Genomic DNA, 144,179 nt, shown 5'->3' on the forward strand with positions numbered 1-144,179 from the left:
GGGATGTCCCTGAACGACTGTTCTCTTTAGGCTGTGGACGTTACAGACATGGAACACAACCTAAGTCATTGTCTTCTTGGATTTCCAGTCAAGTGTAGCTTGGCCAGTCAGTGAACTCAACGGGGGCTTCTCACAAGAGCGTGTGGGAGAGATTCCTTTGAGAAACACAGACAATTTACCAGTAGCTATGCCACTGAAGAAAAACCTCTTTCTCTCCCAGCAAACTGTTAACTATTTAAATCCTTAGGGAGAGGCAGGGCCCCATGAGGTTCCCACCCACCCACCCACAACAGAGAGTTAATGGACCTAATCTTGTGCAGGTTTCCTGTGGCCAGTCACAGCTCCTGAGAGGTTAAAGGGGTGATGCTCATGTCATGCTCCGAGGACTGTTCCACAACACCAACCCTTCTCCCTCCCTCATTTTCCGTCCTGGGAAAATGTAAATGGAGAAGCCAGCTTCTATTTTCAGGATTCAGACACAGTGAAGCCTGGGTGAGGATAATCACAAGGGGTCCCAGTGCTGTGAGTGCCCATTGCTCACTCCAGGATGTGAAGAATGACTGGGGACTCCAGGAGGGAGGTGGACTTGGTAGCTTCGCTAGTTCAGAGATGGAGAGCCAGGAGAGGAAGAAGAACCATCTAAAGGAGAGTAGGAAGATCTCTTGGGGACCAAGTCTATCTGGAATGCATTTTCAAGTATTTGTTGCTGTTTCAAAATATAACTATACTGCTCAAAGTTGTAACTGGAAAAGTTGTTGTCTAGTATAATAAGAACTCCAGAGCTGTCAAAGGTTAGGTTATTACAAATGTGTAATATTCTACATCTGGTTTCTAAGCATGATCTCTTGGGCTAGGTTTGGGGGGGGGCGGTAAATTAATTACTTTTCTTATAGTTCCAACAAAACACTTGACAAAGACAATTTAAAGAAGAAAGGCTTTGTTTTTAGCTCACAGTTCAAGGGTATAGTCCATCATGGCAGCAGAAGCTTGAAGCAGGTAGTCACATTACATCCACAGTCAAGAAGCAAAGAGGTGAATGCTAATATTCAGCTTAATCTCTCTCCTTTTGTGAAGTGTGGGACCCCAGCCCATGGAAGTTACTGCTTACATTGAGGATAGGTTTTCCTATCTGTTGTCGACTTGACCATACTTGGCCACATGGAATCAACTAAAACCCAAGTTGCTGGACACTCCTATAAGGAATTTTCTTAATTGAATTATGTGATGCAGGAAGACCCACCCTAAATCTGGCACCCCTTCTGGTGGCAGCCAAGATGGAGGACATGGAAAAGGAAGCTTTCCTTTTGTCTTGCTTGGCCTTTACTCTCACCGACATGGCCGCCTATGCTGCTGCTGTGGCAGCTGATGGAAGTCCAACTTCTTCAGTATTCCAATGTAGACTGAATCCCAGCAGCTCCCCAAGAATGCCCCTGGTCTCCAGCACCAGACTGGGACTGCTGAGACATCAGATCTTGTAGACTGAACAACTACCATGTCATCAACCTTTCAGTTGTGAGATACCATTGTTAGACTACCGGATCACATCCTGTAAATCTAATAAATCCCCTTTTAGTATTTGTATACACACACACACACACACACACACACACACACACACACACACACACTCGTGGTTTAGTTCTGGTTTAGGATCTGGACTAATACAGCACCTCAATAACACCTCAATTAATCTAATCTAGATAATCCCTTATAGACATGCCCACAGGCTTGGCTTGTCTCTTTGGGGATTCTAGCTGCTATCAAGTTGACAATCAAGATTAACCATGACAGGGGATTAGCATTCTCTGATCTCTTCCGATTAATCCTAACCGCTTTTGACTGGCCTCATTAAGCATGTCTTTGAGATTCACTTCAGGTCTCCTTTCTTGTGGAAGCTTTCTTGGTTGTGCTGCTTGGGGGGAAATGCATTCCCACACGCTGTTATCATCCCACAGCCTTTCCGGGGTACAGAGACTTCTTGAGAGTAAATCACTTCCCGAAAGTCCTCCTGGATGACCATCGTAGGCACATGGTACTTACCAGCTGATCTGTTGAAATGCTCAACAAATGGACCACATGACTTCTCTGTGAAAGATGCTTTGAGTATTTTTATTTTTTATGTTTGAACATGTGTCTGGGTGTGGGCACACTTGTACATGTGTGTGGAGAGTGATATCACGCCAGGTGTTTATTTAGTGGGTGCTGGAGATTAACCCTGGACCCTCCCGTTTAAGTGTTTTACTGTGTGAGCTATCTCCCCAGGTCCCTGTGAATCTCTGTATATTCGTACTTTTCCTTTCTGTGACTAAAGGACTCAAAAGAGGAATTTTGTTTTGTTCATTTATTTTGGCTCCGTTTTGGACCAGAGGTGAAGCAGCTGTGGTGTGTGAGCCAGGCAGGGTGCTGCTCCCGTCATGGAAGCCAGGAAGCAAAGAGCAAGTGAAAGGAAGGGGCTGGGGCAGCAGAGCTCCTCACAGTCACTACGTGCACTGTTTCCTTTAACGATGTCTGGCATCCTAACAGTCTGTTTGGCTCCTTTCATGATGGAGTCACTTCTCAGTTAGTACCTCCAGGTAGGAACCAAGATTTCAACTCACGGACCTTTCTGAGGACATTTTTTTACATGAACAGTGTGTTTTTACTTACTTTTCTGAGACAGGGTCGCTCATCAACATGGAGCTCACTCATTAGACTACTAGTTGGCCTAGGGATCCTCCTGCCTCCACCTCCCCAACGGAAAAGTCTGGGGAAGGGAATAATCCAAACTCAGGCTCTCCCATTTGGGTTTACCGACTGTGTTCTCTCCCCAGTCCCCACCACACCCAGTTTTTTCCCCTTCATCATTTCTGGGTAATCTATCTTTCCAGATTATTAAGAATAGTAGTTGGGAAGCAGAGGCATGAGGATCCAGCATTCAGGCCAGGACCAGGGAGATGGCCCAGTGGGTAAAGGCACCTGCCACCAAATCTGATGGTCTGAATTTGATCACTAGATGCTCTCGGTGGAAGGAGGGAACTCACTCCTAAAGTTGTCCTCTAACCCCACAGCTGTGCTATGGCACAGACAGGCACACATATACAATAAGGAAATAAATGTTTAAAAGATGTTTTAAAGAGTCCAAGGCCAACTTGGGATATATAGTGAGTTTGAAGCTAGCCTGAGCTACATAAGACCCTGTCTTGAAAAACAAACAACAACAAAATCCCCATAAACAAACAAAAATACAAGGGCCAGAGAAGATGGATCAGAGGGCTTGGGAGATTGTACAGTGCGTGCCATGTGAGCATCTGAGTTCAGACCCCCCAGTCCCAGGTTAAAAACTGTGCACATCTGTAACCCCAGAACTGGAGGAGCAGAAACAGACTGAGCCCTGGAGCTCTCTGACCAGCCAACTAACCAACTCAGCGAGTTCTAGGTCCAGTGAGGAGCCTGTCTCAACAAATAAGGTGGGAATTGATTGACGACACACCTGATATTGACTCCTGATGTTCACACAGGTACACATGCCATTTATACCCCCAAATAAAATTAAAATAGTAAAATACTAGGTTAAAAAATTCTGCATGGCATTGTGAGTTTTTAAGGTCTTAAGTTTCTCTCCAGAAACCAAGACTATCAGACAGACAGTTATAAAAAGACAAACACATAGTTGGGGGTGGTGGTGAACACTTTTAATCCCAGCAGTTGGGAGGCAGGTGAATCTCTGCGAATTTGAGGCCAACCTTGGTCTACTCAATGAGTTTCTAGGACAGTTGGAGGTACATAGAGAGACCCTGTCTTAACAAACAAACAAATCAAGAACAACACACACACATACACACACACTGATGAGCAGATGCACACAGGTGTACCAAACACATCCACTAAAGGGACTATTTAAAAAGCTGGACTGGATTTGCAGGGCTCAGTCTTGCTGTGTGATACCACTTCTAACAGAGGCCAGCCCACCACTGCTGTTGATCTCAAGCTGTCAGAGGCTGCAGCCTTTTGCAGTGAAACAATCTTTCCCTTCCAGACATTTGGATGAAAATCTTTATATGGTATATCATTTCATCTCCTAACCATCATAGGCATATTGCTCTGTTTTTTTTTTCCCCCCAGGGGGGTGGTGAGTCAGCCTTGCCATTTTCTGTCATCGTAGATACTAGTCTAATAGAGACCAACGCTACTTTTTGTTTCAAGTAGAAAACTGTAAAAAGAAAAAAAGAATAACTAGTCTGTGCGTTCATTTTTAAAACTCCGAGGATTGCTTTTCCATTGTAAAACCAGAACACAGTTATTACATAAGATGGAGATGCAAGGATGGAAGCTGTTCTTCTTACCCTTGTCACCAGACTGTGTTGGATTGACAACTCATGGAAGGTACATGGAGACCCTGCAGGCTGATGTAGCTGCAATGTAAGATGCCAGAGGGAATGGAGAGATGTGCTGTGGAGGTGGAGAGAGCCCTGCTTATGGAGGACCTTTTATAAGAGCTCACAGTGAAGAGACTTAGGGCATTTAAAGTGTTGGGGCTTTATTTTCTTTGTAATGATGTGCGTGTGCGCGTGCGCGTGCGCGCACGCCCAGGGAGACACCACCCACAATGGGCTGGGTCCTCCCACCATGAATCACTACTTATGAAAATGCCCAACAGTCTTGCCTACAGACCTGTCTCATGGAGGCATTTTCTCAATCGAGGCCCCCTCCTCTCAGATGACTCCAGCTTGTGTCAAGTTGACATGACCAGCCAGAACGTATTATTCTGTTTGGAGTCAGTGAGACCCAGGTGATACTGGGTAATAAGGCAGAATGTAAGCGAAAGAAGATGCCCATTCTTCCCCATGGAATGCGTAATAGAGGAACTAAATACTAATAGAATAATTATACAAGAGAAGAACCAACATTTCCAAACAACATTCTACAAGTCCGATGAACTGATTAGAACTGGAGACACCAGGCCATTGCAGACCCAGAGCCAAACTATCTTGGGCTGTTAGTCCCTCAAATGGTCATGTATTACCAACTTGTTTGTGAACCAGCAACCTTGTGGCTGTTAGGTAAACTCATTTGGAAACCTTCGATTCCAAACACGAAGGCTAAAAATGCCAACAGTTAGCATCTGAGGCCTGCAGTGGAGACTTTGCCACTTTGTCATAGCACACCTAAATTGATGAACTCACCAATGTATTTAAGGAGTGTTTTATGGCTTTCTGTGCTCTGATATCATGAAAGCTTCATGAAGTTGCTACCCCATTAGAACATGGATTTATGATGACTTAGATCTGTGTTCCTGAGCCATGGTCACTCATACTTGACTCCAGAATAAACTATCTCTTATTCCCTTTGGGGTGACATTTGTATTTATTTTTCTTTCTTTCTTTCTTTCTTTCTTTCTTTCTTTCTTTCTTCCTTCCTTTCTTCCTTCCTTCCTTCCTTCCTTCCTTCCTTCCTTCCTCCCTCCCTCCCTCCCTCCCTCCCTCTCTCTCTCCTCTCTCTCTTTCTTTTTGGTTTTTTTTTTTCGAGACAGGGTTTCTCTGTGTAGCTTTGCGCCTTTCCTGGAACTCGCTTTGGAGACTAGGCTGGCCTCGAACTCACAGAGATTCACTTGGCTCTGCCTCCCAAGTGCTGGGATTAAAGGCGTATGCCACTGAAAGACCCCCGGAGAGGTCTCCCTTCAGGAGAGACCCCCGGCTCAATGAGCACGCAGCGACCACCGATCAGATGCAACAGCACGAGGTTTATTCAAACACAGGTACCTGGGGCAACAAAGCCTCTCCGAAGACCAGCGCGCCTCTGGGTTGGTGGGATGGGTTTTTATAGCAAGAAGCGCGGGAAAGCATTAGTCAAAGGGCTCTGATTGGATAGTTTAAACAAGGCGCGAATGGTTACAAAGCTCTGATTGGACAATTCAAGTGAGGCGCGAATAGCCAAAGGGTTCTGATTGGATAGTTTAAACAAGGCGCGAATGGTTCTGATTGGACAATTCAAGTGAGGTGCGAATATATAAGCATAAATCAAATGGGGCGTGGATTCAGGCTCAGGGCGGTTTGTGGGTTTCCTTGGTAACCAGATATGTGTGTCGACTCAACCCCTATCTAGAATTCCAGCTGCTCTGGTTGCCTTCTAGCTGAATTCCTTTGTTCCCCTATGTGCCTCACAAGCTAGGGGGTTTGCACAACAGGGCAATGCTTATCGGCTATCTGGGCTGCGGTGGGGCCATTCTATTTCCTGGAACTGTCTTTTGTTCCCTTATAAGCCTTGCAAACATAGCATTCCTATAGGGGTGCCAGGGGGTCTTTCACCACCACTGCCAGGCATTGTAGTTTTTTCATGTAGGCACAGCAAATAAAAAGTGGAAATGAGGAGGCTAGAGAGGTGATCCGGCCTTTAGGAACACTCACTGATCTTTTAGAGGACTCAGGTTAGATTCTCAGCACCCTTTTGGGGTACCTTGTTACTGCCTGTAACTCCCACCTGGCCTCCATGGGCATCTGCAATCACATTCACATTCAGGACATACACATACACACACATTCCACACTCACAGTGCAAATGAGGTCACAGTACTTAGTGGAAGTACAAGTTTGCCTGCCGTTTGGAGGAGTGTAACTTAGCAAATGATGGAGAAGAGGAAATTATATACTTTTGCCAATATAGTTCCTTCAAAACTAGTGGGAGTACACAGGGAAGAGGGTTTGGTCCCATAGGAGCCACCGTCCGACCACACCTCGTCGCACTGACTTCTGGGAGTTGTAGTCCTGCACTACGAGTGTAGACATGGCGGCCTCCATGGCAGAAGGCTGCAGGGTGTCCCTGAACTTGGCCCGGGGCTTCCGAATGGCCAGGCCGCGGCTCGCAGCACTCGCGTCTGATGCCTGCTCTGTCCGCACAGGCCCGAGCCGGCCTCAGAGCACCGGGCCTTCCGAGTCCGGTGGGTTTAAGCCACCTCCGAAACCAGTCATGGTGGACCGGCACCGAGCCCCGGACAAACAGAGAAGGTGAGTCGGCCAAGGCCTCGTGGGTGTGCGCATGCTCGGGCGCCTGCAGCTCCTGGAGCTGCTTGGGTGTTCGCGCGCTTGGATACCTGCTTACCTTGTAGCTGGCCTGCACATACTGGAATTCGGCGTCTGCTCCTCTCTAGATCCCAAAGGACGCAGGCTTGGACTTCCATTCCTCAGTTTTATTTGTTCTTAACTATTCTCCTTAGTTGCACCTGGGAACGTGTTTGAGTTGATCTCTTCCCCGAACCCTTCCTCCTGGTAGAGTCTGTTGACCAACGCTCTCCGTGGTTTCTAAGCCACCTAGGTTTTCATAGCTTGAGCCTGTTTCGGAACGCTCACAACCGTTAACAAACCTGAGTTTTCATGGGAAAAACTTGGTGTGATTATAGGCTCTTTAAAAGGGGTGTAGCTGGCTGAGTGGATTGTTTCTGGGCTTAAATATTTCACATATCCTGTAGTTCTAAATTGAAATTGGCTTCGACTTAGGAAAGCTAATGATTTAGAAAAAAATATTTTCCTATGACCACTTAGCCTCATTGAGGTGGGAAAATAATCTTTTAAAAGCTGGAGAGATGGCTAGCCATTACGAACACTTGATGCTCTTCAAAAGGGCCCTCAGAGTGGCCCACCAACATCAGCAATTCCAGCTCTAGTGGATCCACCACCCTCTTTTTGGTCTTTGAGGGAACCAGGTCATGCATGTGGTGCACATACATACATGCAGGCAAACACTCATACACATACAAAAAAAAAAAAAAAAAAAGGTAAGTCTTCAAAAGATAACAGTATGGGACCAGCAATGGTAAAGGAGTCTCTAGTGCAAGCCTGTCCACTCAGGTACGCCCCTAGAACCCACGTGGAAGGAAAGACTCTACTCCAACACACACACACACACACACACACACACACACACACACACACACACACACACGGGTCTGTGTCTCACTATGTAGTCCAGGCTAGCCTTGAGCTTACAGAGATCTGCCTGCTACTGCCTACTGAGTATTAGGATCATAGGTCGGCACCACCACACTTGGTGGAAGGTGTCTTTTAAAGTCAGTTTGCAGTTGGTGATTTTTATATATATTCTCTGTATTTATAGCTCAGTGGGAGACCTGTGGTCATAGGCTCTGCAGACTGAGAGGCACACAGTGTTTAAACTGTGACAAAATTATAACTAATAGCAATAGTAATGTGTCAGTGGTTCATCATCCTTAAGCTTCAGTTGTTGTTTTTTTCTTGAGACAGGGTTTCTCTGTGTAGCTTTGGTGCTTGTCCTGGATCCTGCTCTATAGACCAGCCTGGCCTCAAACTCAGAGATCCTTCTGGCTCTGCTTCCTGAGTGCTGGGATTAAAGGGGTGTACCACCGCCGCCCAACCCAGTTGTTGTTTTTAATAAAAAGATGACAGCAAAACCACCTCATTTCTCTGAAGATTAATTTATGCTACTGAGATAATCAGCTTAAAGGGAGATGTTTACTTTGGCTCAGGGTTTTGACAGTTCTAGTTAACTTTGCTTGGTCCTGACCCTGTCACTTTGATCCTGTAGTGACACAGTATGGCATGGCAGGAAGTATCATCTAGGTAATCAAACGAAGAAGCAGAAAGGGTGTGGGTCTTAGTCTTGCCTTCAAGGTACAGGCCCAGTGACATATTTCCTGTACTGGGCTGCAATTCTTAAAGCTTCCTAACCCCTAGGAGCTGCACAGGCTGACAGCTAAACTCTCAGTATATGTGCCTTCTTGGACAATTAAAGTCCAGACTGTAAGTGCCACTTAGATGTTCTATAAGCTTTTAAACAAAATGCCTGGTGAGTACTCAGGAGAGCTGACAGTTCTCATGAGCATTAATAGTGGTTTTGGAAACAGTAGTTTAGAAATGACACGATCCCTTATTTAAAGAATGAAATACATCAACATTATACCCTTTCATTTCCCAAATTACCTTTTAATTTTTAAAATTTCTCTCTTTATAGGTTCCTGAGTCCTGAATTCATTCCTCCAAGGGGAAGAACAAACCCTCTGAAATATCAGCTAGAAAGAAAAGATATGCTGGACAGGAGGAAGGTGCTTAACATTCCAGAGTTCTATGTTGGTGAGTAAAAGCAGGGTGTCTTGTCAGCAGGTATTGGATTGCATAAAGATTCTTTCTCAAAATTGATTAATTTTATTTATTTATTTTTTCTGTTATCAGCTTGATATAGTATAAATTCTTATCCTAATAGTGAAATGTTTCATTGAGGCTTGCCCAGTAATTGAGTAAAACCAAAACTAATTATAAGCCACAGTCATCCTGGGGTCCTTCCTGCTAGGTAGCCTCCCTGGATCTGTGGGTTGCAGTCTGATTGTCCTTTGCTTTATATCTAGTATCCACTTATGAGTGAGTACATACCATGTTTGTCCTTCTGGGTTTGGGTTACCTCACTCAGGATGGTATTTTCTAGTTCCAGCATAAAGATTTTTTTGCATAAAGATTATTCTCCAAGTGTCTGGGTTTTGCCATTCGTTATTTAAAACACAAAGTTCTAAACTGTATTTGTTCATTCCTGCGTCTCATGTTAGAGGTTGCCTCTCTTCTGACTCTGTAGGAAGCATACTGCGGGTTACCACAGCCGACCCGTACGCCAGTGGGAAAACCAGCCAGTTCCTGGGAATCTGCATCCAGCGATCTGGAAAAGGGCTTGGGGCGACTTTCACCCTTAGGAACACGATTGAAGGACAAGGTGTGTTTCCTCTTGTGCTTCCAGAATGTGAAAGTGGTTTTTCCTCAAGAGATAACTCGTGCTTTGCAGTGGACAGAGATTGGTATCTACTGGTTAATGTACCGTTGGAGGGTCCACTTTCTTTTGAAAGCTTCTTTTATTATATGGGCAACACCCATTGGGATTGGACTTCCTGGGCTGGACATGGCAACACATACCTGGTGGCCTAGCACAAGGATATGCTGAGGCAGGAGGATTTTTTTAGTTCAAAACCAGGTTGGACTACATAGTGACACCCTGCCTAAATAAACGTGGCATCTTCAAGAGTGGGGACAGCGTGTAAAGCAGTGAGGGGAGATTCTATTTGTTTTATTAGTCATGTTTTTGACACAGGGTCTTCCCATGTAGGCCATGAATGGCCAGGGTCTTGCTATATAGAACCTGTTGACCACACACTTGAAGCAATTCTCCAGTCTTTGTCTCCTCAGTACTAATGATTAGAGGATAAGAGGTATGAGACTTCAGTTTAGCAGGATTGTCCTTTTCTGAGCAAATAACCCCGAAGTCCACTGGGACAGATAGGATGGTATCTTATCTTGGGAGCTTGGCTTCTAAGATGAAGGCTTCTGCTTTGCTATGTCATGACACAGTCGCTGCAGTTACTACTGCACTGTGGCTCCAGGTACGTGCCGTGACTAACACTGGAGAGGAACAAATGGTCACACCCTAGAAGATGAAGAATTGAAATGGTGCGTGAGAGTGTTTAGACTTACAAGTGCACTTCAGGGTTCTCATCCATGATGTCTGCAGAGAAGCTGCTACTATGAGGCAGGCCTTCAAGGTGAATTTTGGAGGGATTACATTCAAAACCATGTCTTGCGCACCAAGTTACTGTTTGTGCCAAGAGGGCCCTTCACTGGTGTACTAGTTTGGTCTCTGGCTGTCACAATACTCTGTCCAAAAGCAACTTGGGGAAGAGAGTTTATTTGCTTACACGTTCCAGTCAGAACATAGAAGCGAGACAGAAACCGTGCAAGAATGCCATTTGCTCACAGGCTCATGGTTAGCCAACTCTTCACACAGCCTAGGACCACCTGTCCAGGGATGTACCTCCCATGGGGACTAGCCCTCATCTAGCAACTGGCTGTCAAGACAGTGCCCCACAGACATATCTTTAGGCCATTCTGATCACCACAGTTCCTTAGTTGAGGCTTCCTCTTCCCAGGCTAATGTATGTTATCATAGTTGAAGAGATGGGATATTTATAGATTTCTCATAGGACATCATTCAGTTTTTGTTTTTGTTTTTTTTTTCACTTTTTCATTTAAATGGGGTCTAGTTTGTTTTGCTTTGGTAATCTTCATCTTTAGAAATTCCATGTGTTTGCTCATGCCCCACTTGCCAGCTGCTTCTTTTACTGTACTGTGAAGTATTGCAGGAGTCTGGTCTTAGGTGGTAAGCATGTTCTCTGTTTAGGTGTGGAGATTTGCTTTGAACTGTATAATCCTCGAATCCACGAGATCCAAGTGGTGAAGTTAGAGAAGAGGCTGGACGACAGCCTGCTGTATTTACGAGATGCTCTCCCTGAGTTCAGCACCTTTGATGTTAATATGAAGCCAGTCCCACATGAGGCCTGCCAGGAAGTGCCTGTTAACAAGGTAGACCATGTCCATTTGTTTAGGTGCAAGTCTGAAGAAGCACCCTGCAGAAAACTCGGGGCAACTTTTGTGTGCATCTCACCAGCCCAAATTCTGTTCTTGTTTTCCTTAGCTGCAAGTTAAAATGAAGCCAAAGCCATGGTCCAAACGCTGGGAACGTCCGTACTTCAACATTAAAGGGATCAGGTTTGATCTTGCTTTAACTGAAGAGCAAATGAAAGAAGCCCAGAAGTGGAGCCAGCCATGGCTTGAGTTTGATATGATGAGAGAATATGACACTTCAAAAATCGAAGCTGCATTGTGGGAAGAAATAGAAGCATCCAAGAAGTCTTGATCTTGGGCCTGGTAGGATGGCTTGGCAGGTAAACATGCTTGCTGCTCAGGCCTGATGAGTTCAACTCTGGAACCCGGGGTGGAAGGAGAGAACTGACTCCTGAAAGTTGTCCTTTGCCTTCTACATGCACATCCTAGCCTGTGTGGACCTGAACTTGTACACACACATAAAAATATTTTTTTCTTTTATGCCCTTGTTCTGAGGATGTCTTTAATTGCAGATATATTAGCTCAGCCATTAAGTTTGCTTTGTAAGAGTACAACTATTAAATGAGATAGTCCTCCTCACCTTATCAGTACCTAGCATAAGGTCTGCACACCAGTTTATGGCTCTAAAAAGAGAAATCGCCCAACATTCATCCCCTCTCTAGCCAGTGGAGTCAGCATCACCAAAATGAGATGTAATGGGACGTGAGCAAGGGGAGTAAACTGGGAAATAATCATAAATACCCAACAGGGTGTGGGTTAAAGTGTAATAGTAGGGGCTAGGTCAGTAGGTAAGAGCGCACCAGTTCTGTATGTATGTACATGTATGTCCAGAGACCAGACAGTGTCAGATCCTCTGGAACTGGAGTCCCAGCTGTTTATGACCCACCTGACATAGGTGCTGACAGCTGAAGTCAGGTCCTCTGGAAGAACAGTATGTACTCTTAATCACTAGCTATTTCTCCAGCCCTGCGCAGTGTTCAATGTCTTGTTTTGACAGGCTCATTAGCAGGTAGAAAAGGGTGCTGTTTTGCTGTGTCAGTTTCAAGGAGAATGTGGCAGTCTGAGCTGTCATCTGGTTTCACTTTCCCCTCAGTTATGAGTGGATTCTGCTCAACAGAAGACACCCCAGGGCACCTGGCAGGCCCAGTGTGGACTGGGTGATGAGCTGCCCTGCAAGAAGGTGGTCAGAGAGCGCATTGTTCTCACTTTCTGCATGAAATAAGCCCTTGGGGGATCCGAACAGTCCCTGTGTAGGGACAGGAGTGTATTGGTAACCCATGTGGCCGAGCATGGGTGGAGAAGCTGGGATGCATCACAGAGTAAAGGCTATCTATCCCACCTGTAACATGATAAGAGCCAGCCCAGGCCTTAGCGCCTCCTCCATCAGTGTGAGTCTCAGGCCCGACCTGCCCCCTGAGCCTTGCTGTCTCAGGGCTGGTTCTCTGCTGAGCACTTTGTGCAGTCCTTGTTTCCATTTTCCTGGCTAACTCCATTAGATGGAACACCACTAGCTTCCAGAGAAGGTGTGCGTGTGCACTGACCTCCATGACAGACAGGGTATACTGCTCATGCTCTTGAGATCTTTCACTCATGTGGCCATTTACTGTTGAGAGACACTCTGCTTTTGAGTTTCCTTGTTATTTTTGTACTGCTAATAGTGTTTTAGTGCCATGCTGGGAAACAGTCATTCTGGTTTCTGCTCCCTGTGTATGACTGTATGACTTGAAAGTGTGTAGTTTTAGTCTTCACGGTAATGAAATCAGTGTTGTGCCTTGGTGCAGGTATATTCGTGTCCACATTTTGGGGTGAGCTTTTCAATGCAGTGACTCATGTTTTAGGAAACTTGGTACTTGTTGCTGATTTTCTCTCTTTGTCTTGTCTTCCTGGAACCATTTATTTGGAGTTTAGATACCCAGTACCTGTTACTTCTTTGAGTGTATGTGTGTGTGACTGTGAATCAGGATCCCCTGGGGCTAGAGTTCCAGGTGGCTGTGAGCTGAGTGGTGTAGGTGCTGGGACCCGAACTCTGCCAAGTTTCTCTGGTTTCTGCCTCTGAGGCACAGGTCTCCTCCTCTGATTTTCCTGAGTCTTTGTTCTAGACTTTCCAATTAGATCTGTGACTTGTCTCTGTTTGGGTATTGTGGGTGGGTAGAAAAATGAGATGGAACTAAGGCTCATTCAGATATCTAGTTCTATCAATACTGGTCTGGGGATCCCCCACTGAGTAACGTGGCCCAGGGTTGTTCACCTGTATGATTATTTCCTGAACCTCAGTGTTGACATTAAATTTATGAGTCAGAGTAAGGAAAATAAAAACTACCCCAAATTAGTTTTCAATTCATGAACATGGTCTGTCTATCCACATTCTGTGGTAACACAGGCCTGCAATCCTAGGGCTTGGGAGGCAGGAGGGTCCCAAGATCAATGTCACTTACACTTGAGAATGAAACCCAGTCTCCAAAAAGAATAAAGCCAAGGAAACCAGCACAGATAAAGAAAGTTTTCTAACATGGCCTCACTGAGTCTGTGAGATGAAGCACCAGGTGACTGCTGTGCTGTGTCAGTGAACCGCATCCCAGGACTAAGCACTCCAATGATGCAGGGCTAGCATCACAACGCTGTCTGCCCAGGGTGGACTAATGAGAGTATATTCACCCATGTCTTATCTAAAAAAGCCAGAGCCACAGAACAGCTTCCAAAAAATGCACTTTAACAGTAAATAAATAGAAAATTCATATGTAATAAAGTCTCTGCCATTTATATACAAAAACAAACTTTCTGTACACATACACACATGCTTTTGTAATGAGCAGCTGTCTAAAATGACAACATTAACATGAATTCTCTGAGGATTCAGCAGTGTTTGAGCTTTCTGTGGGCTTCTGTCTGTGTAACAGTCTCAGCATCTTCACTAGACAGCTGTAAGCTTTCACTGCTACAGCGACGACATGTCAGCTGTTCACATTACATGCAGTCCTGAAAACAGGGCTTTCAAGTATGTAAACATGGGCCACAGAGTCAAATACTACAAAATAACCAACATTTCCAACTGTCTTTTGGGCAATAATTTGCAAAATATATACATGGGGTCATTGAGTTGCTTAACAGACTTAAGAACACTAATAAAATCATGGCTGTTTGAAACCTTGGGCTTACACAGGGACACTTTGCTCAGTCTGGGGGGGGGGGGGGACTGGACCTGCCTGTACTGAATCCACCAGGTTTGAATGAATCCGCAGGGGAGTCTTGGCCCTGGAGAGGATGGGAATGGAGGGGAGGGGCTGGGGGAAGGTGGGGGTGGGTGAGGGAGGGGGAGGACAGGGGAACCCATGGCTGATGTGTAAAATTAAAACAGAAATATAATACAAAAAAATATATAGACAAACAAAAAAATTCCTAATTTCTTAACTACCTTGCCTCAGACTTCCTTAATCAAATACTGTACATTTCTGTATGTAAATAGCAGTGGCCTCCTTAATCCTGTCATGAATGATACAAAACATAACAAAAAAGCCTAACTTGCTACCAAGTGATGACTTCATTATCAAAAAATCTTACACAAAATTAAAAGAAAAAAGTTAAGTTTTCTGATAAACTACTTGCAAGAGGACAGGCAAAAGATCAATATTATTTTTAATATGAAAGTATTACAAGCCTCTAGAAAAAGATGGTTCAAAAAGAATTACAAATGGCCCAAATCAATACATCTTCATTCTTCAACAGGGGCTGGAGGAACGACTCAGTGGTTAAGATCTCTTCCTGAGGACCTGGGTTTGGTTCCCAGCATCTACATCAGGTGGCCCACAACCTCCTGGAACTCTGGTTCCAGGATATCTGATGCCCTCTGGCCTTTGCTGGTCTCTGATGGAAGTGGTGTACATATAATCATCCAGGTGTATACAGGATCACACATAGAAAAATAAATATTTTTTTAAAAGATTTTTTTTTCTTAACAAATTAACAATGAGTCACAAATCTGGAGACTCACTGGCACTCTCTCTCATCGATTTCACATAATCACCCAGTGCAGACTTTGGAAGCACAATTTGTTATAAAAATGTGTTAACCATTTCATAATTAAGCAATTCACTCAAGATTTCCTCATTAGCTGATTTGTAAAACAGTGGGAATTTTAAGAATGTCAAAGCTGAAGATGGGCTTGACTCTGGACATGCTTCTGTGTATCAGACTTCTTCAATACCTTCTCAGACTGAGACAGAGTAACGGCTGTTGTGATGTAACACCCTCAGTCACACAGTGCCAGCCTTTCAGGACACCAAGGGTGGGCACAGAGAAAGTGAGGGGGTGCCAGCTGTGGACAACCAAGGAACTGAGTACTTTATCAGTGACTCTCAACACCTCCCATAGTGCACTCAAACACCTGTAATTGGGTACATGGAGGGCTCCAGGTGATACTCTTCTATGAGGGATTTGGCTTGATTCAAAGCTTTTACCTTCACCAGGATAAGAATTATTTCATTGACTTCATTCCTGAAAAACAAAACCAAAAAAAGCATTTACTTCTCCTTAATGCAGCTGAGGCTAGAGGTGTCTGAGCGGTAAAAGTCTTCAGCATGCATTGGGCCCGAAGTTTGATCCTTAGGACAAAATGTAAGATGAAATAAAATGAATGAAAGAAAGAGATACAGCAAATGTTCTAAAACAAATGTGAAGTGAGTTCACAGTGGTGACTCAGGACCTACATCAGTACCTGAACCAGAAGCTCCACCTAAGTCAGTATCTAAAGCCACAGAGAATACAGAGACGTCCTCTTGACATCATTGGGTTAAGTGCTTGCTGGTCCATCCCTAAGGCACAGTGACACTAGCTATCATGCCACACCAAAACATGTGACATGCTGTGGTGCTGCTGGCGTGAACAAATGTGCTGATAGTTCCATAAAAGCACAGCACATACAACTGTGCACATTACACAATCCTCGACTGACTACATTATTCATTTCGGCATTTGCTACACATACACATGTGCAGTATAGCCTATCAGCAGCAGCCTGTATCATATCTATTTGCATAAGCATACTATAGTACTGGCACAGACATGAAACAGCCCAATGATGCATTTCATAGATTGATCTCAGTTTCCCATACCTCATGATTATAACTGCAAGTCCAAACACAGAGTATCCCGGAAGATTTGAATGCAAATAGAATTAAAAACAACACAGAGCAAGCCTGTCATCAGGGTGTCGACAGGGCTGTGCTGCCAGCTGGGTGGAGTAGTCACACCAAGACTTCCTCAGCACTATAGAAGGATTCTAGGCATGTGCCACAATGCCTGGTTTATGAGTACCTGGATGGAACCCAGGGCTTTGTGCTGCTAGGCAAATACTCTGCCACACTAGTTATATCCCTAGACTTGGATTTTAAAAATTATAGTGAAAGTACAATTCTTCCTTAAAATTGCTGAAAGCATTCAAAATCCTTGAGCTATGCTTTGGAGGTGAGAAACTAAATGAGCATTACCTGAATTCACTTGTGGATAATTTACGTGCAGACTGCAGTAAAAACTGGATGAAGTTTTCTAGCTGGGGAATTGATGTCCTCATAGTAGAGTTCTCAAACCATTTTTCCGGTAGACAAGCTGCTATCTGTCAAGACACATGGCAAGTTTAAAACACACGAGCAAACAAAGTTAGAGTTCCCTTTGCTGTGTCAAAGGTAACATGGCATTAAAAAGACCAATCTTCAGGGGCTGGGGAGAGGCTCAGTGGGTATCAGCACTAACTGCTCTTCCAGAGGGCCCAGGTTTGACTCCCATAACCCACATGACAGCTCACAACCATCTGTAACTCCAGTTCCAAGAGATTTGATGTCCCCTTCTGACCTCTGGTACCTCATTCACACATTACAAACATATAAGCAGGCACAACACCCATACATATAACTGAAATGAAAAAACAAAACAAAACAAAAAACTGAACACCTGGTTAAAAAAAACTTCACTGCTCAAAGCTTAAAGCAAATGGGATCTGCTCTGTGCACTGGTTAGCAACACTTGTAATTCCACAACAGACACAAAAGCACTTGAGAGAAGAAATCCACAGGTGATTCTACATTTGTTGAGTAGAAGAAAATGAATGACAACTTGGCCTTTACCAGTGTGCTTTTTATGTCCATACAGGCCAAGGAGGTCAATGTGTAGTACGCACTAGACACTACAAAAAAAAAAAAAAAATCCTCCTCCAAAACTACCACAATTTAGGGGAAAGTCAGAAAACCGCTGAAAAACAAAAAAACTTCCTCGTAACAAGAAGGAGGAAAGGGAGAGAGGAAAGCAGCGAGTTCCTGGACAGTCACACAGGCCATGCTGTCACTGGTGACAGACCAGGTTCTGGAGAAAGGAGGAAGCAGAAGCACCAAACACACCGTAAAGGAGTGCAAGTTCTGGAAAGCATCTTCGAGGAAATCTGGCGCCAGCCTTAACACAGCTGTAGAAACTGGTGGTAGAGGGTTTGACCAGGGCATGGCGGTAGGCATCTGGAATTCTAGCATCTGAGAGGCCTGAGGCAGAAAGGGATCTGAGCTCAAAGCCAGCCAGCCTCTGCAGCACAGGCAGATACTGACTCAAAACATGACAGGGCTGGGTGTTGCTGAATGTGCATGTGGCAGAGCCGGGGTTGCAAGCCTGTGAGGCCCAGTGTGTGACTCAAGAGCAGTGGCACCATCAACAAAAGCAATACAAAGTGAATGAAAGCCAGGAAAAAAAAAAGGCTTACTGTAGTATTCTTCAGTTATTAAGGGAAAAAAATGCAGATATGTGACTGCAGAAGGCAGAGACATGGAACATTCGTTTGTGATTCCCCTGCTTTGTTTTTTTTTTTTTTTTTTGTTGCCTGTCCTGGATCTCACTCTGTAGAGCAGGCTGGCCTTGAACTCACAGAGATCCATCTGCCTCTGCCTCCTGAGTGCTGGGATTAAAGACTTGTGCCACCACTGCCCGGCAGATTTGCTTGTCAAACTATCTATTTCCCAAAGTTTTGGCAGCAGTCTTCACTGGCTTGGAACTTACTGTCATTTGTACCTGCTTTCCGGTGCTTTGCTATTGTACATGTGTCTGGAAGTTCTCATGGAGCCAGCGAGCCTGTCCATATATGAGGTGGGGCCTCATTCTGTTGGCCGGTGGCCTGCTTCTCAAACCCTGCTGTGGAGAAGTTGTGTAGACGCACTTCCCCTTCACTACTTTTGAGATGACCTTTGCAGTCAACTTGAAAACATTCCACAGAGAGAATGACTTAAATTTTAAGAATTATGGTAATGATGGGATTACAAGTGTGCTACCAAACCTGGCTCCCTAAGCACCATTTAGTACCATGACTTTTACCTTATGGGCAGATCAAATGTTTTGGAGACATTTGGGTACTGTACTGTTTTGAATACAAGCACCCTCCCTCCCTGGTCCACATATTTGAAAATGTCAACACTTGGTCCTCCAGTTCATGGCACTGCTTGGGGAGGTTACAGAACCTGTGGGAGGTGGAGCCTTACTGGAGGAAGCCCACCACTGGGGTGGGGTTTGGAGTTCACACAGCCTTGCCCCACTCCCCATCTGCTTTGTTTGGTTTGTGGCTGAAGATGAGAACTCCGAGCATTCTTCCGCTGTCAGGCCTTCCCCTCCTCTCCAGACCCTCCTTTGAAACTATGGCCCCAAATAAACTCTATCTTCTTGAAGTCTCCTTTGGCCATGGTGTTTTATCACAGCAACACAAATATAACTGACACAGGTAGTTTGGGCCCCCTTCTATTAAATCATGCTCTAATATTCTCTGTGCTTAAAATCTGTATGTTCAACTTCCATGTTTGTCCTCAAGAGCTGTGCTGCCCCTACCAGTATCAGAATCTGTTTTCCAGAACCAGTGCCCTGTGCACTGCCGCTGTTGTTTGTTTGTTTGTTTGTTTTTGCTCTTTTTGGGGCGAGGGGGGCTGCCACCCAGCTCCTAAATAAATCATATATGGAGGCTTTTTTTTTTTTGGAGCTGAGGACTAAACCCAGGACCTTGTGCTTGCTAGGCAAGTGCTCTACCACTGAGCTAAATCCCCAACCTGGAGGCTTATTTTTTACTTATAAATGCCTAGACTCAGCTTGTCTCATTGCTTGCCAGCTTTCCATAAATTATCCCATCTGTCTTTTGCCTCTGGGCTTTTCCCATTCTCTTACTTCTGTAAATCTTACTCTTACTCCGTGTCTTCCTGTGGCTGGCCCCTGGAGTCCTCCTCCTCTGGCTCCTTCCTTTTCTTCCTCCAAGTTTTCTCCTTCTATATATTCTCTCTGTCTGCCAGCCCTGCCTATCCTTTTTCCTTCCTCACTATTGAGATCTTTCTTAGAGCATCAGGTGTTTTAGGCAGGCACCGTAACACAGCTTCACAGAGTTCAACAAATGCAACATAAACAAAAGTAACACACCTTACAATAATACTCTGCTACACACTGCAGGCCACAGGCTCTACAGCACCAGAATGGTAGCAACCCAGGCTTCCATCACAACCGGGGGTTTCAGTTAACCAGTGACAGCAAGAGCCACGCTTCCTGCCCCGCTGGCTGTGCAGGCATCTCCACAGCAGCAGCAGTTCTCTGCTGGCACTGCCAATCTTTGCCACACTGTTTGCAGGCTGTTTCCCATATCCATTTGGTGATTTGACTTGTATATTTTGGGGCCATTTCCAGCAAGAAATCTGAATTCTGGCTTGTAAAGACCTTTTAAATTTGATGTGGATTTTAATCTTACCCTTTATAGCTCCTTTCCTAGTTTCTAACCTATTTCTTTAGCTCTTTTTAATTTTCCTTCCTTCCTTTCTTTTTTCCCTGCCTCCCTTCTTTCTTGGTTTGTCTTGAACTCATGATCTTCCTGCCTGAGCCTCTCAAGTACTGAGACTACAGGTGTGTACAGACCACACCTGGGCTCCTGGCATCATTAGTAAATGATTCTTAAATACCATAGTAGCCTTCTGGGTTTTGTTCTGCTAAACTGATTTGTTTATTCAAGTGCAAGCTCCACAATTTTAATTATTTGGTTGTAATATAATATAGATTTCAATAACTAAACCTTTAAGATACATTCATATGTGTTTATGTACAAGTTTCCGAAGAGGCCAGAAGAGGGCAAGGGATTCCCCATCAGTGCTGAAGTTACAGGGGTTGTGAGCTGCATAATGTGGGAACTATGAGGTAAACTCAAGAGCAGTGTGCAATCTTAACCACTGAGACATCTCTCCAGCCCTACCAACTAAATCTCTGCTGTTGCTGTTCTGAGAAGGTCTCACCTGTAGCCCAGGTTGGCCCGGACCTCCAACACTTCTATCTGAGCTTCTTTAGTGATGGAGACGTAAGCATCACACTGAGAACTATATACACTGATGACATAATTAGAATTGGCTTCTATACAGCTTACCTGGCTGCACTTTTTAACAGCATCTGGTCCAGGGAAGGCATTAGTAAGAGCAATAATAAGATAGCGATTCAGCAGCTTCCCCAGGCCTAGATCTTGCAAGGTGTCATCTGGGAGAAGTCCAGTCCAAAGAAGAATATTTCGGAAGAGCTGAGAGAAAATACCAAGTAATTATGTGTGCTCCCCTAGAAACTGTAGTGGTAAATGAGGACTGCTCCAACCCCACCAATCTCACTAGCTGGCCCTGCTGTAAATGTCAGCTTTGGAATAGACAACATCCCAAGTAAATACCGATTCTCACCTCCATGTATGTGCTCATCCTAGGTCCATTTTTAGGGCAAGCAACCCCAGCATGCCTCATGGAACTCCCCTGGAGCCTCTCCAGGCAGATCAATGTTCACTGTGACCCATCTTCTTACTGTCTAGGCCACTAAGTACAAGACCGTGGGGTGCCAGGATCAGAAAGCACCGTCAAGGCTGGTGCCAGTGTTAACAACAAGTGCCACTAGGATGCCTGGCAATGCCGAGAACCTCACTGCTGGCATGTAAAACAAGACAACCAGAGAGTCTACCGATAACAGGGCTGAAGTGCCCATAGTAAGCTCTACAACGAATTCAGAGATTTCTGTGAACGGTGGTGAGAATTCTGGGTCTTCTAGTATTCTGAGTGCTGAATGACATTTGGGTTAGTAACATGCCACACTTCACACTGTCACTGGCACCGTCGTCTGCCCCAGAAAGCATCTTTCCCAACTTGACCACGACACACATTCACTCACTGCACTGTACCTGCTCCTGCTAGAGACATTTGGGTCCTATTCTCAAACACAACGGATATCTTCACTACCCCCGAATCCTTTCTCATGGCACTTAATACTCACTTCCATCCCTGGCACATTTGCATTCCTTGAGGCACAAAGGTTCACAGTTCATTCTAAGGTGCACCTGATGGCCTCCACGCCATTCCCCCGGCTCTCTCCTAGTCTCCTCAGAACTTGTCACTCATGGCCAAATACTGCCTACACATGACTGATGTCAAACTCTGAGCTCTGGCCTACCCTGGAACTGGGACTTATATGTCACGCGTACTGTGTTCCAGCTCCGCAGTGCTGTGCAATTGACCACATCCTAACCAGTGCAGTCTCCCAAGCCCATTCTTCCTACATCTCCTGCAAATGTCTAAGGATGCTACAGCACCAGGTGCCATCACCAGGCACGTGGCTATGATAAGCCTTGTGTTCTTCATATGTCACTGGTCAGCTGTAGAGTCCTTCTGGTGCTTCACCTGAAACGCCATTGGAACTGAGCTCCTTACCGTATCTACCTGCACTGTGGCTTTCACTTTAGCTCACCAACAAAGGGTAGTCGGGTATGACCTGGGATGAAATTCAACCCAGTGCTTCTTATGGAGGGTCCATAAGACAAGAACTGCTTTTCTACTTTTAAAGGACATTTAAAAACATTAAAAAACAAAACAGAGTAAGGCTGGGCATGGTGGTACATTCCTTTAATTTCAATACATAGGTGGCAAAGGCAGGAAGGCCTATTATGAAAGGTAAGGGCAGACTGGTCTCCACCCCAAGGACCAAGCAAGCCAGAACTATATACTGAGACCATGTCTCAAAAAACAAAACAAACTCAACACAGAATATTTTAAATATGTGAAAATTATGTGATGTTCAAAGTTGAGTGGTGATAAGCACAGTTTATCTAAACACAGGAAGTTCATTTGCTTACCTGCGGACAGCCTATTAGTTTTTGTACTGTAGTGGCAGAGTGGAGTTCAACACATACTGAATGGATGCAAAGATTAATATAGGTACATTTTTGAAATAGTATTCTGCTTACCTTTAGCGCTCCCCAGAACTGTCTTTCTTGGAACTTTGAATGTGGTGACATTTTTCCTTCTTCAGAACTAATTTGAAACAAATGAGGAGGAAAGGGAAGGAAATGAAGAGGGGACAGTGGGGGAAGATACAAAGGACTATTATTCTTTCAGAGTAAAACCGCAAAAATGGGACTTTTTGTTGTTTGCTTTTGTTCTGAATTCTATGTGTATGTCTGTGTGTCTGTGTGTGGTTTGGGCACATGAGTGCATTGCCTGCAGGGCTAGAAGAGGCCACTGAAGCCCCTGGAGTTGTAGGCAGTTGTGTGCTGCCCAAGCTGGGTGCTAGGAATCAAAATTCTAGTCCTCTGGAAGAGCATTACACTCTTAACTACCAAGAGATCTCTACAGCCTACCCCCCTCTTTTTAAATTAAGCAACTAAACAACCTAAATGAAAAATGAAATCAAGGCACTCTGATGGTATCCACCAAGAATTATAAATGCAACCACACTCAGCCAATAGTAAGTTTCTGCAAGTGTGTCTTACAGATGATTGCCTTCGCACAGAATGGTGTATCTGCCAGTTTGCTTATAACTTCATTGTCAGTAGGTGATTACCAGTCACATGCTGGTCAGTTACAAGGCACCTGCATGCTTTTGTAGGAAAGTTACTTACATGGTGACATGAAATGACTTCATCTATGTACTAGTGAAAAAGTGCAAACTGCTTGTCCGTGCTTCTAATATACTTCATCTTTAGGGAACTAGAGAAACAGTCCAGCGGTTAAAAGCGCTTGCTGTCCTGCAGAGTACCTAGTTCAGTTCCGGAACCCACAGTTGTGTGGTGCACAATGCCTGTAATTGCAGTTCCAGGGGATCCAGTACTCTCTTGTGACCTCTTCAGGCACCAGGCACACATGTGGTACACATACATACACAAAGACAAATGCTCACAATATATAAATCTTAAAACCAAACTAAAACACCTTTTTCATTTGAAAGATACACTTGATTTTAGTCGAAAGGTTCAGAAGCGATTGCTTCAAATACAAACCACAAGCATAATTTGAACCATGTGAATGTATTAGTTACCTAAAACAGTACAAAAACAAAACTTACTGGGGCATAATTTTTATTTGCAGATACCTCTTTCTGATTCAAATATATCAGGACTCTCCAAGTTGCAACCGCCCCCCAACTTCCATCCTGGGAATTATCATTGGGTAGTTACAGTTCACAAATCCTCACTACTAAGAAGGCTTTCTTGGCAAGTATATGACCATAGACCAAGCCCCATGTTTCCTAAGATGAACAGAGCTCACAGCTGCATCCACGATGCTCTAGACTGTGCTATGCTTCCTCTGTGCATGGCGCTGCTCTCTTCTGCTGTCCTGTGGGGTAGCTATTGCTCTCTCCCTCCTTGTACTGATGGTAATGACACAGTAAGGGCCTAAGGTCAAACAATCAACAAATGGTGGAGCTAAGAATCTGTTCTTCACTTCTCTAGGCTACAACCTCTTGACACTAGGGTAAATTTAAAAACAAGAAACACTCAAATACACAATGTCCCAGTGCTAAGCATCATATGTGGTACACAGGAGATTTAGAGAAATGTTTGTTGACCATCTTAAAACAGTATGTACATTCAGTCTAGAAAAGACTATAGTGTCTTTTACTTTACATCCTTAAACAAATGCCTCTAATTCTAGCATTTGGGAGGTGGAGGCAGGGGCATACACAGATGAGTTCAAGATCATTCTCAACTCTATAGAAAGTTCAAGGACAGCCTGAGCTACATCAGGATGTGTCTTATACCACCCTACCACCCCCCACCCCACCAAAAAAAAAAAAAAAGCTATTTCCAACAGTATAAAAATTAAGAGCTCTTACCTCTTTGGATATAGAGGAATAAAAACATCATCTTCTATTGACTTCTTAATTCTTACAACAACAGATTTAAGTAAATCCTATTTAAAAATTTGGAAAGCATCAGCAAGCCATAATTGGGACTATAGTAACCAAATCAAGTAATTTTAACAGTGCACATTGTTCTGCAGCAGAGCCAGCTGTTGCAATACTGCATGAACCTTAGGAAATGCGTGTGCTTGTCCCTAAGTTACTTTCACTGCTACACTGCATTTGATACTACTCATTGGACACCTGATGGTTTCCTATTAGGTGGTCCATTATGCTTGATGATGCTATACAACACCTAGCAGAAGTCTCTCAGTGTGTGTAAGAACAGTTTAATAGGTATATACACTGAAATGGAATTGCTGGAATATAGCTCACGACCTTGTATCAACTTCATCCAGAATGATGAGCTTACATGGTAGTATCTGATACTGGAAACCCAGTGGCTGGGGAGATCATAGAGCATAGGGGCAACCTCCCCACAATGGTTTAGCTAACTGAAGTGGCATCAAACTGCGGCCTAAATATTTATGTTTATATCCACAGACAAACGCTACTCATCCTGTCTTTGTAGTAAATGGGGGTGAATGCAGAGACCCGTGTGCTCAGCCCCAAATAGGACATTTATACAATTCCCTAATTTAAGGCAAAAGGAGTTCTATAGAAGAGAGAATGTTAAGAATGTAAGAGCAGGGGGCTGGAGAGATGGCTCAGAGGTTAAAGAGCACTGGCTGCTCTTCCAGAGGTCCTGAGTTCAATTCCCAGCAACCACATGATGGCTCACAACCACTTGTAATGAGATCTTATGCCCTCTTCTGGCCTGTAGTCATATATGCTGTATACATGATAAATAAATAAAATCTTAAAAAAAAAAAAAAAGAATGTAAGAGAAGAAGATGGGGAGAAGAGACAGGAAATGCTATCTCCAGGAAATGGCACAGCCATGGCAAACATCTGAGCAGCAGTGGGTGTCTGCGCAAGACTGGGATGTCAAGAGCCAATCATGGATTGGGGAGGTCATGGGGTCCTATCCCACCCTGATGAACTACATCTGGGGGAGGGACAGTTACTGGAGTCCATCAGCCTCCACCAGTCAGTTCCAAACCATAGCCGCACACAGTCCTGGTTAGAATCAGAGGGTCACAAAACAGAACAGGAAGGTGTGGACATTGGAAGGAACCTGTGGGAGGAGGGAAGGATGACAGAGGTCGAAGGGAGGTGGGGATGAGAGTAACAATGTATTATACACATGAAATAGTCAAAGTGCAAATTTAATCAAAACAGAGAAAAACAAAAACAAAACAACAGCAACAAAAGGCAAGAGTGGGATCCCATTGCAATCCTCCTGCTGTGGATGAGAAATCCTGTTTGCTTCCAAGCATGGTGGCACATGTCTGTAACGCACATGTCTGTAACACAAGCCATGCAGATCTCTGTGATGCCAAGCCAGTCAGGGGTACACACCTTCCATCCTTACTACACCTTGTTTCTCTTGTTGTTTTTTTTTTCTTTCTCCTGTTTGCAAATCTGGGGAGTACAGTCCAATTTACTGTGCTTTGGTCTCACTTTCCTGAAGAGCAATGTGATGCTGGGCAGCTTCTCTTAAAGAACATCATTAACTATTTGTCTAAGTTCTTTTTTTTTTAAGCGGACCTGTCCTTTCCTTCTGATTTCTACAAGCCTTTCATAAAGTGTAGATGCAGGTCTTTGTTGGCTTGTCTATGTCCTTTGACACAGTAAATTCACTTCGGATAATTCATTTGGTTTGTATACCAACAATTATAAATGACACAAATATTGAATTCAGTAATTCAGCTTAAGGATATTATATTATACCCATTTATTGGATGAAATAGTAGCTAAAGCCTCTCATAACTATACATGCAAATACTCAGATCTGTTAGGATAATGGAGAATAAAGGCCAAATCAAAATATCTAGCCTTAATTACCACAACTAAGATGACGAGATGATGAGAGTTTAAAATAGTTCATCAGCAACATCTCTATAGTGATGTATTGTTCTCATTCTTAGAAAGACGTCATATTTGAAAACTGAACTTGGCTTATACTACCAATAAAAAGATGCTGTATATAGCACAATTTAAGTTGTTACATACCCTATATCAAGAATATTGTCCATAAATGTACAAATTAGGCAAATGTATTTTTCCATAAAAGCATATTGAACTAAATGAAATTTTCTTTTTCCACTTAACTGTAACATATACTTTAGAGCCCTATATCAATAGTTATAACATCAAAAAGAAAACTCAAATTTTATTTTATTTCATCTTTTAAATACTTTGAATTCTGGCTTAGAAAGAAAGATCACTTTCTAGGTAGTATCTCCACACAAAAGAATCTGAGCTTGTATAAATTATTTCATTTACTTCTTGTGGTATTGGGGGTTGAACTCAAGGGTCCCATGAATGCTAGGAAAGCATTCTACCATTGCCCTAAACCCCAAATCTGCAAAATCCTTACCTGTTTGCTTTTACTAACTTCCTTTTCAGAAGCAGACTGGTCAAAAACCAGTCTGCAGTGTGTTGTTAAACTTCTTGTCTGTGAGGTTGACAGAGGGTCCCAAATGAACTCCACAAAATCTGAAACACATTTCAGTGGTTACACAAGTTACTAGATGTACAAATAACCAAGGTCTTTAACATAGCCTGCTCCACTCTTTCTTTACGGAGACTAAAATCCATGGCCAGTCAGTACATTTCCTCTTTGCATACACCCTCAATTTCTTTATCTCCTTGGATTTTGCTACACCTGTCAGGTTAACCTACAATCCTAGCTAAACTCACCTTCTGACTAAGTGTGCCTGCAGTCTGCAGCTAAAAATGTAGCTTTCAAGAAAGGTATACCAAACGCATCTGCCCAAATTCAAGTGAGCCTCCACGTCAGGCAGGAATGGCTTCCCTGGCCTGCTCACATGCCTGGTTGATTGTACTCCGGATTCTCTCTTCAGGCGAAGGATTTCTACTTCCCTCCTCTCCTCATCCTCACAAGTATGGATGCACGTTCACGAGTGTGAGTACCTGACTATGTGCCTGTGTGAAGCTTCATCCTGATGCTTGCTAGTCGGCTTGCCAGCTTGCTATCGGGATCCTCTGGATCCACCTCACAAGCACTTGGGATTACATGCCAGCCACCATGCCTACCAGGATTTTAGGTGGATTCTGGGGATCTGAACTCTGGTCCTCACTATTGAGTCTAAGAGTTTTGAACACTGCACTATCTCCCCAGGTCCAACAATCCCTAAGACCCTCTTCAGTTCCTCAAAAGGAAAAAAATTCCTCAAAGTACTGTCTAGATGTCTCCCTGGTATTTCTGGAATCCTCTCAATCAGGTCTCAGAACTCTCCATATAGTGGCGAGTGCATCTCTCAAGTTAAACAGGGTATTCTCATAGCCAACTCCAAAGGTTGACTCCAATTCTTCTGTGGCTACTGTCAACAACCACAACTAGGCCCTGTCTTTCTCCTTGGAAATACTTTCTTTGCTTGGATTTTGGAACACTGTCCTCCTGGCATCCTCTCTGGTCTTTGCTGGGTACTTGTTGCTTCTGTGACTTTTAAATGCTAAAAGGGCCTCGGGACTCAGTCTGTTTCCTTCTCGTTCCTCCTTGCACTCACTTCCTTATTATTTCACATCACTTTGTGGCACTAAGTGCCATGAAACACAGCTACCTCCTGCCTGAACTCCTGAGACACTCCACTTAGTGACAGGCACCCACTGCAACACGGCCCACCCCAGCTCTGCTGATCACATACGTCTACTCTAAACTGCCTCCTTCAGATTCCCAATGCAGGAACAGGCAACCGAGGAAACCACGGAGCCATTCTTACTGTGCTCTTGCCCCCTGCGGACCCTGCGGCACACACTTGGGAGTGCTGTCTTCAAACACACAGAATCAACCACTAGATGGCCTGGGCCGCACTCATCTCTAAGCTCCCTAGTCATAGGATGGGGGGCTCAAGCGGAAGAGTTTGGGTTCTTTTGAAAGGAAGACCACCATTCAGGATGAATAACAACCTTTGAAGTTTAATGGACTACAAAACCCATTCTCTGGAAAACGGTGGACAGACTGATCAAATACTGCTGTAGTAAAAGAAGCCTCTAAGGACAGAAGTACCAGCACCAACAGCTGCTAGCAGCAAGTGCATGTGAAAGACAGGGCTCTCAAAGACCAAGAAACGGAGAAGAAATGTAAGCGACGGGGAAGAAATATATGTAACACATATGACAGTGTGCCACCACTACTAGTGTGGACGGCCAACATTTGTGCAAATAAGCATTTTCCAACCAGTTAATTACATTTGAAATCCAAACTTTCTACAAGCGCATTTGTGATTCTAACAGAATCAAGATTACCTGTGAGGCAAGGAACAACTGTTTTGTTGATGACAATGGATAGAATTTTTTGATCAGAATCATCTTCCTTCCTTGTATCGTCCATGCTGCTGTCCATAAACTCTGTTATGGATGTGAACCAAGGCATCTGGTTTAGACCCATGGAGTCCAACTATAAGAGATTATAAAAGTTATACATTCTTAAACATGTGATTTTGTGTTAACTTTTCCCCCAAATCCCTAGAATTTTTCTAAGGCTCAAAGAGAATAATCATGTTTAACACTATGTATGTATCCCTAGACTACCAAGGTAAGGCAGGATGGCATGACAGCACAGCACTGAGGAAGTAACTAAATCTGTGCTTTATGCATGCATCCATACAACAAAAACACAGCAAAGGCCCACTGTTTGCCAGGACATTCAGAGACCAACAATGGCAGCCCTCTAGAGTGAAAAATCATGTCTGAGTTAGGCATTTGGAATTGCCATGAGATTTACTGATGAAATTCACTCATCTGCCTTAAACAGAATTTACCACACTCCTTTCACTTAAGAATACATGTGTAATCTCCATGTGGCTTAGCTGACTAACCAATTAGCAAACAGCAGATGGCTGTTACCACTTGAGTGTATGAATGAAATATCTCAAATGGTTAACCCAGGTGCTGCCCACATCGCTCCCTACAGTTCATAGAAATGACCTTGCTCTATCTTGGGAAAGATGGTATGGTCCTATAGAAGCCTGCAGACAGACGATTAAGACCAAGGGAGAGACACACTGCATCATTTACTCTGTGAGCTCTCGGTGAGAGCTTTCTTTTACAGAGCATCAATCTCTAGCATGCAGGATCCAGGCCTTCAGGTGTCTTCACGAGTGGAGGGTTAGAGCTTCTCAGTATGTTACTAATTCTTACTTTGTAACAGTGCTTATAATTCAGCACCCCTTTGCCAGGCTCACCCCGAACTTGGGTTACATCAATAGTCTATATTTTATCTCTTCTTCTTCCAAGTTAGTTACTTCTAGTGGCTTCCTAAAACATTACTTCCAAGTCCCTGAGATGACTCAGCAGGTAAAGGCACTTGCTACCAAGTCTGATGACCTAAGTTAGATCCTTGGGACTCACATGACAGAGAACAAACACCCCTACAGTGTCCTCAAACCCCACAAGCATGCCATGGCATGTGTGCACCTTGCCACACATACACAAATAAATGTAATAAAATATTTTTTAAAACTCCACATTACCTTCCACATTACTTTCAAACACTAGTTCTCAGCTCTGATCCAAGTTTGCAGATCAGTATACTCATCCTGAACTGGCATTTCCCCCTCACTTTCAACAAAGTGGCCTAGGAATTCCTGCACATGCCTGAGGCCCCACTTACGTGCCTCCTCCTCGCTGTGTTCTGCTAACCCACTCTTCCCAGTTTGTCATATCCAACTTCATAATCCTTGGAACAGGTTTTAAAATCAAATTTACCAAACTTAATACTATATAATTCTTAATACTACATAATACTACATAAAGTTTTCACACATTATAAAAGTATTAAAAATGTTTGAATTGCTGATATTTGGTCCTACTATGCCTTAGAATCAAGCTAGATGGCTGGGGATATAGCTCAATGGTTCAGTGATTGTTTAGTACACACAAGGCCCTGGGTTTCACCCCAATATCACAAAAAAGAAAAAATAATGTAAGAACCCTGAAGAATGTAGTTCAGAGTATACATTTCTGGACAGTTGTTTCAAGGCTCTAAATTTTACCTACAACTGTAAGGGTAAACAGTTTTGTTTTTTATTTTTTTAATGATATTCATTTACTTGTGTGTGTGTGTGTGTGTGTGTGTGTGTGTGTGTGTATGCGCACACGTGTGCATATGTGCTATGGAATGGCATGTGTGAAGGCCAGAGAACAACTTGTGGAATTTAGTTCTCTCCATCACATGGGTTCCAGAGTCCGAACTCAGGTCATAAGCCTTGGCAGCAAGCACCTTTACCTGCTAAGCAATCCTGCCAGGCTGAAGTTGTAATATTTTATAGTTAATCTGACAGCCAGGGCACACAATTAGCTGACATGACTAGGAGAGTCACATGTTAAGCACTGATACCTTAAGAGGATTCCAATCAAGCAACTCAACTCGTATCAGGGGACTTAAAAGCTTTGGTAAGCAGAGACCAATAAAGGCTTCGTAGTAGGAATCAGGAAACTGTTCTCGCCACTGCTGAAATTTCAATAAAATATTCTGGACGTTACAAAAATCATCATGCACATCTTCAAAAACTTTCTTACAATCTTGTAAAATGCCACCTGCAAACAAAGTAAGTCTCTTTATGTTATGCATTTTAAGGCTACTTCCTTACCCACAGTTATAAGTTACTACCGAACCAAATGGGCTGGAAACTCTTATATTTCATATATTCACTGTATTTAAAGTCACTTTAGTAACAAAGGTGGTACCATTGACACGATAAAGTCTACAATGTGTTAGTCTCCGTGTATATGCCAAAATAATATGTGTTATTATCTCATCTCGTTACCAGAGCATCCTCCCTTTAAGGCAGATGAACCCCTGATCTAAACAAAACTAGCAAGCAAAGGATACTGAACTGAGGAAGGAAAAAGCCCCTTTCCATTGAGTCTAGTGAGCAGCAAAGCCCAGAATCTTTGAGCTGCTCTATGAATCTTCTCGGGTGCCACAGAATGGGAGAAAAGCTTAACCAACTGTTCTCAGGCACGGCGTTAGAATCCAGAATTCACAAGGAACCACGGAGATTAAAAATCAAGGAAATAAAACTGCCAATCAACAAATGAGCTAATCACTGAACACTTTCAAAAGAAACAAAAGGCCAATAACAATTTTAAAGCTGCTCAACACCCCAGTCTATTTTGAGATCCAGCCTCACTCTAGTCAGAAAGGCCACCAAGAAACCCAACGGCAAATGCTGGAGAAGATGTGGTTAAAGAGGAAGCTCATCACGGCCAGTGAGAGTAAACATTGACACAGCCGCGATGGCAAGCAGGTTGGAGGTTCCTCCAAAATTAAGAATCAACGACCCAGCTATTTTATTCCTGAGCACATACCCAAAGAACCCCATACCCTGTCACAGAGCTATCTGCACATCCTTGTTTTCTGATGCTCTAGAAGAACGGAAATGGAACCAACCAAGATGTCTGCCAACACATGAATGGATACTGAGAACCTGGTACATATATAACACAGAATATTATTTAATGCTAAAGAAAAATGAAATCACAAAATCTGCAGGAAATGGATCGACTTAGAATGTACAATATTGAGAGGTCACCTAATATCAGAAAGAAAAAGACTTCATGTCCTTCCTCCTCTGCAGATGGTAGCCTACATTCCACACTGTGTCTGTAGGTGTGAGTACAGGTAGAGAGGGTAATATCAGGGACAGAACACCGGGAGAGGGCACAGGCAGGAAAGAGGCTCTAAAGCTGCTTTCCAGTCACAGTTCTGTCACCGTTTTTTCCTGTGTGTGTGTGTGTGTGTGTGTGTGTGTGTGTGTGTACATGCATGGTGGACAGGTGAATAAAAGTGTAGCTGAAAGGATGATGAGCCCAAGTATTAGTACCCTGCCCTCAACTCAAGATCCAACATCTTTCAACAGTACTACGAGATTCCTCCCCACTGCTCTAAGACAGGCAATTGGGTCCTTCTTAGTCTGCCCAACAGGAGCATGTACACCTATGAATAAACTGTTGTTACAAAACTGGAAAAACACAATGTAACTGATAATGCAAGTGCAGAACCCCCAGGAGGCTCCAGGCTAACTGTGGAGTTCACTGCCATGCAGAGTTGGGAACTTGGCAAATCTCTTTGTGAGGGTTTAATTTAAAGTAGCTTCATGATGCTTTTAATCTGAGCTCATTACAATAAAGTGTTTTTTTTAAAAGGGTGGCTTTACTAAATTTGGTTGTTTCAAATTACGAATGGGAACATATGAGGGAAGCAATGTGACCTGTGGCTCGCCTGTGACCCAGGGGGCTACACAGAGCCCGGGTGCCAGAGTTCTCACATAGTCCTTCTCCGGCACAAGCAAGTCTGATGCAGACAAGGTTTTCATTTTTCTTCAGTTCTCCTGTCTTAGTGATAGAGATTTAAAGGCAGCTACAACAAAGCCTTCCTCACTATTTCAACACTTCAAAATAGGTCAGACCTTGGCAACTGACCTTGGCGGTTTTGGAAGTTGGTCATCTCTGCAGAAGACAGCTCATCGTCACTAGAAGTCCCCTCCTGATGGTCACAGTTGCCAGACAGCGCCCTTGCTTGTCTTCTCTGCATCCTGCATTGCCATAAAATAAACCAAGAGCAAGAGTTCTTGTGGAAAACACTTAAAAAACAATGTTATTGTTCTCACAACACCATACTGACATTATTTTAAGTAACTATTTCAGACACTTTGTTTCCTTGGTTCTTCTGTTCAGATTAGATCATTCTCTGAGCCAAGGCTTCTTAAAGGGAGTGCAACTAGTTAGAAGTGGTTTCTAGTTCAAAGTAACCTACCTAACAAAGGCCTCCTCACCAGTTCTGCCCTGTGAGGCCAACTGAACTCAGCTTTGGTTTTACATCATTCTTGAAAATCAGTGTGTCCGGCTGGGGTGACTGTCTCACAAAGCTAATTCTACTGAAACAGTGAAAAGTGCTGGCTCAGTGTAAGTCTTCACTTTATACAGATACCTTCGAGCTTTAATCTCGTCTAAAATCCGTTGATCCTTTTCGTCTAGAGCCAAGCTTCCGTTTGACGATGTCTCAGCGTTGCCTGTTAATTCACAAAACAGCTTTGTACTACAGTCTCAAAACAAGTGAATCACCAAAGCTATAGGTAATATCATGAAGTATATGTGTGTATATATATATACACACACACAGAGACATAGAATATGTAATGAGCTCAAAATGTACATTTTGTCATGCAATGGAACTTCATTGTCCATTACCTATCAGTGTTAAGATCCACTGAGCCTGTTGGCCTAAATATGCATACCTTGCTGGGATGTGCCATTTAACACAGCAGATTTCTTTTCTCTCACTCTTTAGTCTTTTCTAGCAATGTACACCGTTTCCTCCATAGTGATATACTAGAGATGGCTACACTGCCCAACATCTTACTTACACTATGTATGGCCTGCTTCATTTTCATGTTTTACTGTTTACAACTGACCAAATACAGGAGCCTGGCAGTCAGTCACTTTACTCTTTCTTGTCACCTACACGGGACCTCATTAGACAAAGCAGCTCAAGCTACTGCAGCTGCAGTGTGGTGTGAGGATGTGGACTGGCCATTCCTTACCAACTCATCGGTCTGCACAGGCCTTCAACTACAGAGCTGGACGGCTGGAACGTCGTTTCCAACCACTCTGCTCATTTAATGGCATGTAATTCCTGTGTCAAGGGCGCTGGGAAGATGGTTCAGCAGGTAAGAGCAGTGAGTGTTTTTCTAGATGATGAAGGGTCACTTCTCAGCACCCACATGGCAACTCATACTGTCTGTAAGGTCAGTCCCAGAGGATCTGACACCCTCTGATCTCTGAACAGTCCTGCACAATGTGTACTGTACTTAGATATGCTCTCACACACACTTAGAAAAATATTACTTAAAAACAAATTCTGTCTCAAATGTTTATGTGACTAGAAATTCTAATGTTTATTTATTTCTAAGCTTAAACCAGGTATACTGAAACGCTTCCTTGAAATGTTATGTTTGGGGGAAGGGTCAGTGTGAGAATACGGAAAAAGCTTTTGTACTGGCTAGTTTTATGTCAACTTGAGACAAGTTGAAGTCATCAGAGAGGAGGGGGCCTCCACTGAGAAAATGTCTCCAGAGGATCTGGCTATAGGCAATCCTTTAGGGCATTTTCTTAATTAGTGATTGATGTAGGTTATATCACCCCTGGGTTGGTGGTCCTGGGTTCTATAAAAAAGCAGGCTGAGCAAGCCATGGGAAACAAGTCAGGGTTCCTGACCTACCTGCTTTTGATGATGAACTGTTACATGGAACTGTGAGGAAAATCAACCCTTTCCTCCCTGACTTGCTTTTGGTTATGGTGTTTCATCACAGCAATATAATCCTAACGAAGATTGCTTTCTTTCTTTTTTTTAAAAATACAGAACTAAAAATATTTTTATTCTCCAGATGGCAATCTAGTTTAGCGAATGATAATGGAACATAAAAACCACTAACGTGATAATTGTTGCATATAGGATGATTCACATTTTAACTCATCTTGCCTGCGTTTCAAAAGTGCATCTGAGCGTTTGAAAAGCAATGTGTGCATGGACGATTCTAGTTCTTCAATGCTGCTAATCTGAAACACACAAGTAACATTCTGCAGTTTATCAACAATGAATTATAAAAAGACCAAAAGGCATTATTTGTAATCACATGAATACATTCAATTCTTGAACAAATAATCCCAATATTAGTGCAAGTATCACAGATTATGAAACCAGATGACACAGGGTTAGGAGCGTGTGCATGAGAGACAGGTAAAAAAATGGAGACTTCTTGGACAGAGTGGAGGAAATGAGAGGACAGGTATCAAGGAGATACTAGAAGCTGGTCAAGCCTGAAAAACGGAAGTGGGGGCTGGGATGCAGCTGAGTGGTAGAGTGCCTGCCTAGCATGCGTAAGGCGCCAGGTTTGAGCCCCGGCTGGAGAATAAACTTGAGAGTCACTAGGGACAGATAAGAGGGCTTTGCTACAGAAATAGGTGGCTAGATGTAACTGGAATCCTACTTCTTAGCGAGCAGCTGGTTCAATCCAGGGTCCCACAGCTGCTTCTGGGGACACAGCTATAGCAACTCCATGCAGTTTGGTAGGATTTTAACAGTGTAATTCAAGGAAGAATGGAGAAAAAATTAGACAAAAACCACCACAGAAAATAAGCATCAACTGACAACTAACATGTAGAGGACACGATATTTCACGGATAGAATAGATATGGAAAGTAGAACTTTATTTTTTAACTATCTCTTTTCTTTTGAAGTTCTGTGGTTTAAATAACGTACCTTGTAAAAAGGTAATAGAGGATCCCAATGTCAAGATTGAGTATGCACAAAACACAATGTGTAAAGTTAAAGATTTAAAAATCTTATAGTGTAAAAATTTTAAAACATACAAGCATCAAAAAAAAAAAAAAAAAAAACCACCACAAAAAAACCTGTAAATTTTAGATCAAATTGGATAAGCATTAAAAATTATAAATCAGGGGCTGGAGAGATGGCTCAGTGGTTAAGAACACTGGTTGCTCATCCAGAGGTCCCCAGTTTAGTTCCCAGCAACGACATGGCAACTCTCAACCATCTGAAAGTACAATTCCAGGAACTCTAATGCTCTTTTATGGACTGCAGACACTGAGCATGTGCTGCACAGACATACATGCAGGCAAAAAGCACCCACATGTATTAAATAAAGAAATGTTTGAATTCACTAAGAACTAAGAGAATAAAAATCCCCACTAAGAACCAAGATGTGAACAGAGCAAAGGACTCAGAGAATTCACAGAAAAAAAGATCTATATAGGGCACGTTGCTCACACACCTGAAATCCCAGAACTCAGGAGGCTGAGACAGAATGATCATAAGTGTGAGGCCAAGCTCAGCTACACAAGAAGCTCCAAGTCAGCTTAAGCTTTTGTTCACAAGCAAAACTACATCTAGCTAATAAAATGAAGGTCCCCTCCCCCCAATTCCCAATCAAAATAGACATTTTACAAAATCCACTTTTTACTAATCTAGCAAAGTAATAAACCACCATTCATTCTGGAGAATCCTTTGGTGTTGTGGAATAATCTTTTAGTTCACTGTGAAGATGAGGTGCTTTCATTGGTTTAATAAAGAGCTAAATGGCCAAAGGCTAGGCAGGAAGAGGTTAGATGGGACTTGCAGACAGAGAGAGACTCTTGGCAGAGTCGCCAGGAGACACAGGGAGATACAAGATGAACATGTAGTGTTAAAAAAAGGTACTGAGCAACATGGTAGAATGTAGATAAGAAATATGAGTTAATTAAGTTGTAAGAGCCAGTTAGTAACAAGCTTAAGCTATTGACTAAGCATTTATAGTTAATAAGTCTCTGTGTGGTTATTTGGTAGTTGGCTGGTGGGACAGAAAATTCTTCCTACACTTTGGCAATATGTTGTATAACCTAAAAATTACTTATACTTTGTAATTAATTTTATTTTCCAGTAATATGTCTTAGATGAAATTTTAATATAAAAATATATGTATGTATGATCCAGCCTTAATATGAAGGAATGTATCTAGTCTTATTGTAACATGATATGCCATGTTTGGTTGATATCCCTAGGAGGCCTGCCCTTTCCTGAAGGGAAACAGAGGAGTGGATCTGGGGGAGAGAGGAAGTAGACGAAGGGACTAGGAGGAGGGAGGGGAAACTGCAGTGAGGATGTAATATATGAGAAAAAAAATGTATGTATAAAATTTTATGTAACTTACAACAGCAACCAAAAAACCAAAACCAAACGAAAAAACTCAAAACCCCCAAACCAACTAACAGCCCACGTCTAACATTAAAGAAAATGTACAATATCATATTAAAAATCTGTGTGGTGACATATAACTGTAATCCCAGAACTCAGAGGGCCGAGGCACCCTGGGTGAGACAGTAATATTTCCTGTTGAAATCCCACATTACCGTGCCTCTTTTACATGGGTTCTCAGGGTCCTCATACTTGCCTAACACTTTACCCACAGAGCCATCTCCCCAGCCTGTCTTTTCTTAAACTGACCAATAAGGGAGGGTTCTCGACACAAGCATATTTATATATACCTTTTCATTTAGACAATCAATTATATTTTCCACATAACTTTTCATGCCTTTGTAGAATTTGTAGTTTAGAGTTTGATCTGATGCACTCTCCAGGTTCTGGATTGCAGTCTTTGAACTTTTGATGTCTTCTACATATTTTTCATATTCTCTCTGGTGTGAGCGATGAGTATCCTGTAGTAACGTTAATCTAAATAAAATAAAAGTTTCATTTTTCAGACCTTTCCTTTTAAGCAGTATCCTAATGAAGATGTTTTTAAAAACAACTAGGGAAAGTGGTTACCATATAAACCTAGATTTACTAAGTGTGTGAAGTTAGGGGGATCACAAACACCATTCTCAAAGGGAAAGGCAAAAAAGGACACCTACATGAACTCAGAAACAAGCTGACCATAACATTTACTTCTTGCTTGATTTAATTATTTCTTGAAACTGTTTTTTTTTTTTTTTTTTTTAACCCAAGCTGGCTTAAAATTCACTATGTACCAAAAGGATGACCTTGAACTCCTGATCCTCTGTCCCTGCATTACAGGCATGTGCCACCATATTCTTTTATAGGACAGTTTTAAGGCACAATGGATCAGAACTTATAAACTGAGTTCCAAGAATAACCAAAGGTTTTAATGAAACAAGGGAGTCCATGTGTTCGATTTTCCATCAATCTATAGTCCTGCTTGGAAGACTGAAGGAGCTGCCATTAACACCATTTAAACATTATGGTTTGGAATAATTTATTTCATTTTTTTTATTTGTAATTGACTGTTTTTCAATTAGAATTTGCTGTTCCATAGGGTCCATTCCATTTGATTCTATGGTGCTCTGCTAAGCCTACGTGGTCCAGCCCTTGAGAGTATGACACACATCAATTCAATGACTGTTCATCTTTTAAACTAAGTTACCTATCGCAGACAAACAGAAACATATGCAACACATTTCTTTCACAGCATTTTGAATATATACGGTATTAGCATCTGAACTTAGTGGATGCCTTAGAATTAGCAAATTAATAAAAAATGAAATAAATTCAAAGTACATGGACTTTAATCAGACTAAAAAAATTAATTCAACCAATCCTGCTAACCTGATCTTTAAAAGAAATTCTTTGGCCTAAGCCCTATGTCTTGTTTCTAAATTTAGTGAAGAGACACTACGTCTAAAAGCACTTCCCTTACTTTATGTAAATAAAAGTGAAAGCTGAGCTGGAGAGACAGTTTAGTCAGCACAGGGCCTGCCCTGCAAGCATGAGGACCTGTGAGAGCTCCAGAACCCACACAGAAACGTTGGCATGGTGCACAGTTGTAATCCCAGCAACCCTCCAGCTCTGGCAAGCTAGGTTAAGCTACTTGGCAAGTTCCCAGCCCAGCCCCCCACACACATGAGTTAAAAATAATAACATATAGCAAATATCATTAATGACTATTTAAGTAGAACATTATTAGTGATAGATTATCTAAGCATATATTATGTTAAAATGCCATACAACAAGGTACATATTGGCTTCTTTTTTTTCTGTAAAAAAGACAAAGTAGGGTGATATAAAAATACTATGTACTTCTATAAGATACACACATTAGGCAATTTCTAGAAAAAAAAATAAAAGAAACTGGTGGCAAGTTTTTTTGGGGAAGCCAACTTTCCTTTTGTATCATTTTGTGATTGATTATTTTAAAAAAAATCATTCAAACATTTTTCTTTTGAAATAAAGAACCTAGATGAGAAACAGAAAACAATAAAGTTAAAAATAGCATTTAGAGTATCTGAAACATTAATCTACATCAGTGACTCACTGTCTTTCATTCTATCACTCTCTGAAGACAATTCTCTCAGATACAATCCCTCAAGAAACACCAGATGGGTTCTGGTTTATATACAATTCTAGATGTAGTAGCTTTAATTCTGTTTTATTCTAACTAAGGAAAGCTAATTAAAACACCAGTAAATGATAATGAATGTACTTCAGAAAAAATCTTGAATCTGTTGAAGTGATTTCACTCAGCATCACTATTACAGAACACTCACTTAGGAGCTGGCAATCTTATTCTGCAGCAGGTCAGACAGTAAATATTTCAGCTTTTAGAGCTACATAATTGCTCTTGCAACCACTCAGCTCTGTGCTATATCACTAAAGTACCCACAGGCAGTACTAAACATTCAAGCAGAGCTGTGTTCCAATAAAACTTCATTTACCAACAACACAGGGTGGGCTGGAGTTTGCCAATCCCACAGAATACAGATACTAAGTGCTGGTATGCCTGAAGATTTCAAATATTTATTTCATAATATTACAAAGTGTCTTTTCAACAAAAGTATTTTTAAACAAACAACTATAGCTGACATATTCTGCAATCTGATTAAGGAATTGAGTTACTTTAAAGATGACTTTAAGTAAGGAAAATTTGAACCTATTCTCAGGTTAAAAACAACAACAAGCCTGCAATGGTGGCACATGCCTTTAATCCCAGCACTCAGGAGGCAGAGCCAGGCGGATCTCAGTGAGTTCCAGGCCGGCCTGGGCTACCAAGTGAGTTCCAGGAAATGCGCAAAGCTACACAGAGAAACCCTGTCTCGAAAAACCAAAAATAAATAAATAAAAACAACAACAACAACAACAACAACAAAACCCAAAACATCTTAAGCTAGTGAGATGGCTCTGGGTAATGCACAAGCCTGGTGCCCTGAGTTCAATCTCCAGACCCCATATAAAGATGGAAGGAGAGAACTGACTCCTCAAAGCTATACTCTGACTCCACCCAAGTGCCATGAGTGTGAGTACACATACATTTTGAAAAAAAGAAGATATTCTTTAAAAGGCAGCAGAATCAAATGTACCACTTGTACCAAACTGTCACATAGGCTAATCAAACCGTGACTATCACATTTATTCTTTCATAAACACACGGACTGGCAGACACTAGAGTCTGAGTACATTCTATAATTAAATATTTAGAACATGGGCGGTGGTGGCGCACGCCTTTAATCCCAGCACTCGGAAGGCAGAGGCAGGCGGATCTCTGTGAGTTCGAGGCCAGCCTGGGCTACAGAGCAAGTTCCAGGAAAGGCACAAAGCTGCACAGAGAAACCCTGTCTTGAAAAACCAAAAAAAAAAAATTTAGAACAAATAGCTGCTGACAGGACATTCCGTGATTTTAGCAAAAACACAGTCCTAAGGTTAGTACTATCTACTGAGGGTAGTTATCAATGTAAAAAAGAACCATGCTTTTATGACCAAGAGTCATAAAAATAAGCTCTTGGCCATTGTAAATCTTCCTTGTTAATGTATTTTAAGGAAAACCACATGTACACACACAAAAAGCCAGATGCAGCTGCACACACTTGTAATCCCAGCACTAGGGAGGTAAAAGTGGGAGGATCATGATTCAAAGGCAGCTACAGCTGCACAGTTACATCTGAGGCTGGCCTGGGCTGCAGACTAAACCAAAATGCAACCAAGGAGTCATGTTCACTACTACAGCAACACATGGGCGAGACTTAGAACAGAAAAATAAACAAATAAACTACAGGAACAAACATGAACTATATACTGCAGAAGGTAAGCATGATGGTACACTGTGGAAGCACATGGAACTTCCCGTAACTTAGGGACTCAGAGGACAGGAGTTCAAGGCCAGCTAGGCTACAAACCAAGACCACGTCTCTAAATACAACACAAAACAAGATGACAAAATCCAGCAGTACAGAAAAACACTTATAGTCTTACTAAGTTAAAAATAATTATAATTACTGTTTTTAACCATGTACAGATTATCTGTCATTAAGACTGACAAAGAAAATCTGCTATTTACATTGTAAAATGAGATTTATTTTTTTCTTATAAACCTGCTTAATATTAATGTGTACTAATTAAAAGAACATGCTGCTTTTCCACTACTAATCACTGAGGACAAATGTAAATTATCAAATAAACATTACTCACCTATTATTTAATTGTTTCTTAATAGTTTCCAAATTTACTGGTGGAAATGAAATGGAAGTATCAAACTTCTTCAATGTTTGAGATTCACTGCTGCGGGAAAGGTCTATGTTTTGTCCCTAAAAAATGTGAACAATTACTGTTTAAAAAACCCTTCATTTACCACACAAAGGAGACTATATAAGGTTCCCATGCCTTTGCAATATCACGGTCACAAAAAAATTTCTTTAAATCTTTCACCAGTTTTAGAATATACATTACTGCCTTTTTTCCAGCCAGGCGCTGTAGTGAATATCTTATATCCCAGCACCCAAAGAGGCCAGCCTTGTCTACATAGCGAGTCCCAGGGCAGCCAGCCAGGGCTACATAGGGAGACCCTGTCTCGAAGAAACAAAACCCTAAACCAAAATCAAACAAGCACCCCCACCCGCCACCCCCAGGACTGAACCTAGGGTCTCATCTATTCGAGGCAAGTGCACTATCACTGAGCTACAGCTCTAGCCCCAAGTCTGTTAAATTCATAGGTACAAACCAAATTTTAAAGTTTGGATTTCCATGAAAGTTCATGAAGTTTCAGAGCTAGTTTAGCTGATATTCTGATGCGTTCTTGGGAATTCATGGAGTTCTTGAAGAAACACTAGTAAGTAAAGCCATGGTTGTTTGGAATTTGGAACTGCAGAAAATGCATCCTAAAAGAACATCTTCTCTTATGGCCCTTCCCATTAGAAGGCAACTCCAACTCACCACTACCACACTTGCTGTGTAAGCATGTTCTCAAAGTGCACTATTTCAGACAAGGGCCATGAAGACAGGAAGCAGAAATGTGAGCCACTGTTTCTACTTTACATAAGCATCACAGCTCGCCTTAGTGGTTAGCAGGCCTCTTCCACTTCCAGTCTTACCTGCAGGTCCCACAGTCCCGACACTCCTGGCTCAAACTCCTTACGTCATGCATATCTTTCAATAGGAAAGCAGTCTTTCACTGAAGACCAGTTCTGTGAGGACTTTTCCACCCCTCTCCTCATCTGCCCACTCTCTTACAAAGTGACCACCGAACATGTTCCCGTGTCACCTTGGGATTCCACTGAGACTTGTGGCACATCCCTCTATGAGCTCAGTGCAATACTTTCCTCAGCTGCCTCAAACAGACTGCACACTCCTGTGACTGGCTACTGTATGCTTTGGGAAGCCAGACAACTCCTTTCCCCTCTCCGTCAATGTTACCTTATATGGCAAAGGATGCAACTGAGAAGGATGCTGGGAGCAGGGACTTATCTGATTATGCACAAAGGCCTACAGGAACAGGGTCCCCATAAAAGAGGCAAAGTGAAGATGGAGAGAAATGCAGCCGCAGGCTGAAGAACGCCAACAGCACCTACAAGGGTCAAGGGCTGAACAATCTTCTAGAGGTTCTGGAAGAAGTGCACATCAGCCCATATTCTGACTCAGGGCTTTTGTTAAACTACCAAGTCAGTGGTGAGTTGTTACAATAGCCACAGGTATCAAAGAGAGTGACAGACCTCCTACAGGGCCGTCGGTCACATACTTAATGGGTAGGTAACAAGGCAAATCTGCACCCAAAGCTGGCGAGACTACAGCGGAACACTTCCTAACCGTGTTGACAGAAACCGAGATATTCCCTTTAGAAAGTAGTACAATACAATGCAAGCAGCAAAGACCATAAGAAAGGTTTACCACTTGGGTAGGAACGGCTATTGTGGCAGTTTTTCAAGGAAGCAACCCAAATTGTACACATGAAGAAAAGGAAGAGGAAAATAACCAAATATTCAGATTCTTATTTGCACATAGGAAAAATAAATAAAGCTATCTAAAATATTCACCAAATGAAGGATGGTCAAGAAGATTATGATTTGCCAACTATCGATGTGAGTTACAACTAGGCAGAAAAAGGGTGTCCTTGTCTGCTTCTCAGTTGCTGGGATAAAACAGTGACCAGAAGCAACTTGGGGAGGAAAGGGCTGACTTCATCTTACATTTCCAAACAACAGTCCATTATCAAGGAAACTCAAGGCAAGAACCTGTAAGCAAGAAGTGAAGCAGAGACCTGGAAGAACACTGCTTACTGTCATGTTCTCCAGGGCTCACTTAACCCGCTTCTTTCTACAACCCAGGACCACCTGCCCAAGGTGGTACTGCCCACAGTGGGATGAATCCCCTCCCACACCAACCACTGATCAGACTTGTCCAGAGTCTCTTTGAGGGAGGCAGTTCTCCAACTGAGGTTCCTTCTTCCCAGGTGACTCTATTAGTGCCATGCTGACAAAAGCTACCAGCAGGGAAGAAAGGTAAAGTAAGGAAATCTGACATTGTTCTCAATGTACACAAAGGTGTCATATTACATTCAGAAGCAAGGACTTCTGAATGTCCCAGGAAAATACAGTCAGACCCAGTAGCTGCTGGACTTCAAGCTCTAATTAATTCAGTCAACTTTTATTTTATGTGTATGTGTGTTTTACCTGTGTGTGTATATATACACCAAGTACATGTAGTAGCCACAGTGGCCAGTAAAGGACATCAAAACCCATAGGACTAGAGTTTCAGACATCTGTGACCTGCCATGTGGGTGCTGGAATTGAACCTAGGTCCTCAAGAAGAGCAGTCAGTGCTCTTAACCACTGAGCTGGCTCTCCACTCCCCACAGCTGCAACCTTGGATGAAGCCACATTTGCGGAGCGGCTTTTAAGCAGATGCTGTGGGAAAAGATACTATATGAAGATCAATGAAGACACTAGACTTCAAAAAAAGAAAAAGACACTAGACTTCATGCTGTGTTGAAGTCACGCAGCACCAACAGAGGCACACTTCTCAGTAGGAAGCAGTGTGGTTACTTAACTGAAATTACTGTGTGTCTATGTGTATATATGAGCACATACATGCACATCAAACTTTGTGGAGTTGATTCTCTCCTTCCACCTTGAGTTCTGGGGAGCCAACTTAAGTCACCAGACTGTGTGGTAAACACTTTTACCTGCTGAGCCATCTTACCCAACATTTCTTCAATTTATCTGTATTCTCTTTTTCTGATGGTTATTAAGCAAGCAGTCAGGGCATAAATCTCACTAAACTCTTTGGACTTGACTACTTAATAAATGAAGTTAATGATTTTGGTTAGGATGGCCATGATAATCACTGTGCCATTAAGTACTCTGTGGGTAAGAATGTTCGGGTCCTCTGGTATGTGAAAAACAGCAAATACAAGGGGATCGGGAAGCTTGAGCTGTAGAGCAAGAACTAGGCATATCTCTTCTCAAAAGTGTTTTTTAAAAATATTTTTGATACACTGATTTCCAAAAGGGGGGGGGGAATAAAGTCTTTCATAATTATAAAAACAATCTGTTAATAAGCTCTCCAGTTAGAAATTCCACAATGATCACGCAGATTTACCTATACTTTTTAGTTTTAATAACATGGAGATCTTATAATGGGTTGAATGGTAGTCCTCTGCAGTATCTACCCACAGAGCACAGGAATTAGTTGTCCCATTTGGTGAAGAGCCTTCATGGTTCTATCTAAGGAAGGATCCAGAGACAAGAATACACTGTATTTTCTGGGTGAGCCTAAATACACAACCGTCTCCCTAAAATACACAGTGCAAAGATGCAGAAAAGGCATGGGGATACAGAGGCAGGGATGGCTAGTTCTCACGAGGAGGCCCAGTCCCGACAACTCACTAGCCACCTTGTGAGTAGGCCAGCAAGATGGCTTAGCAGAAAAGCTGTACATGGAGATCTGAGTTTGATCTCCAGAATTCATGTCATTGCAAAGACTGAACCAACTCTACAAAGTCGTCCTCTGACCATCACACATGCACAGCGGCCTGTGGTAATTTGCTACAGCGCCCTCGGGATGCTAGCATACAGCACAGAAATAGTTACCTCTATGATCTTGACTGCTTTCCTCATTTGCTGTTGTTCCCAAATGTCTTGATTTTCATCTTCCTGGCTCTCTTCACTCGCTTCTTCATTTCTGAGTGCTAGACAACCAGGAGTTAGCACATTAGTATTTTCCCACTCTGACTGCAGTTCTCAGATTCAGGGGGTTATCTCTGCAGGCTCAGCAGTACTTCACATGCTGTTTCTTCTTCACAGTAATCCAGGATTGGGGACCCAGCATTACCTTCGTCTCAGAAATGAGACCAACACTCAGGCTGGAGCCCTGTCTCACAATGAGAACTCAGATGCAGCCGCGGGGCTCCAGGCCCACCACGTGCATCCCCAGCCGGCCACCCCCTCTCCCACATGGAACGGGCTGGGGAGAAGGAAAGGTGGTTTCTCATTAAAGCGTCTGATCTGGGCCACTGAGACGGTGCAGTAAGTGAAATGGCCATCAAGCTTGATAACCGTGAAGAACTCAGAGGCAGAGAACCAACCCCCACAAACTGTCCTCTGACCTCGGCACTGCCACAGCGTGTGTGTACCCATACTCTCACAAACAACACAAGTAAACAGGGCTAACAAGATGGCCCAATGGTTAAAGGCGTCTGACATCAGGCTTAATGACCTGAGATCCATCCTGGAACCCATAACACGTGATGGAAAAGAATCAATAATGTAGTTTATCCTCTGCATCTCCACATGTGCACCCTGGCCTACGTATGCCCACGTAAGCACTCACATTTACACACATGTGAGCTCACACACATAAATAAGCGAAAATCAATAAAAGTTAAATAAATGTTTTTTGTTTTTGTTTTTTTTAAATACTTAATTCATACCTGAGAACTGAACATTTAAAAATTGGTTTCTGGGAGCCTGGGATGTACCATAGTTGGCAGAATGCTTGCCTAGCATGCATGAAGCCCTGAGTTCAATCCCCAGGACCTTGTAATTCACATGTGGTGGTGGCACACACCTATATAATCCTGGTACTTGGGAAGTAGGGATAAGGGGACTAGAAATTCAAGGTCATCTTTAGCTACATGGTAAGTCTGACTAGTCTGAATACACGAGATGCTGTCTCAAACACAAACAAAAACTGGGTACAAGGAACCAGTTTTCTTCTGTGGGAAACCATGATGAAGCATATATGTTACAAATGAGAAATGTGAATGGTCCTCTCCAACTTAAGCATTACTGATGAGAGTAAAGTTTCATTACAGTAGGGGAGAGCTTAGCATGTAAGACTTAAAATGTCTGTAATCTTTCATGCTAACAACAAAAAAATCTTAAAAGGTGGCAATGATAGTTTCCAACATTTCAAAAACAAGAGACTATACAATTCTTTTACTTCTAAAAAATCAAAGAAGGGATCCAGCATTAGTAAATATCACAACACACACCCTGAGGTAATGTTGTGTATGACAGAATCATATCATTTAAAAGCCATGATATTGTGGACAAAAATTGATAATAAAAATCAACACCGACACTCTGTAAACGTAAGATATGTGTCGGGGATTTTCGGCGTGGAGCTGCTTTTTGGGGGTTGGGTAAGACAGAGTCTGACTATGTGCCAGAATTACAGGGATGAACCATTACAACTGTGTTACTGGAGCTCCGACCCAAGCTTCATGCACACGAGGCAAGACTGCCAATGGAGCTACATCCCCATCTCCAATAGCAATCTTTTTGAGAAATGACAGAAAACATGGTCATGAGCAAACAGAAGTTTCACTACTGTAAAAAAATGTCTTGATCATTATATGCCAGTAAATAAATTAAATACATACACGTTTCTTCAGCCATTCTTTGTCTGAGTGTTTGAGGCTTTGGGGCAAATAGTATTCTCTTTTCATAGTCATCAGGATCACTGTCCGGGTCCTCTTCACTGCCTCTCTTTCTGTCAGAAGTGGTGGGGGGATGGTGTACATCCAGGGAAATGTAGTCCCCTGGGGCCCTGGCCAACTCCCGCTTTCTGCGGGCTTCCTGAATAAAAGCTGCATCTGGGATCTGAACTGTAACAGATGAGAGGACAGTGAAAACCAAGCAGCCACAGAATGCACGCTCCTTGCATTCAAGGCACGAAAAAGGCACCGTACTCCTCAATTTCCCACTGTTTAGATATTCACCGACTGTAATAAATGGCTCAAAGTCTAGTTGGTAAAGGAAGAAAATTAACATAATAGATGTAAAGGGCACATTAGAGAAAGGAACCTAATCTAGCACTACCAGGAGATACACTGGCACCTCCACTGTGCCTTTTACTCTCTTACTAATTGGGAGCTGCTCTCTCTCACTCCTGAAGTTCTGTGTCAGGACAGGAATGTGAAGGAGCTGAGCACAGTGAGACCTTAGGGAGACGGGCAGAAGCTAGCATCAGTGGCACAGCGGCGTGACTTAAAGACGACACCAGCACAACACCTCCTCTTGTGGAGTGAGAAACAGAAGAGCACACAGCCAAGTCAGACCAAGTGAGATCCACATGAAAGAAACAAGAGAAGTTAAATGTAAAGAAAACAGATACTTTTCCGCAGATATAGGAACCTAATTGGATGACAACATGTTTTGTTTTGCTTTAGAGATTTATTTTTATTTTAGATACATATGGATGTTTTATCTGCATGTATGCCTGTGCACGTGTGTGCACCTGGTGCCCATGCAGGTGAGAAGGGGGCATCTGATGCCCTAGAACTGGAGTTACAGACAGCTGTGAGCTGCTTACGTGCATGCTGGGAATTGAACCCAGGTCCCCTGAAGAGCAGCCAGTGCTCTTAACTGCTGAGCCACCTCTTCTGCCCCAGTGACGACTTTAAGGCAACTTTATTTCTATAGTGTAGCATATATTCACTGACATGAATTCTTATAATTTCGGAACTGAGGTTTCTTCATGCATGAAATTTACCTTTATACTTTATAAAAACTGTTTTCACAAGAAAATGCCACCATAAGTAAGATGGCAGGAGAAATTCCTACCACTTCGAACATCTGAAAACAATAGAGATGTTAAGTCCCATGTAGTCTAGGCAGCCATTATGTAAGCGATAAAGACTTTGAACTTCTGATCTTCCTGCCTTCTTCACATTTACAAATGCTGGGATTACAGGCATGGACCACCATAACTAGTTTTTATAAGGTTGAGGATCCCAAATCCAGAGCTTCATAGGTGCTAGGCATTCACTCTGCTAACTCAGCTACACCTTAATGCTGATCTTAACTTTTTGAGAAATAAATATAAGACATGCACCAGGCAAATAGAAAACATAAACACAAAGGCTCTAAAGTTTAAAACACAAGAGAAAAGGTGAGAAATTTCAGAAGTCTCAGTCATGCTCCCAAATTATGCTTTTTTAATAGATAGTATTTATTTACTTAGTCTCTTCTGTCAGAGAGTTTAATTACATGATTTATTTTATTGGGAATAGAGGCGAAGCAAGCACCAAGGCACACACGTAAAAGTTTAGGAAAACTTGTGGGAGTCAGTTCCCTCCTTCTACACATGGGTCCCAGGGATCAGACTCAGGCCCTTAGGCTTGGTGCCAAGAACCTTTAACTCCAGAAGACATCTCCCTAACCCAGTTACTTATTTCTCCTTTGAGATAGGATCTCTTTTAGGTCAGGCTGGCCTGGAACTTGCGATCCTCTGGAATTACAAGCAGGTGTCACAACATCCAGCTAGACCAGTATTTACTTAAAGAAAACTATCTGGAGGTAAAGGGACAGGTGTGCCTATATTCTCTTACAGGAGTCAACAGAGAACATGATCATAACAACATATATGTGGCAATGGGCCACATGCCTACAATCCCAGCATTCGGTAGCTGAGGAAAGAAGCCTGCAGAAGGTTCAAGGCCAGCCTGGGCATCATCATGACTTTAGCTGGCCAGTGCTACATTGCAAGACATTATCAAAAAAAAAAAGACAACAAAACAGAACAGAATGAAGTATAAATTGAGTAATTTGCTGAATTCTTTAATACCAAAAACGATAATGTTGTTTATGAAGGTCAAGAGGGACCCTGCTAGAACTCTGAACCTTTCCTAATGTGGGTAATGATTTTAATGTGGTGTATATGAAACCGAGACGTGCAGCTATTAGTGTCTAAGGCAAATTAAAGATTCAGACCACAGGAGCCAACATCTGGCTCAGCCCTGGGGACACACTAGAACTATTTGGAGAGCTTGGTAACCTATGGTATTGGAGTTGAGCATAGTCTGAGGGGACTGGAATGTGGAGGTGGGTTATGATAACACAATAGGCTCCACTACTCAAGTGTATTGGAGACAAACATGACTTGGAAGGGATTCATCTGCATGACTTGGTGGGTTCAGACACTAAATCACAAGCATGGGGCTCACTGGTGAGACACTGGTGTCACAGAAAGCAGTCCTCTCCCAAGTTAGAAGTAAAAGTCCAGGGAGAGGAAGACTACGCTTCCCATCCTGTTCCTCCATACCTCCATGGTCCCCACATAGCAGATGTCAGACAAATGTGGGCTGAATGGATACAGACACCTTCGTGTTTTTTCTGATAACTCATGTTTGCGTATCCATCATCTACCAGACAGTTATCTAAGAAGCTGACGTCAACTGTCATCTCTTTTGGTCAGAAGATCTTTGCTACAGGGAGCATCTCAAGGCAGATGGCGTGCCACTGGCTAACTCTCTCGGCCTATCAGTTTAACACATAGCAAATACACTGCTCATACATGCAAGGCTTTGTGCTGGGGTGATACCTAGCCTTTCCATCTTTTCTTCTCTAGATAGCACATCCATGTTTGGATGGAGTATTGTGGGGAGGACAACTCTCCTGCACCACCCCTTTCCTCTGGGAAACTGTATGACTCTACTCTCTCTGACTATTAGAAACTACCCCACACATTGTCCCAGACTGGCAGTGCAGCCAACACTTCAGAACCATTCCCTCACACTGTCCATACACAGAACCACTGCCATATCCATTTAATGAGATTAAAAGTTCAGTTTCTTAGAGTATCCACATCTTAAGAGCTCAATAGCTAACTGTGGTCAGTGGCTACTGTATTAGATGGTGAAGATACAGAATCTTTCCATCATTACAAAATTTCTATTGGACAGTGCTACATCTAGAAACTATCCCAGACTGCACTTCTTAACAGGCTCAATGTCTTAAAAGATTTATATTATTTTTAATTATGTATGTGTATTTGTGCACGTGAGGGCTGGTGCCTGAGGAGGCTGGATGCATCAGATATCCCTGGAGCTAGAGGAACAAGTGGTTGTGAGCAGCCCAACATGGGTGCTGGGAATCGCACTGCTTTTCTCAAAGGTGTCTTACGTGCCTACACTGACCTGTTTGCTCCACACTTTTTACCTCTTTATGAACAGCAGGAATTACTGGTTTATTAAGAGTTGGGCACAGTGGTACATCATAGTCTCAGGAGGCAGATCGTGAGCTTGAGGCCAGCTTAAGTACAGAATGTATTCCAGACCAGCCTGGGGTACAAAATGAAACCCTGTCTCAAAAAAAGGAAGTTAGTTCAGTTAGTTATGTACAGTTATAAAAATTGCCAACCTATGGGTGAAACTTCTTTTTCTTCTGGAGAACTAGAGCTACTGGAGGATGGACTCTGATCAGCCTTCCTTTCTGATGAGGGATACGTGTCTTCCTCTTCATCCGTTGAGAGATCAGCTGTTCTGGATTCTAAGAGGACACCTGTAGAAGCAAGAAAGTCAAAATATTTGATTCAACAGCCCAAATAAACATATACAATTCATAAGAGGTCCTCCTAATTCAATACTACATGGAGCTCAAGAAAGACCGGAGCAAATAAACATTTTAAAGGAGAGGCTGAGAGGTGGATGAGAGGTCAAGAACACATGCTGTCCTTTCAGAAGACCCGAGTTTGGTTTCCAGCACCTGGGTCAGGCAGCTAACAACTACCATAGACCAGGAGAGGAAAAGGGCCAGCTTCATTCACATTTGTTGATGAAGCAATAAACATTGTACACATCTTAAGGATAGCGATAACAAAATTGGAATAACCCACAGAAACCAAAGCTCTTTGGGATCTCTATTCTTAAGAGTCACAAAGAAAGTCCAAAGGCAAAAGAAGTTCGAGAACCACTGCTCTAGAAGGGAGGAGACGGTGGCTGTGGGCCTCAGTATTCTTACTCAAGGCAGACCAGATGACTGACATACTTTATTTTACGAATACAAAAGATTATTCAATCCAGTGACTGATAGAAACAGATGCAGAGAGCCACAGATAAGCACTGGGCTCATCTCTGGGAGTCTTGCTGGAGAAAGAGAGGAGGGATTGTACAAACCAGAGGTGTCATGATGGGGGAACCCATAGAGACAGCTGACCTGAGCTTGTAGCTCATAGGCTCTGGACCAACAGCTGGGGAGCCTCCAGGGGACCGAACGAGGCCATCTGTATGGGGGTGACAGTTGTGTAGCTTGGTCTGTTTGTAAGGCCCCTAGCAGTGAGATCAGGACCTGTCCCTGTGCTCAGCTGGCTTTTGGGAACCTGTTCCCCATGCTGTGTTACCTTGCCCAGTCTTGATGCAGGGGGAGGAGCTCGGTCCTGCAGGGGAAGGAGTTTGATGAGCCATGCTGTGTTCAAGCCCATGGGAGGCCTGCCCCTTTCTGAATGGAGATGGAGGAGTGAAAGGGGAGGGGACAGATGGGAAAGGGGAGGTGAGGACATGAAGGGGAGGAAGAAGGAGGGGAAACTGTGGTCCGCATGGAAATTAAATGGGAAAAAAATGTCATTTAAATAAAATAAAAAAGACCATTCAAAATTTAGATGAACAGAGAGCCCTAACAAAACTTAAAAAAACAAACAAACAAAAAACCCAAAAAACAATAAGATCCTGAACCTTAAAGACATTATTTTAGGCCGGGCAGTGGTGGCGCACACCTTTAATCCCAGCACTCGGGAGACAGAGGCAGGTAGATCTCTGTGAGTTCAAGGCCAGCCTGGTCTACCAAGCGAGTTCCAGGAAAGGCGCAAATATACACAGAGAAACCCTGTGTCGAACCCCCCCCCCCAAAAAAAATTAAATTAAAAAATTAAAAAAAAAGACATTATTTTAAGTGAAATAAGCTAGGCACACAAAGACAAATATGGCAAGTGCTCATCAGTATGTGGGATCTAAACAATTTGGAGGAAATCAGAGAGACAGAGTGGAATGATGGTTAATACTGGCTGATGTGGGGATATGTTCGCAAAGGTTACAAAATTTTACAAGAATTAAGTTCAGGGTATCTACTGTACAACACAGAGATGCTAGTAAGTGCCAGCGTGGTTTGTTGTATGCGCTACTTAAAAATGGCTGGAGGATTGTACATGTTCCCAACGTTAAAATAAATTGGATCTGTGTAAACAGCCCAAAGTATTTCAAATCATCTGGTACACCATTAAGTATACCCATTTTTCATTTATAAATAAGCATATATGAGAAATCACTCATATTCTTTAATGGGGCTAAAAACAGTTGGGAGAAAAGCCAGGACTTCAGGACTGATGAAGTATGAGTGTTCTGCCTGCATGTATGTATACATGTGTGTCTGGTGTCCAACAAGGTCAAAGAGGGCTTCCAACCTCTTTAGGATTACAGACGGTTGTGAGCCTCCATGTAGGTACTGGACATCAAACTCAGGTCCTCTAGAAGAGCAGCCAGTGCTCCTAACTGCTGAGCCCCTTCTCTATCCTTTAAGTGACTTTGTATTTGAACACATGAATGGAACAGTCTATGGTGTCATCAATCTCTGCCTCAATATCTCGCTTTACATTATTTTTATCGACTTTTTGTTGTTACTGCAGATAACTGATTTTAAAAACGACAGTGTTCCAAAACCCTGCCCCCGAGTCTTTAAATAAATTGTCAGGTGTTCTTAGAAAACTGTTCTGAAATTCCCAAAAGGTACACCTAACTTTCAGCTCCTTTTAACAGCATCCGGCGTAGTTCACCTCCTCTTTGAGGACTTGGGTTCACTGTGAACATCAATGACTATACCATGCTCTCTAGTCGGTGTGGGTCACCTGAGTATGCAAACTGCGACATGCTACCAAAATCTAAGGGAGCGTTCCCCCAGCCCCGGGAGCGCAGAGACCGTAGAGGCCTCTGGAGCTGGGGACCTGCGGATCAGACCCCTTCCCGTCCCTCGGTCACCTGCATCGCAGTCCCTGCGGGAAGCAGTGCCGGGACTGCGCCGGGAGCTCGCCCACACCCGACCTCGGCCCCGGCTGCCGCGGGCCCTGCGCGCCGGCTCCGCTGCCTCTGCTGTGCCGCCTGCAGACGGCTCGCATGGCTCCGCCGGCTCCTCAGCAGGCCGCTCCTCCGCGCCTTCGCTGTCGCTGTCGCTGGACTCGACCTGGCGCCGCCTGAAAGTCCTCTGAGGTCTCAGAGCCATAATACAAACAATTACCGCGCGTCCCGGGGCTCCGTCTCCAGCGCCTGCGCAAACGCCCGCCTCGGGTGGCGCATGCGTAGTGATGAGAGTTCCGGCCGGTGCTGCGCTTGCCCAAGTCTTGTCCTGAGTAGGATAAGAATACTGTCCCAGACATTCATTCTCGCAGCTTCTTATGGCTGAGGTCCCAGAGAGGACCTGCACATCCCGCCCAGAACAGACTGAAGTGGAGGGATAAACAGTGAAATTAAGCATAAATGATAAGCGCAGGAATAAGCAATATCAAATGATTGTCTCAAAACTCCTGCTTGTTGTTGGAAAGGATCTTAGAGGAGTTGAGAGCTGAATTCTGGGGAAGGGATTAGTGGACTTTTCGTTGTTTCAACCCATCAGATGAACAGCTTAGAAGCCCGACAGAGCCATTTTTTAGAACACCCAGGGAAATTTCCAGAAACAAGCGTGTGTTCCAGCGATTAAGGAAGATCAGCTCACATTGTGTGTGTGATCGAGAATTCCTGGAAAGAAGCTGTGTCTGCAAAGGCTGATCAGAACTTTGAGTGAGATGGAAAGAATGGAATGCTGCAGGCACGGAGCCTAGTTCTGCCAATCAAAGGGCTGAGGATGCTGCAGATGGCATCTGAGGCCTCTGGCTGAGGTTTCTCCACCGCACTCTGTCCATTTAATGTTTTTACCAATGTATGAATGTAAAATACTTTGGTCAATGACTTTCATTTTTTCTGTTACTATAAAAGCTTCATCAAATTTGATCATGGAATTTGGGAAGGCAGAAATCTGTTTATGGGCCGCGGCCACTCATTTGGCTCCAAAGCCATATTTCCTTTGGAGTGAGCACTGTGTTTTCACATTTACATCTGGATGGGTCCCAGGCAAGCTAGAGAGAGTAAACCCGGATGGGGCACTGTTTGGGACAGTTTCAGAACCTTTGGGACTATGGCTTAGTTAGCAAAAGTGGTTCCCTGAGGGCAGGCCTTGAAGGTGATGTATGCATCTCTCTCTGGCCAGAGCTCTGAGCTTCCTGATTGGCCAAGACAGGAGGAGTTAATGCTCGACACATGTTCTGCCACCACTCACCAAGCCGCCAGCCTTGCCCTTCCTACCATGAGGGAGGAACCTCAAAACTATGAGTCAAAGTAAATCTCTCCTCACTTAAGTCCTTTCCTCCCAGTGTCTTGTCACACACATGGCATGTGTAGTCATCGTCTTCTTTTTACCCCATTTAGTTTTCAATTTTCATTGTTTTTTACATTTATTTGTGTGTGTTTGTATACATAATACGTTATGCCTAAAAGTAAGCATGTCCTAAAAGGACAACTATTGGGAAATCAGCTCTTTCCCGTATCTTGTGTGACCTGGGAGTTTGGCTCAGGTCGTCAGACTCCCCAAGCAAGCACCCTTACCAGCTGAACTATCTTACCAGACCTTTCTCTCTCTCTCTCTCTCTCTCTCTCTCTCTCTCTCTCTCTCTCTCTCTACCTACCTATTGATTTTTAACCTACTTATGCACCTATGTCATTTGCTCACAATTGTTATACCCCTATGACTATAAATATTATAGCTGAGCGTTTTTCTTGAAAAGGCATGTATATTACTTACACCTATTTTAGTTTGGAAACAGCATGTGTTCTGCCATATTTGTATGCATTTCTTCAATAAGGCTCCTTTAAAATCAAACTAAATGTATTTTTAAAAAATTAAAATTGTTATTTCCAAAATTGATAGTCATCAAGGAGAGGCATTATTTGAAAGGATTAGGAGGTGTAGCCTTATTGGAGGAAGTGTGTCACTGGGGGTGTGGGCTTTGAGGTTTCAAAAGCCCATGCCAAGCCCAGAGTATTCGTCTAGGCTTTTGGAACAGGATGTAGCTCTCAGCTACTTGTCCAGCACCATCTCTGCCTATGTGGTGCCATGATGATAATGGACTTCCCACCGTGATGAAAATGTTCTAACCCCATGAAACTGTAAACCAGCCCCGATTAAATGCTTTCTTCTATAAGAGCTATCATCATCATGTAGGCTCTTCACAGCCATAGAACACTGACCAAGACAGGGCGCCAGCATTATTTATCCTGGCTGGGTATCTTGACAGTTCCATCATGGTGTCAAGTTGGCTCACCTTCCCTCTCATCACTATGTCCTGGAGCCAGGCTCCAGACAGACAAACTTGCCCTCACGGACAGTCTCACCAACTCAGTGCACTCTACCTTGACCTTGCAGGGGAAAGATGAGCCTTGACCTGGAACCTCCACTGTGAGTTCCTATGCTTCAGTGGTCCTTAGACAAGTAGTCCTCCACACCCAGTAGACCTAGAGCGCAGAAGTACGAGGGGGTGAGAGACACCTGACCAATGGCTGACATACTATTTTCTGTGGAATCATATGAAATGATGTTCTCAGGTCCACTGGAAATCTGCTGTTCAAGCTTTGTCCTCAATGGTCTTCCTCCACCACCCAAAGCCCCTTTGAAAGTTTCTCCTTAAAACCAAGCTCCTTAGAACTCAAGAACTTTTGACCAACAGTTGAAGAACCTGCCTGGGACCTGACTAGGGCCGTCTGCATATGGGAGACAGTTATGTAGTGTGGTGCATATGGAAGACAGTTGTGTAGTGTGGTCTGTTTGAGGAGCCCCTGGCAATGGGATCAGGATCTATCACTGGTACATGAGCTGGCTTTCTGGAGCCCATTACCTGTAGGGGATGCCTTGCTCAGCCTTGATACAGAAGGGAGAGGCTTGGTCCTCCCTCAACTGAATGTACCAGGCTTTGCTGACTCCCCATGACATCAGTGGCATCTATGGCAATGGGTCTGGGAACCGACCCACCCACTGAGCTCTCTTCCTGGTCTGAATCAGTCTTCCCATCTACCTTTGCACATATTTTCTAGAGTCACATGTGAGACATTCCTCTGTTTAAAAAAGGAGTCAGTGGGTTCATTGCAGTTTTGATGGTTATTATCCAATAATGAAAGTAGCTTATTTACAACTCCCCGAGGAGATTGTTCACTTTTAGCATATAAATCCTTACTGATTTATTAATCTGAGGCAGGCTAGTTATACAGCCCAAACTAGTGATCCTCCTGCAGCAGCCTTTTGTGTGCTGGCATTGCAGATGTGTTGAACCACAGCCAGTTCAGAAAGGGGTTTTATAACTGGATACTTGGGGAAACTGGATACCTGGGAACTATGGAAAATATGATTTTTAAATGGTGTGATGTCTATTTCAACATCCTGGTACCTATACCTATTATTGTATTCAAATACAGAGCAATGGATTTTGAACAAATCTGCCAGAAAGTTCTTTCTCACATTCAGCTGAAAAATATTATCTATTCGCAAGACCTGAACAAATGAAATTAAATGAGTAAGTGAACATAAAGGTGATAACTCAATAGTATATGTATATTGTTTCAAAAGCTGTCATTTAATGAGCCATTATTTTAGTGCTGGGATCAGTGTGAAGCACACCCAAAGCCCCATAGATATGTATGTATATACATCATAATTTCTGTTCAGCCACACAGTCAGTCCTCAGCTCCTGTGGTCCTAACTGTCCATGGTCTCACTCCTACCTACCTCCAGATCTTTCATATTTTATGGGACAGGACTCTTGTTCCTTTTTCTATGTCACTTGTTTTCCCTGAACCCCAAAGAAACGGAACAGGATGGTGTGGAGTAAAGCACCAGAATCATCATTGATCTGATGCTGATCTGAAGCACTGAGGTCTGATCAGCTAAATTGTGGTTTCATGGAACACACCCTGGGAGAAGAAACCACTGACCAGGGGGTGAGAATCCTTAGGCAAAATTCTAGAACTGAATGTGCTTATATCTTACATTGCTTTTTTTCCCCTTTGCATTCAGATCACTGATGGAAACTTAGTAACAGAGACCGATGGAGAATAAAGTAATATTTAATAAGTAGATAGTGTGTTAAGACTTTCTATAATTAATTACTTCCTTTTCTAGTGATGCTGGGGATTGAACCAAGGGCCTTATGCATGCTGAACACATTCTGCGATGCTACTGATGCCTAGTCACATCATCTTTTTAATCACTCTATAAAGTATGTGTTATTATGAACACACATATCAGATGAAAGACCCAGCAAGGGTCAGAAGCCTTACAGACATGAAGTCCTGGGGTGAGAGCTGAAATCCAAACCGACTTCCACTTTCAGGTGCTGCTTAGATCCCTGAGTGTGGAATTCTGGGAAAGTTGGTGACAAGTGATCTTCTAGATGGGTTAGAAAAGACCATAAGCCTCATGAGCTCTGTGTCCTGGTTACAAACATGGTTTAGATTTTTTCTATGTAGACGTGTACTCAGAGAAGAGTTGTGCCTTGTTTTTGTGAATTGAGCCCTGTATGTGGGCAGAACTTCAAGCCACAAGTTGTTAGTTTAAAAAGTCCAATTCTGAAATGAGAAAAAGCATGTAGTGGAATATTTGATCACATGGTGTGAAGCTGTTGCATTGTAATTGGTTTAATAAAAAGCTGAATGGCCAATACCTAGGCAGGAGAGGATAGGAGGAACTTCGGGGAATGAAAGGAACTGGAGGGGGGGGGATCTGAAATATGGAGATTCACCAGCCAGACATGGAGGAGAGGTAGCAAGCCATGTGGCAGAGCGTAGATTGATATAAATGGGTTAATTTAAGTTATAAGAGCTAGTTGGAAACAAGCCTAAGCTAAGGCCAAGCTTTCATAATTTATAATAAGTCTCTAAGTCATTATTTGGGAGCTGGTGGTCCAAAGACCTGTTATAAAAGCAGGCTTAGTGAAGCAGAGGTGCCCTTCTCATCCTCACATCTCCTCTTTCCTCTCTCCTGCAGCCTCCCCTGTCTTGCACACCAACTCAGTGGAGCAGAGGTAATTTTGAGACAGCTTTCATAGCTTATTGGTTGTAAGCTCTCTTTCTTCTCTAGTGAATGGATCATAAAGAATGACTGACTCATCTAGAAACTATAAACACAGACCAAACAAAAATCCTTGAGTTGAAGATTGTAACTGAAATGAAAGTTTCTTTACAGGAACTCGACAGCAAAAATGAGCATAAAGAAGAACGAATCAAACAATGGACGGGTCTGTTCAGATTACTCAACGTGAGAAACAGGCATTATAAAGAAAAAACAATAGAGAAAACAGTTCACAAGGCCCCCTGGGATAACATGCAGCATAAAAAAGAAAAAAAAGTAAATTTTAAAAAAGAAAGAAAAGGCTGATACATCACTGTCTCCACACTATCTCTGCTGAGGAATTCAGCGCAAACTCGACATTCTGAATGAAAAGAACTGACATTCCGATACTGTGTGTGTTAGTATTCTGACCTGTGCTGTGGATATCGCTCTGTGTAAATAAAGTTCTGATTGGCCAGTGGCCAGGCAGGAAGTGTAGGTGGGACAAGAGAGAAGAGAATTCTGGGAAGTAGAAGGCTGGGGAGACACCACCAGCCCCCGCCATGAGAAGCAACATGTAAAGATACTGGTAAGCCACAAGCCATGTGGCAAAGTATAGATAAGCAGAAATGGGTTAATTTAAGATAGAAGAAGTAGATAACAAGAAGCCTGCCACAGCCATACAGTTTCTAAACAATGTAAGTTTCTGTGTGCTTTCTTGGTTGGGTCTGAGCGACTGTGGGACTGGCGGGTGAGAGAGATTTGTCCTGACTGGGCCAGGCAGGAAAACTCTAACTACAGACCTGCCCCGCGGAAACCCGCCTCTTGGGGCTGCCCTGTGTCCTGAAGTAAAAGCCTTATTTAAGGAAAAAGCCCTCCTCCTCCCTCCTTCTCCTCCTCCTCCTCCTCCTCCTCCTCCTCCTCCTTCTTCTTCTTCTCTCTCCCCACCCCCATCCCCATGAGGTATGCACCCTTAACCCCTTTCCCCCACTTCTTTGTATCATTTTCTTCATCTCTCTATTATAATAAACTTATTTCCACGTGGATTCAGTGCCTGGGGTGCCGGTGCCTGACTGTTCACATGCCACTGCCCTCTGCTGCATCTGCCTGGAGTGTTTTCCCTCACATATGGGATACACTGGCCTGGCCAGTCAGGGTTCCCTGTGTGCAAAATCATAACAGTGTGTGGTGTAGGAACTCTTTAACCTCTGGCTCTTGAGGTCCTGCCATTCACATCAAATAGTTCAGGTTTCTTGAGGGCTTTTCTTAGAAAATCAGCAACGTTGTTAAGATATCTCCCAAAGAGAAGGTTATGTGTATCGGGACATGGGGATTAAGAGAAGGCCTTTAGAGCATCCAGCGGAAGACAATCTGTGGAATTTATTTTGTTTTTAAAAAGGTCTTGACCACAGAGTCCTTTTGCTTCTGTTCCTCTCAGAACCGTGTCGTCAAGGAGAACCCTTCTAATAAGTTGGCAGTCCAGCATGTCCGGTTAGCTCTCTGAGCTCAGCACTAAATGGAGGACTCCCTGTCTCTGTGGGCCTTCCTCTTCTCTGTCTAACCTTAATGGGAGAGTGTCACTATGCTCAGATGCCCGACCTTATTTGAAGGACGACCCTGCACACAGCTCCCGGCAAATGCTCTATGACTCAGCACTCATATGATAATTAGGTGCTATGTTATGACCAATCAGCCCTTTCTACTTGTAACCCTAAGAACCCTTATGTACCTTACTGCTGGAAGAATAAAATGTGCTCTCTCTCTCTGAAGCTGACTCCTGGAAGTTCTTTCTGGAGTACCTGTGCCTTTCTGAACCCTGCTTGGGGCTTCTGCTCTCCTCACTCTCATGGACTGGTGACTAATGACCCATGAGGAAAAGGAGACCCACAGTATCTCACATACTCACTGTTTCTATTTTGGAGAACAAACCACTGTGACTGAATCAGGTGGAATGTTTTGACATGCAAAAATCTGTGTGTAATGATCCTTTTCATAGCAAAGGGATGTTTATGGATATAAACTTCTCTTTAACCTTCTCTTCAAGTGCAGAGATACTTTCAGCCATGAGGAACACACTTGACATTCACAGTTAATTGCAAACCAGCAGGGTTCAACACTACTGTGTGGAAACTCTGTAGTTCTTTGGTTATGCATGTATTGCCACATGCCACAAACCCTTGAAAATGCCTGCTAAAGGTACCAGCTTGGTGATGAAACCATGCAAATTGAGGTGCTATCCTCCACTCTGTACTATTCAAAATGTTTATTAGATATGCCCTTAGTAGGTTAAATCCTTGGGTCTCACCACCATAGAAAATTATGAAAGTCCATGATTATCAATACTTCCAGTAGTCCATGTGACAAATTTGTGCTTCCTGTCCCTTAGATTCTGTTATAGGTTCTGAGGAATTAGATGTCTTCATCTCCAAATGAGGAAGGCCTGCACATGAGAATGGGGCAAGTTCATTGCTTATTGTTGCATTGATTTTCATTTTCTTAATTTAAAAACTTTAATATATTTGTCATGTGCCACCACATGGTATTTCAAAAACATACGTACATTGTGGGATGGCTAAATTGGACTAACCAACATATTTATCATTTCATAACACCTACTGTTATTATGTAGAGGACATGTAAATAAATTTTCTGAATACTGTTTGACACTACCACATATTGCTATTGACTATAGTATTGTGTTACACAGTACAGGTTTTTCTTCTCATTCATGGCTAGAAACATGAGCCTATGTATTCATTTTCAATATAAATAAATATCCATGACAAAGATAAGTGTAAAAGAAAAATCGGTGTGTAAACCAACACTGGACAGGATGGATGGGTCTGAGAAGACAAACGAAGCCAGCAGTTCCCAGTGAGTCCAGCTGCCATGCCTGGTCCACCACAGAAGGCAGGGCCAAGGAGCTTTACTAGCTGGCCCCAACCTTCTCTTCAAGTGCATAGATATCTTTTCAGCCACGAGGAACACACTTGACATTCACAGTTAATTGCAAACAAGCAGGGTTCAACACTACTGTCTGGAGACTCTGTAGTTCTTTGGTTAGTTTAAGAGATTTTGAATATAACATGAATACTGTAGAGTTTGAGACCATGGGCTACATTGTTGAAAACTGCTGAGACAGGCTTTATTTATTTGTTTATTTATACATGTGATCTTACTCAATAGCCTAGTCTGGCCTGGAACTCACTGTGTACCATTCTAGCCTCAAATTCACAGTAGTCCTCTTGTCCCAGCCTCCTGTGTTTTGTGATATAGATATAAGCTCAATGTTCAGATAAAATTTAGTGTTCTTGTTCTATAAAAAGATAAAATATAGATTAATGCAGAACTATAGTCGAATTAGTATCCAAAAATTTTACACATTTCAAAACATTATGTTGTAATCATACATAGGTATATGCCATTTCTGTCAGTAAAAATAAAATAGAATATGTACATGCTGTCATTATAATAAAGCCCTAGAAAACATGTAGTAAAATCAATTTTAAAAGCTCAGAGAAACAGTAGAAGAAGCCAAGTATGGAGAGGCCTGAGGCCAAGCTCATTGCATCATGGGGGAAATGCTGGTCTGCAGGTGGAGAAAGAAGAGGGGGTCCTTTTGCTTTGTCCTCCTGAAGTTTTAAGAGCTGAGTGAACCATGACCTACCTTCACTTTGTTTTAAGTCTCAATATGAAGAAATGAGGAAGGAAAGTCTTGGACATAAAAATAAGCTGAGCTTCACCCAGTTTCTCCCTAGCTGGTCCCTTCCTGAGGACAAGATCCCTCTACCATCCATGCTTAGCTCTGCCTGGTGTCTAAACAGTATCCTTCCAAGCTTCGTTCTCCAGTCTCTAACCCCTCTGCTTCCTCCTGCCCACAGCAGACTCTGACTCCAGCTTCACCAAGAGTTCCTGTGACTACTTCAAATATGAGTTCAACAATCTCTGTGTTTTCAGCTCTCTGCCTTCAACCCTGCATCCGAGGGCTGTGTGGGTTCTCCTTGTTCAAAGATGAATGCCTTGTGCACTTCTGATGTGGTACTGTACTAGTGTCATATTATTTTATCCCCCTTGACTTTTCCTGGCTCCTCCATTGGCTCACCAGATGTAAAAACACATCAGACAATTGCATGCCCAGAGTGTGGATGAACCTTGGAGAGGTTAAGCCAAGGAAGTCAGATGTAAACAATACGCATCATTTCAAGAAGGCTAGACCCAAGCAGGGCTGAAGTAGAGCGTGTAGGAATGCACACTTAGGAGGTGAACTCTAAAGAAAGCTGAAAATGGATGGTGGGAGCAGGAGGGGTCTCACTTTTGCAGAAGTTGGAAGGGTGGGACAGGTTGGGACAGGTTCCAGGCAGGGATCTGTTTCCTTACTCAAATAGGGTGTGAACATAGATTTTGCTTAATGATTCATGAAACTGCAGTTAGTCTGTGTGCACTCATGAGAGTAGGCTACATCTTAGCACAGAAAGCCTTTGGGAAAGTAAGGCCAGGTCAAAACATGTGTAAACCGTTTCCCTGTATCCAAACAGGTATGCATCAAACAGGTATGCATTCTGTCAACACAGCTCTTGGCAGAACTGCCTCATCTCTTGTCCCTGAGAGTGAAGCTCCTCAAGAGGTAATCTCCATCATTGCCATAATCTTCACCCCCATGACTTCTCCTGTTTTGTTTTCGGAGATGGGGTCATGTTACATAGCTCAGGTTTAGCTTCAAACTCACAATTTTTTTTGTCTTGGCCTCTGGTGCTAGTATTACAGGTGTGTTGATGCACATCCAGCTTCCCAGAACTTTTTAAAATGCTGACATTCTGCCAATCATGACCTAAAACTCATTAAGCCAACATCATCAACAAGCTCCCAACTCCAGCAGAAGATCCAAGTCCTCTTCCTGCTGGAGACCTATGTAGGCGAGCAGTTTGAATTCTTTGCTTTATGGTTCCTGCTCTGTAGCTTTGGTCATGTCATTGTTCTGCCCAAAATAACTGGAAAAGGTCTCCCTTTACTCAAAAGCACCACTGTTCTTCCTGCCCACCCTGGACAATGGAGACCATAGCTCTGATGGGTCCTATATCTGCCATCCTTTCCTGATACAAACCACAAATCCCAGTCCACAGGACTGCTCACTGATGCAGGAACACAGTGAACCTGAGCAATGCTGGCCCTTTCCCCATGAGACTCTCCACTGGTCCCTCTTTACAAGGCACAATAAATCACCTCAGGTGTGACCCCTCTTTCTCTGAAACCCACAGTGCTCTGTATTTACCTCTCAAAGACTATAGTACAGGTGCCCCATGTGAACAGGTGCTCATTCTCTGTGTGATCTCCCATTTGTGTCCCCAGGCACAATGGGGCAAATTTTCTGTCACCTCATATCTTTGGGTTTTTTAGATGAGTAATTGTGCACTTTTTCCAGACAGGGTCTTACTGTGTATCTTTAACTGGCCTAGAACTTGCTATGTGACCCAGGCTGGCCTCAAACTCACAGAGTCTACCAGTGTGTTCTTCCTGTATGCTAGGATTAAAGGTGTGTGCCACATGCCTGGCCTAACAGCACACCTTTTGTGGACACATATCAAGATCTTGCATCTTTTATATTCCCAGGCACACTATAAGGTAGGTGCTCAAAAGAATGATGCACAGTGAGTAGGTGAGTCTTCTTGCTCAGTTTAGAATTCTACCTTCCTTCCTTCCTTGTGGTCTCCATCTGTAGTCTATACTAGCCTGTAACTCATTATGTAGTTTAGACCAGCTTCAGACCTATAAAGAGCTTCTAGCTTCAGATTGTCAACGACTGGGGGATTACTGGCATGCATTACCACTCCTGACTAGAATGAAATATTTCTAACAGAGCACTAAAACAAATTGGCCAATCCAAGGGACTCTGAACGTCATCTATATACTGTCATCAAATTCACTGTGAACTGACCTTGCCATGAACTGTTCCTTCCAAAGAGCTGTCTGTGCAGAATCAGACCCTGGATGTGTTCTCTGATAGTTGCAGGAAGTTAAGGGAGAAAAAACAATCTCAGATCAGGAACGGGTTTTCATTTCTTTGCCAGTGTTCTGTGGAGGCCACCCCAGGTTTCTGTCCCTCTCTGAGTGTTCAAACAGGCAGAATGGAGAAATTGTGCGCTGAAAGCATGCAGCATGACTACAGGGCACAGGGTTTCCACAGTCAGAACTCAGGGTTTCTGCAGTCAGAACTGCCGTGGAAGAGCGAGAAGTCTGAGGCCGCAGGACCAGGTGTCTCCAGAAGAGCTCAGACCTGGCAGTCTGGAAGAGACATGCTAAGTCACTGGGGGTCCCTCTGTGAGACCCTCTCTTTCCAATGGCACCACAGAGGGACATAAAGTCTCTTCTCCAACATCTGGCCACAGATGACTGGGAGCTGAGATCATCACCTTTACTATCAGCTTGACAGGGTAGAGCATCATTTCTGGATGTGACCATGGAGTTTTCTAAGGAAACTTTTGTGTAGGTGCATGGACTGAGTGGACAAGGTCCACTTTCAGTTTGGGGTGGGGGGCGTCATGCACCAGGTGGGAGCTGCCCAGAGCAAACAGCAGAGGAAAAGAGATTTCCTTTGTGTCTTTTCTGGGACAGACATGCTCTTCCTCTCTCCTTATGTCAGAACTGTGGTCTGCTGGCCCTGAATTATGAGGTGTGGACTTGTGATTCAAGGTCCTCGTGGGTCTCACCTCAGACAGACTCAAACAAGTGGCTTCCTTGTTCTCTGCTTTTCAGACACCAAATGAGCCAAACCACCAGTATTCCAGAACTTCTACCTGTAGAAAGCCTGTTGTGGGAAGACTGCCATGTAGGCCAATCCCTTAAGAGATGTGAGGTCCTAAGAAATTTCACTTGGATTTCAAAGATGTTGCAGACAGCCCGGGCGCCCACACAGAGACTTGCCACAGAGGTAGAGTTTCAGTTTCCTCTCTATGGCAGTGCTGTAGAATGGGGGCAGCCTCTGGAGACTCTGGAACTGCAGGGCAATCAGTGTGCACCCACACAGCCCGGGACAACTATAGCCTCAAGACTCCAGTTGTGAGAGCAGTCAGTGGATTAATCACAGCAAAGCAGTAGTGACAGGGTCATTGACTTAGCTGGGACCACTCATTCCATTCTTGCTTATTTTTCCCTTCTAAAATGGAACTGAACATCTTACTCCTGCTCCTTCATGGCATTTTGCAAGTGTGTGGATTCCTGACTGCACAGGCTCACAGCTGGGGAAGGCATCCACTCTCTCACCTGCATCTGGAAGTGTAAGGATTGCTGAGTGCACAGGCTCACAGCTGGGGAAGGCTGACTGACTCACCTGTGTCAGGAAGTGTGCTGGTCCCTGAGTGCACAGGCTCACAGCTGGGGAAGGCTGACTGACTCACCTGTGTCTAATTGAGACAGGGCATTGCAATTTGAAGATCTTCTTCATTCAAGAGGAGGCTTTGACTCATGCAAGGTAAGACAAGGATCAGGCAATCCTTTAGAAACTTCCAAATAGCCAGGACTGGTGATACACATGTGGAATTTCAGCATTTGGAAGCTAAGGAAGCAGGAGCTCAAGTCAAGTCCATTCAGGCTACAAAGCCAGATGTTACAAATGAAAAACAAATTGGCTGAGATATTTGAGGATTTTCTTATTTTTTTCTGGGACATTTAGGGATTTTTTCCTTCCTTCCTTCCTTCCTTCCTTCCTTCCTTCCTTCCTTCCTTTCTTTCTTCCTTCCTTCCCTCCTTCCCTCCTTCCTTCCTTCCCTCCTTCCTTCCTTCCTTTCTTCCCTTTCTCCCTCCCTCCTTCCTTCCTTTGTAACAGATATCAGAAGACAGACTAGAGTGCTGTCCTTCCCTGATGTTTTGGTCAAACAGAGTCTCTTCTGTGCTGCTCTGTCTGTCCAGCTAGCTGTGCTGTCAGAAGCTGGGGCTTCTCCTGTCTCCACGTCCCCTCACCTTGAGAGAACTTTGAATACAGAGGTGGCCAACCCTCCCCAGTGTTCAGGGCTTTCTGGAGGTTCTGTCCCAGGTCCTAACACAGTCACCACGAGCGCTTCATCCACGGAGTCACCATCTCCCTGGCTACACTTGAGGATTTCCAAAGAGGATCTTCAAAAGCATCGAAAACATAACCTCATGCAACTGAAATTCTATTGACTTTGCATCTCTCCTTTATGCGACAAGGTTATCCAAGAGTCTGGTTTTCAAAGAGTAATAGTTCAACACAACACATTCCTTATGAAGGGAGATCATTTCAGTAGATACTTTTGATTCTTCAAATCTCTATAGAACCTTTAAAAAAGTGAGGATCTGACTTTCAACAAGTTTCAGAAAACTGACCTGGCTTAAGTTAAACACCACTTTTACAAGCCAGCCAGGGCAGCAGGACACACAAACACAGCACTCCTCACACGAGGTTCTGTCCGCACAACAGAGTCAGCGGATCACGGAGCAAAAGCCTGAGGCCATGGACAAGGGGACACAGCATTCTCTGCGGTGCTCAGTGCTCCAGACCAGACACCTGTTCACCAGCACTGCCTCCGCTGACCAGCTCCAGTCTCACTCCTGTGTGGCTGACCCAGATGCAATGGGGACCACTTCTACACAAGTCTTTTCCAAGTCAGGAACCTGTGGTGACTAATCTGGCCTTGTCAGCATCACACTTTCCCTGGGCTGAGTGGCTGATGCCGATGTGCTGGGGGCTAAGTCCTCAGACGCTTCCTCTAGTCCACATACTGGTGGTGGCTTGGCAAGTCTGGTTCCCATAGAAGAGGCTCAGCCTTGGTAGGTGACCATGCTGCACCAATGACCACATCCCCGCTTTGATTTTCCTCATTACCAATCACAGCACCAACCTGGAAGCAGGAGCTGAGGCTGCATCCACGGAAGGGGGTTGCTTACTGTCTCACTTTCCATGGTTTGCTCAGACTGCTTTCTTATACACCCCAGGACCACCTGCCTAGGGACCACCAGCCCACAGTGGGCTGGGCCTTCCCACTTCAAATATGATTCAAGTCCCTCAGGCTAACTGCAGGCGAGTCTTGGAGGGATTTTCTCAATTAAGATTACTTCTTCCTACATAAGTCTAGGTTGGTGTTAAGTTGATTAAAAACTAACCAAGACAAAGATGAGTTTAGTTTTTTGGAGTTTCTTATATATTAATGCCATGCTTGTATACCATCATGCTATTGGGAATTTGTACTATTTGTCCATTGGGCCACATATCAGCAAATTTCAATATGTTCCCCAAAGGAGTACTCTGTAATCTAATGTCAATTTGGAGTAAGCCTAAGCATAGGCCTACAAACTATGTATTCTTAATTTGTTTCTTTTTTCCCAAATAACAATATTGAAAACATTGATCTATTTTTTAATTATGGGAGAATTTTCTTTTCTTTTCTTTCTTTTTTTTTTTTTTTGGTGACAAGGTCTTACCATGTAGCCATGGCTGGCATGGAACTTACTATGTAGGCCAGGCCAGCACTGGAATCCATCTGTCTTTGACTCCCAAGTGCTGGAATTAAAAGTGTGTGTCACCACACCTGGAATTGGGAGAATTTTCAGAATTGTAAATGGCTTTAAAATTGGTTAGAATATGATTGTCCACAAAATGTTGTAATTAGTGCCCTTTGCCCATTCATTCACTCATTCATTCAGTAACGGACTTTTCTGTCAGTTTACCCAGACCTAAAATAGTCAAACATATTAACAGTGTATGAACGCTACTTTCATTAATTTCAAACCGAAAGGTTAAACTTACCTTGGAAAGTCCTATCCTAAATCTCTGCATTCCACCTTGGAACACGCATACTCCACTGTTGTAACCTCAGATGTTCTGTCATTTACTCTTCCTCCTGTAGATGAATTCGGGGATTACCCATAGTTCTCTCTGCATATCATTGTGTGGACTCCCGGACTTGAACTCATGTTAGTTCTCTGTTAGTTTTGGTATTGGCTAAAACACACAGCCCTGCTGTGCACAGGTATCGTGACACCAGGAGTGTGATACCAGCAAACTGACTGTGACTGGAAGGATGGGCCGATAGCATTTTTGGGAGGCAGTCGGTCAGTGTTTCTGAAAGTGTTAGTGTGTGTTTCTTTCACTCCAGTAATACCACGTCTAGGAATTTAGACACAGTCCTGACTTAAAATGCTGCTCACACTGCAGCACTTTCTGTACCAGAAAAACAAAATCTCAACCAAAACAAACAGAAACCTCCAAAATAGGCAGAGATATGTCATTGTCGGACAGATTAAACTATGGTACTTTTAGGTACGTCGATTATATTCAGAGAAATGTTCTGTGGCCTTTAAAACTAGAATGGATATAAGTATATATGTACATAGATTGGGAAAATGTTATATAAAATGGTGATATATTGCTTTTGAACAGATAAAGGATACTCGTGTGAAATAAATGCTTATGAACAATATACAAAATTGACGATGATTGACAATGGCCTAAAGAATGCACAGGTTTTGCAGCAGGGTGGGTGGGGGATTGAGCCTTTGTCCCCTGTTTAAAGTAACTGGAGTTACCTCTGGGTACAGTGCACTACCAAACCTGAGCTGCAGGCCTCAAACTACAGAGTGTGCTGTGAGGTCAAAGGCCTGCTGACAAATCTTGCATTTCATGGGCCCCGTGATGTCATCAGGGCGGCGGGCCGCTGCGCAGGCGCTCTAGCGAGGCTCGAGACTAGGTGTGCGTTGGTCGGTTGGTGTTCTGCGTTCCTGTGCAGGGAGGTTGTCTTTCTTGCCGTTAGGATTGCCCCGTGTTGAGTGGGCGGCATCTCAGCGTCCACATGAGCCAGGGGCATCATGGCTGTAGTTGTCGCGGTGGGCTCATGGACATCGCTGGACATGCAACACTCAGGAAGAGGGGAAGGAACCATGTCCAGAAAAGGTTCGGGACTTTGGTTCTGGCCTCGGCTTTTCCTGCTGCCTGCAGCGCCATGGGTCTCGGTGTTCTCCCTGTTCCACCTCCCAGAGGTCACTTGTCCAGACAGGGCTCGGTCTGTGGAGCGCCGCTGCCAGGATTGGCTCGCCCCTTGATCACAGGGTTCCACAGTCCTCAGGCTGTGTAAGCGCCGACAGTGCGAGGGATCAAGTCTGAGTCGGAGATGCTCTGCCCTCGTGGCCCTTCGTTTTTATCTCCACAAATAAGCATGAAGCCAGGGATGATCAGGCTGCCCTTTCCCTCTTCCCATACTTTAGCAAGCCCTTGTTTTATCCTAGAATATATTTAGACTCTGCCAGCTTACCCACTTTGGCGTCCTGGTGCAGAACTTGCCTGACCTAACTGCAGACAAGTTCTACAGAGGTTCATTTATTTACTCTCTTTCCTTTCCAGTCTACTTTTCAGATACTTTTATGTAGTTATTTAAAACCGAAGTGCAGTTGAAATTGGGAGACAGGCCATAGACAGCAAGGTAAAGCATTGCTTCAAGAGTAAAAGAAGCAAACCCCTTGTGGCATGTAACACAAGGTTTTGATGGTCTGGGGTCCTCTTCCCACAGCCCTCTCTTGCCACTCAGTCCTCATGTTTATGCCTCAGGCATACTGCATGACCCCCTGCTGAGTTGTCTTTTTTTTTTTTTAATCTACAGAAACCAGCTCAGCTCTTACACCCCTCGGTGTTTCCTAGTGTGACTGGGAAGTTCAAGTTGTCTAACCCTATAAGAACCTGGAGATTTCTACTGATTGAATTAGTGTCAGTTGTGTGAAGACTAAAGATACTGTGTAGTGAAAGGATAGAACGTGGGCTCTTACAGCCAGTGTTTATTACTCCTTAGTGTTTCCATTCATAATTTTAGTTCTCCCAAGTTGTCATCCTTACATGTTCAGTCATTTAGAAGTTTATGCACATAAACCTACACACTTGCGCGCGCACACACACACACACACACACACACACACACACACACACACACAAGGTTCCACATGTGAGAAAATACTGCTTGTCTTTCCTTTGTCCCCAGTCTCCTCCCTTGTTGCCCCTCTGCTCCTCTTAGAACCTTTCTTTCTCTGACACACCCGAGTCCTGCTCATATGTCCTTCATGTCTCCTTAGTACTTGACTCCAGGCTGAGTTTTACCAGGTATACGGAAGTTCTGGCTGTTCCTGGGTTGGAGTATTGTGTATTTTTGGAGACCACTACACTGTTTGGTTGCCTTGTATCTATTTTCAAGATAAGGAAACAGGAAGAAGGAGAGTAGAAATGGTTACTAGGATGTGTATAGGTTGAGCAGCAAAAGGCAGAGCAGAGAGAAAGCGCGTGATGTGTGGGATTGGCTGTCCATCATAAAGACACCTTCATTCCCTAAAGAGAACAAGGCTAACATGCAGTTTGGCCGACAACAATTCTATGTAACAGGTGGAAAGACTATGTCCAGTGGACAGAGGATGCCTGGGACTCATTTTGCTCTTTCAAAGTTCCTTTGCGAAAGGTAAGTGGAAATGAACTCAGGATTCTGCAGATTCCCCATGTAGAATGCCAGTTCTCAACCAGATTGCTTTACATTTGTCCTTATAATAAAGTGACTGTGTGATATTACTTTACTAACCAGAAATGAAACACATAGATAAATATGATCTACTTTCATATAATTTCAAGAAAATCCATCATTGTAATGCTCTAATATAATAAATAAACCAAATTTATAATAATGTGTTTCAGTGTATGGATGTGTTGGCTTAGCTAGACTAGAAACATAAATAGTTCATTCTCCTGTGCCAAACAAGGTGATTACTACTGGAAATTCAATGGAAATTAGAATTATGGGGAATAAAATGTCTTTCCTGTGCTCTCTTTTTGTCCACAAGTACTGCCTAACCTCCACCTGTCCAACTATTGGCCAGTCAGATCTTATATTAACCAATGAAAATAATACATATTTACAGTGCACAAAGATTGTTACACAGCAACACCTGTGTGTGTGTCATTGTGTGTTCATCTCACGGGGCTGGAATAAGCATAGTGTGGTATAAGACTTGTGGTGAATTGAATGGGAATGCCCCCATGGGCTCATAGAGTTGAATATACTTGGTCCCCAGTTGCTGGAACTCTTTGAAGAGGAGGAGGAGGAGGAGGAGGAGGAGGAGGAGGAGGAGGAGGAGGAGGAGGAGGAGGCTTATCACTGTTGGTACTCTTTGTCAAAAGCCCATACCATTCCCAGTTAGTTTTTTCTCTCTGCCTCTTGCTTGTGAATCAGATGTAAGCTTTCAGCTACTGTCCCAATGACATGCTCTATACTCTGATGATCATGGACAACTGTGAGCCCCAAAGTAAATGTTTCGTTTATAGGTTGCCTTCATAATGGTATTTGTTGTGGCAATAGAAAATTAAGACAGGACTTTTTAAAAGAAATTCTTATTCATTAGATTTCTTTATTCTGCTTTTTGTGTGAGTGTTGTGCCTGCATGTTTACATGTGCACAACATGCATATTGGTGCTCACAAAAGTCAGAAGAGCGCATCAGATACTCTAGAACTGGGGTTATGGATGGTCACAAAGCACCATGTGTGTGCTGGGGATCCAACCTTTCTAAGAGCAGCAAATGTTCTTCGCCTCTGAGCCATCTCTGCAGCCCAAGGCAGGGCTTTATGCAGGTTTGTTCTCTCTTCACTCTCTACAGAACTTTGGAAGTGATGCAACTCCAGAAGAATCTTTGGATCTTTTTTCAAAAACGTGTGACAACAAAATGAGGAACTTGAACTGATTATTGATTTGACATGTATGAAGCACTCCTATAAAGCAAAGGTAAGTGGAATACATTTTAAAAAAGATTTTTATTGGTGTGTGTTTTTGCATATTTGCTTGCATGTACATGTGTGTATGAGTAGTATATGATGTCTATGTTGAGCCCTGCATGTGCTTATGTATAGATTAGAGGAGGTCTTTGTGTGTCCTTTTTTGTGACTATTCTCCTCTTCCTCTTAGGCAGGGTCTTTTCTTTCTCTGCTTGAAACTTGTATTAGTCTGGGTTCTATTGAGGAAAAGAACTGATGGAATGAAAGAATGAATTTCTGCCCGCCTATCCGTCTGTCTACCTATTTATCTATATATCATCTATAAATAAAGGGTTTATTAGAATGGCTTACAGGCTGTGGTCCAGCCAGTTCAACAATGGCTGTCTACCAATGGAAAGTCCCAGAATCCAGTAGATGTTCAGCCCATGAGGCTGGATGTCTCCTCTGGTCTTCAGTATACACTGGAATCCCAAAGAAATGGTGTTTAATACCAGTGAAGGAATGAACTTGCCAGGGAGGGCAAGCAGTCAAAGAGCTACAGCTTCCTTCTTCCACGTCTTTTAGATAGACTGCCACCAGAAGATGTGGCTCAGATTTAAGGTGAAATTTCCTACCTCAAAAGATCTGGAGTTAGGATGAGTCTTCTTATGTCAAATGATTTAAGAAAAATCCCTCACAGTTGTACCCAGCTGCCTGGATTTTAGTTAATTCCAGAGATAGGCAAGTTGACAACTAAGAATAGCCTTCACACAGCTCTTTTTTTTTTTTTTTCCCTGCTAAGCTAGGAAGTAAGCAAGCCTCATCAATCCTCCTTTCTGTTCTCCACCTTGCTCAGTGCTGGGTCACAAGTGCATGTGGGACACTGAGATTGTTCCCTAGGTGCTGAGATCTGAACTCTGCTTCTCATGCTCAGACAGTAGACACCAAGTCGTCTACGCATCCCCAATCTCTGCTTTACTAATAACAGTGTTTGTTGTTGTAGTTCTTGAGAATTCAGTGCTTTGTAACCTTTGCTGATGTGAAGTCTGTCCTTTCATGGGTAATTTTGAAGTCTCTGCTTTCTCTATTTATACGAATTAGCCAGTTCTAGGTGCCTCATACAAATGGCCCCATGTAATTTTCTTCCCTTCTTGCCTGGCTTACATCACTAATTATGTGTCCAAGCTTCATTTGGGCTATAGCATGTGCCAGAATATTCCATTACATGTGCAAACTATATTTCATCTGTAAGTTTACCTGGCTAGTTCCATTCTATTTCATTGTAAAGGAAATTTCAGGTATCATATAATGATTTTTTTTTCATTTATTATCCAGGCAGCAAAGCTGAGAAAACCCATTTCTACCACCTACTGCATGCATCCTAGATACATGGTCATTATGGATTTCTAGGAAGGTGAGTGAAAAGGCTGAACTTTCAAGTGCCTCAAAAAGGACCATAAGCCTCATCATCTCTATGTCCTGACTGCTGACATGGCCTTTATTTCTTCTTTGATGTGTACACAGAACACATGCCCTCTACATGGGCAGGACTATATTCCCTCCAAGCCATAAGTTGTTAGTTTAAAAAATCCAGTTATAAAATGGGAACATGAGAAACATGCTAAGTCATTGATTTGCCCTCCATGAGGCCCTCTTTTCTGAGGGTACCACAAAGGAGGCATAAAGTCTTCTCCAACCTCTGGCCACAGCTGACTGGATGTTGAGACCATGGAATTTAGTGTCAACCTGACTGAAGCATTATTTCTGGATGTAGCCATGAGGAATTTCTAAGAAAACTGGTATGTATGTGGGTGCCTGGGATCTGTGGGGAAGGTCTACTTCAACATAGGTGGACAGCATGCAGCCAGTCTGGAGCTGCGGGTTACAGACAAGCAGAGAAGAAGAAATTACCTCTGTGTCTCTCTTGGAACAGACATACTTCTCCCCTGTCTTTAGACACTGGAACTCCCAAGTCCTCTGGGCTCTGGGCTCTGGGTTGTGGACTTGTCCTCAGACCTCAGATCTCTGGCCTCAGACTGAGATTTGCACAAGTGGCTTCCCTGGTCTGTGTTTTTGAGACATGGACTGAGCCAAGTTACCAGTACTGCAGAGCTTCCGCCTGCAGAAAGCCTGGTGTGGGGATGCTCAGCCATATTGGCTAGTTCCCCTAAGAGCTGTTGGCTTGGAGGAACTTCACTTAGATTTCAAAGAGTGCCGTGGCCAGCCTCAGTGCCACCACAGAGACTGTTTCAAAAGAAGATCTCCACAGAAAGTCTCTTCTCAGGCAAAGCGTAGGATTATGGCAGTGGGAACCCGTAGGTAACTATATGGTGACCAGTGTGCATCTGCAGCCCAGAAAAGCTGCAGTCCTGAGACTGAGCCGAGCAAAGCCATAGTCGACAGAGTTCTGGACTCAATTGGAACTCACCTCCTTGCTTGTTTTTCCCTTCTGAATGGAACTGAACAGTTTTCTCCTGAACCTCCATTGATTTTGCAAGTGTGTAGACTGCCCAGTGCACAGGCTCACAGCCAAAGCATGTTGACTCTACCTGTATCTGGAACTGTGTGGGTTGCTGACTTCACAGGCTCCCAGATGAAATGAGGACCACCTCTACATTAGACTGGTTCTTTGATATTCATCTGGCCTTGTTAGTGTGGTACTCTATACAGCCAGATTGGCTGGTGCTGATATGCTGGAGGCCACCTCCTTTAGAATAACACTTGTCCATCCTGAAAGGGTGATGCTAGTGTGTTGGGGGCCACATCTTTTTAATTGGTACTATTCCTAGTCCAAGTTACACCTTTACAGGCTTCTTCTACACCATGCACCGGTAGTGGATTGTTGGGGTATTTTCTATACAGGGAGCTTCAGTCTTAATGGATGATCATAAAGTTGTAAAACCTACCTCTTCACAGGGATTTTCTGCATCAGCCACCACTGGCCTAGTTGGACCAGAGTCCACCTTGATGAAATACCTAGACAGTTGTTTAAATTTTTTCAGTTCATACCAGAGGTACCCTTCCTCTTCTTTCTTCTTCTGCAGAGAAAAAGAAAAATACTTAGGCTTATAGTTCATATCTCAAAAAAGGTCTCAGCATGGATATGAACCAAAGTGTAGTTTTGCTCTGGTCTGATTTGCTAGCACATAGTCTATGCTCTCCTGCATATCCCCAAAGAGCTATGGAGCACAGTTACCACACCCTTCCTGAATTATGATATAGCTGTCTGTAGGAACAGTGAAGTCTCAATATTTCCAATACCCCACTGCACATGTGTGTGTGTGTGTGTGTGTGTGTGTGTGTGTAGCTCAGTTATGAATCTTTTGTTGTGGACTACCTCAGATATTGGGGGGGAGAGTCTTTTATTGGTATCGAAACTTACCCACTTGGTAATGCTTACTGGCCAGCATATACCAAAGATCAGCCTGTCTCTTCCATCCCAATGCTGGGATTACAAGTGTGCACCACCCTCCTGCTTTATTTTTTATCATTATTATCATCATTATTGCTGATACTTGTGTTCAGGGCCTAGAGCTCAGGTCCTTGTGCTTGCCTGACAAGCACTTTATAGACTGGGATCTCTCAGACCTGCACTTTACTCTTTCCTGAAGTCTTGATGCACCTTCGTTGTCTGTGTCTGATAACCTGTCATCCACAGTTCCATTCTGTAGCTTTGCCGACATTGTATATTCTGTATCCTCGGCAAGGCTGACAGTAAATGCTACACCTGCTGATCGGCAGTCTCTAGTGAATTTGAAAGGAAAATAAAGCCTCCATTTTGTTTCTGATGCTCACTTCCAGTGACATTTGAAACATCACAAAATACCAAGTAATAAACTTGGTTTGGAGATGTATGATGCAGAGCTGTTCAGTCCTCTACTGACTGACAACACCAGCTTACAGAATACCTCAGCAAACAGCTATAAATTAGTGTGTAGCTGCCTATAGTGTGTATTCTTGTCCAGATAGGGAGCACTACTGAGCCTGACATGTTTCTCCATGAGAAACTAAAACTAACTATTCCCAACAAGATAGTACACATAGTTCTGGAAAGATCATTGACTACAGATGGTACTAGATATGATCTCAACTTCTTGCTCCAACCCTGCTAAAAACCTTATGTTCTAGTGCAAATGTTCACTGTGGTCAGTTCTCTTGCTGTAGATTTAGCAGAAAGGTCACAGATGTCTGTCCTCAAGTCATCCTCTTAGATACATAGGCTAAATCTGTAAGAATCCTCCATATTACTATTGGCCATTGACTTTTTTGAGTTACTGGCCTATGAGTTCCCCAAATGAACCAGTCCATTAAAATCACAGACTCTATTGGTGCAGCACAGCACAGGCTGAGTAGCTGACACACAATCCTCCTGTCTCTGTGATCTCTGCACCGATCTTATCTGCCAGGTGTTGTTCATACTCCTTGGTGTACCTCTTTAGGAGGTGACATTTCAGGCTGTTGGCTTTGGGAAGATGATTTTTCAGTCTGAGATACAGCACTAAAATGGCAAATGAACAATTCTAATGTCAGAAAAGAGAGAAGACAGGTCGGGAGAGGCAGCCATGTCTCACACGCAGTGACACCCCTGCCATGCCATGCTGCCCACCTGTACAGCCCTGCAGAGGCAGCATCATCTCCTTTCTCCTGCTCAGTGCTCAGGATCTGAGGCTTCCGTCTGCACAACTCTGTGCTGCCCTGAAGCTTCCAGGTCGGCCGCAGAGACAGGGACAACCCACCTTGAGGATGTTCTTTCTTCCAGTGGTAACAGGTGTTTGCTATTTTGTGTGTCTTTGTGCTTTCTCCCCAAAGAGTCTGAGGAAAGAGTGGAATGACTAAGATGTACAGAAAATGTGCAGATGTCCAAATGAATTCCCGAGGAGATGTGGCCCCAGTACACAGGGTTCAGAGGTGGTCTGGAGTTCAGAGAAGAGGCACACCCTGAAAACCCTTGTCTATCTTCATCTCCACGTGTGGAGACAGACAGGCCTGTGGTCTTTTAAAAAAAACCAAACAAACAGGCACATGAATGCAAACTCCAGCTCAGGAAGCTGTGGATGGCATTAGTGGTCCGGCAGAATCTGGAGGAAACAGCTCATAATCCTTTACTTCAAATCACAATGTGGAGCTCTGCTTATACAGTGCTTTAGGGTGTTATTTTTCAACCAGTGAAACACTACCACAGATAGCTTTCGGTCATGTCTGGAGACATGAGTTTGTCAGAGCTAGGGACAGGGGTGCTGCTGTCACCTAGTAGGGTGCTTCCCCCAGGGATGCTGCTAACCTTCCACATTCAGATCTGCTATATGAATTCTGTTACATGTCTGTGGTACAATTGAAAAGAGTGTTTTTGTAACACAGATCAGTCATAGAACCAAGAAATATTCCCTACTGTGTCAGAAACCATGCTTGAGAAGACTGATAAGAAACTCAGTGTGTCATGACTGATGGACTGATATGAAACTCAGTGTGATGACTGATGTACGTATGTCTGTCTGGGAGGACACATGTGGAACTGGTTAGAGTCACTGTCTTAGGGAGGGATAGAGATTTACTGTGATCTCAAGAGACTGCCTTCTGTAAGTCTAGATGGAAAAGAAAAAGAATCCATGTTCTAGAATAAAGCCTGAAATATGAGTTACAAGACATGGGAAGTGTCACTATAAACTGAAACCTGAGCTCATTCCTAACCCTGAGTTTGCTCTTCTACAGAACAGAACTGTAGAGATATGTACCTCCTCAGTGCATACTGCCCTGTGAAGATCAAGGAAGTTATGTCATGGAAATCCCTCCTGATCCCCCAAACTCGTTAGAGTCTGGGCAGTTCTTTAGATCCTGGAATACCAAAGTGGAGACTAGACATGACAGATATGACCTTTCCCATCATCACCTTCCTCTGTCACACAGTGCTCTTGAGGCTTTGGGAATCATTTCTTGATAACAACCTTGAGACTTTGTATTTATGTTGCTTACTCAAAATGGTGAACAGCTCAGGAAGAGTACTGGGATGAGTCGCACAGACAACAGGTGGTCTGAAGTCAGCCGGTGTCTTGTGTGACAATACTGAAGGCTAAGATGAGAGCCTTTTTTTCTGTGCCACTCAAAAGGTCACATTAGTACAGACACATCTGCCTCATGCCAGCAGTGATCCTGCAGCTGCTCGCCTGAGTAGAGAAAGGGCACTCGCAAACACATCCTGCCTAGCTGCCAACTCCTTTGACTAACAGCTGTCTCACGTGGGCACAGCCTGAGAACTAAGTCTTCCTGCTCATGATATTCTTGATTCATGTCAAAACCAGCTTCAGTCCTTGTGTATTTGAATGATGAGTTGTTTGGGACCCAATTAATATGGACGACACTGTCAAGTTTCCCAGGGTGAGCAACAGTGATGGCTTGAGTATGAGGACAGAATAAGTGCAGTGTCAGTCACAGGAAGGGAATGGAGACTGCATGTTTGTTAGATGAGGAATACCTCTTTCCTGTTGCCTGTTTTGTAATGGGCTGATGCCATGGAGGCGATGTTCTTTCCAAGGCTTAAGTTGCAAGCACAAGAAAAGCCTTGGTTGAATTCGACTTTGGGGCCTTGCTAAGTAAAATCCTCGGTTACTCTTTTCGTGGGACACTGACGTCTTGATGCTCTGGGGCAGAGCTTGTTCATTCTGAAACTGAAAAGGGCAAAGATGTAACATTCAAGCCTGGCTCTTTCCACCCCAGTGGTTTAGCACAGCGTTCTCTCTCCAGCATCTTATGCTTGGTTTGGTGATACATTCCCATAGTCCAAGTGTTGGGAGGAGGAAGCAAGAGGATTGGAAGTTCTCAGCCTTGGCTACATAGCAAGTTTGAGGCTGATTGAGTTGTAAGAGACCTTGCCTTTGAAAGATAAGAGTGTGATAGGGAGGGAAGAAGACAAGCTGGGCCCCTTAATACCTAATAGTTCTCTTTAACATTCCATCACCTTGTAAAAACTCGGCAGGGTATTAAACCAGAAACAGATGGACGTGTGTGAGCATCCCCAATCCGAATACAGCCTTGGAAGGGTCATTTCATAGAAATTTGATGCTTACGTAAGTATGCAGTTTCTATGCTCCCTTCCTCATAGGCAGATGCTGCTTCCTGCTCTGGTCCTCAGCTTCTACAATCAGCTTCTCTAACGATTTTCTGTCCATAGCTCCTGCACTAAATTCCAGCCTGTACTTCCCGTGTCTACCTTTTATGTTAGTTTTGTGTTCTGGTGCTCTACTAAAATTATTGATAACACCTAAGAGTTTTCTGGTGGAGTCTTTAGGTATCACATTCAGAATCATACCCTGTGCAAATGAGGACACTTTGATTTATTTGTTTCCCTTTCATTTCTTTCACTTGTCTTATTGCATAGTCTTCACTTACAGTGGTGAATGAGAGTGGAGAAAGTGGCATCCTTATTTTGTTTTAGATTTTAGTAAGAATAGTTTTTCCCATTTCGTATAGTACTGGATATTGGTTTGTAATGTATAGCTGATATTACATTGAAATATATTCCTTCTATTCCAAGTATCTTAGACTATCATCAAGGGACACTGAATTTTATGAAAAGATTTTGGTGCATGAACTGAGATAACCAATGTGATTTCTGTCTTGAGTCCATTTATTTGACTTTTTACATTCATTGCCTTGCATAAATTGACCCATCATTGTATCTCTGGGATGTTTTGATGTTTTCTTGCATTCCATTTGCAAGTATTTCATGAGCATTTTATTTTTGCATCTTTGTTCATCATTAAGTGAATTTTCTTAGGCCAATTTAGGGCGAGTTTGTTCTTGCCCTAAATCGTTGAGTTCTGGCCCAGCTGAAGTATAAGGATTGTGCTGTAGTAGTTTAATCCAAGATTAAAACATTCCATCCTTCAGGGAAGCTCTCTGAGCAGGAAGTAAACAACTCATAACAGCTTCAGAAAATTCCTAAAACTGACCATGTTCACTAGCTGCATGCATCCCTCCCTCCCTCCCTCCCTCCCTCCCTCCCTCCCTCCCTCCATCCATCCATCCATCCGTGTAGTAAACAGTAAAGACAGTTACTCTCAGATAAAGCAAGAAGACTTGAGACCAGCCCAGCTTCTTGGAATAACAGAGAATAGCCAAGCAGTCTGAGAGAGAGAGAGAGAGAGAGAGAGAGAGAGAGAGAGAGAGAGAGCGCGAGCAACAGATATGCCTGGAAGAGGATTAGAGCAACTGAGCCACCTGGAAAGGACACTCTTTATCCTGTCGAGCTCCTGCCGGCTGTGCAGTGTGCTCCAGATTGTCAACTTTTGTGAGCTGTCACCCATCCTGAGATGGGCTTTGGTGATGCAGCTGACACCGAGTCATTTCTGCTCCTGTAATGAACCACTTACCCATATTCCTGTAATTGATCCCAATAAAACTCATTGATTGGTTCACCAAGTTGGACTTTGGTGGTATACTTACTTTTGTCAGTCATGGGCTCCCTATCTGGGTTAAAGAAATAGACTTGTGTGCTGCACTTCCTCAGAAAAAGTCTGTCACAACATACTAGACACCTGAATCAGAGATGAGTTAGGGAAGAGTGAATGGGTGGTGCTGGCTGTGGGTAGCAAGGCATGCAACTGAGACAAAGCACCTTGTCAAAAGGAACAAGTGAGGAGGAAATTCTGATACACTCCACCTCTCATGTATGGCTTATGTTAGTGTGTCCCTTTGCTGTGGGAACAGTTGCATGGTTCTTGGTGTAGGTAATGAAAACACTCAGGATTAGAAGTGTCTGTGGGAGGAATGGCGGGGTGGCAGTCTGCATATCTGTGGTATGGGGCGGCATGCCTGCCTGATAAGTAGAGTCTACCATGAGAATATGGAGATACTCAGAAATCAGTCAAAGGAACTTAAGAGGAGATTTTGCTGTCTTTAGATGTATGCATTAAGGTAGAGATTTTCAGCAAGCAGAGGCCTGGATTCTGTAGATTAAGAAATGCATCTGAGGCTGAGATAGTGACCAAACAGGAACTTGTTTGTGTGAAGGAGTAACTGCAACAAGAAAGGGAGATAGATGCAGCTAGCATCCTCCAGGCTAGCCTCTGATAGGACAAGTAAGTTAGAGAGGTGAGAGGATGAGAGTGACAGAAGATGCCCTTCAGGTCTGAACTTCAATGGAAAAAGGAGAAGAAAACCTGTGATCCAACATGCAGACAGGGGCCTAAACAAAAATGGTCCTCAGCAAGAAACTAGGACAATAGGAAATACTCAGCACTTGATGTGCTGGAATTAGAACAGACTTTTAAACAAGCCATGAAAGACCTGTCACAGCTTGGCTTGTGAGGCGCTGGGACATAGGAATGAAGGGGATCAATCTGCCTGATGTGGAGGCAGAAATAACTACCCATGCCTCCTGAAGGCAGCGACTGCATAGTGTGAGACAGCATGAGGGAAATCAGTCCCAGATGGACTGTGTTTTTTTTTTTTTTTTTTTTTTTAATCAGAGCCATTAGGACCAATTGGTTATCTTAAAATCTCTGGGGCTGGAGGACCATAGAGGAGAGACAGATGCTAGCGAGGGAACTGGGTGTATGAGAAGCTGGGTTTAACCCCCACTTTACAGGGCCAGGGAGAATTATGTTCCCAGAGATAAGGAAAAGGTTGATCCATCAGGGACCTCAAGGCTGCTGGGGAGCTTTAGCAACATTGCCGAGCCCTTTGGAGGGGCAATATCTTCCTATAATAGGAAAGGCTTTCTCAGATCTAAGGGACTTAGACTAGCATGGAAAGAGTGTCCATAAAGTGGGAGAGAACCCCAGAGGAGATGGGAAAAGGGAAAACAGAAAGAGGCCAGTCTCGCTTATTCAAAGACAGATGTGGCTAGATTTGTGTTGAGCCACAGTTTCTAAGGAAAAAAAAATTGGTAGCCAGCTCCTAGACTCTTGGGAGCCTTGAAAGCCTGGGGGCAGTTCATAAAAGACATCTGTGATAGAAAACTGCAGGAGAAGACAATCAATCCTAGAGATTAGTAATTACTGACCTCCAGACTAAGGAGGGGATATTTCCTTCCAGCAAAAGGTTATGCTAGGGGTGGAGACGGTTTGCCCAGCCATGCTCTGGTGAAGGGAGGCAACAGCTATGGCTACAGGTACAGTGCCAATCCAGGGCCTCCTGGACCCAGGGATCTAGCAGGTGCAGCAGGGGAGAGCAAGGCCATGTTCCCTCTTGTCCCTGGGGAGGTCTGAGCAAATTCAAACCCGCTGAGTTCATCAAGGGTGGAGAGATGAACAGAGGTGCCGTGAAAGATCACTAGGATATGGAAATATAATGGCTCAGAGAGAATGACCGAGGAGCACAGAGAGCTAATTATGTTAGTTCCTCATTTCCATGCTTTTGTACCCAACTTTGATCTGCAGAGGAAGCAACTGATAGAAATGGATGGAAACTTTCACAGTCTTAGATCTTGCTTATGTTGGACTTTAGTACCATCTTTCTGGGATCACCTGACACTTGCTCAGCATCTGTGACAGTGGACTTTCAGAGTGCTTCACCAACTTATTTTTTAACCACACTATTAGTTATGGGATGATGGTATCATGCAAGGCACAGACAGTTATTTTATTTATTCAACCTGTAAAATTCTTGGGGTATTATGGTTTGGTAATATGCAGATGGTACCTGTCAATGTTACTGACAAAGTCCTAAATCAATCTGTGCCCGTAAATGTAAAGGAGCTAGAAGCATGTTGGAAGCTCTAGGATTATTGATTTTCATACCTCATCTTGCTCAAGCTGTCCTTCTGTAAAACTTGATGAATAAGGGTTTTAGGCAGTATTGGTATTGGGATGGAAAAACCCAAGAGTCTTTTGAGCAGGCCAACATTCTTATAGACCAGGTTGAACTTGTGTGCCCCCACTACCCAGTGTTCCTTTCTGTTAGAAGTCACCAAAAGTTCAGAAGGCTACAGCTATCTGCTATAGCAAAAGCAACCTGGGTGATTGGTTACTTCTGTAGGTCTCAGACATGGAAAGGAGCAGAAGCTGATTACACAGCACTAGCACAGCACCTGTGAGAGAGGTTGTTAACGCATGGCAGCAGGTTGATGCCATCACTGCTTCCACCTCAGTGACTGTAAAAACAGTCTACCCATCAAGGCTGAGGGTGTGGCACAGAATCAAACTCAACAAAGATGGTATGAATACTTAGAGCAATGAGCATGGTGTCTGCAAGCCCCATCACCAATACCATGCAGGCTGTTCTAGGACCAGAGCCCTTTAAAGACACTGAGTATCCCCTGGTAATTGAATCAGATAAAATACTACTGGAAGGGACCCCACCCCCAATGCCTGTAGATGCCTAACCCACAGATGATATTCATAGGCACACCAAAGGGGTGTGAGTAGTTTAGCAATACAAATGAGCACAAATACTATGTGGCTGGAAAAGGGAGAAGCAAAAAGAAGCCAATGGACTGAATTAAGAGCAGTATGGATAGATAGGATATATCACATGACAATCTGTACTGTCATTTGGTTTGTATTTAGAGGCCTCGCTTTATGGGTGGCCCAGCAGAAAAGGACTGTCAGATGCTGGATTCGCCACTGCATATACAACAAATGTGGAAAGAAATATGTAACATAGTTCAACAGGAATCATAATCATGATAGTTTTTCATGTGGTAGCCCATAGCCCTTTAAGCCTCCTGGAATCATGAAGCAGTTGCCTTTACCAAAGTACAGGCTATTTCCCTCAGCTACCCTTGGAAGGTACTCACTGGTTCCATATAAAGTTTGGTCATTGGAGAACCAACATAGGTTGGAAAATTCCTAGGGATGCTGGAATTGTGTGAGAGATATTCTAATATTTTTCACCATGTCCAAACATGTGAGGCCTGATGTGGTGATAACATTGACAAATAGATACCCTGATGGGACACATATCAATTTCTGTTCAATTAAAGATTGGCAGGTAGACATCATTGGGCCTGTACCTGTTAGTGAGGCTTACAAATACACCCTCAACTATGTGGACACTGCTACCTAACTACCAACCTCTTACCAGCATTTTCCTGCAAGTGAGCAACCGATGAAGTCACCATTAAGGGTCTCACCAATCTATGTGTTGTAAATGAGTGTCCTTGAAGAATAGTTGATAGTGACAGAGCTCTTCCACTAACATTGATGTATCAAACTGGGATGAAGATAACCAGGTACAATGGTACTTCTTACCTTACAACCCTACGAGGGCTGGGTTAATTGAAAGGAAAAGGGTTAAAAAAACAGGTAAAGAGTATGAGTCCAAAAAACACTCTACATGGATGGAAAAGACACATTATGAAGTGCCTGCCAAAGTGTCTTTTAAGTGTGTGCTTGTGTCTGTCTATAGGTCACCTTTGCTGTCACACTCAACTTGTATACATTGGTGACCCTATTGAGAATCAGTGACTGTGGCTGAGGCACAGTGACCTCATTCTTAGCCAAAGGTGGACATCTGCCATCACTGTAAGTGTCACAGCTCTGAAGGGAAAGGTTTCCCCAGTGGAAGTGTTGTTGTTCTGAGAGGAAAAGGTATCCTGGCAGGCAGAAGCCAAGGAATACCACAAAGTCATACTGTGCAACAAACCTCCCACAGAGATTTATTAGGAAAGACACAAGAGGATGTCTGCCACTGCTCAGGTGAGAAGAAGCAGAGAACTGAGTGGGAGACAGGCTTATATAGGATATCTTGGGGGTGGAATTTTCTAGGATGAAGATTTCCAACGTGGGAATTGGTTGGATTTCAAGTCTTGAGCTCGGGGCAAGCTCAGGGATTGGCAGGTTTTCAAGCCCAGGCAATGGTGGTTTTTTCAAAATCCATAAGTGAGTTTAGACTTTTTACCCTACAGTCACTGAAAGTGTTGGTATCAGCTCAGGGCCCCCCAAGACCAAGTTCTCAGCACAAAGGGTCATTTTCCACAGTGGGACAGGGAAGAAGAGACAAAGTCAGAAGATAGAAGATGTAGGGGAAGGAGAAGGGAACAAGGGAGAAGGGGAAAGGATATTTGTCCTGGAGAGGGACGGAGAACAGCCTCTGGATAGAGGAGACAGACTGGCCCATAGGCAGACAGCAGTTTATAAAGGTAAAAGGAGAAAACACCATGTTAGGATGAGGTGTTTAATTTTAATTGGGCATGTTAATTAGGTGAGCCAAAGGGGGATTTTGATTGCTGGAATTCAATACTTTGATGGCTGGTCTTTGGTGGTCAGCCTCAGGAGGAGGAAGTTGCTCAATAAAGGAATAGACCTTGGTGGCTAGCTTTAGAATGTAATCTAATGGTTTTAGCAAGGCAGAGGGAACAGGGGAGAAGGGCAAAGCCTGCCAGAGCCATGCCTGCCATGATCCAGCTGGCCAGAGTTCCTTCATTCCTACCATTTTGTTTAACTATTGAGTCTCTGGGTATTGGGTGAATGGGTGTCATTCTCTCTGGCTGCTTCTTGCTGACATTGGGGCATTGTTAGGGGATTCAAGGAAGCTGGGTTGTTGGTCTAGGTTGGGAAGAACAAACTGTCAGTCAATGTCCAGATTCTGTGGGACCATTTGAGGCTAGGGAAGTGTAGTCTGAGGATGGACCAGGATGTAGATTTCAAGGTAACAACTGGGGCTGGCACTGGAGTTGCTGGAGTAGTTAGTAGTTGACTTGAAATCTGTTGGTACAGATTGACTAGGGACAGGTGTAAAGTTAAGGAGTTCAGAAAAAAATTTTTAATCTTGGATGTACATTTGAAACCTTTAGGTTCATTGTCCTCGTAATTGTGAACAACAGTCCGAAGACCAGAGAAAGGGGGAGAGATCCTACCCTTAGAGTAGGCAATAGGCAGGAAAACTTAGACTGTTGGTTGACAGGAGTACTTTATCTAGAGTCTGTTTGAGAGTTCTTGAGAGGAGCTAGGAAAATTCAGATTGGCTATATAAGGCTAATTGGGGAACAAACAATTTATCTGAAAGTGGTGTCTGGTTGTGTTGGGAGAATATAATTTGAGAGGCTTCTATTATACCAGAATAGTCTTTCTTGAAGTGTTCAGGTGGGTTCTGAACTTGAAATATTTTAGGAACATGGGGTGCTCTTGGCAAATGGTGAGGATGGTCTGTAACAGGTTTTTAGGGTTGGTGTGGAAAGATTGGAAGACTTTGGCTTTGGTTCCCAAAGGGGGACTTTGATGGTCAATTGGAAAAGTGGTTAGTACTGAGGGTTGGGCATTGTCAACTGGGGTACTGGCAGAGAGAGAGGCTGTGAATAATGAAAGACATTGAAGGAGGTATCAGTGAAAATGAGGAGTTTGTTGCATGACTGTCTTATGGCTTCTATTGCTATGAAGAGACACTGTCTTAGTTAGGTTTTCCATTTCTGTGAAGAGACACCATGACCATGGCAACTCCTATAAAGGAAAACATTTAATGGGGTGGCTCACTTACAGTCCAGAGGTTAGGTCCATTATCATCATGGCAGGGAGTTTGGTGGTATGCAGGCAGACATAGTGCAGACTACCTCTTCATCAGAAGGCAACAGAAAGTGGACTGAGACACTGGGTGATGTCTTAGGCATATATGAGGCCTCAAGCCTGCCGCCACAGTCACAGTGACATACTTCCTCCAACAACACCAGACTTATTTCAAACAAGTCCTAATTTCAAACACTCCTCCTAATAGTGCCATTCCCTGTGAGATTATGGGGGCCAATTGCATTCAAACTACCACAGACACCATGACCACAGCAACTCTTATGAAGGAAAACATTTAATTGGTGCTGGCTTACAGTTTCAGAAGTTTAGTCCATTATCATCATGGTGGGAAACATGGTGGCATGCAGGCGGACATGGTGCTGGAGAAGGAGCTAAGAGTTCTACATCTTGATCCACAGGTAACGGAAGAGATTGTATCACACTGGGTGTAGCTTTAACATATAAGACCTGAAAGCCCACCCCCACAGTGACACACTTCCTCTAATAAGCCCACACCTACTCCAACAAGGCCACATCTAATAGTGACATTCCCTATGGGCCAAACTTTCAAACACATGAGTCTATAGTGTCCATACCCATTTAAACTACTACATTCCACTCCCTGGCCCCCATAGGCTTGTAGCCATAACATAATGCAAAAATGCATTTAGCTTTATTTCAAAAGTCCCCATAGTCTATCACAGTCTCAACAGTATTTAAAAGATCAAAGTTCAAAGTCTCTTCTGAGATTTGTGCAATCTCTTAACTATAACCCCCATAAAGTAAAAATAAAAAACAGATGACATACTTCTAACATATAATGGCACAGGATATACATTGCCATTCCAAAATGGAGGAAAGGGAGGATAGCAGGGAAATATGGATCAAAACAAGACCAAAAACCAGCTGAGCAAACCCCAAACTCTGCATCTTCATATCTGGTGTCAAAACACTCTTCAGATCTTCAACTCTTTTCAGCTCTGTTGACTGCAGCACGCTTCTTTCTCTTGGGCTGGTTCCATTCCCTGTTAGCAGCTCTCCTCAGCAGATATCTCACAGTTCTGTCATCTCCAACATTTTGGGGTCTCCAAGGCAATCCAGGCTTCACCTTCTCAGCTTCATACAATGGCCTCTCTAAGCCTCCATGCAGGGACACCTCTAACACATACCTGGCTTTAGCAGCTTTCCATACTTGTGGAGGGACATTCTATAATCATGGTCTTCTATCCTTGACTCTAAAACCAGAACCATGTGACTGAAGCTGCCAAGTTATGCTGCTTTCTGGGGCTGGAATGCTGGCCCTTTGTTCAATTACATCTTCACCAGTTTTCAGTTTTGGATGTTTTCCTTCACTGCCTGAGCTTGGCTGTCCTGTTCTCCACTTTAGAGATATGCTTGCCTCTTTCTGCAGAGTGCTGGGATTAAAGGCATATACTATCACACCTGGATCTAAGATTTTCTTTAATTCCTTTTCACAGGTTGGAATCTTAACTGGGTGGGATCTTGCCTGAGGTCATCACTTCCTTTATTCCATTTCTTAGTCTGTTTATCTCCTTGAACCCAGGGTTTAGCTCCATTCCACTTCCTGGTGCCCCCTTTTATTCAGTCTGTAAATTTTGTATTTCTTGTTCAGTTTTCACTTTTTCATTATAAATCTTCATAAGAATGAACATTAGTAAACATATGACAGAGTCTATACTAGGCTGTTTTGAGATTTTCCTTCCCAGTTCCTTTAATCCAAAACTCTTCATTTTGGCCTCAGGCAGACTTTTTGGACAAGGGCAAAAGGCAGCCATATTTCCTCACCAAAATATCACATATTAGGTCTTTAGCCTGGGGGCAGTCATGCCACAAATGGCCTGGTTTGCTGCATCCCCAGCAAGATCTGTCTACTTGGGGGCCCTTGGGTATGTCATTTGCATGCTACCTGTTCCCAAGGAGGGTATCCAGGGAAGTGATGAGGGCAGCAATGGGACCATTACTGGGGTCAAGATCTCTTGTGGCCAGTACCCAGTTGTGAATGTCCTCATTGCAGACCACTGTGACTGCATAATACCCCCCCTCAACCAACTGTTTTATTAATGTTTCCCTAGGGGGGCCTGGGTATACTCTCTGCTCCACTGCCTCATTGACATGTGAGAAAATCAGTAAAATGTTCCCTGGCTATTGAATACGATTGTGGAAGTAAGCTGAAGGGTCCTGCAGGGTGCATGTCTTAAGAGCCTTGAAGGCCAGGTCAGAAACCTGTTGGTAGTAGGCTTGATGGACAATCTTTGGATGGGATGGACAAAGGTCCCTTGTCCAGTGAGCATTTCAGGGGTTACTGGAACATTAATTTAGAACTTTGCTCATGCTTGAGCTTCTGCTTGGTCATCATAAGCCAATTTCTAGCTAAGAAAGGTAGCCAGCTCCACACAGCTTTGAGCAGACTATGCCAACCAAAGTATATCTGTAGTTGCATTGCCCATTGAGTGAGGACCTGTTCAAAGTAAGGGGAATGGGCTGAGTTCATTAGCCTCTTTTTGGCTAAGGGAGATTTTAGCTGTGGTGTTGGGAGTCCAGGGCTGGACAGTAACATATGGACCCAGGTTAACTGGATAAGCCTCTGCAGACCTCCCAGTTACTAAGGTAGGCAGTGAAGGGTATACAGTGAAGCAAGGGAGGGGCCAGCCTCTGAAGCAGGTGGGCCCTGGGGCAGATTGCTCCAGGGATACCCCTGAGGGATAGTTGACACCCACAGTGGAAGTGGGGCTGATGGGGGAGCAGCTCTTGGGGTCTTAAAGGCAGCTGTGTTCTCCTTGACAGATTTCAAGGGGCCCAAACTGTCTGCCTCCTCCTCATTAGATGTATACAGGTCAGACATAGAAGGACAGGAGGTGATGAAGAGGTTACACATCTTGTAGAGAGCAACAGCAGGCAAGCAGCAGTTAGGGAGAAGATGACACTCAACAGGGGTAGAAATTTACTTGGGACCTTTGTCTTGTGCTTAGTGGGGGACTTCTGTGGTTTTATAGGCCATGGCCATATGCCCACACAGTGTCTCCAGATGAGGGATCTGAGCATTTGGGATCTGAGCCTTGATTCCACCTCCTGGGGGGTCAGCCCTTATGTGGGTCAGCCAATATCATCAAGACTCTGAGTTTTTGGCTTTCTTCTGGAAGAGTCCTTGGCTTTTCCAGGTATTAGCTTTGCTAGTGTTAGCTGAATTCATATTTCATATTTCTGTAGCTTGCAACAGTCTCCTTCTGATGAAGGACACTCAAGGTTGACCCTTGGCCTTTGCATATATGTACAGATCTGGACACTTACACGCATAAACCCATACTATCATGCAGACATAAACAAGAGACATTGGAGACAGGAAATGGAACTGTAATGTTTAGTCAGTGTGCCTACACAGAGTTCTTTCTCCTAGACCAGTGTCCTGTAAGCGTGAATCATTGTTCTCCTTTGCTCCATCCCCATCCCCTAATAATCTCTGCTCTTTCTATATGAAGTAGCCTGTTTTAGGTGCCTCGAACAAGTAACATCATGTAGTATTCTTCCTTTATGCCTGATTTACTTCAAAATTACATCTCCAAGTTTCACCTGGGATGTAGAATGTGCCAGAATATTTTCCTCTTTGTGACAGAATATCCAAGTCTATGTATGCTGTATTTTATCTGTACTCTAACCTGACTCACCCTATTCTGTTTCATTTTAAAGAAACTCTCAGGTATAATATGATTTAAAATTTTTATATTTGATTTTATTTATTTTGTGGGTATGGGTTCTGATAGCATATCATACTTGTTGGGGTTCTAGGACAGCTTATGGGGGTTGGTTCTCTTCCTCTGTGTGGGTCCTGGGATTATACTCTAGTCATCAGGGTTAGTTTCAGGCACCTTTACCCATATAATTACCATATAATTGCATCTCTATTTCTTTTCTTTTTTTTTTTTTTTGTTTTTTGAGACAGGGTTTCTCTGTGTAGCTTTGTGCCTTTCCTGGATCTCACTCTGTAGCCCAGGCTGACCTTGAACTCACAAAGATCTGCCTGGCTCTGCCTCCTGAGTGCTGGGATTAAAGGCGTGCACCACCACCGCCTGGCTATCATCTCCATTTCTTTGGTGTGCATATTTCAAGTACAGGATTGTTTTTCTCTGTGTCTGTCCTTTAATAGGAGGCATCTATTCTGCATACAAACTTGCAGTGATCTCCTAAATGTCATGAAAATTGTCAGGTTTTGCTGGGTGGTGGTGGCTCACGCCTGTAATCCTAGCACTTGGGAGGCAGAGGCAGGTGGATCTTTATGAGTTCAAGGCCAGCCTGGTCTACAGAGTGATATCCAGGAAAGGCACAAAGCTACACAGAGAAACCCTGTCTCAAAAAACAAAACAAACAAACAAACGAACAAATTGTCAGGTTTTAAATGGTTACCTCTGTGGTTTAATTTAATGTAGATGTAACCAGCTTGTTAAATAAGAAACACAGAACCGATTACAGAGTTAAAAACCACGAGGTCAGAGCAAAAGCGGAAAACCTTACCCTTCACTGCTTCTGCGGTTCCTCCTCTCCGCAAGAGACCTACTTCTCTGTGTCCTGTCTATTTAAAGACTTTCTGTTCTGTTTTCTCATTGGTTGTAAACCCAGCCACATGACCTCCTTGTCACTGCCTGTTTGTACAGACCTCCAGGTCGTCTATGGTTGGTATGGAGATTAAAGGCGTGTGTCTGCCATGCTGGCTGTGTCCTTGAACACACAGAGATCTGCCTAGCTCTGCCTCCCAAGTGCTGGGATTAAAGACGTGCCCCACTACTGCTCGGCTTCTGCTCTGGCTTGCTCTGACCTCAAGGCAACTTTATTGACATACAAATAAAATCACATTTCAATACAAATAAAATATCACTATAATTTAATCTACAGCTGCTGGTCCATAGATTACCTTTCTCTTTTCCCTGCACTGGAATTTTGTGTTTTCAACCAGTGTGTCTTACTAGCCATCAATCATCATGCCTCCAAGTGTTAGCACACTTTCTAGTTCTTTTATATTGCACAGATTGGTGATTGGACCAGGTTCTTCCGGTTGAGGGGTGATTTGATTTTCTTCTCTCCCTTTTCCCTTCTTTTGCACCCTTTCTGACCCTCCCCCGCTTCTGCCCCACAGTATAGTTCAGCAGAAGCCCACAGGTCCCTCAGCAGCCAGCACTGGGATACAGCCAGCAGCAAGCATAAGTGAAGCTGAGAGCAGATGAGACTTGCCAGCCATGGACCACAGATAGATATCACAGCAAGGCCCTGGTAATGATGATCTGATCAACTCTGGGAAGCAGTCATGCAGGACAGTTAGACCCAGTCCTATGTTCTAGTAATTGTCCTCACAGAGAGGGAGACTGAGTCAGGAAGTGCTGGAGACCAGCATACCTACTGGAAAGCAGGTCATAGAAGATGTGAGTGGGAACCAGGTGGTAGAGATAGGTGCCCTGGGATAAAGTCAGCACCAAAAGGCAGGAGCTGATGGACATTTAAAGAAATCCCATAGACTTCGGTCATGCCAGGGTCAGCTTGTGAGGGGCTGATGCTTCTTGAGTGAAGACCTTCTCAAGGGCTGCTGTAGAAGAGGGATGGTGGCTGCTGATTGCATTAATTATTTATGAGGGTGAAGTCCCCATCTTCCTTTGAAGGGCCTCTCCTTGCATGTCTCCTGTTGGTGATTAAATGTCAATAGGACTTCATGGTAATTCTCAGATTTGTGTGTTGAATGAATGAATGAACAACTCTGGGAATTCTTCACCCTGGTGTTAAAAAGCACAAATACCCTTTCCACATGTTGTTAGTCCTTGTGTTTTGTTGCTCAGAACAAGTACAACAATGTACTTTTAAAGTCTCATCTCACTGTTGAAGGTGACTGCATTTTGATCTGCTACCTATATACTTTGGCTGTGCACCTTATATAACTGTGGTGATCCTGGGTCTCATTCTTTATAGCAGGAAGATTTCCTGTGTCCTCCCTTGCCAGCAGTTGGGACAAATCTCTCCCACTTGAGTCCCCCAAGTAAACACACAGAGACTTATATTAATTGTAACTGCATGGCCATGGGTCAAATTTTTTGCTAGCTAGCTCTTATAACTTAAATTAGCCCATAACTATTAATCTATGTATCGCCACATGTTCTGTGGCTTTACCTGTGTCCCATTACATGTTGCTCCTTGGGCGTCTAGCTGGTGTCTCTCTCTGCCTTCTTCCTGTCTCTCTTTGAATTTTCCTCTTGCCTCTAAGCTGCTTTGCCATAGGCCAAATGGCTTTATTTACCAACCAATCAGCGCAACACATATTTGCAGCATATAAAAAGGCATTCTCCAATCTATTCTCTGTGTGTTTTGTCCTGTAAGACCTTTGTAAAGAAATAGAATCTTACTGTGAACTCCCATGCTGCAGATAATGCTGTCAGCAAACAGCCTCGAGCTCCCTGAAAGAGGTTACTCTTGTCCAGGCTGCACACTGGCTACTGGCTGCAACTTCTTTCTCTTTGTGACTTACCACTTTCACTGTTTTTTCCAAACTATTTGAACTATTTCTTATTATCTTTTGTATTTGAGACATCATCTTGATTGCCTAGGCTAGGTCTGAACTGGGCTCAACTCATCCCTTTGTCTCAGGCTCTAGAATACTGGAGTCATAGGTCAAATCACATCTGGGCAGTAGGGGAAGAGATTAAAAAATGAGGTAAAATTAAGGAAGCTGCTTGTTCACTTGGGGAGTTGGAAGGAATGCAGTAAAGAGTCAACCTTCTGCTCTCCCTGGCTCCCTTCCTGCACCTTCACCACATGCCAGCTGGGGTGACTGTCTTGTCCACACCACCACATGCTTCACAGTGGTCAAAAGCGCATCTCCAGCAGAAACACAGAAGGGGAACAGACACACGGCGCTGACCACAGCTCCTCCCTAGGGAACAGCCAGAGATCATTTCTTCACAAGGACCCTCAGGACAGACCCTTCTTGTTCTCCACATGGGCCTTCAGAGCCACGAGTCACAAGACAATGCCAGTGCAGAACCCTGTGTGTGTTTTATCCACAGAGGAGCTGCCACTCAGGCAGGGCTGGGAGCCACAGGAGAGGACAGGGCCAGAGAAGTCTGGACTAAATTTTGTGCACATTCTAAAGCTCTGAAGCATTGTCTCCCCATCTGCTGAGCACCGGGCTAGAGAGAACTCTCCTTGGAGTGAGTAGTATGGGACGTGCCCTATGAGATTTTATTCATGGAGGCCTGAGGCTTCCATAACAATACAAGCTAGTACTATTTCTCTTGGTTATAATCCAAAATTAGATGGTAAGACCCTGTTGTTGAAGATATCACAGTTTATTCTTGGCACAGAGAGAAACTTAAATATTTTAAACATGCTGTATTCAGCAGCTCTCCAAAAGGTTAGAGGACCATAGTCTATTAAGTACATCCAGGATATACAAACTTAGTTCTCAATTATTTGCTTCAGAACTCAAACCTGAAAGCACGTACAGAAAGCTAGATGAAGTTTCTTTCTAAAGTTAGTTAGTACTCTGTATGACTACTAATATCCTGACAGAAAGTTTAAATATAATCAAATAGATTTTGAGATAATAGTTAAATCTTAAGAAAAAATTTAAAATGCCAAACCAAAGGATTATAAGATTAGTGGCAATAGAATAGTCTCTTAATTTTGATTTTTTTTCTAGTACATACCAAGTGGCTCTTCTGACATAAGACAGAGATTTTGGATTTTTCTTGCTTTTTTTTGAGACAGGGTTTCTCTGTGTAGCTTTGCACCTCACTCTGTAGACCAGGCTGGCCTCAAACTCACAAAGATCTGCCTGCCTCTGCCTCCCAAGTCCTGGGATTATGGGAGTGAGCCACCACCGCCTGGCTGAATTTTTCTTTAATAAGAATGCTTGGGTTTAAAGAAGGAAAGAGCCATGCTCTAACTCCAAAGCCAGTTTTGATTTTTAATTGAATTGGGACTACAAAAAAGACCATTTGCCTTTTATGTTTGCAGAGAGCAACAAAAGCAAGACTTTGAGAAGATTTATGAAATTCTACTCTGATGGAGGTGGGCTAAACCATTAAGGCCAATTTGCTCTTTTTCTTGGGACATTTTCTCTGGACAATTCACTCTTCTTCTTCAGATGTCTCATTTGTTCAGTAGTCTTCAGATTCCTTAGTTGGATACCTTCATTTTCCTGGAAATACAAGAACAAAACCCTGCCCCAAACCCTAACTTTGGGATGTTCCTTTTTTGGCAAGTTATATCTTTGTTAAGGCAAAATATATATATATATATATTTGGCAACAGAAAAGTATTACCACTTACCATCTTTTATTTTACATAACTGATCAAATGAAAGACATTTGTTAGTCTTATAAGATAGTTTGGATTGAATGACCAAGCTGTCTGATGAATTATTGCCTCTCCTAATAAAGAGGTCTCTCCTGTTCATATCTAATCTTGATCAATCTTTATGGTACCCATAATGTTTCTTCTGTAGAAACAAAAGAGAAACCTTTTTTTCGCCAATGTAACAGATATCCTGATTTCCATTTTGAGGTCAACACATCTTTAATATATACAGACTGATTTAATTCAGCGGTTTTTTTCTAATATCTAATGTCTATCTGTAGCCATTTTTTCTTTTTCATTAGCATTAAAAAATTTAAAGTCCTAATAGGGCCAGTTTTGGCAAGCATTAACGTAAGCCTAGGAACTGCAGCCATGCTGTTGGATTCTCCAGAAGGAAATGTATGATAACTGCTTTTTCTTTTTCTTTTTTTTCTTCTTTTCATGGGAGGTTCATTGAGAGGAGGGGAGAGAAGGGGCAGGGAAGGGAATAGAGACTGGTACCTGGAGATGAGATTGAAGGAAGAGAAAGAGATGGGAGGTGTACAAGGCCCCCTTTTATAAGGAAACATAGCCCAGGGGGTGCTCTTAGTGGCTGCAGCTGAGGATATATCCTGACAGGACCCTAAGGGCAGGCCAGTACAGATGCCTAAATGCAACATTCCTCCCCTCTGTTTATTATAAAAAGGTGAGGAGTTAGAAAGGGTTAGCAGGTGAGGCGGGGATGAGGGTTCCGTGTTCTCGAGACTGCTTCCTGCTGGTCTGGGGGACATCAATCATATTTGAGGGACCAGAGAAATCTGGGGTGCTGGCCATGTCCTGGGGTAGCTAGCTGGACACTTCACTGTCCAGGCTCTGTGGAACCATCAGGCTGTTTGAGGTGGATCCAAGTCGACTCCCTGGAGCTCACAAAAACAATCCTCAGTGTTGGATGGAGAGACCCAGCAATTTGTTAAGTGGGAATAAAGTAGGGCTGTCATTGGTGGGCCAGGGGCAGGGTCCCAGCATGTCTCAGACTGAATCTAAATCTCGGCACCAAATGTATTTTTAAACCAGCAGGGAAGGAGTCACACCATACAACAGGGCCCACGTGGGAGGTTTATTGAGGGGATGGGAGAGAAGGGGCACAGAAGGGGCACAGAAGAGAGCAGAGAACAGTCCTTGGGAGCAAGAGTGAAGGAAGAGAAAGAGAGGTAACTGCTTTTTCAAGTCTGTTTGAGAACGTGTCACCCAGACACCTAGGAGATTAAGGATAACACTGATTCATACCACAAGGACACATGCTCAACTATGTTCATATCAGCATTGTTTGTAATAGCCAGAACCTGGAAACAACCTAGATGCCCTTCAACTAAAGAATGGAATAGGCAGAGTACTGGAGAGGTCCCCAGAAATCCACAATGATATATCTTCTGTAGACTGCTTGCAGTGCTCAAGGGAGGGCCTGATCTGACCTAGTCTGGTGATCAGATGACTAAACACGCTAGCAGTCGTCTTGGAACTCTCGTCCAATAACTGATGGAAGTGGATGCAGAGATCCTCAGCCAGGCCCCAGGTGGAGCTCCAGCTGTCCAACTGTCGAGAAAGAGGAGGGACTGCAAGAGCATGAATTGTTGAATCCAAGATTGCAAAAAGCACAGGGACAAATAGCCAAACAAATGGAAGCACATGAATTATGAACCAACGGCTGTGGAGCCCCCAGCTGGATCAGGCCCTCTGGATAAGTGAGACAATTGAATAGCTTGATCTGTTTGGGAGGCTCCCAGGCTATGGGACCGGGACCTGTCCTTGGTGCATGAGCTGGCTGTTTGGAACCTTATGAATCATTTATGCCTTCTCCTAGGAAATGCTACTTCTAAGCTTCCCCAGGAAAGTCCAGAACATACTATTCCCCCCATTTTTAGGGAGATATCCATGTCTTCCTTACACCTTGGGAGTTGTGACACATAAAGAAGAAGCCAGAGGTCTCTTCATGAGGCTATGAGACATTCTTGAAACATCTGTCCCTGTACTTACACAGGAACAAGATATTCAAAACAAAGTAAACGTAGAAAGTTCAACAAGATTTGGTGGGCTAGAGGAGGTAGTCACAGTTCAGATTATAAACCTCTTCCCACCTACACTCAGACAATTATATGGTATACAACTCTGCCCTACACAGAAACATATGGATGAGTAATGTATGGGGTGGAAAGATGATAAAAGAATAAATATCAGGACTCTCTTTCTTAGAAATGTTAGCTCATGTAGAGCCACCATGATGATGTATGACCAAGGAATAACAGAATGCCAGGATTAGACATATAGACAAATTCTATAAAGATATAAAATATAAACATTATATTATACCAGAACTTGGATAAAAACTGCAGCAACTTTCACTTGAGGATTTTTCCTGGGCACTCTGACATGGCAGAATGCCGAGGGTGGCTTGAAGATTTTGTTTTGGTCTAGGGTCCTTGAAGCAACCAAAGCTACCAACCTGATAACAGGCTGTCATATGCCTCTAGATTCTTAAAAACTGGGTTTTGGGGTTAATGAGGGGACCTGTCCCATTGAGGATGACTCCTGTATGCTTCCTTTCTGTCCATTTCTCCTAAAATGAAACTAAGTAGTATTTTTTCCTTGTCTGATTCCTTTGTCCCCACTCTTGCATCCACCCATCTTCAGACCCTGCCCTCATCTGGAGCTGGACTCCAACACTTATTTTTCTGACTTATAACTTTCCTTTCTTGATTTATTTGCATCAGTATAGACTGTAGTGGCTCCAGAAATTGGTGTTCCTTTTACTGTTGAGGGAGAATCCAATTAGTTCTTTTTATAAATTGAAATCTCTTGCTTTTAGGATATTTGTTGTTAATCTCATCCCCGAAATTACTGCAAGCTCTTTGCCAATGTTCATTTTCTGCCCGTAATAAGGCAATTTCACCTTTACTAAAAGGTACCACAATTTCTGCTGAGTCTCTTCCTGATAATTGGCAAAGTCTCAATTTTCCTTTCAGAATTAGTTCAGAAATCTTTTCTACATAGGTCTTTATTTTTTCACTCTTTGTGCTAAAAATATCCATTATATTGCATCAGAATTCCTGTGGGAGAATGAGTAAAAGGCAAAATGACTAAAATACCATCAATCTTTGGGTCCAGGCAACCCACATGTGCATCCTGTAATTTCTTTTCTACCAAAGCCAATTCTTTGTTTGTTTGTTTTTTTTTCTTTTTCTTTGTTGGGAGCCAATTCTCTCTCAGCCTCAGCTGATAATTTTCTTGGACTATTTAAGTCCTTATCACCTTATAAGGTTTGAAATAAATTACTTAGTTCTTGGGTAATTAATCCAATTGTGGGCTATAGTCAGTTAATATCTCTCAGAAATTTTTGAAAATCATTAAGAGTTAGTAGTTGATCTCTCCTGATTTGTACTTTCTGTGGTAGAGTTTTCTGTAAACCTATCTTATATCCTAAATAATTAATAGAATCACCTCTTTGTATTTTTTTTTTTCCAGGAGCAATTTGTAATCTCCAACAAGGCAAAAGTCTCTTTAGTTCATCAAACATTTTCTCTAAGGTATCTGTGTCTAAATCAGCCACTAAGATGTCACTAATATGATGGTAAGTTATAGATTGAAGAAACTGTTTATGAATTATTTTTAATGGCTCTTGTAGAAAATATTGACTCACAGCGGACCTGTTTAATATTCCTTGTGGAAGAACTTTTCAATGACACCTTTTAACACGCTGGGAATTATTAAAAGTAGTCACTGTGAAGCAAAATTTTTTCTATCCTATTCTTGTAAAGGTGTAGCATGAATTCTAATTGGTCTTAATAAAATCCCAGGGTCAGATATCAGGGTGAAAGCTGAAAGATCAGAAAAGCAGAGAAGCAAGCCACTAGAAAAATGTCTTACCTCTACCAAATCCTCAGCCTGAAAGGCACTCAGCTCCTGTTTCCTACCACCTTCTATTCCTCTCTCTGACCAGCCATATCACTTCCTGTCTCTACCTCTCTAGTGCTGAGATTAAAGGTATGAGATCACAAGTGGTGAGATCAAAGATGGTAGCCACCACTGCCTGGCTCTATGACTAACTTGTGGCCGGCTTTGCCCTCTGCTCTTTAGGTAAACTTTATTTGTTAGAACATACACAAAATACTACCACATAAAGGTATAATGAAAAAACTGTCTTTTAAATCAATCACTATTATAGACTATCCTTTAGGTAATAAAGAAGGGAAGGGAATTCCAGGCTGTAAAGGGCCCACTGGTGGAATCACCTTATTTATAGATCTCAGATCTGTTACTAATCTCCATTTTCCAGATTTCTTTTTAATAACAAATATAGGAGAATTCCAAGTCAGTTCTTTAGTATGTTGAGTATTTAGTTTTCCTGTACCAGCAGTTCTAGTGCCTGTAATTTTTTATCATGCCATTGTTCCACCCATAGAAGTTTGTCAGTTAGTAATGAAAGGCAAGGTTCAAGGGAAAGAGAGCTTAGGGTAGCAGGAGATCCCAGTTCCATCAAGAACAGAAAGGGAGAACAAGAAATAACAGACCATGATAAATGAAGACCACATGAGAACAGGAAGAAGCAAAGTGCTCAAGAGGTCAGAAATCCACAATGATACATCCTCTGTAGACTGCTGGCAAGGGTTGAGAGAAAGCCTGATCTGACCTACTCTGGTGATCAGATGGCCAAACACCCTAATGGTCATGCTGGAACTCTCATCCAATAACTGATGGAAGTAGAGGCAGAGATCCTTGGCTAGGCCCCAGGTGGAGCTCCAGCTGTCCAATTGTCCAGAAAGAGGAGGGACTGTAAGAGCATGAATTGTTGAATCCAAGATTGCAAAAAGCACAAACAAATGGAAGCACATGAATTATGAACCAACGGCTGTGGAGTCCCCAGCTGGATCAGGCCCTCTGGATAAGTGAGACAATTGAATAGCTTGAACTGTTTGGGAAGCACCCAGGCAGTGGGACCGGGACTTGTCCTTAGTGCATGAGCTGGCTGTTTGGAACCTTGGGCTTACACAGGGACACTTTGCTCAGCCTGGAAGGACGGGACTGGACCTGCCTGCACTGAATCCACCAGGTTGAATTGAATCTCCAGGGCAGTCTTGGCCCTGGAGGAGATGGGAATGGAGGGGAGGGGATGAGGAGAAGGTGGGGGTGGGGGCAGGATGGGGGGAGGACAGAGGAACCCGTGGCTGATGTGTAAAATTAAAACACAAATATAATAAATAGAAAAAAGAGAAAAAAAAAACAAGTTTGTCAGTTATCCATTCTAAAGGTAGGGCTGTTGTACCTTTGAAAGACCAACAGCTGTCATGCCCTGCTTATGCATAATCTGAATGGTCTGTGACTGTTCTTGATGATACCTTTTAATATTTTTCTCAGAAGTATTCTTTATTTTATAGTTTGTTTCTGAGATTGGAGAAATGTTAATCTGTGTTTTCCATTGCTGTAATAAATCACATCCCCATACATTCATTGCTGTCAGGCTTGTATGGCTTTAATTTTCCGATCTGTCCTTCTGGCCCTGTACATTCAACTCATTTTGTACTTTTTACCTGAGTTAAAGTTCTAATCCCTAGAAGTTGAATATTTACCTCTTTAAGAGGCCTATCTGGGTGCCAAGATTTTGCTGAAATTACTGTTACATCTGTGCCTATGTTCAATAAACCTACAATTTCAATACTTTTTATTTGTATTTTCAGTTTTGGTCTTTGATAATTTATAGCAATTTGCCAATATACTTGTATTATGGTCTCTCCTGGAATTTTTGTTGTATCTACTGAAACTGTTCTGTCCGTGATCACATCCAGAACAGTGTGACTTTTAACAACAGGTATTTGGTCTTTTAATTTCTCTGTAGATGGGTTTCTTCAATGCTAACAGGGAATGATTGAATAAAATTTGATAGTGGAGCCTGTGAGAGGCTCTCTAAGGCATTTCCCAATGACAAAGGGTTACTTTGCCTGTCCATTGTTGATCTGCATTCATTAGTCCAATGCTAGCCTTTGCCACACCTTCTGCATACTCCTGAAGGCTGGGGCCCTCTGTTTGGATTATCTCTAGAAAAAAAACATTGTTTCTAGGAATGCTTTGCCTACAATCCCTTTTCAAATGAACTTGCTTACCACAATTAAAACATCTGACATTTTGATTTTACTTAAAATTTCTAGAAATTACTTCTTCCATTAATGCATCATCATAAGTGTGATATCCAATATCAACTGTATTTCTAATCCATTCTTCTCTTGGTGCTGATCTTGTCTTTAAAGTCCTAATCAACCTTTTATATTCTGAATTAGCATTTTCAAAAGCCAAAAATTCAATTAATATCCATCTGACTTCTGGATCTGATACTATTCTAATTATGACTGAAGTAAATCTTTGTAAAAAAATAAGTGAAGGCTTCTTTTGGGACTTGTATAATTTTAATAAATGTCTTAGACCTCTTTCCTGATTTTTCATTTAAGGCTGCTAAATGACATAGGGCCAAGGTGTGATCATCAATTCACATTGTTTTTGCAACTCAGCATATTTGCCTTCATCTAAAGCTGATCGTGGGGCATATTAATGCCGATAACCTATTTCATTGTTCTATGATGCTAGCTTCCTCTGTCTACCATGTTCTACATTGTAATTGAGGACCAGCTTCCAATATTGCTGTAGGTATATATTTTCTGTCTTTGGGGATAATTCTATTCTGAATTGCCCATGAATTTAGCATCTGATTCACATAGGGTGATTGCATACCATATAAAATGACTGCTTCCTTAAATCTCATCAAATCTAATATTTCTATAGGATTCCATTTAACTTCTGCATAATCTTGGGGCACCTATCTTATGCTGATCATTCTTATATAGTAACTGGATAAACTAAGGTTGGTTTTCTCATAACCTTGGACTGCCTGTCTTCAGTTTCATCATGTAGTGGTGTGGTAGGTTGTTGTCTAAATTCTTCTGTCTGTGTCTGAGTATTCTTATTTTTATTAGTAGGTCTTTTGGAGGCTTGTATCTTACCAGTCAATTTCTTTCTTGTTTTCATTAGTTAATCTTTCTAAGGCTTATATCTTCTCAATATTAAGTCTTTCTAAAGCTTATGTCTTATCAATATTAAGTCTTTCTAAGGCTTGTGTCTTATCAGTAAATTTTTCATGTTTAGCACAGTTATCAAATCACTTTCGAAGGATAAAATATGAATTACCAAACTGATAGTAATTACAATCATCATTATGTCACTCTCAGCCAAGTTCATTATCCCTTCATTTATTTTTTCCATTTTAAGCCATCCATTATACAGAGTCCTAACTCCCTGCATTGTGATTTTCCCATTCTTTTTGTTTTAGTTTTGTTTTGAGACAAGATTTCTCTGTGTAACAATCCTGACTGTCCTGGAACTGACTTTTATAGACCAATCTGGCCTTGAACTCACAGAAATCCACTTGCCTCTGACTCCCAAGTGCTGGGATTAAAGGTGTGCACTGGCCATTTTTCCCATTCTTAACATGGAAAAGATTTTTCTTTTAGCTATTATTTAACTCCCTCCTTAAGAATTTCCCAGGTGTCTCACCAAATCTGCTGACTTCTCAATTAGTTCCTTTTTTCAATTTCAGAGCATGAGCCCACTAGTAAGGAACCATAGAGGATGAGGGGATCTTCCAAGAAAGGAAGATATATAACACTAGAATTCAGTGTTATAACAGGATCGTGAGAAACTCTGAACAGAAAAAATCAAATGGGGTAGTGGATGGTAGGGCAGGGCAGAGGAGAGAGTATGGGGAATGAGAATTGATACTAAAGGCCTTTAGAAAACCCACATGGATATCTACTACTATAGAAACTTCATAAAATATATACACATATTAAAGGAATTTAAATAGATTTACACTATAATGGGAGACAATACCTCAACTTAGAGAATTTTTTTTTTTCAGGTAATGGAGGTTGAACTCAGGGCCTTAAACATGTAGACAAGTACTCTGCCATTGATCTACATTCCCCCAAATTTCTTCACATACAAATATTTTCATCTTGAATAGTGTGGCCCAAAACACTATAAGAGGAATGTATGCTTCACAGAAAGCTTGGATTGCATTTATCCTTCACCTAACCATATTTTCAATGGCTCAAGCCAAATCTATTCATGAAGGATGCTGTGTCAGTCACTTTTCATCCCTGTGACAAAATACCAGAGGGGACAACCCAAAAGAGGAAATGTTTACTGTGTCTCACAGTTGCAGCTGTTTCAGAGCATCATTGTCCTCATCACTGTGGACCAGTGGTGAGGCAGAGCATCTTTGTCCTCATCACTGTGGACCAGTGGTGAGGCAGAGCATCATTGTCCTCATCACTGTGGACCAGTGGTGAGGCAGAGCATCTTTGTCCTCATCACTGTGGACCAGTGGTGAGGCAGAGCATCAGCAAGAGCTTAATGGAGGACTCTGGAGAAAGGATAGTGGGGTGTGAAATGAGATCCATGCTTCAGAAGCACAATTCTAGTGGTCCACGTCCTGAACCAGGCCTTGCCTTGCAGTTTCTATCACTTCCCAGTAAAGCCATTACATTATGACTCCATGAATAGATTAATACATTGAGTAGATTAGGGCCACTGGAATGTCATCAGAAGTCCATCAGATTCATCATGTCCGTCACTTCATAAAAATTACTTCCATAATATTCCTGTGTAGTATGGTGCTAAAAACCTAAACAAATTATGTTTAAGCCAGACCAGCCTCTGCTTATTCTTTGTTCTCATGGGTGCCAAGGGAGTTCAGAGCTACCACAGGTAAGAGTGTTTGGTATAATAAGATTGAGAAGAGTGTGATGTCATCATAGTCAGCCTTCTGTAATGAAAAGCATCTGAGATAGCTAGCTTCTAAAGATTTATTTTGGCTCATAGTGTTGAAGGATTCAATCCACAGCCCTGTGGACTTTTGTATTGTGATAAGCAACGATGTCATGGTAAAGGATACTCAGTGGAGCAAGTTGCTCCCTCATGACCTACACAAACAAGTAAAAGAGGGGTAGGTTGGGGATGTAGCTCAGTTGGGAGGATGCTTGCCTAGAATACATAAAGCCCTTGACAATCCTTGTATCCAGAAGGGGGAGAGAGGAAGTTCAGGGACATCCTAGGCTACTTAGCAAGTTTGAGGCTTATTGGGTTGCAAGAGACCTTGCCTTTAAAAAGAGACAGGGATGGGTCTCTTTATTCCTTCAGGCACATGCTGCTCCCAGTGTCTAGAGTCTAGGTCCCATTCTGAAAGGTTTTGTAAAAGACCTCAGTATGGAGTAAGCTTATAACACATGGAGTTGTAGGAGCATTCCTGATCCAAATATCACATATGGTAGCACTATTTTCATAGCACTTCAGTGTTCACATATTCAATTCAGTTCCATTTAGGCAAATGCTGTCTGTCCTGTCCTGGCGCTCACATTCTACAATCAGCTTCTACAAAGATTTTCTCTCCATAGTTCCATCATGTAATTCTCACTTGCACTCTGCATCATCAGCACCCATTGGTTTTGATATTAATTTTATATTCTGCAGCTTTGTTTCTCAGACCTAAGAGTTTTCTGGTATAGCTTTTGGGTCTCTTGTATAGAACTGTATCTTCTGCTAGTAAGTACACATTGATTTATTCCTTTCTTATTTGTGTCCTTTTTATTTCCTCCTCTGGTCTTGTTGCTGAGGCTAAGACTACTCATTAATTACAGGACACTTTGCTTTTTCTTTCTTTTCTTTTTTATTTTTATTTTTTAATCTAGGCTTTTTTTTTTTTGAGACAGTCTTTCTTACCATGTAATTCTGGCTGGCATGGAACTTATGTAGAATATTGAATGAGAGTAGAGAAAGTGAACACCCTTGTCTTGTTCCTCACTTTAGTAGAAGTGGTTTGTGATACTTCCTACTTAATGTAATGTTGGCTTTTGGTTTATCATTGTTCTGGTTAGTTTTATATCAATTTGACACAATCAAGACTCATTTTGGAAGTGGTGACCTCAGTTGTGAAAATGCTTCCACCTGATTAATCTGTAGGACATGTTGGTGATTGATGATTGTACGAGAGGGACCAATTCACTCTAGGTGGTGCCACTTCTGGACAAGGGACTCTGGGTGCTATAAGAGATCTGATTGAGTAAGCTATGGAGACTAAGATAGTAAGCAGCACTCCTTGTTGGCCTCTGTGTCAGTTCTTACCTCCAGGTCACTGTCCTGCTTGAGTTCCTGCATTGACTTTTCTCAGGATGGACTGTGACATGACTGTTGTTAGCTGGAATAAACCATTTCTTCCCTAAGTTTCTTGTAGCACCCAGGACCACCTGCCTAGAGGTGGCAGTGGCCACAGTAGGCTGGGCTCTCCCGCTTCAATCATTATTCAAGAAAATATTTCACAGAATTATCTAAAGGCCAATTTTATGGAGGAGGCATTTTCCAAATTAAGATTGCTTCTTCCCAGATGTGTTTAGGTTTGTGTTAATATAAAAAAAGTCTATGCAGGACAAAGATGAGTTAAATTTGTGTAGTTTCTGATATATTTATGTCTCACTTGTATACCATAATGCTTACAGGCATTTGCCCAATTTGTTCATTGGGCCATATATCAATATATTTCAATATCTTCCAAAGGAATGTTTCATAATTGAATGCCAATTTGGAATATGCCTAAACATAGGTCTATATTCTGTGTGTTCTTAATTTATTTTTTCCAATTAGCAATGTTGAAAACATTGACCTACTTTTAATTACAGGACACTTTGCTTTTTCTTTCTTTTATTTTTTATTTTTTTTAATCTAGGCTTTTTTTTGGAGACAAAGTCTTTCTTACAATGTAATTCTGGCTGGCATGGAACTTATGTAGACCAGGCTTATCTTGAACACATAGAGATACACCTGTCTCTGATTCTCAAGTGCAGGAATTAAAGGCATGTGCCACTACACTTACCATTGGCAAAATTTTCAGAATTGTAAATGGCTTTAAAATTGGTTAAAATATGATTGCCCACAAAATGGTGTAATTAGTGCCTTTCACCCATTTATTCACTTGTTCATTCAGTAACTGACTTTTCTGTCAGTTTATCCAGATCTAAAATTGTCAAACATATTAAGGTTAAACTTACCTTGGAAAGTCCTATCCTAAATCTCTGCATTCCACCTTGGAACACGCATACTCCACTGTTCTAACCTCAGATGTTCTGTCATTTACTCTTCCTCCTGTAGATGAATTCGGGGATTACCCATAGTTCTCTCTGCATATCATTGTGTGGACTCTTGGACTTGAACTCATTTTAGTTCTCTGTTAGTTTTGGTATTGGCTAAAACACACAGCCCTGCTGTGCACAGGTATCGTGACACCAGGAGTGTGATACCAGCAAACTGACTGTGACTGGAAGGATGGGCCAATAGCATTTTTGGGAGGCAGTCGGTCAGTGTTTCTGAAAGTGTTAGTATGTGTTTCTTTCACTCCAGTAATACCACGTCTAGGAATTTAGACACAGTCCTGACTTAAAATGCTGCTCACACTGCAGCACTTTCTGTACCAGAAAAACAAAATCTCAACCAAAACAAACAGAAACCTCCAAAATAGGCAGCAATATGTCATTGTTGGACAGATTAAGTTATGGTACTTTTAGGTATGTTGATTATTTTTAGTGAAGTGTTCTGTGGCCTTTAAAACTGCAATGGTAGCCTCCCTGGAGTTGTGAGTAGCAGTCTAGTCATCTGTGTTTTACATCTAGCATCCTCCTATGAGTGAGTACATACCGTGTTTGTCCTTCTGAGTCTGGGTTACCTCACTCAGTATGATTTTTTCTAGATCCATCCATTTGCCTGCAAACCTCATGATGTCATTGTTTTTCTCTGCTGAGTAGTACTCCATTGTGTATATGTACCATATTTTCTTTATCCATTCTTCAGTTGAAGGGCATCTAGGTTGTTTCCAGGTTCTGGCTATTACAAACAAAGCTGATACGAACATAGCTGAGCAAATGCCCTTGTGGTATGATTGAGCATTCCTTGGGTATATGCCCAAGAGTGCTATAGCTGGGTCTTGGGGGAGATGGATTCCCAATTTTCTAAGGAAGTGCCATATTGATTTCCAAAGTGGCTGTACAAGCTTGAAATGGATGAGATCTACATGAACAACCTGGACGACAGTGGGAGTAATGAAGGGCAAGATTTGAGGAAAAGAAAGCTTAGGGGAGCAGGAGATCCCAGCTGGATCAAGAACAGAAAGGGAAAATGAATAATAACAGAACATGATAAATGAAGACCACATGAGAACAGGAATAGGCAGAGTGCTCGAGAGGTCCCCAGAAATCCACAATGATATATCCTCTGTAGACTGCTGGCAAGGGTTGAGAGAAAGCCTGATCTGACCTACTCTGGTGATCAGATGGCCAAACACCCTAATGGTCATGCTGGAACTCTCATCCAATAACTGATGGAAGTAGAGGCAGAGATCCTTGGCTAGGCCCCAGATGGAGCTCCAGGTATCCAACTGTCAAGAAAGAGGAGGGTCTGCAAGAGCGTGATGAATCTAAGATTGCAAAAAGCACAGGGACAAATAGCCAAACGAATGGAAGCACATGAATTATGAACCAAAGGCTGTGGAGGCCCCAGCTGAATCAGGCCCTCTGGATAAGTGAGACAATTGAATAGCTTGATCTGTTTGGGAGGCACCAGTCTGTGGGACCAGGATCTGTCCTTAGTGCATGAGCTGCTGTTTGGAACCTTGGGCTTACACAGGGACACTTTGCTCAGTCTGGAAGGAGGTAACAGAACCTGCCTGTACTGAATCCACCAGGTTTAAATGAATCCCCAGGGGTGCCTTGATCCTGGAGGACATGGGAATGGAGTGGAGGGCATGGGGGGAAGGTGGAGGTGGGTGCGGGAGGGGGGAGGACAGGGGAACCCATGGCTGATGTATAAAATTTAAAACACATAATAATAAAGAAAAAAACTGGAATAGATATAAGTATGTATACACATAGATTGGAAAATGTGTAAAATGTGATATATTGCTTTTGGACAGATAAAGGAGACATATGTGTGAAGTGAAAAAAATACTTATGAACAATATACAAAACTAATGATGATTGACAATATCCTAAGGAATGCACAGGTGTCTGCAGCAGGGTAGGAGGGGGGATTGAATTTTTGTTCCTTGTCCTGAGTGACTAGAGCTACTTCTAATTACTGGGTACATTATAAAGCTTATCTGAGCTGGGCGGTGGTAGTGTTCGGCTTTAATCCCAGCACTTGGGAGGCAGAGACAGGTGGATCTCTGTGAGTTCAAGGCCAGCCTGGTCTACAAAGTGAGTTCTAGGAAAGGCGCAAAGCTACACAGAGAAACCCTGTCTCAAAAAACAAAAACAAAAACAAAAAAACCTGAGCTAGTGGCCTTCAAATTACTGAGAGCACTATGGGGCCAAGGGCCTGCTGACAATTCTTGAATTTCTATGGCCCTGTGTATCCCATGGTCTCTTCTTGCTGCCAGGAGGTTGTTCTGCTCTTGAGGGCCTCCTGGTGTTGTGTAGGCAGTGTCTCAGTGCCCACACGCACCAGGGACATCACAGGCATAGTTGTCGAGATGCAAGAATAGACTTTGCGGGCCACACTCCACCCAAGATGAAGGACAGAGCCCCCATCCCAGAAAACTTAGGGGCTTTGGGTCCAGCTTTGGCCTTTCCCGCTGCCTTGGGCAGCCATGGGTCTCTGTATTCTCTGGGACCTCACTCTCGTCTGCCCTGCAGAGCCCACTCCCACTCCTGCATTCTGGTGTCTCAGGTCTAGCTCTGTCTGTGGAGCTCGAACCAGCACTAAAGGGTGCTGTGGGGCACAGCTGTCAGTATTGGGCCACTCCTTGATCAACACACCTCACACAAGAGATTTACTGAGGAGAAACACAGCATGGAAGTATTGCTTGGCTATTAACCCTAAGTCACTGGGGTGGGGATTTCCAAGCCCTGGGTTTGGGGACAGGTCAGAGACAGGGTGATTTTCCACTGACCAGTTACCCTACATGTGGCCCTTCATTTTATCTCCACAAATAAGTAATATCTGAAGGCAGGAGTGACCAGACTGTCCTTTCCCCTTCCATACTTTATTAAGCCAATGCTTCCTCCCATGAATATGTTTAGCATCTGTCAGCTTACCTGCTTTGGGATCCAGGTACAGAACTTGCTTGATATACTGCAGTCCTACAGATGTTCATTTATCTACACTCTCTTTTTTCTTCCAGTTCATTCTTCACATACTTTTTTTTAAAAATTTATTTTATTATTATTATGTGTTTTAATTTTATACATCAGCCATGGGTTCTCCTGTCCTCCCCCCTCCCGCCCCCACCCCCACCTTCCCCCCAGCCCCACCCCTCCATTCTCATGTCCTCCAGGACCAAGACACCCCTGGGGATTCATTTAAACCTGGTGGATTCATTACATGCAGGTCCTGTCCCCTCCTTCCAGACTGAGCATGTGTCCCTGTGTAAGCCCAAGGTTCCAAACAGCCAGCTCATGCACTAAGGACAGGTTCCGGTCCCACAGCCTGGGAGCCTCCCAAACAGATCAAGCTATTCAATTGTCTCACTTATCCAGAGGGCCTAATCTAGCTGGGGGCTCCTCAGCCATTGGTTCATAATTCATGTGCTTCCCTTCGATTGGCTATTTGTCCCTGTGCTTTTTGTGATCTTGGATTCAACAATTCACGCTCTTGCAGTCCCTCCTCTTTCTTGATAGTTGGACACCTGGAGCTCCACCTGGGGCCTGGCTGAGGATCTCCGCATCAACTTCCATCAGTTATTGGATGAGAGTTCCAAGACGACTGTTAGGGTGTTTAGTCATCTGATAACCAGACTAGGTCAGATCAGGCTTTCTCTTGACCATTGCCAGCCATTCTTCACATACTTTTATGTAGTTATTTAAAACCGAAGTGCAGTTGAAATTGGGAGACAGGCCATAGACAGCAAGGTAAAGCATTGCTTCATGAGTAAAAAAAAGCAAACCCCTTTTGGCATGTAACACAAGGTTCTGATGGTCTATATTCTGGGGTCCTCTTCCCATAGCCTTCTCTTGCCCACTCCGTCCTCATTTTTATGCTTCAGGTATACTGAATGAGCCCTGCTTAGATGCCATTTATCTACAGAAACCAGCTCAGCTTTTATGCTCCATGGTGATCCCTAGTGTGACTGGGAAGTTCACGTAGGAACTTGAAGTTCTCTCCTGACGGAATCGATGTCAGCTGTGTGAAGAATAAAAAACACTGCGAAGTGGAAGTGTCGAATTTCACACTTACAGCTTAGTGCTTCCCTTAGTATCTTTAGTTAACCTACAAATATTGAGTCTTATTGCATTTGATGTGTATCATACCTTGTTCATACTCACTCCCCTGCTCTCTTCACAGTTCTCTTGTCTACCTCCCACTAATCCCCTTCCTCCAAAACAGTCTGTATTTTCATGCCATGTACACGCAGATGTACAAATATTGAAATCCAGATTCCGTACTTGAGAGAAAACATATGCTTTTGTCCTTCTTCCATCACCGCCACCATCTCTTGTTCTCCCTGGCTCTCCCTGTAACCTCCTCCTTCCTTTAAGTAGTCCCTCTTCTGTTTCAATGTCCCTTCTGTCACCTTAAGGATGCCCAGCTGGGCTGGCCATTCTTTAGGTATTCCTTAATTGTTGAGATGTCTGTGTTGTTTTGTATCTGTTTTCTAGATGGGAAAACAGGGAGAAGAAAAGTGTAGGAGGTGAGTATGTTGAGTGACATAAGAGAGCAGAGAGGACATGCTGTGCAGGCTAGGTGCCTTATGATCAAGGAGCGTTATTCAGTGAGGAAGTAAGGCTGACATTCAGTTTGGCTAACTAACATTGTATGTAACACATTGAAAGGCTATTCCCCATGCCTTGGACTTGCAAAGCTCCTGTATGAAAAGTGAGCAAAAGCTAATTCACAACTCTAAATTCACCATGAAAAATGCTGGTTCTCAACCCTATCCTTTCCATTTCCCCTTGTAGCAAATACTGTGTAATGTCACCATGTCACCGTAGTAACACAGAATGAAATTCCACAGATCAATATAATCTATTTCCATATTCATTTTTAAGAAAGTAACACCAATGCAATGCCTTAACTTTAATGGAAAGAATAAACTTAATTTATGATAATGTAATATGTGCTTCACTTTGTGAATCTGCTGGCTTGATTCCACTAGAAAACAAATAGTACAATACTCACAGTTGACAAGGTGATGTCGTTTTGTTCCTGTGGCTGTGATAAAACACCCTGACCCAAAGTAACTTGAGGAGGAAAGGGCTTATTAGCTTACACTTCCATGTCACATCTGTCACTGAAGGAAGTCATTGTAGGAACTCGTGGCAGAACCATGGAGGAAAACTTCACTGGCTTGCTCACCTAGTATTTTATATAGCCTAGGATCTGTAAGCGTCAGTGCTAACTTAGCAAACCAGGGTCTTTGCGTATGGTTAGTGTGAATGAAAACCAGACCAGGTTGAAGGGGTCTTAGCAAGATTGAGGCTGAAACAACTTTATTCCAGGCAACCATACTTTTTATATACTTAACAGAATATAGTGGCTGCCAGGAAATAATGATAGTTTTGCAAGCTAGACAGGGTACACAAGATTAATATTTAAGACTAATTGCTCAGCCAAGCTTCTATATGCCTTCCTGATTTCTAGGGAACAGAGAGATATACAGTGGTCTGAATGCTTCTCTGCCTGAGGGAGTGCCTTGGGTTCTCAGGATCTGAAAGATACACACGACAACTGTGTCACTCTTTTCAAGGCTCAGGGAACATCAGGGAAGAGGAAGCTGGAACACTGTCAGAGCCAAAGGCAGATATGCAGCAAAATACATCTTCCAGGCGTGGCACAGCGTCAGCATGCACAGACCCTGCAACTGTGGTTTCCTGTACAAAACTTGTACAATATTGGGCCCATCAGTATTTTGTCACAGATGGGGGTAGGCTATGAGGTCCAACCCCTCCCAGAGGGACTGTTGGCAATTGCCAGTTGCTGTGGAAGGGATGCCATGCTCTTTAGTGGTGTAGTCACTGGGAGGTTGCCCTGGCCGCACTAAATCACTTCTCCTGCTCTGTCAAGTAGCTCAGAGAGCCACACAGGACACGAAGACATGAAAGCTGCGCAGACTAGTTGAGAAGAGGGGAGCCAGAGGGAGAAGGATGGGGTGAAGGAAGGAGTGAGAGGTGAAAGTAACTAAAATCCATGACACAAATGCATGAAACTCTCAATAGATTTTAAAATGGCAAGTCTGACTGGCAGATCTGGTCTGTTGATTCAGGAACCAAATTGACTTTTATAACAGACTTACTCTGCAGATAAACCATTATCTAATTACATGAGGAGATTAATAATTTGAGGGCAAAGTCTTAAACATCCTTTAAAGATCCTGACATTTAATGTCTTCTGTTGGTAATTAACCTTCAATTTGAGTTTCATGGTGACAAACGGGGCCCCTAGTGATGAGTCTCAGGTGTCTGTCCTAAGTGAATGAATTACACTAAACAAGACAACCTGAAGCTAGAGAGTCTTTCCTCCTGGTGTTTTATAAAAAAGACATCTTGTTCCTCCTTGATTGTCAGCTACCCTCATTTGGTTTGTTGACTGTAGAAAGTTCGGAATATACAGAACAAAGTACCTTCTAATAGAGGACAGAGAAAGTTTAACCACCTCACTGCACCACGTGACTGTGTTAGAAGCTCTCTACATTCCCTGTGCATCTTAGGACAGGACTGATTACATTGTTCTCTCTCCATTTTGTTCTTTTTGAAATGGATCTGTGTTTTTAGCCCCAGACTAGCCTAAAACGCTTGCCCCTGTCTCTGGACTTCTGGGATTGGAGCACATGTGACTTGTACTCTTATTTTAAAATTAGACATGTGCACTACTAAAGATAGGATATGTGTCATGACCTTATTTACAAACATAACTTACAATTATTTTGATATATTTTCTTTTCAGGATTTTTTTTTTCCTATGCAGCTTCTTACGAGTCCTGCAGTTAGGGCAGGCATAATGGTTCATGCCTGCAATTCCCCCTCTTGGGAGGGAGAGGCAAGAAGATGCTGAGCTGCAGGCCAGCTTAGGGTGCATAGTGGAACCCTGCCTCAGAACCCCCCATTAATAAACAGCATTAGATAATAACTTGCCAAAATGCTGAGAATGTGTGGCTGTTGCGTCTCGTCCCCCTGTGGCTCGGGGAGCATCTCGGAAGAGCTGGAAGACTCAGAGAACAGGAAGTGCTGCAACTGCAACAAACCCTCTTCTAGAGGTGACCTGGCTGCTGCACCCAGGGCCTCACTGCTGCTGTGGTCCTGTGTGCACAAGATCAAGTTAACAGGGTTGATCAACAGCCCAGCAGGCAGCACCGACCGGATGAGGTGGGTTACAACAAAACAAAGTAAAAGAAAACAGAGAAAGGACTGAAAGAGGCAGGGAGAGATGCTGCGAGGGGTGTGGGTAGGAGAAGAAAGCTTGGGGTGGAGACACTCAAGATGCAGTGTGTACCTACATGAAATTGTCAGGTAGTAAATAAAGCTATTGATAGAATCCCCCAGTCCAGCATTTTGATGGCTTTGTATTCAGTGTTTTTTGTTAAATTTTACTGATGTCAGCACTGACCATCACTTCATTGTTTTGTTCAGAGAAACTGTGGGGTTAGTGCTCTACTTCTGAGCCATGTCCTCAGTCAACACTATAGTTTTTCATGGCTGTTGAGAAGCAACCAGACCCTGTCACTGAATAGGTAACATATTCTGAGCTTTTTGGAATTATAAGAGATATTTTGTTATGCAATCCTTAGATTTCCAATTCATTGTTTGAGAAAGACAATTGGAAATGGAGCCAACAGAAGGAAAAGACAGCCGAGCCTAGCAGATTGGCTGACCAAAAGATCAGTAAAGCTATATAATTAGTACTGGAGGTGTAGTTCACTGCTAAGAGTGTGTGCTAGCCATTATGAAGCCCTAGGTTCAGTGACCAGTACTAAAAAAAAAGGTTTGAAGTTGTTCTGAGAACTGAATTGTGCCATACTTAGTTTTTCCATTCAAGGTCATAGTATACCTTACATTCTGGGCCTCATACATAGTAGGCAAGCACTTGACCATTGCCCTTAATAAATGCTATTTTTATTTTAACTATTTATCTCAGCATCTTGTAATTTTAGAATTATGTATATATTTTGGATTGCAATGGACCTTGAGATAGTTAGTTGTCCTTAAATTCAGTCCATAAGAATCATGATAAAACAAACAATTTGACTAGAGTTACCTAGGCAGGGCAGGTAGTTTGGGACCCTCCTGATTGACTGTGGTAGATTGTTGATCCCTTTCAGATACTTGTGGCAGCGAACAAAGCTGTTCATCTTCACAAACTGGGAAAAATGGAGACCCCTGAAATTATTTGCAACCCCTCCCCAGAGAACAATGTAATATTATCTGACTGACGTCATGTCTGTTGACCTTGTCGTCACAGCATGTGCTCCCCTAGTGCGGCACTGGGTACAAGATTCCTGTAAGCCAGATGTTAGTAATAAGCAAAAATAGTTATGTAGAAAGGTCTAGACAGAGAGGCTTAGCACCACCCCGACCAGACAAATGAGCTGCAGAGTCGATTTCCTGATCAGTAGATTTTTAAACCAAGTGAAGCTGGCATAGATATGTTGAGAGCCACTCTCCCTGTAAACTCCTTGAGGTGGGATGTGTGTCTTTCCTATAGCCAGTACCAGAACCTTGCTGGGACCTAGCAGAAACCCTTGACAATGGCTCACTCACATACCCAGTGCATAGGAAGATTCAGGGTTGGAAATCCTCACGGGAATGCTTTCTTAAAAAAGTTCCTGAGCTGAAGACGTACTATTTGTAACACACAGTGACGAAGGTGGAAGTTTTGATGACATTTTTAATACCGTTCCCTATTTTAATACTGCTCCTTCTGTCAACACAGCCAGGGGTTCATATCATCACAAGAAACATTAGGAAGTCAGTGGCATAACTTAGTCACAAATAGAGTGGTAGGGATCTCCGGAACTATAACAAGGCCACTATATAACTATTACTTCTTAGGTCATTGGAAGTAATTGAAACCAGGTTTCTGTTCAAGTCACAGCTCTAGGGGCAAAGATCAAATATGTTCTTGAAGAGAAGCAGATAAACAAGACAACTCTTAAGCTACTTCAAGAAAAAAAAATGATGTGAGGAGACTAGAATCCCTTCTAGGGTGGTACACACCTTTTCTTTTCTTTCTTTCTTTCTTTTTTTTTTTTTTTTGAGCTGAGGATCGAACCCAGGGCCTTGTGCTTGCTAGGCAAGAGCTCTACCACTGAGCTAAATCCCCAACCCCAAATCCCTTCTAGGGAAAGGGTGAAGAAGGCATCATTCAGAGAGGAGCCTTGGCAGGAGGTGATCATTTTGGGACTTGTGTTAATCCATCCTCATATGAGTCAGAATCACAGAGGCTAACAACAGGGGTGGGGTGGAGTGGGGTTGGCCATGAGAACCCAGCTGCCATCTCCTCCTCCAGAGAAATGGCATTGGGTTCAGCTTGTGTAGCCTTGGGACAGTGGGTGCTGAGCTCCCTCTAGTGAGAATCATGCTCCTTACAGGAAGAGTGGTTCAGAGCATCGTGGACATTACAGCAGTGGTTATATCCCATTCCCCCCTTATTTACCTTTCTTTTAAAAAGTGTGTGTGTGTGTGTGTGTGTGTGTGTGTGTGTGTAGGGGTCAGTACAATGTATGGAAGCCAGTTCTCTCCTTCTACCATGTGGCTCTATATGAAGCCTGGTAGATATATCATGTTGTATCTATGAAGTTCATGTTTGAGAATGCAATCAAGTACCCCCTTAGAAAGAGCCGGCCCCCACATTATGGTGGTTTTTGTACTTTCATGATTTTGGGTTGGGCCACATTCATAGCTAAACTCTGCTGCTTATGGCCTCTTGGGACCCCTGGGCTGCAGGCTGATGAAAGTTACACTGGAGAGTTCTGAACTTTCCTTGTCTTACACAATGGAGACACGATAGCATTTGATTGGCTGCTCCCCATTTCTCCCTGCTTGTATGGGGCAGGTTTCCTTCCAGAACGAGGCACTCAAGGGAATGAATACCTTTGTTGAGTCCCAGCATGACCGAGCACACTCGAACAAGAAAGAGTGCTTCCTGCCAATGTTGGTTACATAGGGACACGAGAGTGTATTTGATCCCAGGTTATTTAGCACAGTCAAGCACTTGCCACAAAGCAAATCCATCTGTGACAATTGTCCAGGCCAAGAAACAGAACTGTTAGCACCCAGCCTGGACCTGTTTCAGACTCCCTGCTCCTACATCAAACATTCTGCATTTTACAGTAAGCACCCCCTATTTTTTTCAAGTATGTTTTTATTACCTAAGTGTGCACTTTCAACACTGTAGGATACTTTTGTCTGTTTTTGAAATGTACATAAGTGGATCAAGTTCTATTTTTGCCTGACATGTTTTTGCTTAATATGTTCGTGTTGATTCCACACAGTTCTGTATAACTGTCACCCATTTTTTGCAGCTGTGTGGTATTTCATTGTGTGACTATGTCAAAGTTTATCTATCCCAGGATGCTGACATTGTCATTTTCAGCTTTATTCTATATTATAAGTGTTGTTATAATATAACAGTATCTGGGGGTTGGGGATTTAGCTCAGTGGTAGAGTGCTTGCCTAACCCTGGGTTCGGTCCTCAGCTCCGGAAAACAAAAATACCAGTATATGTCTCTTGGAGTTACTGAACACAATTCTGTTGGATATAAACCTAGATGTAAAAATGCTGGATCACAGGGCGTACAGGCTTGGTAGGAAGGACAGTATCCAAAGTGGACCCATAGTCCCACCCATCAGCAGTGCACTGTTTCCATGGTTCCCTGTCCTCACCAACACTTAGTACTGCCAGTTCTCTTAGTTTTAGTCATCTGGATATATTGTGTGTGTGCTTTGTAGGGGTGCATATGCCACAATGTGTGGGAGGTACAGGACAACTTCAGGGAGTTGGTTCTTTCCTTCTACTGTGTGAGTTCTGGGAACTCAACTTGGGTCTTTAGGCTTGGTGGCAGCACCTTTGCCCCTGAGCCATCCTGCTGGCCTGCTTCCTTGTACTTTAAAACTGATTTTTTTCTTGTTACAAATGAGAGTGATTTTGTATTTATTATACACATGTCTCTCTAGAATGGATATTACATATTCTTATATATTACATGTATGTATGTGCACCATCCATAATTATTCTTTTGTGAATTGCCTGTTCTGGTCACTTGCCCATTTTTTCTATTTGAACTGTCTGACTCTTCCCATTTTTTGTTTTGAGACAGGGTCTCATATAGCTTAGGCTGTCATTAAACCTTTAATCCACTCCCTTGCACCTCCACTGTGCTGGGATTACAGTCGCATGGCACCACACCTCACCCGATTTGACATCTTTGTGCTTCCTAGGTGAGCATTCTGCGAACTGAGCTCCATTCACAGTCCTTGTGTTTCTTTGAAACTGCAATGAGTTCTTTCCTTTCCCTTTACTCATGTTCTCAGCTTGCAACCTTGAAATATATCAGTTCAAACTATCTGAAGATGTTCTGCTGTGGCTTTTGCTGATTGCATTCCGATAATGTCATTTTTTTTGTTTTTGTGAGACAGGATCTCTCTATTGCCCTAGATTTCTTGGAACTTGCTATGAAGATCAGTCTGGCCTCAAACTGAAAATCTGCCTGCCTCTGTCTCCTGAGTGCTGGGATTAAAGGCATGTGCCACTATGCCTAGTTCAAATGTCATTTTAATCACATTTCTCTATCTCCTGTCTTTTCTCTAAGTAAGTGATTGCTGAGATCCAAGCTCAATTTTTATGACACAAGCCTTTCATAGAAAGTTGTATCATTTACCACCTTATAAATAAACTGAAAGATGAAAAACCCACATGATCATCTCACTAGATGCAGAAAAGGCATTTGACAAAATTGAATACTTATTCATGATGAAAGCTCTGGAAATATTAGTGATAAGGAAAGATGACCTCAACATAATGAAGGCAGTTGACAGCAAGCCAAAGGCCAACATCAAATTAAATGGAGAGAAACTCAAAGCAATTTTACTAAACTCAGGGACAAGACAAGTTTGTTCATTCCCTCCATACATACTCAATATAGTCATTGAAGTCTTGGTTAGAGCAATAAGACAATGAAGGAGACCAAGGGGTTCAAGTCATCAAAGGAAGAAGTCACAGTTTCTATTTGCAGATGACAGGACACTATTAATAAATGACCCTGAACATTATACTGGGAAATTTCTATAGCAGATAAAACACTTTCAGCAAAGTGACTGACTACATAGTTAACTCACAAAAATCAGTAGCCCTCCTATATACAAATGGCAAATGGACTGAGAAGAAAGCAGGGAAACAATACCTTTCACAATAACCCCAAATAATATATCTTGGGGTAACTCTAACCAATTAAGTGAAAGACTTGTATGACTAAAACCTTTTAAGACACTGAAGAAAAAAGTTAAAGAAAATATCAGAACATGGAAAGATTCCCCATGCTTGTGAATTGGTAGGATTAATATAATAAAAATGACCATCCTACCCAAAAGCAATCTACAGATTCAATGCAGTATTCATCAAAATTCCAACCCAATTCTTCACAGATCTTGACAGTTTTCAGCTTCATAGGGAGATATTCTCTCTCTCTCTCTCTCTCTCTCTCTCTCTCTCTCTCTCTCTCTCTCTCTCTCAAGCAATCCTGAAAATAAAAGAACTGCTGGAGGAATCACATACCTGATTTCAAGTAGTATTATAGAGCTGCAGTAATAAAAACTGCACGGTATTGTCGGAAAAATAGACATGCTGATCAGTAGAATCAAATTGAAGACCCAGACATAAATCCACATGGATATGAACACCTGATTTTTTTTTTTTAAATAAAGAAGCCAGAAATACACACTGGAAAAAGACAGCATCTTCAACAAGTGGTGCTGATCAAACTGGATGTCCACAATGTAGAAGAATCCAAATAGATCCATGCTTATCATCCTTCCCAAAACTCAACTCCAAAGTGGATCAAAGACCTTAATATAAAGATAGATACATTGAACCTGATAGACAAGAAAGCGAGAGACACCCTTGAACTTAGTTGCACAAGAAAAAGCTTTCTGAACAGAATACTATTAGCACAGGCACTAAGGTCAACAATAAAAGTGACCTCACAAAACTTAAAAAGCTTCTTTATTACAAAGGACACTAGCAGTCAGACAAAGTGGCAGCTTAAAGAATAGGAAATAATTTTTACCAACTACACATCCAAAGGAAGGCTAATATCCAAAATATACAAAGAACTAAACAACAACAACAACAACAACTAGATATCAAGAAAACAAACAACCCAATTGAAAATGGGGTACAGAACTAGAGTTCTCAAAGGGGAAAATCAAATGGTTCGAAAAATACTTAAAGCAATGGTTCTTATTCTAATGCTGTGATTTTTAATACAGTTCCTGATGTTGTGACCTCCAATCATAAAATTATTTTCATTGCTACTTTGTAACTGTAATTTTGCTGTTGTTATGAATTGTAATGTAAATATCTGATATGCAGATGATCTTAGGTGACCCCTGTGAAAGGGTCATTTGATCCCAAAGGGATCATGACTAATAAATAGGTTGAGACCTACTGACTTAGAGAGATGTTCAACATCTTTAAGTCATCAGGGAAATTAAAATCAAAACTACTTTGATATTTACACTACATAAAACCACATGGATACTTACATTTGTCAGAATGGCTAAGGTCAATACAACAATTGACAGCTCATGCTGGTGAGAATGTAGATTAAGGAGAACACTCATCCATTGATAGTGGGTGTGCAAACTTGTACAACCACTATGAAAACCAATGTGGCATGCTACCAAAAGAGAAACATAATCAACCCAGCCACAAAACCTTTGATCTACAATGGTTTCCTGCCTGCAAGATGTGCTAGGGCAATGGTGGCATAAAGCTCGTGGGTGTAACAACCACTATCTAACTTGACCTAAGGCCCACTCCACGAGATGGAACCTATGCCCAACATTGCTTGGATGATCAAGAACTGAGACTAGATAGCCCAGGTTCTAGAGAAAAACCAAATACTACTGTTCTAACAAAAAGTAGCAATAAATGACTCCTAATGATGTTCTACTATATTCATAGAACAGTGCCTCACTCAGCCATCAGAGAAGTTTTCTGCTGCAGAAGATGGGAACAGATACAGGGACCCACAGCCAGACATCAGGCAGAGTGAGAGTCCTTGGAATGCTTAGCTCTAAACTTGATGTGTCCATCCAATCCCTCCCCTCAGGGATTGGGGAACCCTGTAGAAGTGGTGGAAAGAGTGTAAGAGCCAGAGGGGGTCGAAAACCAAGAAAATCAGCCCTTCTAAATATACAGGATCAATGCACATACGAACTAACAGAGACTGAGGCAGCATGCACAGGGCCTGCATGGATCTGCATCAGGTCCTTTGTATTATTATGGCTCCCAGGGTAGTGTTTTCATGGAATTCCTAAGTATGCAAGTAAGGGAGGGGGGTGTCTCTGCTTTGTGTGTCCTCTCTTGGGCTCTTTTCCTTATGTTTGTTTGTCCAATTCTGATGTTTTAGTTTTTTTTTTTTTAAATCTTTTTTAAAATCAGTTTTTCTATTAAAAAAAAAATGAGTAAGTGAATGTTAAAACTGAATTCTAAATAGGACGTCTATCCGTGCCACCCACTCCATGGCTCAGGGGTGTAAAACACAGAGTGGAGTGGAAGAGAACACCATATTCCAGCACAGCATGGCCACTGGGCTCTCACACTCTCTGCCGCTGTGATTATCAGCACAAGAAGATTAGGCACTCAACATTCTGTTTTTTGGGGGAGGGGATTACAGGGCCGCATTCCTTCCTGAAGATACAAATACAGTTGATGGGTACAAGGGAGGAAGCAACATTTTCTTCAGGGATACAGTTCCTGGGAACATGCTTGTGCTCCTCTCAGAAGCTCTGCTTGGGTTTAGTGGGATATGTGCAATACAGTGGGAGGGGGAAGGGTCAGTGGAAATTGGGGGACAAGAAAGGGTTATTTTGGAGGGTAAATACGCTTTTATACATGTATAAAATTCACAATGAAACCTGTCATGTATGATTACCAAATGCCAACAAACAGAAAGAAAATGGACTACCTTCCATCAAACACTGCCTGAGGTAGATAGTCATATATAAGACCTTCTTAAAATTACCTTTTGTCATTTACTTAGAAAAAAATGAGACTTGACCTTCCTTTAGCTTTTCTTTAAGTCATTATAACAGCATCAGTCGAGCTTGACTGTTAGGAGTAAGAGTTTAATCTCAATAATCTACAATAGAGACTTAGTCATGCCAACTAGCTTTACAAGAACTAGTTAGGCCCCTCTAAGGAACTTTGCTACACTAAAGGGTACTTACTCTTTTAGAAAGACATGGTGGCATATGCCTGAAAACTCAGGACTTGGAAGTAAGATCAGGCATTCTAGACGATTCCTAGTCTCACACTGAATTTGAGGCTAGTCTGGGATGCATGACCCTATCTCAAAATTAATTCTATAAAAGGTATATTTACACTTTAAATGCACTGTACCTACTAGAGTACCATTTTTCTGAACATCAAACTTGTGTTTTCTACCCCATCCTCATTTAACATTTATATTCAGGGTAATTGTTAGAGATTTTTGAGTATTTAAACGTTGCAGGCATAGGGACTGGAACAGTTGAGAACACATAATGCTCTTGTAGAGGATTGGAATCAGTTCACAGCACCCACTTCAAGTGGCTCAAAAAACCCCCTGTAACTCCAGCTTTAGGACATCTGGTGCCCTCTTCTGGCTTCTGTGGGTACTGGAACCCATGTACAGACATATACATAAACACATAATTAAAGTAAATCTTTAAAAAGTATCAGCATATCATAGGTCCTTGAGATGAATGCCTAGAAACTAAAAATTCCCTGTTGGAGAAATTAATTCCCTCTTTATGCATACTATGTGGGCTATAGCTCCCATAAGAAAGAAGCAAGCAAGCAAATGCATGCATATGCATGAGCAGAGACAGACATGTGGACAGGAAAATATTGTCAAAGGCTTATTTTTAAACCTCGAGAAACTTACCAATTATAACAAATGATTCTCTATATGCCTGATAAACCAGTTTCAATTCATTTGCTGAAGCTCTCATGGATAGTCACACAGTTTCTGAGATATTCTTAACAAGCCAGGAAAACGTATGCTACAGCAGGCACTTCTTGATGTGCATATATGCTGTAGGGCAACTGGAGGAGTCTGTGTCTGCATTATAATTAAAATCTACCCAACTGCCTAAAATAGACCCAGGTGGATCTGGGGACATGTTTTCATTATCTGGGTTTTATACTTTATACTCGTGTCTTGAGACTTACTATAAAAGTGAGAGAATAGTATTTTTGTGCTATTGTTTTTTGTTTTCAGTTGGTTAGTAAACCCTGTCCACAGTTTTTTTTAAAGATTTTTTTAAGGATGTGTATGTTTCTACCTCTCTCTGCCTCTCTGTCTCTCTGTCTCTGTCTCTCTCTCCCTCCTGTGGTTGTATGTCTAGGTGAGATATGTAGGTGCTCTTTAGAGGCCAGAGGAAGGCATTGGCTGGGTCCCCTGGAGTTGGGAAGGGAACTTTTGAAGAGCAGTACATGCACTTAACTGCTGAGCTGTCCTTTCAGCCCATGCCCACAAATCTTGGGTGTCACTGCATAGCCACTATCCATGCCAGATAATCCTGCAGCTCATTCCAGGATAGAGGAGAAAGCATGAGCCCAAATCCAGCTGTAGACTGTCTTCTGCAGACCCTTCTTATCCTGCTCAGTAGTCTTCAAAATGTTGAAAATCTGTCTTCCTTTATTTTTGAAAAAAGTTTCTATTTCCTCCCTCTCTCCCTCTCTTCTCCCCTCCCTCCCCCTCTCCTTCTCTTCTCCCCTTCCTCCCTCCCTTCCTTTCTTTTGTTTTTTTCAAGACAGGTTTTCTCAGTGTAGCTCTGGCTGTCCTGGAACTTATTCTGTAGGTCAGGCTGGCCTCAAACTCAAGGATCCACCTGCCTCTGCCTCTTAAGTGCAAGGATTAAAGATGTGTGTCACCACACCCAACTTACTTTTATTTTTAGTGTGTGTGTGTGTGTGTGTGTGTGTGTGTGTGTGTGTGTGTGTCTGAGTGCAGGTGGCTTGGGAGTCAATTATATCCTCTGGAGCTGGAGTTACAGGCAACTGTGAGCTGTTCAAGGTAGGTGTTAGGTGGGAATCCAACTCTGGTCCTCTACAAGAGCAGCAAGTGTTCTCAACTACTGCAGCATCCCTCCAGCCCAGTGACTATTTTTTAGTGCTTATTTATATTTGTTTATATGAGTGTGTGTGTGCCTTGGCATGGCTATGAAGATCATAGACAACTTGCAGGAGTCACTTCTTTTCTCCCATCATGTGTGTTCCAGGGATAGAACCCAGGTCATCAGGCTTGGTAACAGGTGTCTTTACCTGCTGAGTCATCTTTCTGGCTTCTCACCTTCATTTGGAATAGGAGACTTGGAAAAAAGAAAAGTGGTCTTGGTGCCCAAGTCAACATACTGCTCAAGGCTCACTTGTCATCTGGGCTAATGCTTTCTGACAATGTTAATGATTCCACCAATCACCAGCATGATACAAGGCCATTCTGTGGCTATGACGGATCAAAACTGAAACCAAGCCCATTCTATACTCATGTCCATCAAAACTGCCCAAAGTACAATATGACTTACTGTTCCCTTATCTTGGCAAACAGGAGCGATGACTTCTCTCTTTCAGCTATAATGTTGACTTCACTGTGCTAGTCTCCAGAATGAGACTTACTAAGATAACCCACGTTAGAACTGCTGCTGCTTAAAGCCCTGCTGCCTTCTATAAGTCACCCAAGACAGACTAATGTCAGTGCTTACTAACGTCTTTCCTCAGAGACACCCCATGGTTTCCAGTGGTGTGTGCTCTCCCTCATCACAAGCTGCTCAGCTGTGGTGTGTTCCTGGTAGTCTGTATGATGGAGGGATGTGCAAGTTAATGTTTTCATTTTGCTGATTTCATGTGATTTAATATCACATGGGAGTTTGAGGGGACATCTCTGGGACTCAGTGTATTGTTAGAAGTTCAAAGCTGCTCTTACTTCAATTCTATACTAGTCACTATGAGGTAATAGGAAACAGTAGGCTAGTTTTTTAATTAATTTGCTCCAGAGAGAGGGGTGGGAAGAAAATGGATACTGCCCCAGCTTGTATTAACTGTCAATTTGACACCACCTAGGACTGTCCAAAAAAGGGAGTCTCTGTTGAGTTGGCCTGTAGATTATCTTGATGAATAATTGATGTAGGAGGGTCCAGCTTACTCTGAGCAATACCATTCCTGGTCAGGTTAGCCTGAGATGTATGAGGAAGCTTAGCTGTGCATGAGCCAGTAGCGAGCCAGCAAGCAGCATTCTCCATGGTTTCTGAATTCAAGCTCCTGCTTGAGTTTCTGCCCTGAATGCCCTCAATGATGGCCTGAGAATGGAAGTGCAAGCCACGTAAATCCTTTCCTCCTTAAGTTGCCTTTGGCCAGAGTGTTTTATCACAGCAGCAGAATGAGACTAGAACATAGGCTTGGGCAGCTATCTATGATAGTATACTGAAAGGAAAGCTGAAATTCTCCACAAAGAATAATTTATAGAATTCCAGAAGCATGGAAAGGGATTAAGTTCTTGGGGAAGAACAGTCAAAAATTATCACCGTAAAGCTAGTGTTCATGGCTTAGCTAACTGCTCCAGACCCTGCTATGAAAATCTTATAAGGTAAACCTCAGAACATCATGGTAAGTGAAAAAGGCCTTTCAGAAGATTATGGAGTACATGCTCTCTATATATGAATGCCCAGAGCAGGCAGATCTACAAAGTCAGAAAGATGCCTAGTAGTTTCCAAGGGCTGTATGGAAAGGGGAGAGGACTGAGTTAATGGACACATAGATTTTTTGAGGGAGGAGGAGATCAATGTCATTGTGGAAATGGTTTGCAGCAATTTGTAAGTATACTAAAAATCATTGTGCAAATGTTTTAGGATGTGGATATAGTGCTTTGAATGAGAAAGCCACTCCCTATAGGCTCAGGTATTTGAACATTAAATCTTCAGTTGGTGGCACTGTTTGGGAAGGTCATGGTACCTGAGGGAGGTGGAGTCTTGCTGGGGGAAGTACATCACTGGAGGCAGGCTTTGAGGCTTTATAGGCCTGTCCCACTTCCTGTTCTCTCTGTTTCCTGAGTGTCTATGGAAGAGGTGATCTCCCAGCTTCCTGCCCCTGCCACCTGCTGCCATATCTTCCTCACTGTTACAGACTCTTGCCATGTGCTGTCTTGTTTTATGTCAACTTGACACAGCCTGGAATCATTTGGGAAGAGGGAACCTCAACTGAGAAAATGTCTCCATAAGATGGAGTTATGCCTGTGAGGGGCATTTTCTTAATTTATAATTAATGTGGAAGACCCCAGCCCATTGTGTGAGGTGCCATTCTTGGGCAGGTGATCCTGAGTACTATAAGAAAGCTGGCTGAGCAAGCCATGGGGAGCAAGCCTGTAAACAACACTCTTCCATGGCTTCTACATCAGTTCCTGCTTCCAGGTTCCTGCCCCGACTCTCCTGCGTGATAAACTACAAACTGTAAGTTGAAACAAACCCTTTCCTCTCCAGGTTGCTCTTGGTCATGATGTTTATCACAGCAACAAAACATAACCAAATATAGTGGGGGTCTCAAACATAAAGACTACAACTGTATTAAGTAATAATTTAATACAGACTGAGCCCATGTAGCCTTAGTATCATTATTTTATATATAAAATGTTTAGCAGAGTGTCTCATGTCTGTAATTCTGTCAGGAAGCAGAGGCAGGGAGACTGTGAATTCAAGGCCAACTTGGGTCATATACAAAGTTCCAGGTTAGAATCTCACAGCCATAGTTGAGATCAGGAAAACTAAGGGCCAGGAAATGGATGAAACCAGAAAAAAAAACATTATCCCAAGTAAGGTAACCCAGACCCAGAAAGACAAACATGCTATGTACTCATTCATAAGTGGATATTAGCTATAAAATAAAGAATAACCATGCTACAATTCACAGTACCAGAGAAGCTAGGTAACAAGAAGGAACCTAAGAGGGACACATGGATCAGCCTGGGAAGGGGAAGCAGATGAGATCTCTTGAGTAAATTGTGGGCAGGAGGGATGGGAACAGGAGGTATTGGGTTGGGCAGGTTGGGGGCAGGACAAAGGAGGAGAGTAATGAAAGAGATATCTTGATGAGGGGGGACATTTTGGGTTAGGGAAATTCCCAGGAATCCACAAGGATGACCCAAGATAAAACTCCTAGCAACAGTTAAGAGGGTATCTGAACTGGCCTTCTCCTGTAATCAGATTGGTGACTACCCTAATTGTCATCAGAGAGCCTTCATCCAGTAACTGATGGAAGCAGATGCAAAGATCTACAGCCAAGCATGGAACTGAGCTCCTGGAGTCCTATTGAAGAGAGAGAGAGAAGGGATTGTCTGAGCTTGGGTTGGGGGTGCGGCAGAGAGGCATCAAGGTCATGAACAGGGAACCCAAGAGACAGCTGGCCTGAGCTCATGGGAGCTCATGGACTCTGGACCAACAGCTAGGGAGCCTCCATGGGACCAACCTAGACCCTCTGCATGTATGTAACAGTAGTGTAGCTTGGTCTGTTTGTGGGGCTCCTAGCAGTGGGATCAGGATCTGTCCCTCGTGTTTGTCCTGGCTTTTGGGAATCATTCCCCATGCTGTGTTGTCTCATTCAGCCTTGATGCAGGGGGGAGGAGCTTGGTCCTGCCTCAACTTGATGTGCTATGCTTTGTTGATTCCTATGGGAGGCCTGCCCCTTTCTGAACAGAGACCGAGGAGGAATGGATGGGGCATATACGATGGGAGGTTGGAGGCAGGAACAGGAGGAGAGGAGGGAGGGGAAACTGTGGTCAGTATGTAAAATAAATGAAAAAATTCAATGAAAAAAAAAAAAGAAAGAAAATCAAAAGCCGGGAATATAGCTCTGTGGTGGGATGCTTGCCTGTCATACAGAAGACCCCAGGGTTTTAGCCCCAGGGCCACACATAAATAACACAGAAAACAAACAAAAGCAAGAAGTTCAAGTACAGTTGACAGAATAAGGGGGAAAGTGGTGATAATTTTTCAGCTAGAGTGAGAATGAGTGTTATAAGACCATGTTGGCAAGAGTACTTTGGCTGGCTGGCCATCAAGAAGTAGAGTCGTTTTCTCATAGCTTCTATTTTGATGCTTCCTCTTGAAGGGGGAGGTAATGTTACACACAGAAGGCCTGTGGGAAGAGTGGGAGAGAATACCCAACTTCACGATAAATAGGTTCCTTTTATCTCTCTTGAAATCTTATTTTTTATTCCTTGTGTTTCGTACATTTATATAATGTCTGTTGATCATGTCCATCCATCACAACCCTTCCTCTGACTGTCACTCCAGTGCCTCCCACACCCCTCCCTATTCCAAGTCCTCTTGATTTTTTATTTGAATGGACATGTCCTTCATTGGTCAACTTGAAACACGAAGTCATCTGTAAAGCTGCATCTCGTAGACTGAAATGGCACTGCCACACGGGGCTGTTGGAGTCTTTGTAGCAAGGCGTTGATATCAACAGCTGGGTGATAAAGGCATCTGCCATGCATTGGTGGCCTCAGGATTTTAGACAGGACAAGGCTTGGTTTTATGGGTACAGTCAGCAGCTGTGTAGTCTGTTTGGATGGAAAGAGGAAGTGTGATTTGGAGAAGTTCCCAGACAGAGCACACAGGACAGGAGAAAGGAATGGGAACAATGGTGAGGAGCAAGCTCAGCAGGAACAGGAGGGAGGAAAGAAAGGGGCTGGGTAAAGCAAGGAACAGTAGGGTCTAGGGAAATGGCTCAGTTGGTCAAGAGCTTGCCACACAAGCCTGTGGACCTGAGTTGGATTCCCCATACCCATGTGAAAAGCTAAGTGTGGCATGTGCGCTTGTAACCCCAGCACTGGGGAGACAGATACTAATGGATCCCTGGGAGCCCACTGGCCAGCTAAGGTAGACTACCTGGCAAATTCCAGGCCAGTGAGAGACCCTGTCTCTAGAAACAAGGTGAAGTGCCCAAAGCACAACACCCAGAGTTGACCTCTGCTCTCTACATGCTCACGTGTGCAGCTATACCTCCAGAATGGGAACACTGGGGTCCTGATTGCCATTTAACATTGTTGCCCTCCAGAGGAAAAGCCTGGCCTTGTAGGTCTTTCTGCTTGCCTGGTGATACAGGCAACACTACTCCACGTATCCGACAAGGCCTGCTCCGTGTCTTGGGCTAATGAGTGGCTGGAAAACAGAGTGAGACCCTAGACTGTGGGAGTTCAGATCCTCCTCCCTTTTTTTCTTTCTTCAAAGAGCTTCTTTCTAGAGAGCTCTCCTCACTTGTGCTTCAAGCAAGTGCTCTATATTCAGGGAGCAGATTAAAGCCCTGACTGGGTGTCCTAAATGTTCAAGTGCTGTTGCTGCCCACCCCAGTACAAAGGCAAACCAATGGGCTCGAGGCAATGAGGCTCTGCTTTTGGGGATGATTTTGCCTTTGGGCTCAGTGGAATTATGGAATACCCAGGGAGAGTTGTATTTAGGAGTGACTTCCAACTGCCTTTGCTTTTTAAAAATTTACCTTTGTTTTGTGAAGTGATAGGAGAAGAAGATTTTTCAGTTAATAATTAGACATTGTCTTCTTCTGTTTATGTTAAAAATGACTTGGCTCATTTTTGTAGACCAGTCTTCTAGTTTAAATATTTTAACAATAATAACAATAACAACAATGATAAGGCCAGGAGTCGTGGCACACACCTTTAATCTAAGTACTTGGGAGGCAGAGGCAGGTGGATCTCTGTGAGTTCAAGACCAGCTTGGTCTACATAGTGAGTTCCAGGCCAGCTAGGACAACACAGTGAGACCTTGTCTCCTAAAGAAAAAATGCTTATGAGATGGCTTGGTCGGTGATACTAGCAAACCCGAGGACCTGAGTTTGATCCACAGGGTAGAAGAAGAGAACAAACGCTTGGAACTTGTCCTCTGAGCCCCGTACACACACCATGATGCACATGCCCCACATACTCACACCCACACACCTAAAATGAGCAAGTAAAATACAATAAAGTTAAAAACATTGTTATTGTGTGTGCATGATGTGCATGTGTGTGCATGATGTGCATGTGTGTGCATGATGTGCATGTGTGTGCATGATGTGTATGTGTGTGCATGATGTGCATGTGTGTGCATGATGTGCATGTGTGTGCATGATGTGTATGTGTGTGCATGATGTGTATGTGTGTACATGATGTGTATGTGTATACATGATGTGCATGTGTGTGCATGTTGTATATGTGTGTGCATGGTGTGGATGTGTATGTATGGTGTGGATGTGTGTGCATGGTGTGGATGTGTGTGCATGTGGAGATCAGAGAAACTTTTTAGGAGTCAGTTCTCTCCTCCCACCTCTCTGTGGGCAATAGGGGTGGAATACAGCTGCTTGGCCTCCCAGAGCAAGTGCTCCACCTGCTTTGCCATATTATCAGCCCAAACACTGAAAAAACCAAAATGGTGAACACTTGTTTTACTGAAAAAGTAAACACACCAAGCATGCAATCTGGCCGCTTCTTCCTAGGTCTTTTACAAGGACATCACTGCCAGCTTCACTTTAGACAACGGAAAACAATGATACAAATGTACTCAGTGCTTGAATGAATGAAATTTGTTATGCACAGAGCGCTACTCAACCCAGAACAACGAACTCACAACACAGACCTTAGTCACTATATTTCCGCTTGGTGTGATGGCCACACACAGATAACATTGTGTGACTCTATTCGTGTTTCTAGAAAGGGCAACACACTTACAATGGCGAAGAAGGAGAGCACTTCCCTGACTCCCAGAGGAACGAATCGGGTACCGTGGAAGGGGAACCTGCTAAGGGATATGACTGAATGTCCCTGAGTTAGCAGTGTATTCATTTTATTAAAAATCCTATTATTTTATCATTTCACACACACACACACACACACACACACACACACACACACACACACTAATACATATGTCATTTTTTAATCCCCCCTCATCCTCCTTGTCCCTTTCCACTTCTGCTGAAACTCTTCTTACAGAGTCCCTCCTAGTTTCTTTTGCTTTTCTTGGTGGCTCACTGAATTTAATTAGGCTTACATGCATGAGCACTGGTGCATGCATGTGTGTGTGTGTGTGTGTGTGTGTGTGTGTGTGTGTGTGTGTGTGTGTGTGTGTGTGTGTGTGTGTGTGTGTGTGTGTGTGTGTTGTAGTTCCTGGAGGATATATGGTATAACAATGGCTACACCACTGAAGTAAATGTGAGTTTTCAACTTATACGATAAAATGAGTTGCTGCCCTTTGTACACAGTGCTTCTTGTGGCATTTGGCTTCTTAGGCTTCTTGGTGCATGGAGGAATGAAATGAGTGTAACGCACCTCTTGCATATTAAAGACTATATACTCTGCCAGATGGTGGTGGCTCACGCACTAGGGAGACAGAGTCAGGCAGATTTCTGTGAGTTCGAGTCCAGGAGTTCAGCCTGATCTACAGAGTGAGTTCCAGGACAGCCAGGGCTACACAGTGAAACTCTGTCTCAAAAACAAAAACAATCACCACCACCAAGCATACTCAGCTGGATCACTGAAGGCAGTGTGTTGTCTTTACATTATTTCCCCACATGGGGGCACCATTGATCCTGCCTTGGAAAGTCTATTCTGTTAAGAACTTTCTCATTTTGCTGACTTCATTTCTAGACCTGTTTAACTCCACTGCACCTGGAAATGGCAGGCAGCAGTCTTTTTTTTTTTTTTTCCATGAGAGCTGATGCTCAGTAATAAAGAATCAGTAGCACCTCGATTCCATCTCTTGTTTGCTTCTTAAAAACAAGTGGGGCCTCCAGCTTGGTCCAGTCTTTGCAGGGGTCTGTCCCAGATGCTCAGCAGTGAAGCGAGCCACAGAGCCCAACAGGACTTCTCTAGGAGCAGCATCAAGGATCACTAGGTGAAGTACGATCTAGGGCTTGAGGCTGGAAGATTTCTGAAGAGATATGTTCAGTGCAGTGAGACACTTCTGCTATCTGTTCTTTACTTCTTCCAGCTGCTGTCCTGCAACTCAGAGCTACCATTTCTAATATGTGCTGCAAAGCTGTGCTGGGCACACAGTAATGGGTGTGTCATTTCCTTCTAAGGTGCTGGATCTCTGGGCCGATGCTCGTCCCGCTGCAGGACTGAAGACTTCCAAACATCCAACCACGCCTATGTTCTGGTCATACGAAGGGATGTATATTAGTTACTCTTCTCGTTGCTGTGACAAAATTCCTGACAAAAGTGACATTAGGTAGGAAGGGTTAGTTGTGGCTCATGGCACAGGGTACTGTCTGTCATGTGGGGAAGATGTGACAGTGGGCATACAAGGCAGATGATCACATTGCATTTGCAGTCAGGGAGCATTGGATGAACTCTGGTGCCTTTTTTATACAGTCAGGGATCCAAGTCCATGGAATGGTGCTCTCTGAATTTAGTGTGGGTCTGCCTCCCTCCATCATTAGTTAACACAGTCTAGAAACTTCCTCACAGACATGCTCAGCGTTTTCTTGTAGGTGGCTGTAGATCCTGTGCAGTTGACCATCAGTACCGAGTAGCACAGTGCTCCATCAAGCTCATGGGGCAGACCTCTGTTTTCAGAATGGAGTGATCAACAATGCAGGCACCATATATTTTTGTCTGCAGGTACATGCGCCAAATTTGCACATAGCTGACTGCATCTGAAATTGGTTATCTCTGGAGGTGTCAGTTACGGATGTCTAGGCTGCATGAAGCGTGCTTTGAGGAGACCTGGCATATCACAATAAAACATGCAGACCACCGAAGCCTGTCACAGCCATCCAGGAGACATGGGTTCTGGGCCACTGGAATGTTTTATCTTTTACCTGCCAACTTCAACCCAGCTGAGTCCTTTGATCTGGGGTTCTAAAGAGCACAGGACCTACGCAGATAGAAGCAGCTCAAAAGGCTCCCTGACCCAAGCACTGTGCAGTTTGCCAGGAGCAGCAGGCTGACAAATGCATATAGTGGCATTGTTCTGAGCACCAGGGCTCGGCTCTTGGCAAAGTGGCCAGTGAGGAATGCATAGTTGATTTGGTCTCAGGGGTGTGGGACTGTCTCGCCCTTCTAGGCACCTTGCCCAGACATTCTGACTGTGCCATGTTAGCACCTGGCAGCCAAGTCCCTAAAGATGATCCAAATGATGTCTGGTTTGCTTTTTGTTTGTGGATTGTTTTTTAAAATGTCATATTTGCTGTTTGCTGTAGGACTAAGGAAAAGAGTCCTGTTGTAAAAGAACCACCCTGGGTTTTTCTGATGGTCTTGCCTTGATAGCACATCCTTTTCATGTTCCCATCCATCTCACGCTCTTGGGTGAAGAACATTTGTCCAAAGGTGGCACACAATATTGATCCCATGCCCGTTCCTACTGGCATCTTGATAGCAGCCAGTGTTCTGCCTTCCCACTGCCAGTCCCCCTGGGAATGCAGGCAGCAAGTTGTTTGTGGCCTGATTTTGCACATCATACGAGTACATTCAACTCCCAAAGTCAAAGAGGCAAACAGGAGAAATCATCTGAGTGTTTCAGCAGTCTGTATTAGACAGAAAATATTTATCAAGTACTTAGTGTTTGCCAGGAAATGCTGCTGGCAAGACAGCTGCTGAGGGAGAGCTGTCCAGCAGAGGGAAAGCCTTACTGATGCGAGACGGGAGCTGTCCAGCAGAGAGAACAGTCTAAGCTCTTGCTGTAGTCTGCAGGTCAAGGAGTTAGGAGATGCTCCTCATGACAGGGAAGGAGAGAGCTGCCCCAGAGTGGGAGGACCCGAGGCTGAAGAGAGATGACCTCGCAATCCCTGTTAAAGATTGGTACATTTTTGTAAATATAGGAGGACTCAAAGATGACTTAGATGTTTACTGATCTTATTGACAAGATGGTTTTAATTTTACTTTTCACTTTTAGTGTGTGTGTGTGTGTGTGTGTGTGTGTGTGTGTGTGTGTGTGTGTGTGTGTACAGGCACATGCACAGTAGCATCACTTGCAGGAGCTGGATCTTTCCTTCTACCATGTGGGTCCTGGGGATTGAACTTCAGTCATAGTATTTGGTAGCTACTGCCTTTACCCACTGAACCATCTTGCTGTCCCAGCTGTATGTTCTTACTGCAGTAAATTTTGTGTTTGGTTAGTAAAGGAGCAACACCATTTTCAAATCCCACTGACTTTTCATGTAGGACAATGACAGAATTCCAGGGAAGCTGTATTTCGTTATACAAGAAATTCTGTCGTCTACCTTGATGAGCTTTGGATTTAAGAGGCTGAGGTTTCCTTGGCCTTTTCTAGAAGGATGTGGGGAGGGTAGCAGAAGAGAGCTAAACTGGCCTGCTTAATTGACAAGGGGTTTGTCTAGAAGGGCTGCTGCTGGGTGGGGGGTGTGCTTGCACTCAGCTTCACTGGTACTAAGAAGTTGCTTTCCAAAGTGGTTGTTCAAACCCACAGTCCCACCTGCAGTATCTAAGCCTTATCCCATATTCCCCCTGAGGCCTGGTGCCACCAAACTAAACTCTCACCAGTCTGATAGGTAGATGCCACTATCTTTGACATTTGCACTTGTCCAATCACTGGTAATGGTGAATGTGGATTCATAAGCTTAATAGTCATTTTTTGTTTCCCCATGAGTACCTAAAGAGTTGATTATTGATCATGTATGTGTGTCTGTGTGAATGCATGCTCATATGTATGTGCTGATACATGCTGTGTGTGTTTGTGGAGCCCAGAGAGGGGTGCCAAGTGTCCTCCTCTATTACTCTCTCCCTATTCCTTTGAGGCAGGGTCTCTCTCTGAATGGAGCTTTTGTTTTTTAGCCAGGTTGGAAGCCAACAATCCTTAGTGATCTTTCTGCTCTGCCCCTTTGTTGCAATTACAGGCATGTGTGGAACACACAGCTTGTTAGGTTGGGTGCTGAGATCTGATCTCCGATCATCATAATTGTGCAACAAGACTTCATAACCTGATGATCCATCTTTCAGTCCTGATACATGATTTTTTCCCTCTTTATATTATTTTTTTGATTTTCCGCTGGATTTTTCAAAGCCAATTTTTTGGTATTTTATGTTTCCCACATCTATGTTTTTGTTAGCTTTATCACCACAGATATCTCCTCCTAGGCTGGAAGTATTTTTAAATTTTATGTGATGTTTTATGCTTTACATTTCAGGGGAGTAAAATTTATCAATATTTACTTGAACTGGTTCTCTTGTGGCTTTCAGAATGTTGTTAAACAGGGCTGGGAGATGGGGCAGTTGCTAACGTGCTTGCTTAGGGAAGAGGAGGACCTGAGTTTACATTCACAGCATACACGTCAAAAGCCATTTACCTATGCTCCAGACTTCTCTGGATGTATGTGTCTTGCACTTGATGTTGCGCTTGTTGGTTGTAGTTCCATTTGTTTATGGCATTGCCCTTTATTTCTCCTTGATGATTACTCCTGTTATATATAGTTTTATGTTAGATTAGCACTTCCTTCCTTTGACAAAAAGGAAGAGATGTAGGGGCGGTTGTCTGTGCCTTACTCTGAAGCACCACCCCTAGTGAGGCAGCAAGTAGCTTCTAGGTACCTGCCACCATTGGGCACGGCCTGGATGGGGACCCCTTAAGACCTGGGATGCACATGTGTGCTCTCTTCTTTTCGTTACCTCATGGTCTTAGATGCTGGGGCTGTGGGTCAAGGCAGAGCTCTCCTGAGAACCATGTTGGATCACGCCCCACCCCTCTAGGATTCTGTGACCAACTCCTTTATTCTTGTTGTGAGTTAAACTCCGAATAAATGCCTTTGACCATCAAATAGACTCAGTGGAATTATCCCATTAGGACATGATGGCATATGTCTGCAACCTCCATGCTAAGAGGATGGATTCCTGAAGCTCATTGGCTACCCAGTGAGCTAAAAAGGTGAACTCCATGTTCAATGAGTGATCCTGTCCTAAAAAAATAAAGTGAAAAAGAAATAAGGCAGAGAGCAACTGAAGAAGACATCTGAAGTCGAAATCCAGCTGCCATGTGTGAGTACACTCATATGGTGTGTGTCCTATACACAATCTGCAAACCAAACACACCACACTTGTTTAAGCTGGACATGGGAGCTCATACTTGCATTTTCAACTAGTCTAGACATGGGTCTTCCAGGACCACAGGTCCAAAACAGCCTGGGCAACTGATCAGGAACTTGCCTCAAAAAATGAAAAAAATATATCACTTAAGAAATCCTATGACAAAGTAATATTTTCTTACATGCTTTTAAAGCTTTGTGTTCCATTTTTGCTCTTCAGACAACTTAGAGTGTAGATTTTTTTTTGAGTCGGTGTCATGTAGGAACAGGATTCAGTTAAAAAGATGGGCAGGTAAGGCCTTTTCATGAGCAACTGAACAGGACAGCTCCGCCTTCTGGTTTGTGGTGTGTGTGATTTCACCTCACACACTGTTTGCAGAGTCTCTCAAGCCTGTCAGCCCATTCCTGCATCAGTGTCTCTCAGTACCATTAGCATAGCCTTAAAATAGGTTTTTAAGACTTAACTTTAGTATTCTTCAATAATTTCATATAAGTATGTTCTGTATTTTGATCATTATCACCCCAGTCCCCTTCCCTGAAATATTTTAAAAATTGACAGAGCAAGTTATGATCTCTCATTTCTTTCAAATTATCTTGGATATTGCTTACAAAAATCTCTTTATTAGCAGCTATTAATTCTATATAATACTAGATTCCATTCTGACATTTTCATACATGTATGTTGTACGTTTTGATCACAGTTGCCCCCATTGCTCTCTTATTGGCCCGCTCCTGCTGACCTCCTCCTTCCCAAATGCCTAACTAGTCCCTCTCCACTTTTATGATCTCCTTTATGATCCGTGGAGTCTCACAAGGGTTACAGAAACATGGCTGAGGACATGGGCCCCTTGCCAGTAGCTACATCACTGAAAAAACAGTCTCTCCCTTTCCCGTGGATATTGTTTTGATTTGTTTCTTTGCTTTGTCTCTTATTTTTGAGACAGTCTTATAGTGCAGCCGAGGCTGGTCTTGAACTTGCAGCCCTTTCGCCTCAGCCTCCCCAGTGCTAGATTCCAGGTATGCGCCACCACACCTAACTATCCTGCATATTCTACCTTGAGTTTTTTGTACGTATTTCTTATGTATTTCGTACAAGATTTTATTTTAAATTCTTCCATTTATGTGTTGAAATTCAGCTACACATTTTTTTTTCCTGTGCTATTCTTGCCTAGTTGCAGTTTTAAATCCTCATTAAATAGATGGGACTGCTTTTCTTTTTCCATTATATGGAACTGTTTGACTCAATGGAAAATCAATCTGTGGGGTACAATGTGTTCAGTACAAACAGATTTGTCCATGTGTCTTTTTCTGAGTTGTATTTTTTCATAAAAAGCCAGTAAAATCCTTTCTTAAGTTTTCTGAGCTTTTCTAGCAAATTCTAGAAATCAAAGAGGGAGCTATGGGGCCCTTGACTTGAGAGCTGGATGCTCAGAAGTGAGGTGACTGTTGCACAACTATTTTTCCAAAATTGAAACATTTTGTCCTTGGGGAAAGATGGGTACCAGAAGGCCCAGGAAGCTAGTGGCACCTAAGTGCAGAGTTATGAAGTTTTCAAAGCTCTTTGCTGAGGTTACAAAAGTGGTAACCATTGCCTTGGAGATTCCTGAGTGGGGTCGCCTACAAATTGAGGAAGTTGTGGAGTGGATGCGGTTCCTGGAGCTGTCACCATGCCCAGGTGGGAATGTTGGTGGTAGAGCTGTGTTGAAATCATGTTACAGTAAACTCCCCTGACCAATGCTCCTGTGAGTAGCCTCAGTAAACTCACTGGTTCACTGAGTTTGACTTGGGGAGAATCTTGGGTCTGCTGTCAGAGCCAGATCTAAGTAAGATACATAGATTTCTCTCACATCTCCTCAGGGAAAGTTACACCATGGTGACTGAACTTGGGATTTTCAGCTGAGATTGGGGCAGAGCCCTAAGCCTGTAGGGTTCATGCTGACTCTGAGTGTTAGTGATGTGGTCACTTTAACAGTAGATCATCCAGGTCATTTTCTAGGAACTAAGAGAATGGAAGAAGAGACACAGTGTCTGGTTTCAATTGTGAGCAGAAACTCAGTACTGCAGAGCTAGCTTTCTTCTGGCTACCTCTCAGTGCACCTGCCGGCTTCCCTGCCTATTAGTTTCTTTAGGTGCTTATTTTTTTTTTTTAAATCAAAACCATGGAATCAAGTATTCTGTAGGACTTCTTATTAAAACCAGCAATCCCACCCCTTACCCATATGAGACATATTTAAATTCGTTGAGATGATTTTGCTCTTAATCTCCATCTCTATAGTGTGTTTATGTTTATACTTCATTTTGTGCATATTATGTGTTCATTTGGGCATGCATGTGTGTAGAGCCCACAGATTAGCAATGAGTATGTTCCTCAATTGCTTCCCAGCTTCATTTTCGGAGACAGGGTCTCTTCCTGATTTCCTTAGGCTGACTCATCAGTAAACTCCAGGGAAGAAAGGTGGCTTTCTCCTCCTCCCCAGCCCTAGATTATAAACATGTGGTACTATGTCTGTTTTTTTTTTTTTTTTTTTTTTTTTTTTAATATAGATGCTGGGGATCCAAACTCAGGTCTTCATGCTGGTGTGGCAAGCCCTTTACCAACTAAGCCATCTCCCTGGCCCTCCTTAAACAACAATAATAACATCAAAAACAACCAAACAAACAAACAATCAAGAATTATGGATTCGCTTCTCATTGTGGAGCCATAACAAACAGGCAGACTTTGTAGCTAGCCCTGACACATCTCTGTGTGCTTTACATAGTTGACTCATAAACTCCTCAAAACAACCATGGCTAGTGACCTGGGAAGGCTTCCGAAACACTTTCTGTATATCTTGCAATTTGAACTGTAGTTTTCATTATTTTACCCCATATTTAAGATCCCCAGTGCCACCAGCCCCAAGCCTTTGGAGTCTGTTGGGGTAAGGCCTGTTCATTTTTTTGTTTTCTTCACCACCATCTAAGTCAGTTAGCAAAAACCCACTTTCTGTGCAGCTTTCAAAATGTCATCTTTGTTTTGGTATGTTTAGACCTTTAAAATGTTAACTGCCGTTTTTGTAGGGATTTTAAAATAGATCATAAATAAATTCATATGTTCAATTTATCACTTTAAAAATTATTTTTGGGTATATGTGAGAATGTGTGGTGTATGGGAACCTGGATGTATGTATGTGTATGACCTTGCGTGTACGCAGAGGCCAGAGGATGTCAGGTGTCCTCCTCCATTACTCTCTGCCCTGTTCTCTTGAAACAGTCTGTCACTGAACTTGAAGCTAGGTGGCCAGGAAACCCCAGATCCTCTTACTTCTGTCCCCACAGTGTTGGGGTTGCAGCAAATGGGGCCACACACAGGACTTTGCATGGATTCAGAGGATTTGAACTCGGGTCTTACCTCTAAGTTGTTTCCCCAATTCCCATTTGATGCCCTTCCTTTGCAAGTCCCCTACAGATTTCCATCTTTTGTGTGTTGTTCTCAGGTAGGTACATGACTTATATACAAGGCTGGATTTAAAATTTAATGCTTCTGTCTATGAAAGAAACAGTTGATCTTACCAAAAGCGTTTTGAATTATTTCCACATTTTCTTTTTGAAACAAGGCCTCACTCTGTAGGCCAGGTTGGCCTGGAACCTTCCTTCCTCATTTTCCCTAGTGCTGAGACCATGGAAACACACACACTGCCATGTCAGGCTCTCCTGTTTTATTTGAACAGTTCCTTCCCCTCACTCTGTTACCCCTTGCATGTTGGGGTGTTACTCTTTCCACACTCTTTCCATCCATACTACAGATGTTCAGAAACTGGGGATTGTGATTTGGAGACTCTCTGGGGCTTTTCTTAAACATCCTTACTATCTCCACCTGTGCTTGTGTCTCTGGTCATCTTATCACACTCTAGAACCACCTGGGCCATGCGACTGTGGGGGACGATCTTTTAGTTTTTGTTCTGTTTGTCGAGATAGGGTTTCTCTGTGTAGCCCTGGCTGTCCTGGAACTCACTCTGTAGCCCAGGCTGGCCTTGAACTCACAGAGATTTGCCTGCCTCTGCTTCCCGAGTGCTGGGTGTGCACCACCACACCCAGCTGTGGGGGATGAAGTTTGATTACTTTAGCTGCAGCGAGAAGACCCATCTCAAGTGTGGGCAGGGATCCTGGACCACACAGAAATGGCGGGAGTGGACTTGGTGCTAGCCTGTCATTCATGGATCTCTGTTTCTTGACTATGTATGTCTTGTGATGAGCTGCTTCAGGTTCCTGCTCTTGTAACTTCCTGCTATGATCAACCATGACCTGGAACTGTGAACCAAAATAAACCCTTTATCCTACAGCTGGGTTTTGTCAGAGCTTTTTAGAAATTTGATTATTGTGAAAAGATTAAAACATTTTAAAATTACTTCTGTGTGGGGGTAAGTGCACATGAGTGCAGGTGCCTGTGGAGACCAGAAGAGGGCATCATTCCCTGGCACTGCAGTTACAGGTGGTTATTAGTTTTAGAACCATACTTGGGTCCCCTGCAAAAGCAGCATGCTCTCCGAACCACTGAATCATCCCTTCAGCAACAAGGATAATTTTGATTTCTGTCTGTGAATCTTTACTTTTTGTTTGCTGAAACTATAGAACCATAATTTTAAACATCAAAAAATTTAATTTGGGCCTGGGAAAATAACTAAGGTGTAGAGTGTTTGCTTAATATTCACATTCCCCCAGATTAATCCCCAGCAACACACACACACACACACCACACCAGACACATACCAGAGAGACACACACACACCACATACACCACACACACACACACACACACACACACACACACCACATATACACCACACACACACACCATACCAGACATATACCACACAGACACACAGCACACAAATACAATGCACACACATACCACACACACCACACACACACACCACACACACACACACACACACACACACACCACATACCACATACCACACATCACACACACCATACACACATCACATACCCATACATCATACACACACACACACACACACACACACACACACACACACCACACCACATACCACACATCACAAAATTCACACATACCACACACATACACCACATACCACACATCACACCCCCCACATACCATATACCACATATCACACACACCATACATACACACACCAACACATACCACACACACACTACATACCACACCACACACACACACACACACACACACCACACACACACACACACACACACACACCATACCACATACCACATATCACACACACACCACACATACACACACCACACACTACATACCACACACCCCCCCACACACACATACACACACACAGAGATGCAATTCTAGCAGTCAGGAGGAATCCTGTGAGTTTTAGGTCAGCCTGGACTACATATAAATTTTCAGACGGGTCTGGGTGTGTGGTGGTATTGTGTTCCCCAAAATATTGTGTACCTTAATAAACTTATCTGGGGTCAGAGAACAGAACAGCCACTAGATACAGAGGCCAGAAATGGTGGCACACATGCCTTTAATCCTATCACTTGGGATGCAGAGATCCATCTGGATCTCTGTGAGTTTAAAGCCACACTGGAAACAGTCAGGCATGGTGACTCACGCGTTTAATCCCAAGAAGTGAGGGCAGAAAGTTGAAAGATATATAAGGCATGAAAACCAGGAACTTAGGCTTCTGAGCAGCACAGTTCAGCTGAGACCCATTTTAGATGAGGACTCAGAGGCTTCCAGTCTGAGGAAACAGGATCAGCTGAGGAGCTGGCAAGGTGAGGTAGCTGTGGCTTGTTCTGCTTCTCTGGTCTTTCGGCATTCACTCCAATACCTGGCTCCAGGTTTGTTTTTATTAATAAGACCCTTTTAAGATTCGTGCTACATGGGTGACAGTGAGACCCTACCTCAGACAGACACATGAAAGGAGAGAAGAAGAGGGGAAGGATGAGGGAAGGCAACCCACAGGCAGTTAAAAACACTTGTTCTTTTATTGTGTGGTTTTATGCTGGACAGTTAGCCATGTTTGACAAAGCACTTTATTAATTTCTGCACCGTGAAACCTCTGTGGATTCCCTCTTCTTTTACAGCATCCTCTAGAGTTTCTGTTACTGAGGGTTTGAGGGGAGCTGGTTCCTGCAGTTGTCTATCTAAAAGTCTATTTTCTTCCATGCAGAATTTCACATTCCACATCATCCTTCACTTTTTAAACAAATAGCTGGAGATGCATATCAGTGGTTTAGGAGAGCCAGGGTGCTTGTGAGTAGCCAGCTCATGCTCAGACATGTGTGTGAAGACTGGCCACATTAAGACTGCACACATCATAGAAAGTGGCATGTTTTATTTTATATTTTAGGTTTTATTTTCCTCTCATTTCAGGGAGCTGGTCCATAGATAGTGCCCAGAACCAAACATTGCCTCTTGACCACCAGAATCTGTTTTAGGCATGGTGATACATCAAGGCTAAATCTGCACTTCATGGAGCTTAGATTTGAGCAGAAAGGCGTCCATTTGTAGAAGTGACAGATGAAACTTGGTAGTGAAAATACAAAGCATAGGGACAAATATGAGGCAAGGGTGTGGTGAGCAGATTTGTAAGGGAGGACTCACTGGAAAGATTATGCTTGAGCAAAGATTCCGGGAGAGTGAGCAAACTCCTCTACAGGCGTCAGCATAGAGGACACAATGCAGAGCCCACAGGTGGGAGGTCAGCAGATGTCTGGTATTTTCATGGAGCTCAAAGACGGCTGTTGTGCCTGCAGTGAGGATGAGTTTGAGCAGCCGGTTGAGAACAACTGAGATGAAATCAAAGAAGGTGAGTTAGCTTGTAGAAGGTCATGTTGCTCCCTGAAGTGGCTTTATTTTTTATTCTGGATGATATGCACAGCCACTAAGGGATGAGAGCCACTGAGGGTTGGTGCCTTATCTCCCACCCTACTTACAGATGGAGAGGTTTTATATTGCAGCGGCCATTGCTCTTTGAGATGTGTGTAATGCTAACACACCGGGAGCTGCCCCAGTGATCTGAGCCAAGTGAGCCTAGATGGGTGTGCTTCACGGAACCCTCAGGAGCCTGGAGCTTGGCCACAGTAATCCCTGCTCCGTCCTGGTACATCATGTTCAGGGTCTTTAAAGACCCTTTGAGAATTGTGTCAGGCTTCTTTCTGCTCTGTGAGGACACAGTCATCTGAGAGTACACGTGTCCTCTCTATGCTTCTGATGCAGTAATTCTTTTCTTACAAATCAACCTGAAGGCAGTAATCGAAGACGTCGTCAAGAGCTCTTCATAAATGTGTTTCCCTTTTACCTGAGCCAATAACAGACTGAGGGAGAACCCAGTGTCCTCAAATTATAATTGAAATGATAGTGTACAATGTAATGTATAACATTTTAGATTTTAAAACTTGTAAATAGTTAATGGCATGGAATATGGGTACAACACAATTATAAATGTAAAAAAAAGCAGGATTGGCTCTGATCATATATGCTATAATTTTATGTGTAAGAACTCAAGAAAAAGGAAAAAGTTCTCAGGAAAAGAGAACTGGGTTCAAGTAGATCAACACATTGTCACTTCTGTGTTTTCAAAGCTATCTAAAGGGCTACATATTCTTTTTCCAAATTAGGAAAATACGTTATGAGATTATAAAATAACTGTCTGCTAGTATTTATGACAAAAAGACAGATTTGCTATACAAAGTAACATTATCTAAAACTGACTACATGCATAAAATACACTTGAAGTGAGTGTAAAATCCAGTGTGAAGATCCACAGCTTCAGCATGACTGCTCTAACTCTATGGAAGTCCATTGATACGTATCGACTTGATGCCTGTTTAATTTCAGCACATGAAGCTTTTAATTTGCAAGTTTTTATAATAAAGTTTAAAAAAAAAATTGAAGACCCAAGCCGACATCTAAACACTTGCTGCTGTGAAGAAGTTCTGTTGTGTTTAACTTTCTTTTCTAAACACTGATTACAGAGATAAGGGAAAGTATAGGAACTGTCAGGTTAGTTTTAAAACTTGGCTTGTAGGCTTATTAAAAAAACATCTTTAAAAGAAAATAAGATCACACACAATCTTTTTATAGCAGGGTGACAAATGTGTCATTAGGTAAAGTGCATGTTGGCATAAAAATGAATGTAATTTATATTTGAATTTTTGGCTAATCAAATGACATATGTTTTATTGTCTTGCAGTTATATTAATGAACAATATTTAATTAAAAGCTAATTGAATATTCCAGAAGGCAATTATCTTGCAATAGAGATGCCAAATCTGACAGGGGGGAGGTAGGTGATCAGAAAGCAGACTCGTGTAATTATTCCCCTTGGAGATAGAAAGGAAAGCCTACACCTATCATAGAGAGACTTGTGAAGATTCCGACCCAAACTCCTCTGTGTCCTTCCTTGAACTTAATTCAAGCTTTTTCCATCCATCCAGCCCTGTGCAATGAAAGCAAAGGCAGGTGCTATTTATTAGTTCACAGATAGGC

General features: G+C 43.0%; 2 protein-coding genes across 7 annotated transcripts; one reads left to right on the forward strand and one right to left on the reverse strand.

Moving 5' to 3' along the window:
• Nucleotides 1-6,747: 6,747 nt before the first annotated feature.
• Nucleotides 6,748-15,138, forward strand: Mrpl19 (mitochondrial ribosomal protein L19). Of its 2 annotated transcripts, XM_036180496.1 has the most exons (6): nt 6,748-6,980; nt 8,959-9,077; nt 9,571-9,705; nt 11,161-11,342; nt 11,455-11,704; nt 15,108-15,138. In XM_036180496.1, exons 1-5 carry the CDS (start codon nt 6,760-6,762, stop codon nt 11,674-11,676), a joined length of 879 nt encoding a protein of 292 aa, XP_036036389.1. In that variant the 5' UTR covers nt 6,748-6,759; the 3' UTR covers nt 11,677-11,704; nt 15,108-15,138. The 2 variants fall into 2 exon arrangements, with proteins under 2 accessions (XP_036036389.1, XP_036036388.1); XM_036180495.1 differs by lacking the exon at nt 15,108-15,138 and having other exon boundaries at nt 11,455-11,864.
• On the reverse strand, nt 15,000-53,960 carry Gcfc2 (GC-rich sequence DNA-binding factor 2). 5 transcript variants are annotated; one of them, XM_036180490.1, is made up of 17 exons: nt 53,687-53,960; nt 51,081-51,221; nt 47,321-47,545; nt 45,528-45,625; nt 41,635-41,750; nt 37,704-37,890; nt 35,096-35,219; nt 33,592-33,673; nt 33,084-33,196; nt 30,997-31,196; nt 28,905-29,055; nt 27,013-27,131; nt 24,504-24,580; nt 22,636-22,702; nt 20,791-20,937; nt 16,868-16,992; nt 15,000-15,875 (listed from the first exon to the last, which is right to left on the reverse strand). In XM_036180490.1, the coding sequence occupies exons 1-17, from the start codon at nt 53,925-53,927 to the stop codon at nt 15,758-15,760; spliced, it is 2,331 nt and encodes a 776-aa protein (XP_036036383.1). In that variant the 5' UTR covers nt 53,928-53,960; the 3' UTR covers nt 15,000-15,757. The 5 variants fall into 5 exon arrangements, with proteins under 5 accessions (XP_036036383.1, XP_036036384.1, XP_036036386.1 ...); XM_036180491.1 differs by lacking the exons at nt 15,000-15,875; nt 16,868-16,992; nt 20,791-20,937; ... (2 more) ...; nt 27,013-27,131; nt 30,997-31,196 and having other exon boundaries at nt 28,911-29,055; XM_036180493.1 differs by lacking the exons at nt 15,000-15,875; nt 16,868-16,992; nt 20,791-20,937; ... (2 more) ...; nt 27,013-27,131; nt 28,905-29,055 and having other exon boundaries at nt 31,020-31,107.
• Nucleotides 53,961-144,179: the final 90,219 nt, after the last annotated feature.

The sequence above is a fragment of the Onychomys torridus genome, chromosome 3 (assembly GCF_903995425.1).
Source record: "Onychomys torridus chromosome 3, mOncTor1.1, whole genome shotgun sequence".
In the NCBI taxonomy this organism is placed as follows: Eukaryota; Metazoa; Chordata; class Mammalia; order Rodentia; family Cricetidae; genus Onychomys; species Onychomys torridus.

What these genes read in the sequence shown, in the direction of transcription:
- Mrpl19 (XM_036180496.1), top strand. Translation starts at nt 6,760, where the DNA reads ATGGCGGCCTCCATGGCAGAAGGCTGCAGGGTGTCCCTGAACTTGGCC. An exon ending in GCCCCGGACAAACAGAGAAG is followed by an intron (nt 6,981 to 8,958) that starts GTGAGTCGGCCA and finishes CTCTCTTTATAG; the next exon opens with GTTCCTGAGTCCTGAATTCA. An exon ending in GAACACGATTGAAGGACAAG is followed by an intron (nt 9,706 to 11,160) that starts GTGTGTTTCCTC and finishes TTCTCTGTTTAG; the next exon opens with GTGTGGAGATTTGCTTTGAA.
- Gcfc2 (XM_036180490.1), bottom strand. Translation starts at nt 53,927, where the DNA reads ATGGCTCTGAGACCTCAGAGGACTTTCAGGCGGCGCCAGGTCGAGTCC. An exon ending in TTGATTGTCTAAATGAAAAG is followed by an intron (nt 35,220 to 37,703) that starts GTATATATAAAT and finishes TGTGTGTTTCAG; the next exon opens with ATTAGCAGCATTGAAGAACT. An exon ending in CAACTTCCAAAACCGCCAAG is followed by an intron (nt 31,197 to 33,083) that starts GTCAGTTGCCAA and finishes CTTTGTTTGCAG; the next exon opens with GTGGCATTTTACAAGATTGT.